Source organism: Anopheles arabiensis, chromosome 3, assembly GCF_016920715.1.
Source record: "Anopheles arabiensis isolate DONGOLA chromosome 3, AaraD3, whole genome shotgun sequence".
Taxonomy (NCBI): Eukaryota; Metazoa; Arthropoda; class Insecta; order Diptera; family Culicidae; genus Anopheles; species Anopheles arabiensis.
This window is the reverse complement of record NC_053518.1, coordinates 72,198,501-72,337,998: the sequence shown is the minus strand read 5'-3', so window position 1 is coordinate 72,337,998 and position 139,498 is coordinate 72,198,501. Positions and strand designations below refer to the sequence as shown.

At 48.3% G+C, this 139,498-nt stretch overlaps 14 protein-coding genes across 21 annotated transcripts; 8 read left to right on the top strand and 6 right to left on the bottom strand.

The window, feature by feature from the left end:
- Positions 1 to 15,013: 15,013 nt before the first annotated feature.
- LOC120901771 (toll-like receptor Tollo) lies at positions 15,014 to 21,078 on the bottom strand. Its single transcript, XM_040310009.1, has one exon. The coding sequence runs from the start codon at positions 19,490 to 19,492 to the stop codon at positions 15,377 to 15,379; it is 4,116 nt and encodes a 1,371-aa protein (XP_040165943.1). The 5' UTR covers positions 19,493 to 21,078; the 3' UTR covers positions 15,014 to 15,376.
- Positions 21,079 to 35,190: 14,112 nt separating this feature from the next.
- LOC120903937 (threonine-rich protein-like) lies at positions 35,191 to 35,935 on the top strand. The gene is made up of 2 exons (XM_040313614.1): positions 35,191 to 35,264; positions 35,336 to 35,935. The coding sequence occupies exons 1-2, from the start codon at positions 35,214 to 35,216 to the stop codon at positions 35,801 to 35,803; spliced, it is 519 nt and encodes a 172-aa protein (XP_040169548.1). The 5' UTR covers positions 35,191 to 35,213; the 3' UTR covers positions 35,804 to 35,935.
- A 34,641-nt stretch (positions 35,936 to 70,576) lies between these two features.
- On the top strand, positions 70,577 to 72,112 carry LOC120902829. The gene is made up of 5 exons (XM_040311865.1): positions 70,577 to 70,654; positions 70,722 to 70,839; positions 70,912 to 71,116; positions 71,185 to 71,454; positions 71,533 to 72,112. The coding sequence occupies exons 3-5, from the start codon at positions 71,111 to 71,113 to the stop codon at positions 71,920 to 71,922; spliced, it is 666 nt and encodes a 221-aa protein (XP_040167799.1). The 5' UTR covers positions 70,577 to 70,654; positions 70,722 to 70,839; positions 70,912 to 71,110; the 3' UTR covers positions 71,923 to 72,112.
- Positions 72,113 to 72,209: 97 nt separating this feature from the next.
- LOC120902827 lies at positions 72,210 to 73,786 on the top strand. The gene is made up of 5 exons (XM_040311863.1): positions 72,210 to 72,557; positions 72,632 to 72,731; positions 72,812 to 72,943; positions 73,031 to 73,416; positions 73,487 to 73,786. The coding sequence occupies exons 1-5, from the start codon at positions 72,491 to 72,493 to the stop codon at positions 73,690 to 73,692; spliced, it is 891 nt and encodes a 296-aa protein (XP_040167797.1). The 5' UTR covers positions 72,210 to 72,490; the 3' UTR covers positions 73,693 to 73,786.
- On the bottom strand, positions 73,728 to 75,217 carry LOC120902828. The gene is made up of 4 exons (XM_040311864.1): positions 75,079 to 75,217; positions 74,789 to 75,017; positions 74,330 to 74,712; positions 73,728 to 74,260 (listed from the first exon to the last, which is right to left on the bottom strand). Exons 1-4 carry the CDS (start codon positions 75,116 to 75,118, stop codon positions 74,073 to 74,075), a joined length of 840 nt encoding a protein of 279 aa, XP_040167798.1. The 5' UTR covers positions 75,119 to 75,217; the 3' UTR covers positions 73,728 to 74,072.
- Positions 75,218 to 77,120: 1,903 nt separating this feature from the next.
- Positions 77,121 to 99,914, bottom strand: LOC120900971. Of its 2 annotated transcripts, none has more exons than XM_040308617.1 (5): positions 99,500 to 99,914; positions 78,303 to 78,396; positions 78,093 to 78,227; positions 77,634 to 78,022; positions 77,121 to 77,537 (listed from the first exon to the last, which is right to left on the bottom strand). In XM_040308617.1, the coding sequence occupies exons 1-5, from the start codon at positions 99,570 to 99,572 to the stop codon at positions 77,341 to 77,343; spliced, it is 888 nt and encodes a 295-aa protein (XP_040164551.1). In that variant the 5' UTR covers positions 99,573 to 99,914; the 3' UTR covers positions 77,121 to 77,340. The 2 variants fall into 2 exon arrangements, with proteins under 2 accessions (XP_040164551.1, XP_040164552.1); XM_040308618.1 differs by lacking the exon at positions 99,500 to 99,914 and adding an exon at positions 80,426 to 80,681.
- Positions 81,797 to 83,587, bottom strand: LOC120900970 (zinc finger protein 664-like). The gene is made up of 4 exons (XM_040308616.1): positions 83,394 to 83,587; positions 82,645 to 83,328; positions 82,432 to 82,577; positions 81,797 to 82,359 (listed from the first exon to the last, which is right to left on the bottom strand). Exons 1-4 carry the CDS (start codon positions 83,547 to 83,549, stop codon positions 82,071 to 82,073), a joined length of 1,275 nt encoding a protein of 424 aa, XP_040164550.1. The 5' UTR covers positions 83,550 to 83,587; the 3' UTR covers positions 81,797 to 82,070.
- On the top strand, positions 83,756 to 89,835 carry LOC120900965. Its single transcript, XM_040308605.1, has 5 exons — positions 83,756 to 83,919; positions 84,572 to 84,739; positions 85,843 to 86,024; positions 86,100 to 86,223; positions 86,305 to 89,835. The coding sequence occupies exons 2-5, from the start codon at positions 84,617 to 84,619 to the stop codon at positions 89,038 to 89,040; spliced, it is 3,165 nt and encodes a 1,054-aa protein (XP_040164539.1). The 5' UTR covers positions 83,756 to 83,919; positions 84,572 to 84,616; the 3' UTR covers positions 89,041 to 89,835.
- Positions 90,760 to 93,867, top strand: LOC120900969 (neuropeptide Y receptor type 2-like). Of its 7 annotated transcripts, none has more exons than XM_040308614.1 (7): positions 90,761 to 90,912; positions 91,775 to 91,969; positions 92,036 to 92,339; positions 92,439 to 92,935; positions 93,010 to 93,174; positions 93,246 to 93,382; positions 93,454 to 93,867. In XM_040308614.1, exons 2-7 carry the CDS (start codon positions 91,883 to 91,885, stop codon positions 93,536 to 93,538), a joined length of 1,275 nt encoding a protein of 424 aa, XP_040164548.1. In that variant the 5' UTR covers positions 90,761 to 90,912; positions 91,775 to 91,882; the 3' UTR covers positions 93,539 to 93,867. The 7 variants fall into 7 exon arrangements, with proteins under 7 accessions (XP_040164549.1, XP_040164548.1, XP_040164545.1 ...); XM_040308611.1 differs by having other exon boundaries at positions 90,761 to 91,013; XM_040308613.1 differs by having other exon boundaries at positions 90,761 to 91,020.
- Positions 99,915 to 99,997: 83 nt separating the features above from the next.
- LOC120900964 (E3 ubiquitin-protein ligase highwire) lies at positions 99,998 to 129,056 on the bottom strand. The gene is made up of 19 exons (XM_040308604.1): positions 128,500 to 129,056; positions 127,858 to 128,432; positions 126,885 to 127,785; positions 126,589 to 126,813; positions 125,653 to 126,510; positions 124,956 to 125,591; positions 123,301 to 123,902; positions 121,590 to 123,155; positions 119,435 to 121,521; positions 109,316 to 109,547; positions 108,509 to 109,207; positions 104,746 to 107,343; positions 104,466 to 104,672; positions 103,364 to 104,071; positions 102,581 to 103,287; positions 102,346 to 102,517; positions 101,595 to 102,277; positions 101,412 to 101,517; positions 99,998 to 101,345 (listed from the first exon to the last, which is right to left on the bottom strand). Exons 1-19 carry the CDS (start codon positions 128,942 to 128,944, stop codon positions 100,962 to 100,964), a joined length of 14,391 nt encoding a protein of 4,796 aa, XP_040164538.1. The 5' UTR covers positions 128,945 to 129,056; the 3' UTR covers positions 99,998 to 100,961.
- On the top strand, positions 110,840 to 115,555 carry LOC120900966. Its single transcript, XM_040308606.1, has 5 exons — positions 110,840 to 112,868; positions 112,967 to 113,112; positions 113,210 to 113,499; positions 113,587 to 114,923; positions 115,008 to 115,555. Exons 1-5 carry the CDS (start codon positions 112,385 to 112,387, stop codon positions 115,448 to 115,450), a joined length of 2,700 nt encoding a protein of 899 aa, XP_040164540.1. The 5' UTR covers positions 110,840 to 112,384; the 3' UTR covers positions 115,451 to 115,555.
- On the top strand, positions 115,868 to 123,244 carry LOC120900967. Its single transcript, XM_040308607.1, has 4 exons — positions 115,868 to 116,271; positions 116,392 to 117,001; positions 117,073 to 117,207; positions 118,800 to 123,244. Exons 1-4 carry the CDS (start codon positions 116,002 to 116,004, stop codon positions 119,312 to 119,314), a joined length of 1,530 nt encoding a protein of 509 aa, XP_040164541.1. The 5' UTR covers positions 115,868 to 116,001; the 3' UTR covers positions 119,315 to 123,244.
- A 1,425-nt stretch (positions 129,057 to 130,481) lies between the features above and the next one.
- On the bottom strand, positions 130,482 to 135,901 carry LOC120902087. The gene is made up of 7 exons (XM_040310575.1): positions 135,105 to 135,901; positions 134,749 to 134,852; positions 134,551 to 134,670; positions 133,339 to 134,445; positions 133,219 to 133,262; positions 132,305 to 132,508; positions 130,482 to 132,221 (listed from the first exon to the last, which is right to left on the bottom strand). Exons 1-7 carry the CDS (start codon positions 135,187 to 135,189, stop codon positions 131,648 to 131,650), a joined length of 2,238 nt encoding a protein of 745 aa, XP_040166509.1. The 5' UTR covers positions 135,190 to 135,901; the 3' UTR covers positions 130,482 to 131,647.
- A 1,089-nt stretch (positions 135,902 to 136,990) lies between these two features.
- On the top strand, positions 136,991 to 138,932 carry LOC120903295 (26S proteasome regulatory subunit 7). Its single transcript, XM_040312616.1, has 5 exons — positions 136,991 to 137,242; positions 137,348 to 137,385; positions 137,468 to 137,641; positions 137,709 to 137,848; positions 137,909 to 138,932. The coding sequence occupies exons 1-5, from the start codon at positions 137,170 to 137,172 to the stop codon at positions 138,786 to 138,788; spliced, it is 1,305 nt and encodes a 434-aa protein (XP_040168550.1). The 5' UTR covers positions 136,991 to 137,169; the 3' UTR covers positions 138,789 to 138,932.
- Positions 138,933 to 139,498: the final 566 nt, after the last annotated feature.

The window sequence follows — 139,498 nt, the reverse complement described above, 5'->3', positions numbered from 1 at the left end:
GCAACAAAACGCATACCTACAACATTGCCCACGGAACAGACAATCTTAAGCAAAGTGTCGTTTCTTGCGACGATTGCGTGTGACATTTGCTCGCTCGCCTTCGCCACCGTAATCGATCTTGTCCCATTTGGCTGCACCGTCAAGTCAAGCGAGCTAATCAGCCGAAGGGCAACCACACATTTGCTACCACGCTGTCACCATCTTGACCATCCTTGCTGCCCTCCGAGTTGTACACGAAACGCGAAAGAAAGCTGAAAAAACAACCATGTAAATCGCGCTCCCCCGTCCACCCGGGCGGCATTGATCAAGGGATCGGTTCGGTACGGGGCTCGTCGGTTCGAAAACCATCCCCACCGACCACGGACGACGCGACGCGCTTCGGAAAATAATTTGACGCATGAATTGAATTTGTTTTTCACACTTCCAATCCGTTTCGGTGGCAAAGCGGGGCAGTAGCCCGCATTCTGTCCAGTCATTCCCGGAGTGTCTATGTGTAAGAGTTGTCCAGCGCCGGCAAAAGCTTTGTGCACGCGGAATCTTCACACTGTTCACCCGGCATCACATGCACGGCCTAATGTGGCGTGTAAGCGAACCTAGGCGTCTCGCGCACCATTCAAGTGTCACGCCAGGACTACCCCGTCCGCTTATAGTTCCCACACTGCCTTCGCTGCCTCCGAAAATGGACATTCAATTTCATACCCCAAACACAGTCCCACAGGGGGGAATCGGTATCGTGTGGACTTGCGATGGATTGTGCCATCGTGCACAAAACCGTGTGGTGCACTCATTATCCTCGATCGATTCACTGAACCGCGTCGGACGGGCTCGGAATGGAGTGTCCGTGTCATTTCCCGGACCAATTCCCAAGGCGTCCGTGTGCGCGTTCGGTCCGATCGATTTCCAAATTCCCAGCGATGGCGACATGGGAGGAAAAAACGCGAACTTGCCGAAGATTGCCTATCTGCTGCGACGGCTAACCACACGCTTGCGATGACATTTGCAATCGATAGGACTTGATGTGACTACTGAACGCGTCCATGTGAGTGTGTGTGTGTGTCTAATCTAGCACCAGAAGCTCATAAATAATGCTTGCAACAGACACCGGAAAATTGTAGCCTCAAGACAGCGTTTGCGACAGCGAACGGGGCTACTGGATAGGTTCGCTTGCGGAGGTAAATTAGAGAAGTTCGTACGTGATGAGCACAGCTGGTCAGCCAGTGGCCGTGTCGTCCTGTGCAGTTGTGAATGCGGTACGCGGCATAGTGGGGCGATAGTTCATCAAACGTTAATTTAATTTCTTTTTCATATTCTCCTTTAATTACCTTCACGGCAGGGAGGGACCCTGGGAGTCTTCGGTGCGCTTGGGCTTTGCAGCTGAAACTGATAATGATGTTGCGACGCTTCAAGAGGTCAGCAAATAGTGGTGTGCAATTGATGGGATCATTTTTTACAGTAGTTTTAACCTTGCGCATTAAGAAAAAACAACATCTTTATTAGCTAAAAATGAAGATATCGCTCTTTTAAGGCCATCTGGCTGAAATGTAATTGAGTATGAATAACGGTTTGAGACCAAAATATCTATATTGATGGCAATAATGACGCATTAACGTGAGGTAATTCAAGTTAAATGAGCTAGAGAGAAGAGTTAAACATTGAAGTTATTCTCTAGGAGTGTTCGAACTACTCCAAGTGAGTTACTAGTAAACGAGTTATTTAACGCAAGAAATGATGTATTTCACTGTGTATTTCACTGCGTTCAATATCTTCCTTCTGATGTTATTCACTGCGTTAGTGTTCTTTGTCAGAGTGCAGAGTTTAACATTTTATTGAAATTTTATCGTCAAACAAAGTTACTCAGGTCAAGAATGAATTAACACACTTTGAGTGTGTAATTTCTTAATAACTCCAGCATTTAACTTACAAAAGACTCATGCTGGGTTTACTTGGGAAAGATTTATAAGACTCGCGAATGATTGAATCCTCGGTGAAGGATTAGCCGTTTGCCGTGGAAAGTTAGGACACAACTCTCATAACGGATAATTAACTCATGAGTGATTAATTTCATTGTAAGAAGCTTAATATGTTTTAGTTTTTCAACCTCAGCGTAAAAACATTCAGGTACACTACATCATCAAGTGCACGATTTTGTGAAAATAAATGATGCTAACATCATTGCACTTTTTCTCCTCCACGCGTAATACTCTGACTGACTCGTTCTTGCGTAACCGAACACGTGTTTCATCACGTGTTTTGTGCGGCAACAAAAATGGCATCCAAACACACATCCTCTACACATCACTTCACGTACAACAACTCCCACCATCTCCAAAAAGTCAGTTCATCCAACGCTACTCCATTCACCGTAAGCACAAACAGGGCAAAACTTCTTCAGCGCGAATTCCACACCATTCCCTTCTGAAACGGTTTAGACTCGCTCATATACTCTTTTTCTTTTTGGTCTACTACTTCAAGCCAAGCCTCCCAAGTCTGCCCAAAACGATCCTTTCGTGCCAGATCTGTCGCAAGCCCGAAAAAGGCTCCCGGGCTCCCCGAAAATTGCCCAATTCCCAAGATACTCAGGGCGTGGAGGGGACGAGTGGCCACGACCGCCGCTAGTGCAAACACGCCAAAGCCTTACCTTTCATCTGGGTAAACAATTCTCAAGAGACACACGGCTCATGCACACACACACACAAACGCTACTCTGTGCACACATACAGGGACACAAAACGAATGCATGCAAAAGTACAACGTTGTAGAATCGTTACTACGTTCACAAAAGTCACTCCACGTTGGAATCGCAATGACAATGTGAGACACGCACACACAAAAGCAGTGGCACATCATTTCCGTAAACATGGTGTGTACACGGGTGTGTGTGTGTGCGTGTAGAAATACGCATGTGTGAGTCAATTAAACAAACTTTTTTCTCGCTCCACTGTCTCCACACCCTCCAGGGGCTTGGCACGGTTACATCAGCGCTCGCCAAGGCTCAGCTGCCTGTTATCCTTCCAGCGCAATGTCGTATCCTTTTCTGTTTCTTTTTTTTAATACTATTTCTCAGTATGTGTGTGTAAGCCTGTCTCCTCTTCCTTTGAAGGTTCGTTTAGCGACAGCGGGAAGAGAATTTCTTTCATCAGTATCCTTAACTTTGTGCCAATTTACGGCTCTCTGCATGCCTTCGTCATGATCATCATCATGGTCGGCGTTGTCGTCGTTGTCGTCGTCATCATCATGCCACGGTAGCCACAAATTGATGCGTTGGGGAGCATATGTTCTGCTGCTCGTACACGTCCCCTACAGCTATGGACCATCCTGTTCACCTCACCACCCGCCTCTCCGTCCCTCCAACAAGGCGAATCGTACGTGGCAGCATAATTTAATGTGTTATTGACTTTCAATATGGAGGCGCATCAGGAGAAGTCATCAGGAGTGTGGCCAGGCCAACGAGGTGGGGAGGAAAGTACACCCCTACACCCCAATCACAGGATACGAACGAACGGACACACGCACACGGGCGCACGCAGATAATGTTACACCGAAGCATGCAAACATTTGGGGAACGAGCGAACGAGTGTCAGCAGATGACGTCAAGCAGCAAAGGCAGCAGCGCCGGGAATAAGGTGGAAAAACTCGGCCTTCTTCCTTACGTTGGCTACATATTTGATGAAATTCACCACCCACTTTTCGCCTGTTCTTTCACCAACCTACACGGAAAAGTTTGTTTTCTTTTCTCGCTCGCTCGCTGTTTGCCTTAAATTCCAGCGCCTACTACTATGAACAACGCACCTATGTATTTCACGGGGCGCGCGGCTAACGGGCAAACATGATGCAAAACTTTTTCCCTGTTCCCTGGCGCAGCCGAAAATGGCTCGTACCCGTATGCCTGGTTGACTGCAGGTTATTTTCTTTCATTTTGTTGCCGAACGATGTGTGCCTGTGTTCTTTCATTGACTAAGGAGTTTTCTGTGCGTGGTGAGGATAACTTCCAACTTGCGACTTTATTTTGAGTCAATTTTACGTCGATTTGGACTACATGTGGTGAAAAACGCAACTTGCTCTTTTAATCTATTTTTTTGTTGACTTTTGCTGCAAAACAAGGTAATAAAGTAGTGAAGAACATTAAATTTAGCATAATTTGAACATTGGTATTGACATGATTTGAAATATTGATACTATTGCTAGATGATTTTCAAGCATTGTTTTACTCTTCTCAATGGTTTTCTTTACAATTTCCTTTTCGCGTTCTTATTTTATAATAACTGTAAATCCCTAAAAAAACAAATTTAACAATAAATCTCCTTCAATCAGTATGATGCGTAACACGTGCGTGCACTCACTCGTGTCTCATTCATTCATACCACCTTAAAAGCTCCTCCTTCCCATTGAATGGCGCTTTGCGTTCTTCCAAGAAATGAAAACATTCTTTACTACTCGTTGTAAAAGCGGGCTTACAAAAGCGTGGCGCTCAAATTAAATCTCATCATCAGGTCGGGGTGCTCATTTCGGGCCAAAAACACGCTTTCACCGCGCGCAATACAATACAACCGCAGCACAAACACGGGGTTGTAAAAGAAGCGAAAAAAAGCATCTTACCTTTCGGCAAACATTTACATTTTCTAACTTACTTTTTTTTGGGGGGGCGGGGATGGGGCAGAGAGCTGTCTCACATTCTTCATCCACCGCGCCCACGCACTGCAGCATCTTTTCCAATCAACCATATTAAAAACCTACTTCCGGTAATACGGTTGATGATTTATTCCACCGAAAACCACCTGCTCCTATCCAGCAGGTCCTGAGGGGATGGATGAATGGATGGATGGGAAGAACCTGGGAGGATGGAGTGTTTGCAAATGTATTCAATAGCATCCACCAGGGTCGATCAACATAATCAAAGACAGTGAACTTTGGCAGTTCATCGCCGGCACGCCCAGCAGAGAAAAAGGAAAAACTTTTCTCCCCCGCACCGAACAAAACCAAACACTTTCCCTACCACAGGATGCCCTTTCAATCATGGCGCCTTTACAGCTCCATTCTCGTATTTCCTTTCCGCTAGCATCCAGCACTTCACCCTCTCTCTCTCTGTCTCTCTTTGTCTCCCGAAAATGGTGACGGATTGTGTCCTTGCCGTTCCGGAAATCGAAGCCTCGAAGCCCGAACTACGAACTTCCAACTCCCAGCTGGCTTTCCTGCACGGCTCGCCTTCGATCCCCAACTTGTCAACAGCGATTCAGCGAGCAGAGCGGCTCAATGTTTATGCTGATGATGGTATCGATTTTCACGGTGCCGCTCGGCGGTGCAGTGAAAGGAAGCTGCGTTACCTTCCCCTAACGCCCCTTCTGTCTACAATCAGGCAGCTGGTACGTCCTCGAACGACGGACGCCCTTTGGGGAACAATAATTTGTTTTGCCGCCGCCGAATTCGCCACCGGGCAAGGGGGGAGAACAGAGGGCAAAGTCGAAAGGTGCAATTTGATGTTTTCTTTCTTTTAGTTTTATTCCTTTCTCCCGCTGCCCCGTTTTATCGTTTTGTGTGCGCCACGCAGTGCGTAGAATGTGCGTGTGCTCTAGAGGGCACCCCCGATTCCTCCATCCTCGTCCCTCCAGGCCAGACCGAAGCCTACGGTTGTGAAAAGTCAATATTTGCACGGTCATAAAAAGGTACATGTTCGTGCTTCCGTGGGCCTGTGCCAGCCTTCCCGAGAGCCTCACAACACAGGGGAGCTAGAAGCAGGCTCCGAAGAACGGGGGATGTTGTTTATGCTGTTTTAAAGAATCCACGCGCCCTCCAACAACAACGACGGCGAGAGAGAAGAGAAAGAAAAAAACGCGACCACGGTGAAACTTTGTCCTCGTGCTCTCGGTGGCGTAAACATAAGGTAGATTTCGTATTCCGTTTTGCCCACCCGGATGGTGGAGGATGTGTTAAATTAAAGTCATCCTATCGCGCGTGTGGCGTAAGGCAGGGGCAGCAGCTCCTAAAGGAACAAGGTACGAAACCGAACCTAACGGAATATGATTTTGTTTGCATACTGCAGGCCGGGGGAGGGAAGTTAAGGTGCACAGAGAAAAAAGGTGCAAACATAAAGCTTTCGGTGGTAGGAAATTTATTTTATTTTCACCTTTTTTCCCCCACAACTTACGGGATGAATCTTTTCTGCTGCTCTGCGTTTCAGGGCTGCCCTTACTGAAATGGCTTTTAAAGATGTTCCTCCACCTGGCCTTTTGGTGGTGAAATGGAAGTAAAGCAAACGGCAACCCGCAATCGAACGCGCCGGAAGTGAGGCGTAATGCAATGAGGAACGTAGCGAAACAGAAAACGCAGCAAATGGACCGTCGCGGAAAACGTGAGCCGCACACACATCTCATCTGCCTGATCTGGCCATCGGGTTGGGTCGCTAGATCCTTTCCAAACAAAACAAAAAAACTCACAAATCGATCTGATCCGCTCGGCAGCTGAAGGAAAGGCCAACACATGCTGCTGTTAAACCAGCGCTAAAAGCGCCACAACATTCCAGCGTAACGCAATTATTGTGCCATTTTTGCGCCAGTGCGGTTAACCAGTGTACGCCGTTTTTTTCTTTAATCGCGAGGACACGCGCAAAATGCAAACAACCCAAACCGCGCAGAATGTGCAAATAACGCAGGCGGACTAAAGAGAGAGAGAGAGAGAGAGAGCGTATGCGCGCGCGCTTACGACATGAATGATAAAAATAAATAAAACGGTCAAACATTACAAAACTGTACGATAGAGCGATGTAGAGAGAAAGTGGGCGAGGGTAAGCAAAAAGAGAACATCGCCCACCGAACATGCCCACCACCATCCAGAGACAGAAACAAACCTCGACCGTGGCCCTCCGGGCGGTTTCATTTTTTGTTATTTATTTTGGTTTGTGTTTGCTTGGCTCGGCTTTCTGTGAATGGTGGTAGTCCCCCCGTCACACGGAGATGCCTTGGACTTGGGCCGATCATCCCCGTGATGGGGTTGGCGATGCTTAACCGCAGCATCATCTCGCTACAGTTCGCTGACCATTCATTCGCCAGTGCAAAACCGCCGAAACGGAAAAAAACCTCAACGCGCGCACGATGCTCCTCTTCTGACGGGCCAACTGGATCACGGGCATCATCATTTCCTGTCCGTGTGTGTGTGTGTTTGTCTGCACCCCCGTCTCCCCTTAAATGATGATGATCGTGTCGTTTTGTGTCCGACTCCCCGCGCCACCACAAAAACCTCGCAGGCCCCTCGCGGTTATTTGCTCTCTGTGCGCACTGCTACGGTTTTCGCTGGTCCCCTTGATTCGCTTTGAACGCGCGTAAACTCGACCACCGCCGCATCAAAACCACCCCCAAACGAAGATCCAAGATTCACACAAAAAGGCCACAGAGAAGGATAAAGATAGAGGGGAAAACTGCAAGCAGTAAGGGTGTAAGAGTGCATCAAACAGAAGGAATCAACTTCAGTGGAATCAAAAGCAGAAACCGAAGCGCGAAGTGGAATGTCCGGATGAGTGATCAAACGAAGAGGGAGAAGGGGGGAGAGAGGGGGGTGAAATTCCAAACGGTGCTCGGTTCACGAGTTGTAGGGTAGGAAGAACGAGGTAGGAGCGGACAAAGGGCTAAACGGTGCAACAACAAGATAACCGACCTGACTCGGCCAGAGGGCGATCGTCACGTCTTTTCTCTCTTTTTTCGCTCTCTTACTCACACACACACACACAGATACACACAACAACACTCTTTTTTGCCTCTTCCCCCGGGAGGTTCTTCTCGTGTTATTGTTTCTCTAGACCGGGACCGGGAGACGCACATCTTGCTGGACGGTTTTTGCCGTCCAATTTTCCTCCCGGGCGGGCAGGAATGCTCCAAACCAGGTGGGGAAGGAAGAGTGCCGGACCCATACATGCTATAATTTAATGAGAGATAATGATAGTGTACAGTTTGATTGGGAGGCTTTTAGTGCATTGTTTGGTACGATTTGCTTCATTCGCCCCAATGGTCCATGCCAGACCATCGCAATCCAACGAAGCTTTTGGATGCTTGCAGAGGTAATGCGACGGGCGAAGCTGACTCGTCCGAAGTAGAGCAAATAGAGCATCACACTCCCAAATGATTATGGGTACGATTTGAGACACACGTGAGTGAGGATCGTAGAGATGATCGCTAAATAAAACTGTTTGTTTCTGAAAGGATCGTCCCCGAGGTACACTGTGTAGATTTTCTCACCAGATATCAAGGCATGGAGTTTATTGCGAAGGATTTGCGTTCAATCGATTAGAGAAGTACTATGAAAACCATTTATATTCCATCATTATCGTCTATTCTTCTATACCTATCATAGAATTTCTTTTGCAAGATTTGTCATCAATGCCTCTCCTAAGGTTCCATATCAACTCCAGAAACTATCTTTCTTTGTCTCAGAGAATAAACGGTAGTAATCCATCAACTTACTGCGTTCGATAACAATTCCTTAACCGGAATAGTAACGAGACCAATTCCACGATTATAAATAGTATTAAATCCAAATTTATAAAGGATCCATACACATTACAAGATAAGATTTTTTTTAGATTATTCAAAGCTTTTGGTAGAGCTTGTAGGACATCACTTTCTGAGGCTGCATAAATCCTATTATACATTAGCTTCAGATTTTCGAATGTTTTTGGATACCTTGGAAAAGCATAACATAGTCCTTTAATAAGGAAACATGAATAATTGCATAGAGTTTGCATGTTTTGTATTTTTGGAATGAGCTTTCCTATTATTGAGGGTATGGCGCTTCCGCTTACAAGTGATACCTCATTATGGAAATTTCCCAGAATTTTCCCGATAATAATAAGAACAGACGAAGATCTTAGTCTTAGATTTTGGAAAATAGACAATTCCCTCATTATTTTCAACTCTACACTTACAGAATTCAGAGCAATGTTGTTCTTATCTAAGAATGAGGATTGATCTCTAAGATGATTTTAATACTGATACAATTCCAGCCAATAGCAAGGCCCGACTATCCAGTTAGTGTTAAATTTGGTCTAAAAATTGGTCGCCATAAATGTTCAGGTCATAAGATTAAAAGGAAGGAGATCATTTCACAATGGAAGAGCTCACTTAGAATCAAATATAGCCACAGAACAAGTCCCGTTTGAAGCAACAGTTCCAACATGACTGAAGACTTCGGCTAAAAAAATGGCAAAAAGTCAAAAGGGGCAGTTCATTCCTAACAGTCTCTGGAAACAAAAAACAAACCCCTATAATAGTTATGAGTTAATCAATATAACATACCGGGACACAACCTTCCGGGAAGAAACCATCCCAGTATCCGGGCTCTCGAAAAGTCCCCCTCTGCACACTACTGTCGATTGTAAAACTGTTACATCACCCAATGCCGGAAGCCGGGCGCACACGCTCGCAACGAGTTTTATGACGGGCTGGTATTAATTAGTGCTTCCTATGCCCAAACTTTACGATGCAGATAAGATCCACCCGAAGTCTCTCGGGGAGTAGACTTCGCTTTCTTGCGAAACGAATTGATAAATCCAGCGACCAAATAAAGCACTATTAACGCTAATTATAAAGCCATAACTCGATCCACGGGGGTAACCTTTGGTGCTTGTGGACGGCCCGTCATCCGCTCGAGCCAAAGATCGGGGCATCACCCCAAACCCGCTCACTCGCTTTTAAAAACGCACTGCAAAGCGCACCAACCGCAACCGCGGGGTCGGTCGGCGATAACGGGTGTTGATTGGTTTTAATTGAATTTCGTGGATCGCACGCACCGAGCGCGATCCTTCGCAATTGGCACTCACACCCTACAGCATGGGAACTCACGGGAGACGTTGGTCGTTCCGCATCCGCAACCGCTTGCCACTCCCTGCGCAACCACCATCATTTGGTGGCGAGTTTGGAGTTTTTCGATAATTGAATTAGATTCCCTTTGCTGCACTACCACCAGCCACCAGCATCAGCAAGATGCGCCGCGCCAGACTTTCCATTTTTTCCCCCCATTACCGATACGCGCCCATTCATTTCGAGTTAGCGAATTTTGCTCGGGCAGGAAAACTATGGTCAATTATGATAATCATGCTCCGCGGCTCTAATCTACCCCAAAACTAGCCTGGGAATTTCGGATGCTCCATTCCCAGGGGGTGGGGGGTAGGTGGAGACCAACAACGCACACTGCCCTAAGGGCATTCGCAGCGCACCCTCCCGGGGCGATGATTAGTGTTGATTTTGCTAATTGTGCGTACCGAAACCGGAGGTAACGATCGAGCGAGGTGCAATGGTGGTGCGCGCTCACGATTTCGCTCGTGATGAGCTCGAACGGCGCTCGTATCGGAGCGTGCGCTATTAAAAAACTGCTCGATTCGCGGTCCCGACCCGTTAGGTGGCGGGCAAGGGTAGTAGAACGAATTTAAGGAAAATCGAGGTGGATGATTTTGGGTTCGAAGCCACTAGCCATAATGATGATCAATCGTAACAGCACAGCAACAGCCAACGCAGGTGCGAAAAGCAGCGTGCATTAACGAAGCAAAATGAGGTTGAAACTATTTATTAAAGCTTCTGTTTAAGCCCAAAAATAACCAATGCCCATACGCTTACGGACAAAAGGGTTTTCAGTAGCGGTTCATTGTGGCACAAGTGATATTATAATTATCCATTTCCAAGGAAAACAATTACCGGAATGTACTGCACTGAGCGGAACAGCAAAATAGATGAAACCGCCATGATTACAACCGTCACAAATCAATTATATCTTGTATATCATCACAAAAAACATGAAGCAACAAGCTCCGGCTGTGTCCGGCCTGTCCCCAGGTTTGATGTCCATCGTCGCCATCGTCACACAATCGGACGGAAAAATCGTGCACGAAAACGTCTAACAAAACATTTGTTTTTGCAGCTCACACAGTGTCCATTACCGTTTATCTTCCTAGGGGGAAAAATTGTGACAGTTTCAACGTCCCTCACCACCACGGCAAATTAAGAAAGCATCGCGTTCTTGTACGCTTTCTTCTATTCCGCACCTTTGCGCTGATGCCGCAGCAGCAGCAGCAGCAGCAGAAAATAAACGCTCCCCTGATACGATCGCTACACCTGGACGATAATGATGGCAGTTTTGAAAAGTTATCTTACGCTACCTACTAAACGCACGCACCGAAAACAAGCCACCATTAAAGTGAGAGTGGCCGACGCCTAGATGCCACCTTTGCGATAGTGGCGAAGGCGACCTGCCCTTCCTAACGACTGCATAAATAGAGCGGTGCAAACAATACGGTGTAAATCAGAACGTTGTTGTTGTGTGTCTTTCTTTTCTTTCGGTTAGATAAAAAACGGTCACCGCCTTTTAGCAGGGGTAAGTAACAAGGGGTTGCCGCGTTTTGTCCACGTCCACGGCCGACGTCGTTATGGTCATCATCTCGTTTGATGAGCGAAAGACAAAAACCGGGGAGGAAATCAGCCGCAAAATACGCACACGCGAGCCGCTGCTGGTGTAATCTTCCCGAAAATCAGCTCCAATGTACCCTGCGGGCACACGGGAATGGGCCAAAGGAGGACAGGAAGTGCCTCGGGCACGAAGATGGCGCCCCCGAAACCGCCCCGAAACAACGAACACGCAACGCAAGGTTGGCTCATTAAAAATGCTTATCAAAATCGGTTGCGGTCCGCTTTTTTTTCGTTCGTTTCGTATCGTTTCTGTGTGCGGAACTATCAGAGCCGACCGATCGGTTCGCTGTCGATCGTGCTACGAACAGAGAGAGAGAGAGAGCTCCGAGTGACACTCATACAAGCGTGCGAGCATTCGTTGTCTAATTGCTAATGTCTACATTGATGGGCAGTAGCAGCAGCAGCAGCCCCAGCGACGAGTCTGGATAGGTGAACTCAGGAATGGACGACTACGTGACAGAGCGTCCCAGTTCCGCGGGGACACTGTCATACCAGCATCCCCAGCCACCCAGGCAATCGGAGACGAATTCTCTAACCGAACGGTGTTTCTTTTCTCTCCAGCTTTCCTTGCACTCTCCCCATCCTTCCATCCCCTATTTCCGACCATGTTTTTGAACCCTTCTGTTTCATCTTGAGCGACGGGTAAACGGGCACACCGAATGGTATGCGCGTCAGGCCGGAGGTGTCTTTGTTGGCGAAGAAGAAACCTGTTTGCCGTTGCCTTTTGTCTCTTTCGCCCCTTGCGCTGTGCAGTGATGCTGTGATCTTCTCCCCCAACAGCCCGCGATCACGAAAGAATGGCGGTTAGAATACGCGGCGTGACGTCTTGTCGACTTCAATCTCCGCGCAGCGCTCCGGCGTGCCATCGATCGTTTCGTTCGTTCGTTCGTTCGCTCGCTTCACAAATTGCCCGCTCGAAGCCCAGCCCGCATGAGCACCGGGCGTGCTCGAAAATCGAACTCGCGGGCTCACGATCACCGTTACACCCGCCACCACCCGGTGACACAATTCGTTCGCCCCGCGCACAGATCGCAGGCCGCCCGCTTTATTGGGAGCAGTTTAAGATTTATTTATTTTTACAATTAGCCATTGATTATTTTAAAACCCCCGAATCAGTCGGGCGATCGCGCTAGCTCCCTTTCTCGTTCCGATAATGTGCACCTCCGCAACTCTTCACTCCACAAGAAAACACACAACTAGATAGGGAACAAACGGACGCAGAGGGAGTGGGGAAAAGCCAGAAGAAAACGATAGCTCGACTCGACAGCAAACATAAAATGAAGAAAAATGACCATCCCAAGGTTTTTGGAGCCGGAGCGGAATCGACGATTCGGTACGTTCTGCGTTCCGGCATTTCCCTCAGTCCCCTGCGTTCGTGTTTCCAACCACGGTCGTGGCCTTAGATTTTCTCCGTTTTCTTTGCCCTTCTTTCAGTGTAGTTCTTTCATTTTTGCTGTAAATGTGTGTGTCTTTGTATGTGTGTGTGTGTTTTACTCTGTTTTTATACCTACCGCCGTACTCTAGCGCTGTTGTCTTGTTTGCTTAGCAAATCTTTTTTTTTCGTTGTTTTTACACCACTGCTGCTTTCCGAAGCGACACGGTGTGTGCGATGGATGGCGAAACGGTTCCAGAGCAAACCCAGCAAGAGGAAGGACTAGCGAAGCAACGGCGAAGATTGAATTAATCTTTGACGAAGCACCACCACCATCGCCACACCAGCATCTCTCGCTCGCTCGCTGGTGCCGTCGTACGCCAACCGGAAACGGTTGCAATTTGCTGCGATCGCTCTTGTCCGGGGGCTGGTGAAGCGTTTGGAGGAGCAACCATACGAGCGTAGAACCATCCGGCACTCTCTCGCTGTCTGTTTGCGCTGTTTGCTGTTGCGTTTGCCCAGGCGAAAACCTTTAGTGCAAATAGAATAGATTAAAAATGTCACGACACGCTGTTACCGATCGTTCCACTTCCACAGAATGTACCCCCCGGAGGAGACACTATCCATTACCGAGGCGAAAGGATTGAAAACGGCAATGAAAAGGGATCGGTGGCGAAGTTGGGGAGAAAAGTTAAACAAAAAGCCACCCGCTTTACCCAAACACACACACACACAAACACACACCCAAGGAGTGCAAGCTGCAGACGGCGAAGGTTGAAAGAATGGAACAATTTAATAGAACAAATCGTGTTGTCTACTGAACCGTGATGGTTTCGAAGCGAACAGTTGAAAGTAATTAAATAAACAAAATGGTAATAAGACACGAGGCGTCTTATGCAAACTGACATCCACGCATCAATTAAAGATGAAATTAAAATATCAATATTATTACAGTGGCTGAAATTGTTGTTAGTGCTATCTCTTTTATGAGCGAATTTCTAAATTTTGAATTGCTAAAACTTCAAACTTTTGATGCCAAAATGCTATTGCTTAGTAAGATAAACAATAACTCTTTGCATTTTATTAACAAACCTACAAGAAGTGTACGATATTTCATAAAGTTTGACCCTAGCCAAGGTCTAACTTTGTAGGTGATCCTAAAAGCCTAAAAGCAATCAAATTACGAAGTTTGAGCCAACCAATATGTACATTGTGCCAAGTGAAATGCCAGTGCGCTTATAAGAATTCTTACAACATTATAACAGGATTAATTATTATTTTCCCCATTTCTATAATTCCTTTAACAAATTAGTTTATTAAAACGTATGTTATTACCTTCTGCTATCACTTGACCTACTAATGATTGCTACAGACTAAATTACCAAAACATCAGCGAACTGTTTGTATAATTAGAATAAATTTACGACCTCTCTTTGTCCATCGACCGGCCCGATAACCTTGAAAATAATTTCCGAACCAAAAACAAAACCTGCCATCTGCATTACTCACTCACTTGCAAAAAAAGAGAGCAAAAGGTCCACCAACTGCGACATCAACACTGCAGCACAAAGTATCTCCCGGGAGATGATTAATCTTACCATTCGTGTATTTGCGATGCCACCAGTAGTTACTCACTCACTCGGTCGGTCGGTCGGTCAGAGATTAGCTTTCCATTACGGTGACGATGCTGCTGCCCCGAATGCCACCCGAGCCCGGGCAGAGAAAACAATTTCCCAGTCGCACAAAACGCACAAAAACATCAAAGCGAACCACCATATCTCGCGACTTGATCCCGCCCGACCCATCGGAACCGCTTTCTTCGCTCATCAATCAAACGTTATGACCGTCCCTCGTGGAGCAGGACGGGAGTCAGGGTTGCCAGTAGGGAGCAAAAATGGACGGAGAGTACTCCGCCAACGAACGAGACATCTGTGCGGCCACCAAACGTGTACGTTCCTCTGCTTATCAACCGTCGGCGGAATGTGAAATCGAATGTAAAACCACTGAACCCCATCGCTGAAGTCGACTCGTCCGTCGTCGCCCGCCTGCTGTACAGCTTCCCGTGTCCAGTGTCTCCAGTGTGGCTTATCGCGACTCCATTCGTTTGTACAGTTTTGTTTCGTAATGGCCACAACCACAGCCGCTCGCCCAGAAGTCATCAACGGTTTTGCCCTCCCAGTAAAGCCAACACGCGTACACGTATGTCTTTTTCAATGTGTGTTTGTTTGTTGTTTTATTTTATAAATTCGAACCCTAACCTAGCGTGTAGTAGGAATCATAAGCATACGATGCGCGCGATTACGAGTTAAGGACTACTAGTGTTGTATGGTGGGGGAGGTCCACCCCGTACGGCGGGACGACCATTAATAACGACTTCAATGGGAAGGGAATGGGAGTTGAGGGTGTCTTTTTTCACGGGAAGATGGGATATTTTCAATTTCTTTTTTTTTATACAAAACAACTTCCAACGATAAGACTACAATCACGAGTTTTTTTTTTGGGGGAAAAACAAAACATTTGGGAACATCGGGAACATAAGGAAGTAAAATAAGAAAAACGAACTTTACACAAAGTACGGCCGATTGTTGCCGTCTGGTCCGGTTCCTCCGGTTCGATGCTGCTGCTGGTGCTGCTGTAGCTGCTGCTGCTGTTCGGCCATGTACTGAGGCTCCGGAATGGTGGAATACACGTGGCCAAGCGTATTGGTGTTGGTGAAGTTGCTACCACCAGTACCGGGGGCACCACCGTGGTATGCCGTCCCCGGATGATGATGATGGTGATGATGATGATGATGCGACTGACCATGGGGATGATGATGGTGGTGGGGGTGAGGCATGGTTTGTGGAATTGGTGTGGAGCCACCACCGGAATGCTGCTGCTGCTGCTGCTGGTACTGCACAAGTCCACCGTTTTGATGATGATGAAGGTACATCGCACCACCACCACCTGGGTTCGTTGGTGCCTCGTACTGTGGAGACGACCCGGCCGTCGACGGCTCCTCATCTTCCGTCGTGTAAGTACTGTGCGCTCCGCCGAGAGAGCGTGGCTGTGGAACCGGATACGGTTGTTGATGGTGAGGATGTTGCTGCTGCTGCTGCTGCTGCTGCTGTATTGAAACCTCCGAGTTGAGCCGCTTGGGCCAGGTTGCCGTTGGCGCTGACGCCCCAATACCTCCCACCACCATCAGGTTATTGGTCGGTGCTGGCGTGTACCGAATGTTGATGTTCTTCCGATGGGACGCCTTGTTAACAGAGCCTCCATCGCGCCCCAGATCGGGCATGGCAAACCGCAGCTTGTCCCAGAACCGCCGATCGTCCCACGCTATCACGGTGCACGTCCGTGCCAGTATGTCCATGATCGGGTCCATCGCCAGCATCGACCCGGGCACGGAGGTGATCAGCACTATCCGCTGCTTGCGCCGCGACGGACGTATCAGCTCCAGCGCCGCCTGCAATGCCGCCCGGAACTCGGGCTGCGACCACTCGAGCTGCAGGAACTTGACGCTCACGAACAGGACCAGCTTGCGGGATGCGTCCGCCGCCGACTGTACCGTGTCGCCGAGAAAGCCGGCCCCGCCGTGCACGTCCCGATAGTGCAGACACATGCCGTACCCGTGGTGCTCGAGCTCCTGGCCGATTTGACTAGTGACCAGGTCGGCATCGGCCGCACTGTACAGCAGATAGGCGTCGTACAGCTTCTCGCTGTCCTCACAGCGCTCGAGCGCCGTCAGGGGGTCCTTGCACAGCCGCACACCGTACCGGGAGTGGGCCCACAGGCACACATCCTGCCGGAACAGCACGACCAGCGCAACGAGCATGATCGTCAGCACCAAACCGGCCAGCACCGCGATCAGCAGCGGCAGATAGTCGATGAAGTCGTCGTTGATGATCGTACGCTGCACGGTAGCGGTCGCCACCGGAACAACGGCCGGCCGCTGTCCCTCGCACTCCTTCACCACGTCCGGGAGCGGTTTCCCACCGGCACACTGGAACTCGCCCCAGCTGGTCTCCTCCGACGATTCCGTCTGCTCCTCCGACTGTGCTGCCGACCCGTTGCTGCGGTACATTCGCTCGAGCCAGTCGAGCAGTTTGGGCAGCAGCTCGCAGGAACACTCGAGCGCATTGCCCTCCAGCGAGACGGACCGATAGGCACCATCGGGCCCACCGCTCGGCAGCGGCAGTAACTCCCAAGGTCTGACGCCCTTCAGCTTGTTCTCCGCGATCGTGAGCACCTCGAGCGATTTCTGGTAATAGAACGACCTATTTCCGATCGATGCCAGCGCATTCCGGTGCAGATACAGCTCCTTCAGCTCGCGCAGCTGCTCAAACTCGGCCCCGCTCAGCTGCTCCAACCCATTCTGCTCGAGATGCAGCACCTCCAGGGCTGGTATTCCCGCAAACGTCTTGTTGTTGAGCGACTCGATGCGGCTCCCGTTCAGATACAGTGACTTTAGCTTCTTCTTCCCAATAAACACGTGACTGCCCAGCGCACCGAGATTGTTCCCGTCCAGATAGATGTCGGTCGCATCCATCGGGATCTTGGCCGGCACGAGGGACAACCCGGCCGACCCACAGTCCACGATGTTCGACTCCCAGGCCGTGTCGTGATAGCACCGGCACCGATCCGGACATGCCATCTTGCAATCGCACGCATCAAAGTCACAGCAGTGGCACGTAGCGAAGCAATGCGCCTCATACCGGCAGAGGAACTCACTGGCCCGCATCGCCATGAGTGGACGCCGCTGCTCACCCCGTTCGTGCTCCATCGAGCAGTGCACAGAGTCAAGATCTTTCACCTGCGGGTACTGCCGCAGGTACGCCAACTCATTGATCCGCTGCAACCACTCCATCGTGCAATCACAGTGTATCAAGTTGTCGCCCAGATAAAACTCGGGCAGCATTCGAGTATCGGGCCATGGTGTCAGTGCAAGCGCAGACATTTCAATACGCCGTAACCGATTCCCGTACAGCACCACCTTCACGATGTGTTCCTTCCCGGTGAACGTTTCCGGCGCAATCTCCTCGATGTGGTTGTTGTTCATCAGGATCGTCTCGATGTTATGGGGGAACGAGCTCGCATTAATCTGACGCAGCTTATTGTGCGACACATCCAGCATCTTCAACTGGAACCAATTCCCCACATCGTACCTGTTCCCGAGCTCACTGATGTTGTTCTTATGAATGTCGAGCCACTCGAGCGACTGGGGATAGTGCGAGTAGTCGAACCAACCAATATTGTTGTCGGAAATGTTCAGATACACCAGGGACGAAAGTGAGGTAAACACCCCCGACACATCCTCCAGCTCGTTGTTGTCCAGCCGGATAGCCCGCAGCGTCGGATTGGAGCTAAACGCCGACTGATCAATGTGACGAATACGGTTCGACGCCAGATTCAGCACGTGGATCGTCGACAGCGCAAAGAAGGTGTCGCGCGAAATCTCCGATATCTGATTATCCACCAACCGCAGCCCCATCAGCTCCTCCAGCCCCTCGAACGATGAGTTGTTAATCTCCGCAATCTGGTTCTTCCCCAGATCGAGCGACTGCAGAAACTTCAGGCTCTTCATCCCCGAAGGTATCTCCTCCAGCCGGTTATCGTTCAAGCTCAGATCGTGCAGGTGCGTCAGATTCTCGAACGCCCGCTCATGTATGTACGCAATCTGGTTCGACTCCAGTATCAGCTGATTCAGCACGTACAGCTCGCTGAAGTGGTACGGCTCGATCTGGCGCAACCGATTGTGCGACAGGAACAGGGCGTGCAGGTTCTTCAGATCACTGAACGCACCATCCGCCAGCAGCTCGATCGCGTTGTGCTCCAGATTAAGTATCTGCAAGCTGTACAGCCCCTTAAACACGTGCTGGTCCACCTTCGACAGCTGATTGTGGCCCAGATTCAGCACCACCAGCCGCACCTGCCCCGCGAACGTGTCCCGCTTCACCCACGTCGACGTAAGCTGATTGCGGGACAGGTCCAGCGTCTCCAACCTGTCCAGCCCCTCGAACACACCGGGCGCCAGCACCGACAGCGAGTTGTTCTGCAGGTACACCTGGCGGATTTTGCGCGACGAAACGAACAACTCCGGCGTCAGTGCCGTCAACCTGTTGTCGGACAGATCAAGCACCTCGAGCGTACCGAGCCCAACGAATGCCCGGTCCGCAATCTCCTTCAACAGATTCCGCTGCAGGTGCAGCGCATTCAGTGACCGCATCGCCGTCAGCCCATTGTCCGGCAGCAGCGTCAGATCATTCCCGGACAGATCCAACACCTCCAGCCCCGTATTACAAGCCCGGCCCGGCTCCGTCGGCCCGTTGCCCCAGTCGGACAGCATCAGCTGCGTCAGATCACTCAACCGATTCCCGGTCAGATTGAGCACCCGCAGCTTCTGCAGCGGACAGAACACCTCCGCCGGTAGGCTCCAGATGTTGTTGTCCGCCAGGTGCATCTCCTTCAGCTCGGTCAGCCCCCGGAAGCTGTCCGGGTGCAGCTCCAGGTTCATCACCGACCAGTCCACGTTGTGCGTGCTCAGCGCCAGCCGCTTCAGCACCCGCATGTTCGCGAACGCCAGCGCCGGTATGTACTTGATCTTGCAGTACTCGATCGACAGCCGCAGCAACCCGTGCAGATTGCCCAGGAAGTTGCCCGGCGTCGTCGTCGACTCTAAGGAACTTTCGAAGAACATAATGTCGTTGCACTCGAGCTTGAGCGATTTAATCCTATCTATTTGATAACTACTTATGTTTGCTAGCAGACTCTCCGTGCGCGTGATCGTCTTGATCCGGCACTGCAGCTCGTCCGACCGCTTCTCCTGCGATACTTCCAGTACCGCACCGGTCCAGCTGCACGCCTTCGGGAGGGTCTCATCGTGCCGCAGGAAGTTCCCCCGGCCGTCCACCGACCGACAGCACCCGACGAGCAGTGCTAGCGTGAGCAGGTGGACCGCCGCCTCCGCCGTCCGGGCTGCCGCCGCCAGGATGAATGATGGATGATCCGCAGCCGGTGGCCACCAGTGGCCTTTCGTAACACTCACACACAAGCGCACAGACACACACTCGCACACAGTCACACAGGCCCAGTTTAGTCTTCACAGATCACAGCAATAGGCACGGCACGTTGGGATGTTTTGCCCGGTTTGGACCTCACAGCAGTCACACACTCGAAAGGCCATCTTTTCGTTCGCTTCGTCCACCCCAACACACGGCAATTGTGGGGTTGGAGCAGCTGCTCAACTCAAACCACATGCACACACACACACACATGCACACCGGGTCACAGATTTTCCCACGCTGCATGCATTCTCCGCTGAGCGCAAACGGGCATTTTCCGGTTTACTTCATTTCATAAGCACGAACGCACTCGTCGATGTTGCCCTGACAACGAAACCAAGCACAACAGGTAACAGGCTCACTCTCTCTTTATCTCTCTCTCTCTCTCTTTTTGTCACACTAGCTCTGTAGGGTAGCACTGCAAGGTTGTTTGTAGTAAAACGGCACGTCTTCTTGCACTAGCAAAACCAACAAAACACAAAACCCGGCAAAGGATTAAGCAAAAACTCTTCTTCTGTACACCTTGTGTACATTCAGCACTGTTTTCCGTTGTCTCGTCAGAGGGTCGCAAGCAAGAAACCGCAAAAAACACACGCAGACTTCACGATCAGAGCTCTCACTTTCTTTCTGTGCCGCCACCATCCAGCAAAAAACTCGTCGTCACTGTAGCATACACACACACATATACGAACACGAAGTAACGCAATTTTTTTTCCTTTTGCTGCCAGGCACCACGACGCAAAGGTTTCTTTCCGTTTGCTTTCAAAGGCAGCCTTTTATCTGCTGCTACGGCTGTGTAGGGCGCCGCTTGCTTTTGGGACCCTTTCGGTAGGTCTCCCCTACCGCCACCGCGACGACAACACTGTGTGCGGCTTTTAAAAATAATCTTCACTCATACACGTGCAACGCGGCTCACTCACTCACACGCAAACGACCTTTCTTTTATTTTTTGTTTTAGCCCTTGGTACCACATGCACGGCTGCACGAACGTTTGCCTGCTATACACGCACGATTTCGATTGCTGTTTTCGCAACGGTGGCCGGTTCGTCGCCACGGGAATTCTAACTTTATCACGCAGACACGCGCACACACACGCACGGTGTTGGTTTACTATGTTCGCGGTGGAATTGTTGACCTCGCGCACGTAACTTTCACGCACACGGGTTTGTTCGGGTGCGTAAGGCGGAGCGCGAAACACGTCCGATTGCGTTGCTGGTTGGCGTAGAAATGAATGGGCAAATGAACGCCGTACGCAGCACGCGGTGACGGCGAACGCGAAAGCCGCGATTCACGCGCTTCGATGAGTAAGCGAGAGCGAGTTCATTCGCGATGGAAATGATCAATGGAAAGGAATGTAGAAACTGGTTTTCTGTTGTGCTTTTGGGGCTTGTTTGGTTTGGCATTAGAAAAAGAAAAGAAACGGCACGATTTTGTTAGGAGATGTGTGTTAATGGAATAAGTTAATGTTTGTCGCATGCATCGATTAAACTAATGCCCTACATTTAACCATCCCATGTACTTTGCTATAGTTTTTCAAAATTGTATGAAACATTATTTTTATAATCAAATTTATTAAATTAAATCTTTAATGTCGTTATTATGCTCATTGTACAATCTATAGTATTTCTTTGTATTTGTTGCTCTTTGTTACTTCATTCGCATTCATTCATTCCTTCATTATGCAATTCATCCAATCTTCGGCCATCTTCGGATCACCCATTCACGATGCGAGCGAGAGAGAGAGATACTCGCTCTCACCAACTTCTCTTCTCACCGTTGCGTTCAGGATGAATGAATTCTACCATGCAACAGCCACACGTACTCTTCTCACACTGACTCTCTCACGATTCGAACGTTTTGATGAACTCGAAAGTGCATCGATGCATAAATGGCAGTTAGAGAGCCGGGTAAGGAAAGAGATGGAAGATGGCCAGTTGGTTGGGTTTATAATTTTGGCCTGTGGACGCGTCCAGACTAATCCACGCGCGTGTGTGTGTGTTTGATGCTGCGTCTCAATAAATCATATGATGTGATATTTATGACGATTAATAGATGATGGGAGATGAGCGTGATTTTGGTGGAGATCGAAGGGAAGGAAGAACTTTGGGCGGCTTTGGATGTAAATTGCGGCACACAACAACACAATGTCCGTTATGGCTCGCACAGGCGTATAAATTGCTTGATGGACAGTTTTCAAATGGTGCTTTCTTCTTCAAAAATAATATAAAATAATTTTAATCTCCATAACAATGCTATTTTTTTAAAATGTACTTTAATTGCTTTTACTGCATTTAGCATTCACTTACTTTTATATTTGTCAGAAAGTGAAAGCCTTTGAAAATGATTTAAAAATTATTAAAGGAGGAACATATTTCTGTTGTTTTCTAGTTTCAACTGTGCACATAGTCATTTGCAGAGAAAGAATATTAACTAAAACTTATAATTTTATTTATATTTGTATTAATTTTTATTCAGTGTTTCTTCTTGTTCATAGTCTATATATGTCAAGCTTACTACTTACTTTTGTGTCATGTAAATCCACCATAACTTTAGAATGTTTTAATGCACTCAGCACTCAACTACTCTAACGTTTTTAAGCCTTCCATTAATTCATTCATTGAATGCTTTTAACATCGCTCATAACTTTACTTTACTTATAAATACCGTGCATCGCTTCTATAAACCATTCGCCTTAGCGCACCAGCATAGAAAACGAACTGCTTTTTGCCTTTATCTACCGGTCGAAAGTATTTTGCGTCATTTACCGAGAGATAAGGAAACAATATAACACAACAAAAAAACACACGCCATTTATCAGCAAGAAGTGTAACGATGCGAACGAATCACAACGTTGCATTTGCATTCCGGGGGAAATTTATTCAACAATAATAACTATTCCCGACCACCGCAAGAATGCCACCTGGAACGAGAGAAGTGGATCGAGAGTGAGAAAACAAAAAACCCGAAGAAAGTAGCCAGCAAAAAAACCAACAACATAATCACGCTTTAAAAAAAAAAGCTAACTAATACTTCCCGTGCAACGTGTCCCCCCCCCACTGACCTTCTTCGTACCACAGAATGTGACAGGCGAATCGGTTAAGCCGTGCACCACCCAAAGTGCACTCGCCACCAAGCGCGAATGCATCCAAATGGGGGTTGGGAGCCGGCACCAACTGTAACCCGGCCGGCCTTGCACTCACCGCATCGTGGATGGCGTTTCAAAGTGTCGTAAAATAAAATCATAATATCAGAGCAAACCAGTTCGGCCGAAACAAACTAGCAAAACGCAACGCAAAAAAGTGTAAAGGTTGTAAAATTGTGTTTTTTCAAAACAATGCTTTTAGCCAAAGCGTGTGCAGCGTGGTTCGGTCGTGTGCATGCACCGTATGCACTGCTCTGCACAAAGCCTTCGCTCGGCCCCGGTGCAACGGGCTGCTTCGGTTGTTTACCGTACGTGGCAGGAGTGCATTAAACAGTCGGCAAGCCTTGGGACGCGGTGAAATTGTGGCAAAATATCCGATTACATTAACGGGACGGGCGGCGGCTGCCAAAACATCGATCAAATAGATAGCGCGACCCACTGCTGCTTGCCGGTCCCTCTCGCTTTCTTTTTCGGCAGTTTGGTGTGTTCGAAGTTTGTGCTCGTTTGTTAGCTGGGGTTGACTGGGAGTGACCTTTTCGGCTTCGGCGTCTTGCAAGAACTTCCGGGAGAGTTTGCTTCCCACTTCTGCATTTTCTGCTGACCTGTCGAAGCACGGGGGTCATTCGTCTTAATTTCGCCCACCGCCAAGCCAAGCAAAATCGGTGTGCAGGGCGATACATTTATCTGTCAACTCTGGCAAATGTGTGTTCGGGGTGTGCCCAGTATCATGCACGAAATCTGCTCGCAGGCGCTTCGGTGGTTCTCGGTGGGAGGTACGCGACAGTGTCTTTTTAATGCTAAAATGGGTCTTAAAGGAAGTAAACATTTCAGCCGGCGCTTCCGCGAGTGTCTGTTTCCGGGAGAGTTACTTTTGCTAACGATCGCCCTGGTCCATTGACCTACCGCGACGATTTGCAAATACCTCCAGGGAAGAATTTTCTGCAGATTTTGTAGAGAAAACATCTCAAACTATTTAAGAGCTTTAAAGTTAAGAGCTATAGACATGTGTGATCCTCCCTGAGATCTAACATGGCCTTAAATGGAAATTTTAAAGCACAAGTTCTTTTACCAATCCTCTTCCAGGGACTTATGCATATCGACAGAATGGCCCATGGCCTCCATTATTTTGGAGAATGTTGCTCGAGCCGAAATAAAATACCTCGTTGGAACATTTCAGATAGAAATTATTGTTTATTTGCTCTCACTTCAACCCCCCCGAACACGAGCAAAAGGTTCGATAAGGCTCGAACGGCAAACAAAACATTGCCTCTGGGCTTCAGAGAGTGTCCGTGTTCTACAACTACAACACTACGTCCTCGGCAGTGCCAACAGCATCGTCCCGGGGGTAATTTTGCGCAATCGAAAAACATTGCATTTGCGTCGAGGTGTTGAATTTCCAACGATTGCTCTCGCGCTCTAGTTTCCAACGCTTCTTGCTCCTTGTGGTTTTCCATCGTGCCTGTACACTGCCGTTCTAGCTGCAGGTGTCTAGCACATCCCTCATACAACATATACAACAACACCGGTCACGGGACAAAAATCGAATCGTTTCGGAGTTCGCAATCGAAGCGAACACCCCAACGCCATTGCGCACCGGTTGTTTCTGTTCACCGGTGCGCACAGGAAGAAATAGCAACTCGCCAGCGCAGCAAGGCGTACGTGTCAGGTCACGGAGGTGACCAGTAAATCATCGTCCAAGCGACTCGAGCATTCCAGCGAGGATACAGGCCATTCCATTCCACACGCACGCGAAGGGGTACGGAAGCACCACCGACGACGTCGACCATTGCTAGGCCCCGGGTCCGCGCGATGATGCTGGTGACCACCAAGATGCTGGAACGGCGAATGAGGGCCCCTTATCCCGCATGGTGCGTCATTCGCAAGCAATCCCGGTTTTCCTGTGTCCTCTCCCGAGCTCCAGCTTACACGCCGCAGCATACCTTTGCTGCTGCGTCAAGCAGTTTTTCCACGCCGAGGCCCACAAACACTCCCCTGCAAACGCAAACAATCGTAAAGTTTAACGATTTCAAAACACCATAAAACCATAACTGCTCTCCCAGCCAAACTCGACTCGGTTATTTCTGAAAGCACACAGCTTCGGTTGCTGTTGTTGCTGCTGCCTCTGCTCTGCACGACAATTCCTCCCCGACAATGGTCGGCCGTTTCGACTGTTTCGACTGGTAAAAGATAAGTGGTTAAAATAAGTGTAAAATGACGTGCACACGGTCGAGCGCGGAGCATCAAACATGTGGTCCTGGTGGCACTGTGGCGGAAGGTCGAACGTGAATAACGTTGTAACGGCATTAACTGCAATGGAAATCAAACACACTATCGGTGGGGGAGGCCTTTTTGGTGTATTTCAATCGCTTTATTTTTGGACTGTTTTAATGCTGAAGGGCATCCAGGTTAGAGGACGCTTATCGCAACATTTGAAAAAGGTTATGCTTATGTTTAAAATTGATTTTAAATATTAAATTACTTTAGCTCTTGTTACATAATATGAATTCCTTTATCCAAGAACCCTCAGCTGCACTCGAAAGTACTTTAACCTTTTAAGTCATAAAATAAACCCCCGCTGCTCAATCTCTCAAGGCGACATCGACCTGTATGTCCACAACGCCACTCCAAGAAACCCATTCTACACTGCAATGATGCGGGAAATAATTTTGAAGAAAACGCAGGCACATACATATACCGTTTACCGTACCACGATCATAGCCCTGTTCTTGCATCGCCATCAGTTCCAGCGCCTTGACACTAACGGCTCACGGCTCGTGATTGATCTTGATCGCCAGTCGCAACGACTTCACGCGCATTCTGGCGTACCGCGCCGGCTGTTCTCTCTTCGCGGTTTCTCCCTCACCCAATGCACACTTAACATGAACTTGAACGTGCAGCAACGTCTCCGTCTCTGGACAAACTGTTACTCAAACCCAATGACCCGGGCAAGGCAACTGCGGGCCGGACTCCAAGAATCGAAAACCAATACCCAGCCCGCGGTACGCTGCACTGCCAACCGCCGAGGACTGTTTTATGCTCCAGATGTCCATCAGTGTGAACAACGATCGTAACGCAGTTAAAGCGCGCTTAAGCGAGGACAGCTAGGGGACGCAATGGACGGCCGTGAAGTACAACAAGGGCCACATACATGGGGAGGCAAAACAAAAACGAACAAAAAAGAGCGAATGAAACATTACAAGTGACAGTTATAGTGGTACCGCCTAACAACAACGACAAGTCCGAGCGTGTGTGTGTGCAGGCACAGATAGAACGGGGCCGAGGTTTAAACACATCGTTGGGAAAGGTGGAGAAGAACCATAAAAAGAACCACCAGAACCACGCACAGTGCTTGTGACAGTTACAGGCGCATGAACCACCAAAACCCCTTGCCACGGTAAGGCACCACGCCTCGGTGGGCCAGAGCGAGCGCATATACAGAAACTTTTAAGTACCCTCAATTAAAAAATCTCTCCCTCGAAATTCCACTTCCCCCCTGCTATGTACCCCTTTTGCGGTGGTACAAATCCCACGTTTCCCATCCAAGCTTCCTGGGCCGCGGAAAAAAACTCGCCGAAAAACAAAAGCCACCTCAACGCAGCTTAAACACGTCGCCTGCTCATGAATCACAATTAATAGTGATTAGGAAAAAGCTTGCGCTGGACCTCAACAGTGGTCCCTGTGGGCTCATTTCCCTAGCTCGTTTGAAAAATTGAATAGACACACACACACACACACACACCGCAATAGGCAGCATTCGTGTGACAACGTGGCGGTAAGGTACGAACCCGAAACCGGTGCATCCCTTGTTTTCCCCCTTTTATTTCTTCGATTCCCTCGAATCCCGGACACTCTCGTGCATAGCGTGCGCATACGTGTGTGGTACAAATTGTTATTCGTGTATAATTTTGTTTTACCCGCTTTTTTCCGGTGTCACTTTCTCCCCTTGGAGTTTCTAGTTTGTTTTTTTTCGTTCCTATTGCCATGGTTGAGCGTCTGCGACGAGTGTGATACGAAAGAACGCAAAAGATCGGCGCAACCAGATCGTTTAGGGATCGTGGCTTGATCGATGACGTACACGCACAAGGACGTCATTTTTTTGTTCTGTTGTTGAGCTAAACAACCGGAAGGGAGCATTACCGAGGGCCGAGGAGGAGGGAAAAAACGCGCAGCTAATTATAATAATATTAGGGTGCATTACCCAAAACGCATATTAACCATCGGAACGTGCCCACCATCGGAAAGGGGAGGGAACTCGAAATTAGAAAGAAAAGATCACGACGAGTAAAATCCCCTCTGAAAATGCCTCAAGTAGGCTTTGGGTAGTCGCTCGAAACGCGCGCGCACACGCATTGTAGCGAGAGAAATTAAGAAAATGATAGAACAGTAAGCCACGAGCGTCTCTGTGTCTGTGTGCATGGACAGGCGTGCGTGTAATTCTTGAGATTCTTTTCGAGGGCTTAAAATGCAGCTGCCGTGCATGGGTGAGTTATTGGCCGGTGAGCGGCGCATTTTGTGGCACACACACACAGGCGGCCACAATTTACGGCCGCCGTGCGCATAATAGACCATTATCGGCCATCAAACAATGTAACCTATTAGTGTGTCGTATAGTAAAAGATGGGGGAGTTTTTTTTTTCAACGGCAAACCTAGTGGAAACATTGCCCGCGCATTTATGTATTATTAATGGGAGTGCGAGACGGGCGCACGCCGATCGTTGGTGGTAGCATAGCAGAGAGAAGCGCGATCTCTACGCGCAGGTGATGCGGTGTTAGAATGCACCGAAATTGTTTTGGGGGTGCTGAAAAATTAGGCAACTTTATTGTTTCCTTCCACGGTTCGGCGCAGTTGGAGCTGTAATTTTGGTTGAAGATGCTATCACTGATTTCCTAAAACTGTTTGCTTTGTCCCTTCTATTTATCAACTCGTTGTTAGTGCCATACTGTTTACCAACTCCTAATTTAGCGCTTCTTTATGTTGGCGTGATCTGCTACTGTACTCGGTTGATCATGGTTTAGGCATTCAATTCAAAACGAAAAAGGTTTTTTGAATTCAAACTTACAAATTCTCATGAATCGCTAGAAGAGTCGCATGATACTTCAAATGTTATTTCTAGAATGAATAGTGGCAATCATCATATTATTATTTGATGTTAATCATTCATAAATGTAGCCAGTGTTAGTCGTCATTCTCCAAAAACTTGACTCATTTTTATTCAGGTTTTTCCTACTCCTAGTGAGAAGATGTCGCGAATCATGTCTTAGTTCATTTCACCCATCAACTCCAAGAAGCACTTCAACGGGAACTGCTTCAGAATCTATTACGCTCCAAGAGTTGATCATGTAATTTATTCAATAGCTGAATCAATGGCAAGCCTATACCTTTACGAGAAACCGAGGCTTGCCTTTACGAGAAAGTCTCCATCTATCTCAATAGAAATACCTTTTTTTTTTGGATTTACTGAAAGCGAAAGCCATTAAATAAAATATGATTGTTTCTTTAATATTATTCAATCATATAGGTACTAGTGATGATTGACTTTACGCAATAGAGATACAACGTTGATGTAATTGTTTACTCTTCTAGACAAAGATCTTGTATAATTAAGCTGTTCCAGCAAGGTTCCAATAATAATCCAAAGATCTTGATATGCAAACTCCAAAAAGTTCTCAAATAAAATACATCTTTCACAAGGGTACAGAAGACTTCCTTCCCTGAGTTCCACACTGCATCTAAACCAACCTAACTCTCCCCAAACAAAGTATCAATTTATATCGCTAAAAATAAGTTTACTCTCCAGCGTAGAATCACCGCATCAGGCACCTTCCAGCACTGCACGTGATCGGTGAATTGCACCATCAATCAGCGCACGATAATGCTATTCGCATTCTTCAGCACACCCAGCCCCCGAAAGTATGTGAGAAAATCATTCCCCATCTTCCAGCCCAGGGAAGTGGAACCAAACGAGAAGAGAAAAAAGCGGCGATGTTCGCATAATTCCCGGCACCCAGAACGTGATGCTCTCACACAATGAACATCATAGATAATGGGCTTCTAATGGCAGAAGCAGCAACAGCAACCGCTTGGGAGGAAAGAACGGGACGTTGGAGGAGAAACGGGGAGTCCGTGTCATGCAACTCCATGGGCACACGAGCGTTCGAGCACACACTCACTTCCCGCTGCCACGATTTGTTGGTTTTCCTGTCCCTTCGAAGCCGGCTGTGATGCTCGACGTGTGTGCATTCCCTCCCAGCTCCAAGCGAGCGGCCCTCACCGATGGCCCTCACAACATACGCGAGACGGACGTGCAAACACAGGGTCAGCTATCCAAAACTATTCTAACCTGGACACACACACACACACACACACACATAGTGAGAGAGAAACACACGCACTCAGTACGCGTCCAGCACCGTTCTTGATGCTCTGGAGCGTTCTTGTTGCTTCTTGTCCTCCCTTTGTACGCCGTCGTTCGGTTTCGATTTTATGAGCCCTCTCGCGCGTACACCTTTGGGTGGTCTCGTGTGCGGTCTCGCAGACCCCATCCAACCAACCCCAAGGTCCTCCTATCCCCCCCCCCCTATTCTCATGATGCTTTTTGTTCTGTTTTGTTCCGTTTGCTTACTCACTTCTGGTTCACCTGACCCACCGTATCGTACCTGGCCGCCGGGCGAAAGTCGTCCACTTGCTTCGTTCCGCGATCGCATTCGGCGGAGGACTTCTCACGGCGCTTTTGCTTCACTTTTTCCTACTTTTGTGAATGCCTTTATGCCTCCCCTAAGTTGGTTTTGTTTTATGTACCTCAGCGCGACGACTCTCACGGACGAGTGCGATCCGTACAGCTTGTCCATCAGAGAGCCTGTGCGCTCGGGGTCCAATAGGTCCTTCCGCTCCGAAACGGTTCCTTACGGTGAGCGGAGTACACCGTGGTGTGTGATGACCACAGATCAATTTCTCAAAAGCAGCAACGGCAGACAACGATGACGATTCGGTGCGCGAAGAGCTCGAAGCGATGAACCGATGAATAGACGCAACAGAAATGATGGTGAAGAAGAACAGTGGAAACACACGGGCAAACAGCTCCAGCACCGGACACCGGCCGGGTCGAACAATTTGTAAAGCGGATAATTTATCGCAAGACATTTGTTTTGGCCGTAAGTGTTTCGGTGCTTCGGACGGAACATTTCCCGAAGAGACAAAAGCAAGCACCCAGTAGATCACGGGTGTTGCAACATAGCAGAGGGCGAGAAGAGAGCTTCTCCAATCTTCCACGAAAGGGCTTCCACGGGGAGAGCAGTTTGTTTTTTTTTTGCTCCTCTGTTAGTCTTCAAACTTGCCCTTCCGAAACCTTTCTCTAGCCTAGCCCGTTGGACGGAGATGAAAAATCTTTAAGCAAATTAAACTTTGCCTTCTCAATCAGCGATCGGTTTGCGGACCCGATCGCATAGCCACCGAGGATTAGATTAGAAAATGCGTCATTCGCGCGCGGTACAAAATGGCCAACCGCGGGCCAGCGGATATGTAGCAACAAGTAGAGCGCTGGGCACTGGGCAGAGAACAAAACGAACAGCACAAAAAATCATGCCGGTAACTGAAGGCACCACATTCCCTTTTTCTGTAAATGGATGCTGAGAAGCGCCCGTTTGGACGAGGATGGATTACGGTTGAGTGTGTCGTCATTTGTTTTTTCTCACTGATATGGGTGAACCTTTGGTTCAAACGCAGTTGGCTAATCTTGCGAACCACGTGAAAGCAAAGACTATTAGTTTGATGAGTGGAAAGGATGTGTGTGTGTGTTTGCAAATGTATTTAGTCTGTTTCCTTGTTCTCATGGTTGGTCGGGTTCGCCGATTAGTTTGAATTTATTAAAGCGATACAGCATAAGTTGCTGTATTTAGTTGTGTACTGCGTTTCGTTATTAAAGATTATGATAGTAATTATAGCTCCATTGATTTCTGACTTTGTTGTTACATTTTCCTCATCGATTTATAATGAAATAATGATCACTTCAACTAAATCACCAAATTTAGCTAATTGTTATATGTCCCTATGTGTCTATGTGTATCTCCAAAAGAGTTTGAACTTTTGAAGTTCCATAGAGTCGAATTCCCATATAAAGTTCCCTTCCTAAAACAAAAAGTCAAAAAGTATCCAAAAACCAAACAACCATGAATTTGATTTGAGTTCCTCAGTTTAGGATCCATTTTGCATATTCATTCTACAAAATAAAATGTTTCTTACTTCAGGGCAAAAGAGGAATCCAATGGTCTACCAATTTCCTATGGTTTATTTCCTGCTTCATGAAATACTAAACCTGAAAAAGCGATACGAACTGTCTACTACCAATAAACTTAGCCCAAGTTACGGGAATACTGCAATAAGAACGACTTAAAATAAAGCTCTCAGAGATAACGATGTCAACAAGATTACCATCACTTCGGCGACATCCATTTTGCATGCAATCCAATGCTCTATTTTGAGCGTATTTTTTTGTTCTACACCAATCAAACACACATTCCTTTCCATTCCTTCGCAGATCGACCGAATGTAGTGTTCACTTCTGCAAAACCAACGGCAAAATCTCTGCAGCTCCGCCACATGTAGGGGCTGCCGTTTATTACTGCAGCTTCAATTTTGACACCTTCGTAGCCGCACTGTGTCGAACTGTACGTGTGCACAACCTGCCCCAAGACAAAACAATGCACAATCGAGCAGACAACTTGTGTATTGTGCCCTTGCGCTGGCAAGACGTTTGCTGCGATGTACACGGACGCGCTAAGCAAAAACCAAAAATGAAGCCATTAAGGGAGCAATCGGATGGGTTCTGTTGCAACGAGGAAGAGGGGTTTGGAGGAAGATTTCTCATGTCTTCTCCATGTTCCCGGTGGTTCCATGTATTGTGGCATGGTTTTTAGTTTTTCCTTTTTTCCATTTCCTCTCCCTTTCTATCCGCTGAGCTATTTTCCTTACCCTCGATGCACGTTCCACTGCGACAAAGCGCAGTGTAAAAGTCAAGTGCATTGTTACTGCCACGCTTCTACCCCACGTCCATTTCAATCTCACTGTTTCCTTCCCAGCCCCACAATCACCACCTGGCCCGTATGCAATTCCGCATTCCATGGACGCAAATTTAGAACGAAGCTGGGCAGAAAGTAAAGCTGATAAAATATTAAAATCAGCGTGAAGCCTCGAGTTCAACGCGTTTCCGTTGCGCGCCACCGTCTTCGGGAGGGGCGGCTGCCTCACTGCTGATTCCACTGAACTTCTCAATGCAATGCGGGAAACCTCCGAACGGTGGAAAGTAATCTGGCGTGCGTAGGAGGTAACCGTTTTTCCTTAGATTCCTGTTCCACTTCCACTTTCTTTCAGGCGCCCATTACCGGTGCGACTTTCCTGCTTCCCCCGATTTACTCTAGCTGTTCCCTCTCTTCCCCCTCTGCCTCAAACACGGTACCAGAGGGAATGGGAAAACTGCCCTGAAATGTAGAACATTTCGTATTCATGCATTTTTCATCTTCCTGTCTTCATTTTTCTTCCTTCCGTGTGCCGTATACAGCGGTCCGTTTCCGAGCTTGCCCATTAATGGGGGGCGGACGTTGGCGGTCCATCCACTTGCAGCACCGTTTCCGTGCTACCAGCTCTTCCTTCCCATCCAGCAGTATGCATTCCAGCTCCATCTCCGTTGCGCTGGGAAAACTCTTTGCTCAGCAACAAGTTTTCCTCGCCCATTATTCATTCCTCTCGGCGCGTGCATTCATCCTACCTATCGCCCGCGACTTCCAACGTTTGGCATTCGGCTACAAGACGCCTTCATCTTTGCAACGCTGCTTATGCTTGCACCACTTCCACTTCCTACCTCGGTCTGGCTACCGGTGCTACCGTATGTTGCCGAGTGCCCACCAGAAAGGCAGTGTGATTTTTCGCGCAGAAATTGCCCTAACGTCTTGCCCATCCACTGGCCCGCACATGTGCCCTTTTGGGCAAAGCAGGGAGGAAAAAAATGACCAGACGGTTAGGCGCAATTTTTCCTATTCATAAGACCCCGGTCGTAAGCCCGTTTTTCGCCACCCTCCAACTACCTTGTGCAAGGTTGCTTTTGTTGCAACCGGAATTCCGGAATTATTTTCTTTTCTAGTCTCTGTCTCCTTTTTTTTCATTCTTTCTTTCAGCTGGCCACCCGGCGGGTGTCTTCCGGTGGGGAGAGGAAACTCATCTTTCCGTCCCAGGGTTTCCGGTTTCATCCGGCAGTCGGCCGAAGGCATTTCAGCGGACTGAGCCAGTGCGTTTGCCAAGCGCATTCCAGGAAAAGTGCTGCTGCTACCGAAAGGTTTGTTTCTATTTTTCATATTTTTATTACGAATCAGTAAACATTCTCCATGCCTGGCTCGGCACAGTGCTCCCAGGGCGTCCCGGACGAACGGGGCCCAAGATTTCTTCCCCCCCCCCCCCCCCCAGTTCCGGGACCAATTGCTCCTGCGGCCGAGGCCATGTTTTGGGGACGAGAATTTTTGAAATGTGTACCATCATAAATATTTCAAAAACCTCCCGGATGGGCAGCCAGACCAGGATGACGCACGGAACGGAAGAGCTAGGTGGGAAGGCAAGAGTGAAAAAATAAACTCCTCCTGCGTCCCCTTGCTAGGCAGGTTTTTTACCACTGCACTCCAGTAGCGCGCTCCCAAGGAAGGCAGGTTGAATCGGGTTAAGATTGAATTGGAAAAACCAGCCGGAAAACTGCCCTTGGGCGTCGGCGGTGGCCGTACGAAACGCTGTCGTCAGTGTACTGCGTGCTCCCCTCCCCCAGAATGTGTGTCTGTGTACAAAAATATATTGAATTTCCCGCATCACCCGCTTCCCGTGTGGAGTATAACAAGCGGAAAAATCGAGGAAAAAGGAAAAACACCGCAAGCAAATCACGCACCACAAAAAGGCCCAAAGAAAAAAAACAGAGTCTCCAATTCTTAAATTACGTCGCTTTGACTCATCCATTCTTTGGGGGCTAGATGAAGAGACCGAATAAATAAAGGTAAGGAAAGGAAGAGCATTTCGGAAAGGGTAGTCGAGGAAGACAGGAAATAAATTTTCCTGCTGTTTTTGAACCGCTTTTCGGGGATTGTTTGCTTATATTTCGATTCGATTTCAGTTTTCCCAGGCCCTGCTTTCCCCTGGCTCGTGTTCGAGTAAGGAAATATCAAAGTAAAAACCAGTTGTTACCACGTAAGGAATGACGGGGTCATGGCCGGAAGTACAAAAAAGTGTGGTCCCCTCTTCTGCTGGGGTGGTAAGAAAACCGAGACGATCATCATATCAAAGCGTAACGATGAAGTTGGCGCACGTGAAAGGGAAAACGTTTATCGATGAAATGAAGAATACTTCAACTGATACACACTTCCGCAGCTGGATCGTGGACTGTCACGGTAGTATTGTGGAGTTGTAAAAAGGTGATCCTGAAGAAAGCAATTTTAAACTTCTACCTTTTTTATGGCTTATTGTTGGAACTTCAAGGTTAACTGTCCCGTTTTTATCATATAATTGGATAAGATTATGTTGTTACTGCGTATTGTAGTTCAAATTGATTCCATTTACCCCTAAAGTTATGCTATCACTTGCTACTTACTGCTATCACTGTAACAGTCTCGTTGATGTAACAAACAGATCTTTCATCGACTTTTTTGCAACGCGTTGAGAAAGCTCACGTCTTGTCTGAAAACCTTAAAATTCACCAGAAAAAATAACGTAGTTTCTTGTACATTGCTAACATGTTTAGTTTTGCATTAGACAGTAAGATTTACTTTTTAAGATATTCAAAAGAGCGATTGCAGACTTCATCTTGTGTAGATATTCATGTTTGTAAATATGGTATAACATGGTTCATTATATTTTACTTTATTTTGAATGTTTCAATTCTTTTTATTTGTTTCTTCCTTCAACCTTCAGGTTCAACCTTTGTTCTAGAACAAAGTATTTTATGACGTACGTGTTTTCGTATGACGTTAAGCGCCAGGCAATAACGCACTTGTATTTGCTCTGATAGATTGTTTGTGTGTTTCGTTACTTACCTGCTGGTTCAACATCCCGAATATCAATATCCATCACCGTCACAAAGCAAATCCCGTGTACTTCGATATCACCCTGTTGTGCTAAACAGTATAAAACTCAGTACCAAAATATAGCCGAAATCAGTTCCAGCGCCACCTCGCACAGCGATACAATCATCATGAAGTTGACTTACGTTTTCCTCGTCCTTGTGGTCATCGTGCTTGTCTTGGTACAAATAGTTTGCCATTCAGGCGTGTGAAATTGAACAACTTTATTAACTATTTTTTAATCTCCTCTCAGAATGTGGCGGACGCACACAGCAGCAAAAAGAAGAACCGTTCACCCGACCATTCCGGTGAGCACAAGAAGAAGAGTGGACATCACGGAGGACATCACCATAACAAAAACAAGCACAACAAGAATAAGACCAAGCGTCCGAAGACGACTCCCCCTTGTAAAACGACCAAGCCAGCTACAACTACTACAGGCCCTATAACGACCACCGCTGTACCTACAACGACGACTGCTGCACCAACGACGACTGCTGCACCAACGACAACTGCTGCACCAACGACGACTGCTGCACCAACGACAACTGCTGCACCAACGACAACTGCAGCACCAACGACGACTGCAGCACCAACGACGACTGAAGCACCAACGACGACTGCTGCACCAACGACGACTGCAGCACCAACGACGACTGCTGCACCTACCACTACTGCGGAACCTGCAACTACAATTGTTGATTCTACTGCTCAAGGGTAGAGCAGCAGGGATGTCTGTTTGAATTCGTCTCCCAAGTAATGATCTTGCTGTTCCGAATGATAAAAGACAACAGAACATGTTATGCATTAAATAAAATAAGCCTTTGAATTCATAACAGTAGCCAATTAATATTTCCACACGGATTGAAACATCACAACGTGAATCGTTACAAATGAATTGAAATGTAAGTACTAAAATGTTCTTCAAGAGTACACCTAACAAATGGTCACAATGTCATCTTCCTACTTGATTTTCTAGAGAGTTCCGGGTTGAAACACCAAGATCTTCACTACAACCTCAAATATTTCAACCCGGGGAAACCCAAAAACAGTACGGCACACCTGCCATGTGATTATGTTTTGCTGTAGGCTTGAAGATCACCATTAATTGCGAGATATATAAGATAGCCAGTTGGCAGAATTAAGATTATAAGAACATGGAACTATGAGTATCTTATTTTCAAACAACTGATTAATTTACCGTGAGTGAAGCTACTGTGTAAGGCCATTGGATATACCAGACATAGCGCACTTGTGTTTATACTGAGGTTTTTTTGTTATACTCCATCTGGTTCAGTGCAATGTAGAATATACCGCATCCAGTTCAATCTGGTCAAGTCAGGTCTGGTTGAGTCTGACAACTCGTATAAAAGCGGGCCCCAAATTCAACTCCAAATCAGTTCTAGTGCTACCTCGGCCAACGATACAATCATCATGAAGTTTACTTACATTTTCCTCGTCCTTGTGGTCATCGTGCTCGTCTTGGTACTGACAGTTTTCCTTTGGAGTTGAAGAATATTTCAAACTTCTCTAACCTATTTTTTGTTTTTTTTTTTTTGCAGAGCGTGGCGGACGCACACGGCAACAAGACAAGGAAGCGCACCCGCGACTTTTCCGGTGAAGACAAGAGGGAGCATCGCGAAGGACACCGTCACAATAGTACTAGAACCAGACGTCCGAGGTCAACCACGACAACCGCCGTGCCTACGACGACCGCCGCACCAGTGCCTACTGCGTAATCCACAACCAACACGACTACAATAACCCCTGCAGGAAAGCATGTTTGATTAGAGTAATTCCGATTACCAAATGATGATCGAGCTATTCTTAACGGCAAAAACTGTTAAAAGTTCTCTCATGAAATAAACCCAGCTTACGAATCCATAATCATAGTTAGCAGTTCTTTTTTTGGCGGATATTTGTATAATCATAACTCTAATGGGAAATGAATTAGTGTCATATGGGTTCAATGGATGAAAGCACGAAACAGTTTCATCATCTGTTACTTGATCTGTAGCAAGACTCTACATGGACTTGAGCCTTACATTTTGAATGCACAATACTCATAATGTCTTGGACGAAATATGTGAGATATTCGAGATTGACTCCGTTTTACCTTTTAGGTATTGGTGTTCATTTTATTTGGAAGGCACGTGGGATGCAAATACCAGACACAGATTGCACTTGTGTATATCCGCAAGGTTTTGCTTTATTTTTGCGTACGGTCACCGTACGGCCTTTTAATCATATGCCGTGCGAATGGAACCATATGTGTTTCAATGTCAAATCTGTTTCAGCAAATAGTTACAAAACCTACACCGATAGCAAGCGCCTACATTAATTCGCATGCAAACGCCCTGGCTAAGCTGGTACGATGAAACTGTAATACGTTTTCCTTTTCGTTGTAGCCATGCTACTCATCTTGGTAATATTTGCACACGTTTTTGGTTCTTCTATGTGCTATATGTACCGTATCTTTCTTTCGTTTACAAAATGTGGTCGATGCACACCGTGGTCACCATAAGCGCGTTCACAAAGATAGGACCAAACGCTCGAAGACACCTAAACCGTGCAAGTCCCCGCTACTACCGTGCTGTCCCTGCTATTAATACTGGACCACCTACATCGACAGTCTCGCAAGCAACAGCAGCTGGAGCTGCTACTGAAATTGTTTCCGCAACAACAGGCTAAATAGTGATCATTAAATAAATGGAATATTACATTGATTGTATAAGACTCGATGAAATGACAACCAAACAAGGCTCTTCATTATCTTGGAAGTCTTTTGAATGCAGAATTTCGAAAATCTCTACACAAATTGATACAATGACAGTGGAAATATTGAGTTCGACAACTATATTTCTTAAATTGCCTTGTGGAGAACTACTTCATCCTCAAAACTGTGGCAATGAATAGAGCTACGATAAAGCTTCAATAATCCTCGATAAACTCTAGAGTACAAGAATTTCTCCGAAATCCGGAAGGAGTGGTTTAGAACCTCAAATACTAAGTATATCCATAAAAGGGCCCTAAAAATGAATAGCCTAACATCACTGTTTGGATGCAGGGTGATTAAGAATCTTGGCCAATTCGTTACATGTTTGGTATCAGAAACAGATCAATAAACTTAACAATAGGAATGGACGTTTTCTTAACTCCACACCACACATTGTTTGCTTTCTGAAGCTTCGTGTTTGCGTCATCAATTAACTCCTCGCAAAGGAAGCGTTCCACAGTCCAGCTGTATCACCTTACGCGAGACACTAATTTTATTCGCTGGCGCAAATCGGATGCTATTTTCAAAACTTCAGAAACGTAAAGCAGGAACAGTGTGAAGACACATGTTTCAACAAGGCTAGACAGAACAACCTGAAGCCTAAGATGACGCAATGCAGTACGTAGGTATATCGTGCAGCTGTACACATACAAGTGATATGGTGATCGAATCTAGCAAGTCACGGTGCGAAATAGTATGTTAGCGTTGTATGTGTTAGTATGTAATGTTAGCGACAAATATAAAACTCTAAAACTCTGCTAAAATTGATTCCAGAATTGACTACGTAAAGATTCCATTCACTTCTATTAATATCTTTAGTTTGTATAGCGTTTTTATACCTATTTCAGCTAACACTACCATAGGTCTATTGGCCAGTCAATGCACTCTCGCTACAATATTTCAACCCATAAAATAGATTAATTGGTACGCTGCGTATTGCATTCAATGTGTCCTTCGGTCAAGCCCAAAAACAGTCCAACAAATTCGCACCCGCATGGCCGGTGACAACGATGCATCTGATTGCACTGGTCCTTTTTTGTTCGTTTTACATCCCCGAGCTGCACTCTACAGATCATTTCAATCGGTGCCGTTACGGTCCAATGCAACCGAAAATGCATTTCCATCACACCAAAACACACCGCACACAACTGGACCGCACATATGTCTGACCTCGAATCATATGGTGCAACCGAAATAGGGATATGAAGATGAATGATTCTAAAATTTACAACCCACTACCATATTCATCTTGTCCAAAACACATCCTCCAGCACACACACACACACACACACACACGGTCCTCTGATGCATCCAAAAGTCGATTTTTTTACGAACGTAATCAGTCGATCGAACGGAAAAGGGTTCGTGGAGGCGGTGCAAAAAACACACTCCACTGCAGTATGCACCACGCTGCATGCATGATGCTGCTGCTGGTGCTGCTACAGCACACGGCCGCCGCTGCAATAAATTGAGTTGCAAAGTAATTAAATAAACTTTCATCTCAGCTGAACTGGTAAATGAAATAAAATTTACAATTTATTTACCACCTACCATGTATCTCCATTAGAAAAGTGTTCGTGCACCCGCACCATGTACGATCGAGGATGGGCAGAACTGCACCGGATGCGCTTCGCATCATCATCATGATCCACAGCATTGCACGGTTGCATCCTGACGCCCTGATGTCCTCCCCCCCTCGGACCATAGAGTCAATGGCTGCTGCGGCTCATACCAGCTCGCCCCAATGCAGTCAAGTGAACCCATGCGCCTACCGGTGGATAAAAAGGAGAGATTCCACGCCACCCGATACACGGGGCTGGGCAAACCATCATCGTCGTCGTCGTCGTCGTCGTGCTACACGACACAGCCTCCCGTCTGGGCGATACCATCGGTGAGGATGGTTTGCAACGCGCAAAACACGACCTCCGCTGCAAAATACGACGGCAAAAACGACCCCACGGCGGAGGGAAGGTAGGCGGACAGCAGAGAGATCTGTCTTTTCATGGTTCATCCCCGTTTTGTCGGCAAATCGGTTCTGTGCTGCTGGTTCCTAGTGATGTGTAAATTATATCACTTGCACATTGCCTTGCAAGACTCCCCGAGTGTCTCTCTCCTAATGCGTCGGTGCAACTAGTTGACGGACGGACTGGATCACGTGCATCCCAAAGCGTTTTGTGTCAAACACGCCAACTGTAACGCCTGCTGCACTCTCGTCGACAATGTGTGCGTGTTTCATCCCGTGACATGGCTCGTTGCTGATGCAATGCGAAAGGTGGAGTCACACACGGCAGATGACTTATTTTCTGTACCGCTTACCAACTATGTCAACCCAACGGATCGATCCTGAAATTAAACGTGTGATGCCAGGAGCAGCTTCCTGTAGTAAGTACTGGAATGGGTGTGGTAAAGACAAGGCAATCATTTCATTTAATCTGTTGGGAACAATCGCGCAAGCACTTATAACATGATGTTGTGTACAATATGGCTGAAAATAGGTCACATCCGATGCTTGAAATTTACTCTTTTAACCCATTTTAATACTCCAAATAAGCCTTTGGAAGCCTTCTTTCCAAACAATATACCGTAAGTGTTTAATTTGATCAACCTTCACCTTAAAAATAGATCACCCTATCCTCTATCCCGGTAATCCCTATTACTACCTTCTGCTCCATAAAGTGTTAAAGACATAAGTGCTTTTTGCAGCTCAATAAAATCCCAAACACTGACCATGCTTAGTACCGAGTACCGAACTGCCCTAGCAGCACCGGCTCCAAAAAAACCCATCTTTTTACTTCGTATCAAACTTCAAACAGCCGGGTGCACGTGTACCACCAGCACCCCCACCACCAACTGTAGCAGTAAAGTTGCCAATTTTTTACCGATTCAAATAAATAGAATCCTTTCAATTTGCCGCAAACCTGTAAAACCGACGAGCCGGGATACCCAAAACCGGATTAAACCATGGAAGCTCGGAAACCCACCGGAATGGTGAAATGGGTTCACCCGATCGATTCCTCCCTGGGCTCAAGGTAAGCGAGATTGGTAGGCAACTTGGGCCGGGAATTAATTATTCATTTGGGTTAAATTTATCAAAACGATCTCGAACGGGTAATATGTTGAGTTTTTTTTCGTAGTGTTTCTTGGTCCCTCCCAGGGGTTTGCCCGCAGTCCAGACATGTACGATTTTTTTTAGGCAGTTTGGTTTTGCCAGGATAGTCCGGGACGGATCGGGATCATGCATCCATTTTCCTCTTTTTTCCGCTAGTTTCTTTTACTTTACAGAAAAGGTCAATTACATTTTCACGAAAGCCGGGGATTAAATTGGAAAACGTGGTTTTTTACGTACGATGCAAGTGTTCCGAAGTATTTCCGAAGATGTTGGAAGAGTTATTTTTGGTACTAGGTTGGTTGTTGAAGTTAGCTTTGTAATATGTATTTTGGGAATGCCACGCAATTAACAAGGCATATAATATGAACTGTGTTCTGTAAATATGTTATTATAGTACAATTTCTTAATGTTTTAATAAAGAAACCGTTTCAACCAAAAGTCCTAAGATCTGCTCCCAAAATCGAGGTCCAGGCTCAAACTTTCTAACGATTCATTTTTTGTTTATTTTTTATTCAGAGATCATTAGTCTCCCAATATGACAAAGACAAGACAAAGTGAGATATTTTAATATCCCTACCCAAACATTCACATCAATAATGAGTAAAATGCTTAATTTGGAATAATGTCTTCATGAGTCTCTTTATTTATTTATTATCATGCAATTTTTCAACATTCCTCATACACATTCCTGGAAAGAAGGCGATTCATGTCGTTTCTTCGACCCTAGTTTCTTCTGCTAGGTGATATCAGATGCACTTCAAAGTTGCCATATGCACAGTAGTATGTTAGTATCATTCCTACGGGCAGAGAATCTAGACGAGAATCAAACCCGTCCGGTTTCGTTGGAGTCTTTGTGATTATCCAATAAGTATAAGTAATCATATACCACTCTAGCACTATAAACAACAACTCTATTTGTATGTTCATCGCAAACTACCAAATTCTAATTATACTACATTGCCTGGTTTAATTCTATTTCGAAATCGACTAATGGCACTCTATTTATCCTATGCTGAAATAAACTATCCTACCCAGCGTTATCGTGCCTAAAAGACACAAATGAGACTAGCCAGAAATTATCCTCTCACCAACCGGTATCGTATTCTCATCTTTCTGCCCGGAAGGATCCTCATCCCACCATACATTGTACGCTGGCTTTAACGGTCGAACCGAGCTGGACAGTCACACTCCATCACTGCTAAATGACTCTCCCTCTCCAGCAAACTGGCCCCGGTCAAATAAACAGGCCCGTCATTTATTAACGTCAATAAATTTTCCCCTTTTTCTGCACCGTCGCCAGATCGCCCCCGGATCACACGAGGTTTAAGAATCAACCGATTAAACAGTGATGGATGGCGATTGACCTACTTTTGCTCTAGCCTCCCCATCGCAGCGCAGTCACTTCATTAGTTACATCCCCATCCATCGGACGAGAGCGAGAGAGAGCCCATCCTTTGGCGTGGCACACACTCAAACACTCAACTCGAGGATTATTACATCTAAACATGGAAAAGCCTCCAGCCTCGAGACGACAGGGCCAGGATATTATTGTATCCTTTTTCATCCGTAATTTGTTTGACCATAGCAAGGACTCCGTCCTGTCTTAGTGTGTGGTCTCCATCAAAGCGATTAAACCGATAACCGAGTCGTAAGATGAGTTCCTTCCACGTCTAACGACGCATACTTTGCAGGCGCCATGGGGAAAAACTTAACCCTTTTCACGCCAACAAAGTCATCAAAGTGCAATTTAATCCAACCACTTCCCGACCCCAAACCACTCTCTGGCAAAACTCTGGCGAAACCCCTTTCTTCACATATCGAAAAGCATATCGCTGTAAGCCGGAAGTTCCAACTCCACAGACGTGGGACGTTAAAACAATGGGAGAGCAAAGATACAAAAAAAAACACACACACACACGGTCTGGAGGACAACTTCCAAACACACACGCACACATCTTGTGTCCAAAGTTTTGGTCATATTTTACGCCCATAAATTGTAACCCGATGTGCTACTCGCTCCCTTCCCATTTACGGCGGGTGCGCCTGCATTCGACGCCTCTCGAAGACTTGCTGGCGTCAACCGTCCACCATCGAGAAACGCCACCGGATTTCGCATATCATTTTAACCCTGTTTGGTGTGTGCCGCTACCACTTGTCGCCTTGCCTTCCTGTGGGTACAACAGCTCGCAAAAAAGCTCCAAAGGATTTCTTTTATGTATCTGTATCCTTCTGTGCAGCTCCCGAAAGAAATAACAGCTAAACGGAAATATTTGCAAACACTTGCCAAACGTCTGCGAGGGGAAGGACACGGGCTGCCCTTACCCAATCTCGTGTCCTCTTGTGTCGATCGGCACACCAGCTCCACCAAGGGATAAGTTGTCTGATATTGTTTCCTGTCACTCCCTTTACTCGATACTTGCGACTAGTCCTTGCTTGCCCTTTGCGAAAAAAAACCCCAGAAACCGAACACAACAAACCGAAAAACATAAAACTTTCAAAAACTGATTATCATATTTATGCCGACAATTTGAATATTATTCGCACTACATTGAGCAGCGGCAGCAGCAGCAGCAGCTTCTTGTGTTGCTCCAAAATGTGTCGGGCGGGGTTGTCGCTTCTGTTCTCTCTTTTTTTGGCATCCAACTACTGTGTAGTACCACTGTGTTGACAAACTGTCGCCCTGGCACTCGTTGGGTGGGTTCGTTGGGCTGCAAAGTGTCTGGCGTATTGTCGTCGGCTGTTGCTGTTATTGCGTCTTTTCTGCATTTTTTTTGTGATGTTGTAGCGTTGGGCTCCTTCGTTGAAGTACGATCGGTTGAGCGTCGCTTGACGATGGGATCTCAGCGTACCATGATATAGAGAGCGAGCTATAATGCAATTATTTGCTTCTTTACTTGGCGACAAGTGGCGACAAGGGCGCTGCAGCGTACGGCTGCAAGTCCCAAGTATCGTTTGCCAGTTTGAGCATGGTTTATGGGTGATGTATTTAAATTTAATCGTCCAAACATATGCACCACCGTGCTGGTACGTTTGGAAAATGCAATCACCATTACTGAATTTATGCCACGTTTAAGCTGATTTCCGGAACCTCAGTTTGTCCTCATATCAGGAACATCGTGATTGTGTTTAATCGTGAATTGAAGGCTATAGTTTGGGGAAACGTAATTAAAAGCGCTAATCCAATTTTGCAGCAGACAAACAGTCATCATATCGCGAAAGTTTGCACATCATTTGATTGTGCTTTGTTTGTTTTGAGCAGCGAAATGCCACACACACGCACACTGTTGCTCGAACAAAACTACTACACCTGTCGCGAACGACGCCAGAAAGTGTGAAAACGATATTAAAATAATATCGTTTGAACATATTCTCCCCAAAAGTCAGAACAGCAAGAACTTCCCATGTTCAAACGTGTGTCCAAACGACGACTTAACGTGTGTGTGCCCAGCCCGTTACTTTTAATTAAATCTTTCAAACCTAAACAACAGAGCCTATCTCAACCAACAGGAGGGCCGTCGGAACACATCGCGATTATGTAACGCCTCCCTTTTCCCCCCTTCCAATCAGTTCTTCTGACCACCCGTTGGATCGGGTGGCGGTGTGGTACTACGAGAATTCGATTTCCAAAAGCCCTACCAAGCCGCAACGATAATGGAGCTTAGCTTCGAGAGCGGACGAGCGAACGAACTTACTGACTGATTTCCAGGGAGCGCACTCGTCCCAATCTCGTGGCGAGCCCACAGCGACGCTGCTGGGTCCACATTCCGAGATATTGTATGTAAATTGCAAAATATACATATCTGTATCAATAAACATAACACGATACACGTCTGTCGATACGAGTCGCTGCGCAGCGCTGTCGTACGGTCGCCGGTGTTTGTCGTCACCGTTTTGGGGTTTCCGGGGGGCATCGGAGGGCGAGCACGCAACCATCGCCTCCATCCGTGGGGGACAGAGGATGTGATACGCCGGGGTGTGCCTTCGAGTGTGGACAGAATCAGAAACCTCCATCGACATTGGATCGAGTGCATAAATAAACAGATCTTGATTGCACACTCACATACACATCGGCGTCGTCGTTGTCGTGCTGGGGACCGCGAAACTCCAAAACCGCCTTGCCGGTTTGCTGCCGTCCTCGGACAAATAAGTGCAAACAACAGTTACCGAGACGGCGCAAAAGCCAATTAAATTGTACAAGATTTAATCTTGGTTAATTGAACTGGAGTTCTTGGGGCAGTGGGGGGGACGGGCAGATGGGTTTCGAGCGGGCACTTCAAGTGTGGCATTTCTTTTCCAAATCGTTCCGAGCGCCCGCAACCCGTCCGTCCATCTCGCCAAACCCCTGGCTGGCAGTAGGAAGCGGATGGCCCCGAAGAATCCAAATAAAACACTTCCCACTCCACTCGCCCGGTTCGTGGGAGCTTCTCACCCGCTGCACAACGACACAACAATGAGCACCGATTGTCGCAAACGGCGCGACGATGCGCGAGCCCGGACATGTATGCGCGTGGCACAAAAAGTGCACACACAAAACACACACACACTTCAAGTGCAGCATTTGCATCGATCGGTTGTACGGTGAGGAGCGCACCGATCCCACGCGGTCCCGTCCGCCCCTGTACACAATCGGATAAGGGGCCCGTCGGGCCCTCGGGGATCGTAAGCAATCTACGCTACGCTGTAAATTGATATCAATTAAAGTGGACAAGCGTTTTATTTCTCGCAACTGGTAAGACCCTTTGGTCGGACGGGTTGCATTTGATTGTTATTGAGCGTCTTTGAATCTGGGTTCTGGGTGGTTGAAATGGGTTGGAAAAAGGGGTGCCTTTGACCATATAAGTCGCGGAACAGGGCAAGTCGGAGTTGGTAATGGATTTATGAATGTGTGGCTGGTGGTTCAATGATATGTCACTAATGTTGTTTGATTAGTGCAGCGAATGTAGCGAAGGTTGTATCCTTCAAGTGCTCCTCGTACTGGTTGTTTAGGAGAAAGCACCAAGAATCGGTTGCTTGTGAATCGGTTCGTAATGTTGACGTTTATGTAGCTTGAGTCCTAATTCAATCTAGTTTCAGTGTTTGATATTAACTGAAAACTCAATTTAAATGTGACATAGTAGGTTATTTCATGTTGAGGATTAGCAAAATATTGAAGTTTACACTCTATATTTGTCAAATGTTTGCTACATATTCAGAATAAGTTTGTTTTATTTTCTTCATCGATTAACAAGTTTAGTTTACCATATTGGATCTTCAATCCGATCGTGTACAAACACTCATGCTTTATATACCGCGTTAGAGGCAAAAACTTGAAGTGTCGACGCTATTTTCAATAAGAAAATATACTTTCTATACACCAGTTGGCCCCTGAAAGAATGCCAATGGTACAATGCTTCATTTTTGAGTTCTGAAAATACTCTTTTATTTACTTATTATTCGAATGTTTAAGAGATTTGATAAAGCTCCCATGTTCTGTACATTTCAATTGTTACATATTAATGTAATCTAGTTAAATTCAAATTTCTCAAATAATTGTTGTAAAAGTCTACGGCTGAAAAGTATGTCTCAAAGCGAGACGGTGGCTCATAAGCATATGACATTCTTAAAAGGAATTTGAATAATATTGTTAGTTTGTTGTAATCCGGCGCAACAACCGCTTTGCGGTCTTGGCCTGCCTCAGGAGTGTCCGAAACCACTCGCGGTCTCGCGCCTTCGTCTGCCAGTCCGTTATCCCAACCTTAATGGCGGACGCCTCCACGCCATCTTGCCGCCTCAATTTGGGCCTACCACTCCTCCTATGTCCTTGTGGACGGCCTAAAAAGACTTTACGGGCTGGGTCGTCCGTTTCCATGCGTACAACATGGCCTGCCCACCGGAGCCTGGCAAGCTTGATACGCTGTACGACAGTGAGGTCGCCGTACATCTCGTATAGCTCGTCATTATAGCGGCTCCTCCATTGTCCTTCCACACATACGGGGCCAAGTATCCTTCTGAGCATCTTCCTCTCGAACGCGGCTAAGAGGGTTTCGTCAGATTTGGACAGTGTCCATGTCTCAGAGGCCTATGTGAGTACCGGAACTATATAGGTACTATATAGTCCCAGCTTCGTCCGTCGCTACAGGTTCTTTGAGGTGAACTGATTTTTCAGGCTGTAGAATGACCGGTTGGCAGCCAGCATCCTTACACGCAACTCAGCTTCCATGCTGTTGTCGTTGCTGGCCTTTGACCCAAGATAGGTGAATTCTGGGACGACTTCAAAAGTGTGTTCACCTATCTGTACATCACGCCTACGTAGATTCTGATTATTTATTGGTAGGCCCGCTGATGTTGCCACCATCAGTTTGGTGTTTGCCTCGTTTATCTGCAATCCGAGGTTCTCTGCCGCCTGCTCGATCCCTTGGTAGGATTCTGCTACATAGGAGAGCCGCAGACCAATGATGTCTATATCATCAGCGTATGCCAGGATCTGGGTTGACTTATAGAAGATGGTTCCCGTAGTCTCCACCCACGAGTTGTGGAGGGCCCTCTCTAGCGCCAGGTTGAATAGGAGACAAGCAAGCCCGTCCCCCTGGCGCAGACCTTTGGTGGTAGCAAAAGGTTCTGAAAGTTCTCCAAGATCTGCCGCATCTGGAATCTATCTGGAATAATATTCTCAAAATCGTAAAATTCATACAATTCATGATGATGATGATGACAAAATTTTTGCAAATGATAATTCCAATAAAAGAAACAACTTTCAAATAATGTAAAAAACAAGCAGTTTCTACAAGCCCCAATAAATTACGCACCGTTAAGTTAAAAAAAAGTTAATTTATCTCGAAAAAACGTCACTAAAAATTGCTACACTGTTGCTACTTCACAGGGTTTCCCACGAATATTTTGATAGTGCCATAAACAATTGGAATTCACGAATTCTGTCAATACTTGTTTACTGTTTCCTACACATATGTTTAATATGTCCTAAAAAAAACCCTTTAAAACAAACACCCACTGGAACCCCTGCACCGCGATGTCCTACCGATAATGAACAGGATAAAAATTGACAACCTATTGAATGTTCCTATTATAAGCCCAGGCACCTCATCACCTTTTTGAACTGTTTTAACCTTTTTTCCGCTCGCAGGACCTCCACCGTCCACCCACTGGCACTGGTTGAACTTTGACAACAATTAGATTGTCCCCTGCTTCAATCATCCTTTCCCGCCAGGAGCCTCTTTACCGTGCGTTTTCGTAATCACGTGCTTGATTAATATTTGATTTTCCATCGTACTTGCCACCGGTTTTCCCTTCCCCTCCCTGTCCACCCGGAACACTATCAATGGCGCACCTCATATCCAGGCGACATCGGTGTTTTTCTTGCAAAACCCTCCTCCCCGCCTTGTGTACCTAAACCGCAAAAATGTAAACAGGTCGGATGGCGTGGAAAACAAAAGCCTCATGCTCTTACCTCATTGATTGCATGGTTCGTTTCATCTCGCTCGTAAGCACGTCTCGATTGAATGTGTTTTCGTCCCATTTTAAGGGGATATCATCCAGGGCTTTTTCAAACGCGCAATCGGTCGCCGCATCCTGTGACTGTGTTTGCTATCCTGGCCGTTCGCTATCAACAGCTTCCATGTGGAGGTGTTTCTGTATTCTTTTTAATTTTCTCACACACATCCAATTCCCAAGCCCTGTGCATGTATATATGTGTGTGAGTGTGGTCTTTATGGGCAAGTTCGTTAGGGAAAAATTTAACACTACACGCTCGGTGCCACACTGACCCCACAGCACGGGGGCTTGTAAGGAACGGTTTCGCAAGTTTGCCGCTCTCGTCGACCATCGACGGGGCTGAAGCAAAAGGTGTGTAAAGCTAATCTCCGGTTGTTTTTCATTTTCATAAAATATGAAAATTATTAACATGGCGTGCTAACTGTGCAAACACGAGCGCTTCGCTAGACGACGCCAGACGGAAGCCCCCATTTATGCACGGGTCCTGGGCGTAGGTACCGTGTGCACCGAGCTCGAAAGAAGTCGATTTCCGGTCGTCGTGTGTTGTGGCAAACCGGGGGGGGCATGGAGAAAAAAGAAGCACTCAAAAACTCTTCCCCTCCAGTCGGCTCCACCGAGATTTTTCCCGAGGTAACGGCAAAGTTATGGAAAAAAGCCTCGACCCATCGTGTGTCCATCGTCATGCAAATTGTGGCACATGGCGCAAAAGCTCGATGTGCGCTCAATGTTTCACCGCTGCCGCTGCACACTCGTGCATTCTTTATCGTGTGTGTGTGTGTGTGTATGTGTGTGTGTTAGGTGAAACGAATCGACCGAAATCTCATTTCACAGGTCGACCTATTCCCTCCACTTCGTTTTTGGATGGAATTTTTAAAACCTGATGTACCAAATTTCGACATGTTCCAGGTGTAAAGGATTTTTCACAACAACAGTGGAAAGTGGTGAGGGGACGAGAGAGAGGAAAAGACCCCAACCTAAACTAACTACAACAGAACAGAAAAAGTGAACACACATGGTCGCTATAAACTGCAGCCCCCCGATGGTGGTACCTCATGCATGAAGTGTTCAGTTTTGTTCAAGTTTTGTTTTACATTTTTTGTGTGAGTTTTTTTTGTGCTTTGTTGCTTGTATACTTCCATTCCTATATCCCCATTCCCCTCCCCCTCTCTTCCCAGGTCGATTCTAGATCAGCAATTTTGATTGAGCCGTTACAGGCCCCGGACAGCTGCCCAGCCAACAAACAAGAACCGAAACCTATTTCTGTGAACTTTCCACCTCCGGGCGTTGGCGTCGCGGGCCACGACCGGGCCAAAACTAAACTTACGGCGGAACAAGTTAGCCTGCCCTTACAGAGTACGGGCCAGAACTGTGCCGCTTGTCAGCAGTGTGTGGCATTAAAATAATAAACTTTGCGAATTAGGTCTCCGGTTTCGAGGAATGCTGTAACTGTTCGATTTCCGAAGCGCCCCAAACCCCTGGTAGTAACTGGAGTGAAACGGCTAGAAATATCATTTCAACTTTCCTAGCTGCCCTCCTAGTTTTGGGGTGAGTTGACTGAGGCTGACAGTTTTGTAACGATTTGGAGCTTTTTTTTCTATCCGATTTCTTGCCAAAAAAGGGCGATGCGAAAGTTTTCGCTGTCGAAAAATTTCAGCCCGATTTTTGGGAAATAGTTTTTGGAATTGTTTCTGTCGAGTTAATTGGAAAGCAAATCAACTCGTGGCGTAAGTGGTCATACCGGGTGAGACAGGTTGCCCGAAGTCGAAGGGCAATTTTATGGAAATGCCCGAACTGAAGATCAGTGAAATGCTTTTTAGTAGCTTTTAGCAGAGTTGTTTTTGGTACGAGAGTTATTAAATTAAAGAAATTGAACAAAAGTTGATTGAACCTAACTTTTCGCAGAACAGGTGCCATTGTTGTTTCAGTAGGAAGTCCATTTTAAAATTTTCTTGTGTACTTTGACAAACTGTATCGTATTGTTGGAACAATAGCACCATCTACCGGAAACTAATGCAACTTGCAACTGTTAGTAGTTAAACTATTCCAACACGAAGCTAACTATCTGTGGCAAGAAGGAGAAGGAGGAAGAGATAATGAGAAAAGGAGAGAGAAAGAAAGAGAGAGATTTTATTTGTCCAATTTGTCAATTCTGAAACAGCGATAGTAGCAACGATCCTGAGCTCTTACCGGCCCTGGAACTTATGCTGATTCAATGTTGAACTTGGAACAGATCTTAATCCCATACCGGCCCAAGAACAGGCTTTGAACTTATTTCGGTGCTCGAATTAGTCCTAACCACAAACCGATCTTGGAACTGATCACGAAACCACTAAGTTGCTGAAACTTATCTGAACTGAACTGAAACTTATTAGAGAATCCATCTAACAGATCCCATACTGACACCAAAATTGACCCTGAACTCATATCAATTCTGGAATAGCTTCTGAAGCTACATCCGATCTGCAACTGGACACCTTTGTCCTAATAAGTGTTGCGTTATTTCGTTTACCAGATCTGCGTTGATTCCGTTCAGCTACTCCCTATGTGGTACTGTCATACGTCGAGTATCGTCGGTAAAGGATCTGGGTGTGTGGCTGGACGAGAAGCTGTCCTTTAATACACATGTTGACGATGTCATCAGCAAGGCCAACAAGTCATTGGGACTCTTATAAGACTCGCTTCTGATATCCACGATCCCCTATGCTTGAAGTCTCTGTACTGCTGCTAGGTGCGACCTATCCTGGAATACGCCGTCGTTGTTTGGTCTCCTCCAGGCTCGACAACGATGGCCTGGCTGGAGAGTGTCCAGCGTAAGTTCACTCGAGTAGCTGTTCGACGCTTCCTTCCAGGTTCTCATCAATCCCTTCACTCATATCCTATCCACTGTCGCCTTCTTAGGTTACTCCCAATCGAAAATAGACATTCCCACATCCGTGCAAGTTTCATCTCAGCTCTCCTGTTAAATGAACTTGACGTCCCATCCCACTCATCCGCCATTCCTCTCTAGGCGCCCTCTCGTCGCCTTCGTGACAGACCTCCCCTATCCATCCCATCCCGCCAGACCCGCTACGGTTCGAACGATCCATTTCTCCGAGCTCTATCGGCTTTCAACAACTTTTATCAATTATTTGACTTCAATGTCCCAGTGTCCCGTTTCCGTTCACGTCTTCGTGATTTTTCCTCACTCCAGTCTTTGCAATCTGTACCCGTCAACCTTATTTCCTCTCGTCAACTAGCATTAAGTACACACTTTGTTAAGCCATTTTGGCGGACAATTTTAAATAATAAAATAATAATAAAATAATAATGATCTAATAACGGCCTTAGAACTCATCATTTATTAAAATTTGAGATTTGTACTACCGGAAAGATCACAGTACAGTTCCAGGAATTAAAGAAAAAAAAACACAAAAATTCTCTGTAAACCGCGATAAAAGCAGATTTTAGATATTCTGAGATCTAAAATTGGAATTTTGATACATCTGCAATCAATGTACTAGAAATTAATTAATGTTTTATACATATTTTATAAGTATTACGAGGATTACTAATCGGCTGCTCAAAAATAAAACCGACACAATTTGCTTCCCCCCACTCTCCAACCACATGATAATCCTTTCGATTGTTTTCCATTGGCGCAACGTATCGGGGGGATTGATACGCACCATCAACGTTTTACGCAGTGACAATAAAATGTCGCTACACGCTTCAAAACGATACGCCACGGTACAAATGACATTCGCCGCGCCGCGTACTTACGATAATGAGGACCACCCTCGCCGTATCCTTAATGCGGCATTTGAAATCCCGCACCCACTCGGTACGCGGTAGCATCGATAAACCCACTTATCCGTAGCGAAGAGACAACCACACACAGCCAGAGCGGATTATCATCGCACCATTATTCCGGCACGAAAACTTTGGCCGTTATCCGTTTGCCGGGCGTGATCTTCCACGACGGTAGCTTCTTCGCCGGCTGAAAATCCACTTCATTAGTCCCATCGACGGGAGTGCTTGTGCCATCATCTTCTGACGGCAGTATCGGCTTTCCCGTTCCTGTTTTGCCCGTGACGCTCCAAAAAGTGTGACGCCCAATATCCCATCCCACTGCCACTGCTGCTGGATTGATTCACTCAACGATGATAATGATATTAATGTTTTGCTCAAGCAAACAATCAAACGATGGGGGGGGAGAAAGCGATGGCCAGGCACTGGGTGTTTGGTTTGCAAAAACCAAAACGTCACTTCCGCCGCACGTCATCGATGGACGACGCGCTGGGATGGAATTAATTCAAGCAGCAAACCATGACAACAGTTGTGGGATCCAAAATTAAATATCTTTTTGTGCGCCTCACTCTTTCCCTGACCGAGCGCATCATTTACCATTGAGCCGTTTCTAGCGCCAAATTCTACGATTCTTGAGTGACAAACTCGCCCCGGAAGTGGTAGAATACTGTACAACAACGGCCGCAAAAAAAATTTCCCCCAACCAGACAGCGCAGTCCGCTCTGTGTGTCCTTCTTCGTGAGCCCTTTTTCCCTATTTTCCGGGATCCATAAACACACTGGTGCATGACTTTTGTTTTTCCCCCGGAACGGTTGAGCCTGTCTTTTGTCAATTCATTTAATCGGATTCGGAACCATTGCAGTTGGTGTGCCGCCGGGCGAAGGCACAGAACAGAACGTAAGGGACACTTTGGATCGGGACGAAGGCCGAAAAGTGAAGAAGAAAAATCGCTCCACACAGTCCATTGTTGGCAAATAGCACGCCAAACACGGGGTAGGAAGCGGATGTTCTGGACATTGTGCGCTACTCATCATCTTTCCCCCGCCGCGCAAATCACAAGGCTTTCCCCGTACCCGAAACGTCCTTGAGCTGCGGGAAGGATGCTGCTGCATAATGCGGGACGAAACAAAAGAAAATTGAAGGAAAAAACACACACACACACAGTCTGTGTTTGTGTCTGTGTGTGTGAGAGTCTACATAAAACCGATGAGAGCCAAAATGAAGAAGATTAATGTAATCAGATTATTGGAAGGATCCTTCGCCCTCTGTACTTGCCGCGTCAATTTTTTTTGTGCTACGCGACGAGTGGTGGAAGCAGACGTCAGCTTGTCAACGAACAAGCAACTGGAACGCGTATCGAAGCCAGTGGCAAGCCGGCAAGGAAGGCGAAAGGGAGGCACTGAGGGAGTCGCTCATCTGAGCACATTTAATTGATGTGGACAGACACAGAAGGGGTTTTGTGCTGCGATGTGAACGATTGGCTAAGTTTCGCCGCCAAAATGAGTCATCAACTTCGACAAACTCGGGAAAGTAGTGGTCCATTTAGCCCGAGTGTGTATCGAATCGATTCGAAGCTGTAAGACATTATTTCGTATCGACTTTTCCCTAAATTAAAGCGACATAAATTATTGTTTGTTTAGTTTGCTCTTCAGCACAGCACAACAATGATGCCATTCATCAATACCTAAGCCTCGACGAGCGCAATGCACAAAATCCGCACGCCTTTGTGGAGATCACCCAGTTCTGCCGACCGGATCCAACCACACAAACAATTCAATAGGTTGCCCATTTTTGGTTGTGCACTCTCATGCACAAATCCTTCCCGTGACCTTCTTCCGGGAGGCTCTGCCGGTTGGAATAGAAACCGCTCCGTATGTCTCATAAATTAGGCCCTAAGCTTAGGTCAGAGCAGAAAATCACGATCCAACGGAAAGCCTATTTCGACTCCACTGTTTTGGGGTGAAGGTGGGGGCGAAGGCGAATTATTGGAGATAGAAGATATGCCAGGTCGCATAAGTAAGGCATTTTAAGGAAACGGTTTATATGAAAGGAATGCTCGGGGAAGAGCTTAATATCCATTAGCTTTTATCTTCAAAACAATCATGTATCCCAATTTTATGGAGTTCGTTTCCTAACATTACGACATCACGAGATGTCAAGGCAAGGGTGGCCACAATGACCTGTAAATGTTCTTGTTAACTTAAGCATTAATTGTACACTCAACATCGATTTACAATTCCTCCGTAGTTTGAAGTCTCTCTGAAGGTTCAGGTTTTAACGGTTGCTTTAAACCAACATTAAACCTTTTGGCGAACAAAGCCCCAAAAAAAAGCCTGCATCCCTACACATAATAGCTAATAATAAGTGAAGCTCTCCGCGATCGTGATTAAGTTCAACTGCACGGCGTGCTGAAAACAAGGTGGTCGTTCCCGGTTCCTTGGTTCGTCGGAGGCTCACCGATGACAGGCACCGGAGGAGGAGCAGCAGCAACACGGTAACAACGTCAACAGCAGCAGCAGCATTGGCAGAAGCATAATTCCACCTCTTCGGCTCAGTTTACCCACGGTTCTTCGGCGGCATTCGAGACCCACGGGCCGTGCTCGCATAAATGGACAAAACTCGAAACTCGTAATCGATAGCCATAGCTTGCGTTGCTCCGGTACGAACGCCGGGGACCTTCTGTCGATTTTGCACTCGATCGCGCGCCTGCAATGAGGAAAGCTATTAGCCGCCTCGCTTCGCCCTCACTTTAACCCACACAAAAACAACTACAACAACAAAAAAACAGCCAAAGAGAAACGAAAACATAATGTCGATCGAAATCGATCGATAATGATAATGCACAAATCTGGCCATATCTTGTGCGGCGGTGTGGCGATGCTCTGTTTCGTCGCTTTCCGGTATAGCGTACCAGCCCGTGTCGTCGAACAGGAAGGAAAGATGCTCTCTCTCCCAACTCCAGCATCACCTCCGCCCCGAACGATGCATAACGCGATAGGTCGAGATTAAGATATAAGCGAACCAGCAGTACACCGCTGTTCGCTGTCTCTCCGCAACCTCGCGCGCGCAAAATGCGCGCGCATCTTCTTTCCGGGAGGACTGCACCACGAAAAAAGCATGACTTCAGCACATCGGGTCGGTGGGCTGGGCGCAGAGAGGGAGCCCTGAGCAAATACACGAATGCACGAACTGATAAATTTCGAGTACGGACATAAATTGCGCAGGAAGATCGCGCCGAGCGCCAATCCGGGACAGTGTGCGCGGTGTGCTCGTGGCGCTGGGCCGCTCGCGAACGTGAGCTCGAGCGGGGGTATTCGCTGGAGGAATTCATTTAAAATTCCAATCCGTTGCGGTGGGAGCTGGTGGCGAATTATCGGATCGAATATGATCGCTACATCGTGTCGCTGGTCGGTTGCCATGCACGCGGTAACGATCGTTCCGATCTCTTCCGAAAGGCGGTTTTGGGGAGCGGCTGGCTGGTGGTAGCCAGCGATGTGATGCCGTTACACAGGCGATCGTGTAGATTGTGTGAGGTTTCAGCTGGAAAAGTCTGCGCCGAAGGTGAACACAATTCGGCAGGAAGTAGAACGAGATCATTCAGAATGGGAGGATTTTGGTTGCGGTGCAATGGCGTGCTGAAGATCATGTATCTAATGGAGTTTGTGAAGAAACAGTTCTTGAAGTAATCTGAGGTAGTTTTGCTAGTTCTATTTTACTCTCCAACAATTTTAATATCAATTTCGATATACTAGCTATTGATCTTTTCAATTCTGGAAAGGATTTCGTTTATTACAGTTTAGTAAAGTCGCCCGTTTATTACAATGTCTACAGAACTTTGATATTTTGTTACAATGAGAATCGAGATGTCTCATCTAGTTAATACAGAAAAGAACTAAGATACCAATCAATATATTTTATATAATTGCATAATGGTAATTTAAATAGCGCTTTCGTTTTTTTATCGTTTTTTATTTGTTGATTTTTGTACATAGATATGAGAAAAAAATGTTAAAGCATTATGTCTCGGCTGTTGGCCCCTTTTTATCAAGTTGTTATTAAAATTACTTAATCCACAAATTGTAACTAGACGCTGAAATAGAGGAGATAGAAAGATCCTTGCATAATCAGTACCAACGAAATAAACTTCAGCTAGTTTTATGACTCAAACTGTTTCTCAGCAGCAGCGCCTCCAAAAAGTATCTTGTGTACCAATCCTTCCAGTTCTCCTATAACATGTAACAACAATCATAACTCTCATCTATATACAATGCAATCTAAATCTCGACTCGTATCCACATCAATCTATCTATCAACAAAGACAACAATTCAAGTTATAACATATTAACGAGCAGTTTCGATCGCACAAAAACTATACCACAACGAAGAGCAATTCTGTTGCACCCCAAACCCCTTTACAAAACAAACACTGTGCAAAACCAAAATCTCAAAACATATGCAGGCACCACTGGATGTAAAGGTAGTCCCGTTTACGCCAATGCTGAGTTCATCGTGAGTACACAACTGGCCAACGCAACGCAGCACGGTAGCAAACACACAGCTCGGTGCATTACTTCGCCCACCAAAACAACCTAACCTTACCGCATAAATATGCATAAGAGAGACGCTTTCTGCTACGTTTTTCCCTCCATTCCAGGCAATCCATGGTCCTTTGGGTATTGCAAACCGCACAGCCAGGTGCAGCACCCATACCACGTGCATATATAGCTCGGTCTGGAACCGCCACAACAAACTCCGGCCTTCCAGGGCACACGTGAAAATTGTTCCAGCAAACCCACCCAACCACCCAACAACAGCAACAACAACAACAACAACGACATCGGCACTGCTTATTCGTGTAACCAGAATTCACTGCGTTTTACAGGCATCTCGCCGTGCGATGGGGCGATGGAACGCGAAACCGAATGGATACAATTTTGCAAGCACATATGGCAAAACTTTTCTCACTATCAGCATTCCTGCGGGTTCGCCGGTTCGCCCGCGCTTGTGTTTGGGGGTCGGGCCGAGCCGCCGAGCGCACAACAATTGTGCGGCTCAAAGACAAACAACATATTTTTTGGCAGTGGTTTTGTTTAAACCTGCGCACGGTGACGATGACTACAGCGGCGTTCGTTGGTTGGTGGTTGGTTGCAAAACTATTTTGATTGTTTTAATTAAAGCGACTCATTTCGGTCATGGTAAGCGACCGAAGCGAGCGCTTTTTGCAAAACGGAACATTACAAACAAATATGCGTTTTCTTTCGTGCTCTTTGATATTTCAAAAGCTGCAAAATCCTGGCGCTTTATCCCTTATGGGATTATCTCAAAGTAACCATCTCGCAACGTTCCAAACATGAGCTTAAACCAATTTGTACATAACAAAACGCATAACATCTTTATTTTATCCATCGCATGTAGCCTAGCGACGACCACACTTCCACCGAAAGACATTTACAATTCTCTTTCACCTACTAACTACTAACAGTTGTAATTCTGCACTACCTTCTAGTGCACTACCTGAGGCGCCTGCAACGGGCGGACTGTTTGTACAACAAACATTTCGTCGCTGCTCGCAAAACACGACGTGGGACAACGGCAGACACGTCCACGGCACGGTTTATTTACAAAACATTTGAAACGGTTCCCACAGCGAAACGACGGTCGCATGCTCGGGGCCCCCCTTGGCCGTCGTTTGCCGCTGGCTATTTGACAATTATCAGAGCTTATTCCGTCTCCATTTCCCTCTTTCGCTTCCCTTACGCACCATCCAAGTGGCGATGAGCACGAAGTCGATGGCCTCGTGCCCGCGGGGCATCAATTCTACGCGGACGTACACGTTTGCAGCTGCACCGTGTCACTGGGTGCAATTCTTCATTTTTCACCACTTCCCCTGACTTTGCACCGTGCGACTCCAGCTCGTTGAGCTTATTGCCTTGCCCTGCCATCCCCGGTCTCGTCCGCTGCCGGTGCCTGATGCGCCTCCGGTCCGCATTCGCTTTGACAGCTGCCCCTTTTGACAGGTGCGTCGCTTTGCTAGTGAGCTTAGTAGGCGCTGGCGGCGCTACTGTCGTTGCTGGCAGGCTTTGCAGCGACTTCTCTGCCTGGGCAGCATCGGTAGCGAATACTTCGGCCAAAGCCTTACTAACGGATATGAAAATGGGCTTAAAGCGATCCTTTATATTTTTCAGCACTTTCTTCACCGGTTTGTTCGTGAGCATGTAATGTGCACTCTCTATTTCCGTTTGCAGCAGCTTGCCGATCACGTACGGCCATGTGTCATGCTTTACTTCCTCGTCTATCTTGGCTTGCAGTACCGGATCCCATTCTATTTCATCAACCTCATTAGCTTTACTATTATTGTCATGTTTCTTTGTATGTTTCTCTATATGTTTTTCGATTTTGTTGCTTACTTTAGTGTCATGTTCTTTGTTCTTGTCTTTGTCCACTTCAGGTTTGTCACTATCATGATGATCCTTATCTTTTACGACTTTGTCAAGAAGTTTTATAATATTTAACTTTTCCAACGATTTGTTTTCACTCGATTTCTTGTCATCTTTTACTATCGTGTTTGACTTTTCATGTTTCATTTCCTCCTTCTTTGCCACACTAAACACATTCGTTTTATCGTGCAGCGCTTCTTTCTCTTTCATTGTTGTTGCTGTCGTCATTTTGTCGGTCGGTGTTGTTTTGTCGTCTTTTAATTTCGAATTTTCTGATTCATGAGTCTTCTTGGCGTCGGCTGGTTTGACAGTTGTTTCGTGTTTAGCCTCATTTCGTTCTTCCATTTTCTTTTTACGAAACTCTCTCCGTGAGTGAATCCACTTCCGGAACGGTCCCATATGCTTGTCCACCACTGTCACCGTTTCGTGTTGCTTGGGAGCAGCGGTCGGTTTGTGTTCCGTTTTAGTAAGTGCGTTCGATTTGGTCACAGTTTCGTCACTGTCCTTGAGTGTCTGTCTGTGTTCCGTTTTAGAAGGTTTGCTCGACTTTGTCACCGCTTCGTGATGTCTAGGTCCACTTGTAGGTTTGTGTTCCTTTTCCCAATAGTCATGATCTTCTTCGTCGGAATCACTGTCAGACACGCTATCAAAATCGAAGTTTACCTTCACTCCTGTTTCTGGATGTTTTTCACAATATTTACATGCCTTCGCACACTTGGAGCCTTTACATACGACGCGAAAAACACACTCACCACAGGGTGGCCGCTCTTTGGATTCGGGATGCTCCGTAGTGAACAGAAATCCTTTACTCTTTTTCGGCGCGAATGTTTGCGGAGTTTTTGCCAACTTCAAGTGAATCTCCCGTGGGTGCACTGATTCTGCCACGGCACTGTGTTGTGCCGGATCATCCAACCACCCGCGGACGACCAGGCACAGAAACAATGTTAAGAGTAACCGGGGCTCCATGGTCCAACCTGCAGCACTGACCTGCGACAGATAACTAGCTTCAATGTCGGTGCTGCACCGGCAAGAGCTTTATCGTTTCGTCAGCCCGTGTTGAACTCCGTCCCATTCACGGGTGAAGTTTAAGTCAACTTTGCCTCAGTTACGTGATGTTTTGGCTTTTGGCGGACTCCGCAGCTGTCCCGTTTTACTAAGGTATTACGTTCCCATACGCGGAACGGAACATTGTACTTCATCCTGCGTACGCATTACTACAGTAACTGCTCGGAATTTTCTACATTACGTCAAACCAAAAAGATAAAATTGAGCACACTCCAAACCTCTTTTTTAAAACAAAACTCACCACATCAGTAAGTAGTACAATGTACTTTGCTCAAACTCAAACACCGACCAACATGTCACCTTTTTCAGCTGCCCGAGCCCCCCACCGTTGGCACACGTTTTGACCTACCAAAACCGGAAACGCAACTCTCGCCAAAGTCCGCAAGTCGCCAGTTGGGTGAGACCCACCACATCCGGTGCGTCCTTCACGTTACGCGACACGTAAGGTTGTGTAATGGGGGCCGGGGGAGGGTGACAGAGCATTGTAAGAAAAACTTTCCCCATTTCGATCGCAAAATGGCTGCAGTTGCAGATGGGACACACGATGTCACGGAGATGGACGCACGAAGTAGAATGCGACAAAGGTAGGAAGAAAAGCAATGGAGAAAAACCCCTCCTGCTCGGACACGAACATTCCAACACTTACACTGCAGCTGATGCGCAAAGTGGTTTACGCCAAATTTACGCCGGGACCGCTAAAAGCTTCCCTCCCCGTTTATTGGTAAGTTAGTCGGCGGTGAGTGTTTCACCGCAGCTCGTTCGATTAATGGCACCCCCGGAGCAGTAAGTAATTGCAGTAAATCAGAGTACAATGGGTTCGATTTAGTTACCGTTTGTGCCGGTGCCAGTTGGATGGAGGTAAAGTTTTCGAGGCTCCAGACAAACGGGTGCAATCGATACGGCACGGCAGTGTCGATCTGAGTGTCTCTCTCGCTTTTTCCCCAGGGGGGAATTACCGCAACAGTCCGTGCGTGTGATGATGTACGTAAGGACGATCGGAGCGCATTGGAAATGGATTAGAAACTTTTGAAGAACACTCCTGTGGTGATGCAGTGAAGTGTGCGGACAAGTCAAGTTTATGTTTACAATTTATTATTATTACCCGTAAATTGGGAAACTTTTGGTGCAGCAGGAGAGACTTGGTTTGGTAGCGTTCCCAAAAAACTAGTCGGGACGTTTATGAGATTAAAGCCTCATCAAACTAAAGGTCTTTAGCTAACAAGAATTCGCAGAAGGGGATTATTCTTAAATTACCTAACGCTCGCAAGGAGACCTTCCTGAAACCTTATCAGACAAAAGTATTTTAGCTAGTAAGGATTTGTAGAAGAGGATCATCCTTAAATTAGGCTCCCAAGGAGATAGCGAGGAAACCTTCCTGAAGCCTCATCAAACAAAAGGATATTAGCTAGTAAGGATTTGTAGAAGAGGATCATCCTTAAATTACGAAACGCTCCTCGGAAACAGGGATGAATCCTTCTAGCATTACGAGCAGTTCTCGAATTATGCGGATTTGGAGAATATTTGGCAATATACGACTCACGTGGATATTCGAGTAACGTAGATGTCTTCGGTACGCATTAAACGCGTAACTCCCTGTCTCATATCTCACTGTCAGTATCTTTAATTACCAAGATGCTAAGCCTTCATAAAGATTTTTATTGCTTTGTATCACAATGTGCCTGCCGTCTGAGCCATTTTGTAATGCCATATCTCACTAAAAACTGCATCTTCGTCTGAAAATACCAAAGACCACACACACATCGTTCTTCCCTTCGCCACTGTGAGTTCACTGTGGAATGCAATATTTTAGTCTTTCCCCTACAGACATTCCGAGCCAACTAAAAGGGATAGCCATCAAAATTCACCAAAACCTTCCCTTCTCGATCCCTCGATTTGCCTGCATTCCATTCGCTTGGTGCAAAAATTTTGCCCAAAACTTTCAAATTTATTGTCGCCAACTTCCACGCTCGATGCGCTTCCGCTCCACGCGTATGCACGCGCAAGAACCGAGACGAACAGAGGGGGGTTTTCCAAAAATAGTCTCCCAGACCCAGAGCCAGTCTTCTACCCCGAACCAATTATCAACGGGTGGCATAGTGGTGATGAGTGATCTATGCCGGCCCATTTCGCGCGCACACACACGCACGTGCTTCTGTTTTTTTTTTTGTTTCGCTCTCCCTTCTCACTCTACACGCCCTAAAACTACGCAATGGAGTGACTCTTATGCCGCGCACCCATGCCACAACCAATTAGTTCGACGGTGTCGCTCCTCGGAACTTGGTGAACCCGTGAAAGTCACAGCCCTGTGCAGCGTTACACTCGTCGACATCAAACGGGCGTACCGGCCCGTGCGCGGTGGCAAACATATTATTCCCGTCTCCGAAACCCCTTCACTGCACTGTATCGACTCGAGGTTCTCGAGGTGCGTTACTTCACTTTGATAGCTGCGTGGAGTCGTGTCCCTGGAAGTCAACCAAAAAAACACGCCCTGGGACGCTACGCGGAGATCTTGCAGCTGGTCGCCCGGCGGCAGCAGGTAATTAGCTGCGAAACAAATCATTCTACTCCGTCAAAGTCGAGGTCAAAGTTCGTGCTGGCGTGGTAATTAGAAGAGGCTGGCTCCGAAAGGGAGGCTTCAGGAACACGCTCTGGCTCAGGAGATCCCCCGTGAAACTGAAGGCGCCAGTTGCTGTGCGCTAGTGAGTAGGGCGTGAACGCAGCTCGCAGCTCAGGATGGTTAAAATTAGTCTTTCTGTATCTCCCCTCAAACGCTGTTACCGATTCGTTTCAGCTCCACTCTGCACTGGGCTGGAGCTACCGGGTTTGGTTCCGGCGGCGCATTACCTTCTGGCCTCCTATTTCTGGACCCCTCGGGGGGAGAGAACTCGGAGGCGACAAAAAGAAACGACAAGCTGACACTAGTGTGTGGTCCATCTGGGCGACGTCTTTGATCTGACGGCAATGTCAAGTTCCATACGCAACCGTACTGAACGACAGTCGCGCGGTATGTATCAATCCCAGGTACTTCTCGGGGTTATGACAACGGGCACTAGTGATGTGCTCTATGGAGCGCACCCACGAGTCCGATCCGACTCCGACTATTGTTAGTCCGATTCCGACTTCGGCAAAATGGAACCACTAAATCCGCCCGGAGACGGAGTCGTTCGGAGTCGTCCGGAGTCGACCGGAGTCGTCCGGAGTCGACGACTCCGAACGACTCCGAACGACTCCGAACGACTCCGACTCTGAACGACTCCGGACGACTCCGAACGACTCCGAACGACTCCGGACGACTCCGAACGACTCCGAACTAGTCATGGGAAAAATGATTCTTTTTAAAGATCAGGTGCGGTCCAGTTCGCTCAGTGAAATGAACTGAACGCGTGCGGTGATTCTTTCGCACGCCCGAGGTGCAGCATGTTTTTAAATATCGATTTTATGCTGAAAGAATGTACACCCTATTTTATTTTTTATTTTTATATAGTTACATTTACAAGCAGAGAAAAAGGAAATCAAAGTTGTTTTAATGCTCAACTAAACTTTAAATTTATCACGGTTTGCTTAATTTTCTTATATCATTATTTATTTTGTGTTCTACTCGTTTAAAGTATTTAAAAAAAAATGTAAATTTATCGCCGTTCAAAACAACGGATTCATAACACTCATTCAATTAATCGTACAGTTTAAAAAAACTGATTAACTATAATCCATGAGGAGAATCTTTTCATATATTCAAAGCCGACATGGGGTGCTTCTAACATATGGAAAATTACCTGCAGTTTCGATCTGGTGAAAAGAAAACTACTAGAGCGAGAGTGTATCGCTATTTTGCAGAACGAGAAAGAAGACATGGAGAACAGAAGCTTTCTCGTTCTAGTCAACACACTATCAGATCGAAAAAGCATGCTGATTTTCTGAGTAGGAGAATGAACTCCGCACCGCGTGCGGTGGTATGTTGCACATTTTCATGATCAGTATGGAGAGTTTCCGCACGGAGAATCAATACCGCACCGCTAGCGTGCGGAGATGTATCGCACACATTCATAGTCGGCGGGGAGAACGTCCGCACAAAGAATCAATACCGCACCGCTAGCGTGCGGAGATGTATCGCACACATTCATAGTCGGCGCGGAGAACGTCCGCACAAAGAATCAATACCGCACCGCTAGCGTGCGGAGATGTATCGCACACATTCATAGTCGGCGCGGAGAACGTCCGCACAAAGAATCAATACCGCACCGCTAGCGTGCGGAGATGTATCGCACACATTCATAGTCGGCGCGGAGAACGTCCGCACAAAGAATCAATACCGCACCGCTAGCGTGCGGAGATGTATCGCACACATTCATAGTCGGCGCGGAGAACGTCCGCACAAAGAATCAATACCGCACCGCTAGCGTGCGGAGATGTATCGCACACATTCATAGTCGGCGCGGAGAACGTCCGCACAAAGAATCAATACCGCACCGCTAGCGTGCGGAGATGTATCGCACACATTCATAGTCGGCGCGGAGAACGTCCGCACAAAGAATCAATACCGCACCGCTAGCGTGCGGAGATGTATCGCACACATTCATAGTCGGCGCGGAGAACGTCCGCACAAAGAATCAATACCGCACCGCTAGCGTGCGGAAGAATCATTTCCATTTATCTGGCGGTGCGGTACTCGTTCACTCAGTGTAAAGATTGGAATGAATCATTCAGTTCTGATTCATTTTGCCCATGTCTACTTCGAACGACTCCGAACGACTCCGAACGACTCCGAATGACTCCGGACGACTCCGACTCCGGGCGACTCCGGACGACTCCGAACGACTCTGAACGACTCCGGATGACTCCGGATGACTCCGACTCCGGGCGACTCCGGGCGACTCCGAACGACTCTGAACGACTCCGGATGACTCCGGATGACTCCGACTCCGGGCGACTCCGGGCGACTCCGAACGACTCCGGACGACTCCGACTCCGGGCGACTCCGGACGACTCCGGACGACTCCGAACGACTCCGAACGACTCCGAACGACTCCGAACGACTCTGACTCCGGACGACTCCGGACGACTCCGAACGACTCCGAACGACTCCGAACGACTCCGAACGACTCCGAACGACTCCGAACGACTCCGAATGACTCCGGACGACTCCGACTCCGGGCGACTCCGGACGACTCCGAACGACTCTGAACGACTCCGGATGACTCCGGATGACTCCGACTCCGGGCGACTCCGGGCGACTCCGAACGACTCTGAACGACTCCGGATGACTCCGGATGACTCCGACTCCGGGCGACTCCGGGCGACTCCGTGCGACTCCGGGCGACTCCGGACGATTCCGAACGACTCCGGATATTGAAGCGCGGACCTATCTTCCGGAGTCGATTCCGAATTTATCGGAATCGGATCGGAGTCGACTCCGGATTTTTGCCAACTTTACCCATCACTAACGGGCACACTCTTCGCTACACGTGTCATCGTTCCGTGTTCCTATTTTCGATTGGAACAAATCGGATCCTGCAAAATCGTACTGGGAATAGGTTTGAGGCAATTTTGTGAGGCGCCTTGGTTTTCTGAAGAAATTGTATACACGCAAGCACGAAGACACGAGCAATGCGTGCAGTTCGTCGAAACGATAAAGTAATCATGTACTCGTGCTCTCCGATTACTCCACATGGTAGTCAATCGATTGCGTCTCGCGACCCTCTCCTTAGCGTCATGGGGCCGATGTTATGGGTTTCATCGAAAGCTATTATCCTTTTTTTATGGAATTCGTCAAACACTACTAAGCGCACTTCACACTCAGCGCCGTTCACGTTTCGTCTACATCAATGGAGCTAAATTTGTAACTGTGACTATGTACACTCCCCTCTTCGTAATCCAATATGCATGTCGGCGATGTCCAATCGCTTATCATGACCCAATTTATTTGCCCCCCCAATCAACCACTACTGTTACTAATTACCCCAAATGCAGCTGCCTGTCAACGGTTACTTCATAACCACAGCAGCAGCGGAGGACAGCGCCGCAAAGCAGTTGCCAACTACGCGCTTCCTAGTTGGCCCCAGTCCTAGTATGGCCCATAAATCGAACTGAACGAATTTCCCTTGATTGGAAATAACCGATGGCAAAGTTCTTTCTTTTCCCAAGCGAGCAGTTTTTATGGCTGTACTGAGGACGGAGGACGTTGGCGCCAGCGAGTCGTCTGAAGAGTACTTTACAGAAGAGCTTTTTGACACAGGACACACGTGGACTGGAACTTTTTATTTTAGCGGAGGAAAAAACAAAAGTTTGTAAAATATTAAAATACCAAATTACAACCAAGAGATACCTGAAAATCTGCGCTTTTCGTTACCTACAATAGTTTGAAGATCCCGTCTCATGTATCACCTGCAAACTCAAAGTTAGCCGGCGAAACTACACTTCACCGAAACTTCATTCCCGTTCGCCTCCGCAACATGCAACTAACTTACACGGCAGCTTCTTGTTAGAGTTTACTTCCTCGCGGCTGCCTCGAAGATACAACACACAAGAGTATCGATAGCACCAACGATGGGTTTGCCGATAGCTACCGGGGCGTCTACTTACGCCCTCTACTTTGTGTGGGAAAGTATCTTTGCCGCTACCAGGTTTCGGTATCAAACTTTTAAACATCCCGCAAACAGTAACATGATAAGTTTTCGGCAGGGTTAAAATTCAATCTTGTAAGTGTGTGCTTGTGGGGAGCTGCTGTAAGGGAAGGCATAACAAGATAACAAGCAACCAGCTGAAAGGTTCGGCATCGCTAGTGGGTGTTGAGAGAGAACCACTGAACTGAACTTATAAAATATGATACAATTGTATTAGGATCGACTTTTTGTTTCACCACCCTTTTGACAGCTTCACTCTGACACACTGGAAAAAGAGTCTCATTAATATTAGCAAGCAAATCCTGCAAAAGAGTTATAGTCCTTTCCCTATGATTAGTACTGGTGCTCCCTTTTTCCTGGAGATCTCAGGGCTTGAAAAGTCCTCGCGTAAAATTTCATCCGACACTGTAATTAATAAATTATACGGTCGGCTTTCGGTGCGGGCAATGATAGGTTGCTGGTTGTTTAGTTGTTGGTTGGATCCTTACCCCATCCTTTTTTGCTGTAATTACTATTGCTCCAGTCGTCTAGCTACCCCAACAATCGGACACATAGATGATGCCCGCCAGGGAGATTTGTGGCAGGGTTTTGTATCGGGCTTAGTCGCCTTTCGGTGCCATTGGAGACGCATTTGCTCGAGATGTGTGATCCAATGAGGTTATGCCTTAGTTGTGTTGATTAATAGTAGCTTTCAGGGATTGGAAAACTTAGGTTGAGAAGGGTAATTTTACATTACGCTTTTAAATATTACCAACACCCCTATTTCTACTGCCCAAAACTTATCTCCTTTAACAAACTAACGCTATTAAGTTACGATTTAATAAGATTACACTTATTATTACGTGCAACTATAGTGCCCACCTTTACACCACACTATTTCCTCTGTGTTTTGGTCCCTCTTTCATAACCCTCACGAACTGAAATCTAATTTCCAGCTCCCCGATAAACCATCATACGGCGCAATTTAGTTTCAAACTTTATGCATTGCAATTTCCCGGTACGCACTCCGAACGTCGTTTTCTTTTTTTTGTAGCAATTTCCCAACTATTGTAACCTTTTTGGTAACGTATCTGGCCAAGCTGGTCGGATTTTTGATCCCAAACATAGCAAAACTCATTCGCTGCCTGAAAAATCCTTTTTTTACCGTGAACGACCTACGAATTGCCTACATTCGGGCGCTAGTGCCTACATTCAGGCGCTATGTTGAAAGTCAAGCAAGGGAAGCGAACACGCCTGTGGAAACACACAGAAGCAACCATAAGTAAGGATTAGAAAACATTCGTCCTGATCCGTTCAAACCGGAAGGGAGGCCGGGACCGTTTGGATATGCTCGGGTCAACATCCTCCCGGTGAATTCGTAGAACAAAAAGATTCGGAAAAAGGGAGAATCAGGGATTGAAGTGATCGCATGTACATAATCCTCGTACCGTAGGCATAGCAACGGACAGACGTGCTAGTGTATCACAGGATTGGCTGTGTATCCAAACCCGCCACCATGGCCAGCAATGGCTTTGGCGACCATTTCTTTCTTTTCCCCAGCCTTTGGATTTCCTTTTCAACAATATTTTCGTTATTTTTCGCCTGCTAGTCGGTCAAGCGTGTTCCCGCGGGGGGAACCACCAAATCAGAGCATTATTGTCGCTTCCCCCCCAAAGGCTAACACACGCATGCTGCTGCTGTTGCAGCAGCATCCATCCTAAGCCATATTATCGCCCTCGTCAGTATCATTCGGGGCACGGTTATTGCCATCGTTGCGCTAGGGGGGATGCGGGTAAGATAAAGTCAAACTTTTGTGCTTCCAGTTTTTTTTCCTTCCGCTGGACAACCAGTAGTAGTAGCCTTAAGGGTTCGCTGCTCGAACGAACCCCACGTGCTGGGGCCTGGTACGATGAAGCGATGAGCCTTTCCCTTAACAAGCAGGCTTGTATTAAATTATTTATTGGCTACTTTCGGCACCATGAGCAGCCCCACAACGCAAACACATGCTCTCCCGTACTCGATGCGAAATTGACATCGAAAGCATTGCACACAAACCCCTCGAATGGGTGTAACGAACGGCACGGCCACAGCGTGGTTTTGTTCTAGTGTGTCCCCTTTTTTTGTTGGCTGCTCAGAAGAGGGCACAACGGAAGCTACAAAAAAGGTATATTTGCTAAATTTCACTCCAGGCACTCATTGCACGTCGAGCTACCTTCTTACGCCATCGCGCCATTACATTATGCCTTCTTTAGCCGTACTTTAGCCGCTTTTTACACCTCGTAAAACGCACGATTCGTCTCGGGGGTTTGTTTTTCATACGCGCAACCCTCGGTACGGTGGTCGGCCAAAAATTCAAAGCAAACATCCCCCGAGAAGGCGCAAAAGCAACAGCAAAAAAAAAACATTGTACGCACAAAAGTCGCTTAAAACGCACGCATATGAGTTTGTACATCCGCCGGGAAAAAAATAACCCACTTTCCCCTCCGATGCGGTGCGTGTGAAAGCGATCAAACCAAAGCGGCGGGTTGGGGAGCTGGGAGTAGTGCAGGAAATGGTGAAAAAATGAAGCTCATTGCACCGGGTGCGGGGAAGGGGATGACGTAATGATAATTTATGGAAATGTGATTTCTCTGTTTATGGCGATGGCTTTAGAAGGGTCGGACACATTCCTAAGGACGCATGCTGTGGTGTGCAGGGCCAGTAAAAGGTGTCATATGTTCTTTCGAAATATTGCAAGGATTTCGATCAACAATTTTAAAACATATTGATGTTTAATGCAAAGAAATAGCATTATGAAATAAATGTTAATATATTGATTCGTTTCTTCGCTCAATGGCGGAGTAGCTGGCCCTCGCTACATGTCCGGATGGGAATAACATCAACAGAAGAAGAAGAAGAAGCAGAAGAAGAAAAATAAAGTAGTAGAAAAAGAAGAAACAAGAAAAAAGAAGAAAAAGAAGTACCATAAGAAAAAGAAAGTAATAGAAAAAAGAAAAAGAAGAAGAAGAGTCGCAACCAAAAGAAAAAAAGAAGGGAAAAGAAGAAGAAGAAGAAGAAGAAGAAGAAGAAGAAGAAGAAGAAAAGGAAGAAGTAGAAGAAGAATAAGAAGAACCATAAGAAAAAGAAAGTAATAGAAAAAGAAGAAAAAGAAGAAGAAGAATCATAAAAAAGCAAGTAGTAGAAAAAAAGAAGAAGGAATAAGAAGAAGAAAAAGAAAAAGTAAAAGAAGTAGTAGTAGTAGTAGTTGTAGAAGAAGAAGAAGAAGAAGAAGAAGAAGAAGAAAAAGAAGAAGAAAAAGAAGAAGAAGAAGAAGAGCAAGAAAAGGAGCAAGTAGCAGAAGAAGTAAGAACGAGAAAGACGAAGAAGAAAAGTAAAAAGTAAAAGAAGAATAATAAGCAGAAAAATAAAAAGGGCTCAAGATAAAATACATAAATCAATAAAAATAGTACACACACAGTACACGAAATGGAAGGAAAACGAAAAGGGAAGAAATGAAAACAATGCAAAAAAAAGAAAAACCGAAAAAACTACAGAATGATAAAGTAAAAAAAAAGGAATAATAAAACATAGCTAGAAAAAAAGATTCACAAAAAACATAAATTAGGAGACAAAATTTATATAAAAAAGTACTACAAAACAAAAATTAAAGAGTGAAGAAACTGTACAAAAATGAATAGCAAAGATAAGAATGAGAAAAAGATTATGATGAAGCAGAAGAACAAATGTAAAAGAACGAAAAAAAAACAGAATTTAAATTTGAAAACAGTTTATCTTAAATAAAAGGTTGTTTTAGCTTTTTTTCAAAATTTTGACCAAATTTCGGCTTATCTTCTAAGCCACTGCCCAACTTTTTTGCCTGCTCTCGATTATCCGTGGCTGCATCACAGCAGAGTGACCAGAAGTACCGATTTATCTGTATTCCTACCGATTCACAGATGAATACCCTAAAATTACCGATTTTGTTTGCCTGGCACTTGAAAAATGCTACATGCGTTTTAAATTCAAAATTTTATCCGTTAAAATTTAATGTTATTAATAAGAAGAAGCTGTCATTTGTGTGGATTCCAAAAATTGCTAGTCAAAGAAAATTATTAAAATTAAAATTTGAATTTCACGGTTGGTGGTGAAAGCTTTAAAATAAATTGATAGTTAAAATAATTGATTAAATTTAAATTGTCGCGTTCTCAACAGTGCTCCTGCCGAAATCTGCCAATATAATCTGGCCACACTGCATCACAGTGCGCTGCTGTCAACGTATTAGATGTTTGTTTACATCTGTGATCCGTTTTTCGGTGAATTGTATCAAAATCTCGTAAGTACTTTTTGCGCAAATACATACATGAATAAATAAACTAACTTTCTTTATTTTATAACCACAGAAACGGTACAATCATCGGTCAAAAAATCAGATTACGAATAAAATCGCGCATTGGATTGCCTAGGATGTTCAATTTCCTAATCACATCCGGACGCCCTTCAGGACGAGCAACGATTCAGGTACGGTATTGCTATTTGTTAACGAACGAACGAACAAACGAACATTTTTTCTGGAAATTAATCCATCTGCAGCAATGAACTGAAAACAAAACTCCAATCAATTTTACTTGCGGCACTAAACCTGGCACTAATAACCCGAACGAGATGCGTATGCCGTGACAAAATGTTTTAAGTGGGGAATCAAATTTGGCAATACCAACCATTTGGCACTGGCACTGCAGAAATATACCCCCTCTTCACCACATCACCGTCCCATTGTTAAGACTCAACAATGCAAGTAAGTAGGGCGGTGCTTGCAAACAATTAAAAATTGCTCTAATACCTCGATTTCATTCGCTCCTCTAGACCCCAACCGCCGAAAGCAGCGTGCCGGCTGCGGCCGAACTGAACCCGATGTGCCAAACCAAGCAGGAAGTGGACCCTACCGAAGACACCGAACGGCGCGGGCAGCCCTTTACCTTTCACCCATTGCCAAGCAATGCCAGTTACCATGAGGCGTGGCGCCACGTGCGAGATACGGTACCGATTACGCCGACCCCGGCGCTCAACCATCGGACCACGCGCAATCATCGCGGTCACGCCGTACACTTTTCGATGGGAGTGTACGAAAATGAGGTAGGTGTTGGTGGTCCGTTTGAGCGTTAATTACCAAATTATTCTTATACTTTTTATCCCCCTCTCTCGCTCTCTCAGTCGCCAACGAAAGCTTCCCACTGCTATTCACCGTACGGCCGGATGCGCCCCTACTTTATACCTCACCGAACGCGCACGAAAAGCGAAAGCTCGGATCCGACGAACCACTCCGGGCTAGCCGGGCAGGATAGTGCAGACAATCATCCGTCGGTGTCCACCAGTCATGCCGGGATCGCAACGACACTGATGGAAACGTGCGAACACTCGACGCCGATGATGGATGACGTATCGATCAATGCAGTACGGTACAGCCGGAATCCGATCGTTCTGCTGAAAAAGTCCCGCTCGCTGGAGAACGTGCGCGTGGACAACTCGCTCGACGGGTCGCAGGTGTCGCACGAGATGGAGTTCGTATCGAGCCGCATACAGAAGCTGAAGGTACAGGAGTGATGAGGGCGGATGGGAGAACACGAACTCAGTGATTAGTTTTTTACTTTGCTGATATTTTAACGTTTACGTGAATGGGGGTGATTGGGATTAAAGAATTTTTTGGTGTGTTGCGTTACGTACAGCTCTACTGTAAGCCGTTTTACAACTATGCTATGAATTATACTATGAATACATTTCCATGGAAATAAGATCGGTTCCTTTGCTGAGTTGCTTTGCATCCTGCACTAACAGCCGAAAACCATCCATAAATAGGTACACAAAACGCTTCCCATCCCGGACACAATCAGTTCAAAGGAATTACATCACGCGACACCAAACAAAACCCATTCGCGTCGATTCGATCCCGGTCCCGGGCTGCCGTCGCTTATCGGCGGTGGCATCTCGTGCGAAAAAAAACAACACAAACCGACTCACAGTGAGCAGCTTGCCGTCTCTCTAGACGTGTCTGTTGTGTCGGCGGTGTGATCGGTAATGGAGTGCAAACATTAAAGAAGTTGGGAGCAAAATCCTTGTCTAAACGCCAGCAATTCTAGTTCCTTTGCGTGTGTAAGCACACATCTAGACAGAAATGGTTTCAGTTTTAGTGCACAAACTTCCAGCGATGCTGATCGTTGCCGTTTTGCTGATCTCTGGAGGTGAGCTACTGATCGCTACTGCTTTTTTCGTTGCCAATCAAAACTAATCACTTTTTACACCACTTTCTTTGCAGCCACAAACGCTTTGTGCCGATGTCCAGTGCCCACCAAACACTACACGACCCTCGGGTGCGAACCGGCGGCCGAGCAAAACGCACAGGGCTGCCCACTATGGTAAGACTTCCCTCGCTTTGTAAAATCCCAAAATAACTCACAATAACGCCCTCTCCCTCTCTCTCGCTCTTGGCTTCCAGGTTCAACTGTTCGATGCTGGAACAGCGCGCCCATGATAAGTGTTATCTGTTCGGCAAAACGTACGAACTGCACGCGCACGTCCCGGACGAGAAGGTGAAATCGTCCTGCCTGGCCCTGTGCACATGCCAAATGTGAGTAATGTGTGGTTCATTTGCTAGCCGGCGAATTTAGAATTTAGTAACAGTAAACCACACTCCTTCCCGCTGTAAAACATATAGGAACTCAAGGCGTGCCGTTGCCGAATTCCACTGCGCCCACATCGACTGTCCCGAGTTCCTGTCGCCACACCGGGCCGGCTGTGTGCGCCAGTACCGCACGAACGATTGCTGCTCGTCCCGGCAGGCGTGCGGCGAGAAGCGCACCAATCTGCCCCGCTGTACGGTGGGCGCGGTGACGTACTACGAGGGCGAACGGATGCAGCTGCCGGACGACCCGTGCCAGACGTGCATCTGCACGCAGCATTTCAACGCGAGCGACCCGCACGGCCACACGAAATGCTACACGAACGCGTGTGCGTTCGAGCTGATAGCGCCGTCGGTGCTGGCGCACGGTGCGGCCCCGGTGTACTACGGCAATCGGTGCTGCCCGTGGGAGTGGCGACTGCGTGAGTGATTGGCCGGTTGTTTGGTAGTATTTCTTTGTTAATTAAATAAGTTTAAATTCTTAATTAACAGCAAAAGCAAACGATCGTATCCGGCGGGACGAGGGAACGGAGAGCTCAAACGCTTTGGAAGGGAGGACGGTTCGAGACAGCTGCACGTACGGTAACTTGACGCTAAGCATAGGAGAGTCACTGGTAGCGGATGTGACGCCGATCGGCGTTTACCAGTGCTTCTGTGCCATCCCCCCGATGGTCCACTGTACCTTAACGGCAAACTAACGCGCGAGGAGCGTGATACGCGAATGTACTTCATGTTGAGCGTGATATGTGACATTTATTACAATTATTACTGAATAAAAAGCTTTAAAAACGATCGCATGACAAATGCATGGCGGTTTTATAGGGTTTTCCATGAGTTCTCATAGCTGTGGGACACTTCCTAGACTTTTTCTTCTGGGAAGTGAACTTCATATGGCTCCTTGAAAATTCCTATTGGATTTGTCTAACAAGGGTGCCATAGATTCCAATTCACATTAGATTCATTTCAAGGACGCAACAAAGTGCCCCACAGCTATGAGAACCCCTGGAAAACTCTGTATGCACGCTTTTAGCTTGATAATGGTTATTGATTGTATATTTTCACTCGTGTTGGACGTCCTTTAGTTCAGCATGCAGTGCATTAACGGTGGCACCTGGCAGCTGCAGGACAACTTCTGTCCCTCGGCCCTCTGCTGTATGTCGAGCGAGTCTCCCACATCGAGCGTGAGGCTGCCGTACTTGCACTGTAGCTTCGGATCAGTGGCCGGCTTACTGCCGGTGCCCTTCACAACGGTATCCGTTTGTTTTGCTAAACAAAAAAGATGATAAAGCTCATTTTTTTGAATAATCTTCGACAAAAGGTGCCCTGTGTACTTACGCATTCGCCACTCCCATGGGCAGCAGCCGTCCGGCTTGTACACCGGGATGCCACCGCCATACACCTGCTTCTCCTCGAACAGCTCGAACCCGCACACCGTCTCCACGCAGTTCGGATCCTGCTCGATCGCGGTCGCATTAAACCCGGCGGTACAGATGCACGTCCGGCACTGGTTACCCTTGAAGCGCATACGTTGGCCTTCCCGGTAGATTTCGCTCTCCAGCTCGCACGTCGCCAGCTTCTTGCGCTCCTCCCCGCACACCGTACCGGTCGAGCAGCAGCTCTGCGGGCTGTACTGGCGCACGCAGTTGTCGTAATCGAACCGCTTGAAAAACTCCGCACAGTCCACGTGCACGCAGCGGAATTTAGCAATCGGATTAGCGCTGCAATCGAACCAAAGCGAACGTTAAAACGGGGTGAACGAGTTGCAGAAGCCGGTCACTTCCTGCAAACACTTACGATCGGCAGTAGCAGGCGGCAGAGCAAAACTGGGACACCTCCGCGTCCGGCACGGGCTGATCGATGTCGTACGTTTTGCCATTAAAGTAACACTTGCTGCTGTCGTGCGCCGTTATCGAGGGGCAGTCGTACCTTTCCGGGCAACCGTCCGGACGGTTGCCGACCGGCTGGCAGTGCATCGTTTTGTAGTGCGCCAGCGGTACATCACAGCCGCGCGCGACGGTCAGTGCTACAAAACGGCCGAGAAAAGTTAGTGCAAAAAAGGGTAAAATATCAACACGATCACTTACCACCGCACAGCGTCAGGGTGAAAACTGTTAAGAAATGCATTTTTTTTTTTTTGGGCGCTCCCACTCTCGAGAGCTCGAGGTTTCGTGCTTCTGGTGAGGTCGATTGAACAACGACTACTGATTAAGTCGATGGTGGTGGCGCTATCGATCGGGCTTTGCAGCCCACAGGCCTGCTTGTAGATGATGACCCGATGATCTCATCCCCTCGCGCCGATCGGTAGTATTACAATGGTGTGTTTGTGTTTTGGTGGGCTTTACCGGGGGGAAGAAGGAAAAAAGATGTGTTTACCTTCAGAAATGGAAACAACGACATCTTTTCAGGTGATATTTTTACCTCTTTTTGTCTTGTTTAGGTACCAGTAACAAACCCGTTCTTGTAGCGAAAATAATAAAGACACGACAACAAACAATTCAATGAATAGGGCCAATCAGTGGAACAATCGACTTTTAAAATTGGTGTATTGGTTGACTATTACTATACACACGTGTGTTGGGCTTTAAAATACCAAACTTTTGCACCCGGCTTTTAAGTTAGAGCTTGTATTTCGTCATTTAACCATTTTTTTCGTTTTTATCGTTGTTCGCCAGCTCTCGTCTGCATATGCAATTGATTTGCAAATGACTTTTAAGGTTGTCCGGTGCCGAACGAATAGCATGTTCGGCACTAGTAAAATATCGATATTCACAACGAGAGGGTATTTTTCAAATGAGAACCGAACCACAGCTCAGCTTGTACGAGCTGGCGCTTCTATTTCATGAACCAAAAGGAAATAAATCTTATTAGATGTTAAAAAATGATAAAATTCGTTAAAAAGATAAATGGTTTTGGATAATAATGGATACGATCTTTTGGCAATCATTCTTTTTATCTAAAATATTTCCTTTCTGATTAGTGGATATAAATGGACATTAATTGAACAAATTTCAATAAGCTTTAATCAGTGATTAGAAGAAGCAATGAAGGGTAAGTAAAAGTTTTTTTATATTATATTTAGATTTACATTCCTCATAGGATAAACATTTATTTCTCCTTTTTTATGGTCTTTTGTGTGAAATTAGCAAATAATGATAAACAAAGTAATTGTCTATACTCTCTAAATTGGATAGAAAATTGAATTAATTTGCTCTGGTGAATAAACCCCATCCCATCATTTCATACCCAATACAGTTTACCCAATAATATTGTGGCATTTGTTTGAAGAAAGTATAACCAAAAAAAACCCATCATTGTTGCTTTCACGCTACCTCTATTTACACCTTAACGATCAACTGGCGAATACAGTGATGGACGCGTATAGTTCTATACTGGTGGTGGTTTATTATTGTAATTTGGTTTTATTTCATTAAGTATTGAAATCCTTTTCAAATAGGTGCAGAAAGCGAAATATATCACAATTTTAACGTATTGAGCAATATGGGTAATTTAAAAAAAACTGTAATTAGTAACGAACCGCAAAACGTTGGACCTAATGAGCCGAGAAAACCATAACAGCGTGGCGAAAGTCGCGGATTACGTTAAAGGTCCATAAAGCGATCGAGTGAAAGTGAACGTAATATGTATAATATGTTTATGATCATATTTCACTACACTGAACTGCACCGGTCCGAAGTCTCGATTTAATTTGGACTTCCATATTAGGCCATTATCGTCATAGACAGTTTGAATGAAGCGTTAAGTGGCAATTGAAATGGTTTGAGAAAGAATAACAAAATTTTGGAACATTACATACAGCCAACGAATAAAACGACATGAAATCATGGTGAAATTTTTAGAGTTTATAAAAGTGCAAATTTTCGGTAAAAAAATGTAATAAATCATTGTAGGGATTGTAGTTCTTTAAAAAAATAATAAATGAGATGATTTATATTAATATTTCTGAAAGGTCTTTTGTCCAAATGTGAAATCAGGCGAAATTTACTCCAATTTGGCAAACAAATATATACAGGCATGGCAAAATAAATAATCCATTGTGTTGTTTTTGTCCTATATTTAAAAAAATTGAAGTGAACTGAAAATGAAAGTGAAGCATGAAACAAAAGAATTTAATTACAGGCTACTTAAAACGAGCTTGGTTTATTCGAAACAAAAAAAAAACTCCACACAGCCTTCACGCCGCGCTTATTAAGTACATGATGTTCGACGCTCTACTCTTCCCTTCTCTTCTCTTCTTTTTTTTCTCTTCCTCGCGTTCTCTCTGGTGACAAAATTTAAATAATTACTTTAAAAAACAACCTAACACTAATCGTGGCCCCCGTTCCGCTCTAGCAATCCTCCCGCTGGATACAGTGGGCTAGCGGTGGTACCGTGCACTTGCACTCCACGCACTTGTCGTCGCTGCTCACGCCGTCCCCTTTGTTCAGCGTCAGCTTGCCGAACTTACACTGCATGGCCGGTTCGGGCTGGGCGTCATCGTCCTGCTCGATACGTCCCTCGACAATCACCTCATCGCTGTCGGATGCTGCCAAAGCAAAGAGAGAAAAAAAAACCGTTGACGTTCGATGAAATATTACACCCAAACCCCCGCCCCAAGAGGTGATGTAACCCGCGCACTTACGGCACTTCCACGAGATCGGGCAGCACCGATGGTTGCCGAAGTAGATCGGTATGCAGCCCATCGCGATCCGGTCGCCGGCGTGCAGCTCCAGCCCGCACTGCGTCTCGTAGCAGTTCGGATTGTCCGCCCCGACCGTGCTGTTGTCGAAGCCGGGCTTGCAGTAGCAAAACTTGCACGACTCCTCCTTCGGGTACATCCGCTGGCCCTCGTAATACTGCCGGCCGTCCAGATAGCACTGGGCGAGCTTGGCCAGCTTGTCCGCACCGCAAACGCTCTTTTCCGCGCAGCACCCGTGCAGCGTGTACTGGTGGATGCAGTCCTCTTTGGTTGGTTCGAAAAACTCGAAACAATCGATGCTGGCGCAGCGGAACGTTGCCGGTGCGGTGTGGCTGCAAGTGTACAAGAAAACGGGTTAAGACAAAATGCTACGAAATGCTCCAAAAAGTCGAGCGATCTTACTTGGAGCAGAAGCAGGCAGGCGAGCAGGAGTGAATTTCCTGTTCGGCCGGGGCTAGCTTGGCGCCGGCCGGATAAATGTTGCCATTGAAGTAGCATTTGTTTCCATCGCGATCGGTCAACTCGGGACACTGGTATCTGGAAAGGGAAGGCATTGAGGGATTACTGTCACGTTAAGCTGATGTTCCCGGAAACCCAAAACACCGGACTTACCTTTTCGGGCAGCACTGACCTTCCTCGAGGATTGGTTTGCAGCCAAGCTCGGCGTAATGTTTTGGCGGCACCGGGCACGGTTCATCGCACGCTCCTGCAACAGAACGGGTGGGTAACAACGCAAACACAATCGCTAATTAAAATCATAATTCAATCTTTGCTTCATCGGAGGTGCAGTACGTTCGCGGTGTGACGTGACACGAATCATTTCCGGTGTTGCGGTGCGCTAGTAGGCGTTGATTTATCATAGGAAGTGAGTGTTTTTTTTATTTTCGCTGGCGAGAAATGAGCTAAGTATGGCAATCGAGCCGCCGGTTTGCTAATTTCATCCAAGCAACCTTCGACGGCCGTGAGCCGGGGATGCGCCGCATCAGAACATGCAAATCCTTCAATGCTGAGGTCGAACGTCGTCTCAATGACAAACCAAGTCAGCGGCATCACACATTGATACCTGTTTTCGTGCGGGTTTTATGTTTTGTTTGCATAAACGACACGATAGGGCAATCGAGACGTACAGTGCGTCAAAGGTTGAGCGGGGCACTTGCATATGGAACTGTCTCTGTCTTGTGTCTACGAGGTTCCCATGCAATCGTACAAGCGATCGATCGAATCGAGGATCGGTTAAAGACATTCATATGCAACATTTAAACCCAAAGCAGAAATAAAACGGTTCAAGAACGCATTTTTGAAGCATATTTATTGTATTTTTAATGATAAAAAAGCCCTTATAATTTACAGGGTTTTCCGAGTCAATTTCCAATGTAAACAACATTTTTCCTTTCTTGCGAAATGTTTTTCAACAACTGTCAAATGATATATTTGCATCACAATAATGTTTCAGTTCTTCCACATGATTTTCAACACGTCTTAAGCTGGATTGAGTTTCTGTCGTTTTTGTGGTGTGTTGAAAATCATGTGTAAGAACTGAAATTGGAAAACATCTTGGAGGTGGTGAATACAGAGTTTCTAAGTCAGTTTCGAACGTATTTAATCCCCGCTTGCTAGATGTTAATCCACATCAATCTGATATTTCATTTCCATCATCATAATTTTTAATTTCTTCAGCATGATTTTCAACACATCTCACGCTGGATTGAGTTTGACAGTTTTTTGTGGTGTGTTGAAAATCATGTGTAAGAACTGAAATTGGAAAACATCTTGGAGGTGGTGAATACAGAGTTTCTAAATCAGTTTCGAACGTATTTATTCCCCGCTTGCTAGATGTTAATCCACATCAATCTGATATTTCATTTCCATCATCATAATTTTTAATTTCTTCAGCATGATTTTCAACACATCTCACGCTGGATTGAGTTTGACAGTTCTTTGTGATGTGTTAAAAATGATGTGCAAAAACTGAAATTTCATTAAGAAGCAAATACAAAATTTGACAGCTGTTGAAAAACATCTTGGATGCGGTGAATAATTATGTCCACATTCGAAGGTGACTTGGAAAACGCTATAACTGCCATCGGATAGGTTGCCTGATGGTCGAATTATGAACGAAGAATATTTTAAAATCATCACGTAATTATACCAATTTTTCGAATTCAACTGTTTCTCTTAATGGATGTTCTCTGCTAGATATGGAGCCATTTTAATTTTTACGTTAGTCTTTAAAAGATTTCAACAATTTCTCTCCGGGTCAGAAGCAAAAGGCATGAGTTGTCTGAACTATCACGAAAATTGATTTTAACTATGATAATTTGAACTATTATGGGCTCCACTGTAACCACATTAGTCACCTAGATACATGTTACACACAAAATTATTACGATGTCCTTGTAGCTCGTCGAAACGCCAACGAATGAAACAACTAATGTCGCCAAAACACGCCACTCTTTGCAAACAAGCCACCAATTAAGCGCGAACAAAACGGTTCCAATTAAAGCTGCCGCACATTGACTTTGACGCACTGTAAGGTGTAAAAACCAGTTCTCCAGGTATCGTCACCGAACGGAGCGTCACAAACAAGGGTGAAATTCGTGGATAACTACACCGCAGCGGCAGTTACCGATTGAATGAATGCTCTTTTAGGGCTCACTTCACCACACTCTGTCCCTCCGTCCCGTTTCCCTCCCAGCCCCAGTATGTAATATTCACTTGTGGCCAACCGTTATTACCATGACACAATGTGGCAAGCGCGGCCACGAGCACCAAACCGCTGACAGTGATGCTGTTCCACATCTTTCCACTTTAACAAACAACAGAAGAGGCAAAATAGAAACACTTCGAATTCACTTCCTGATACCACTACTTCACTCCACACTGAACCGTTTTGTGTATTACGTATATATTGCACTGTACAAAAGCCGCAGACCAAAAACACCACGCGGTTACGCGTTCCCGCTCGCTTGCGCTACTACTGAATGCGCTTTGGCGGCGCGCGGAAACTTTTATACAGTGCGCCAACAGTCCGCCACCGATGGGAGCAAGAGAACCGGCTCTTCTCCGGCACCGTGCGAGCACCGGCGAGAAGAGCGGAGAGCGAGAGTGAAATGTGGCCAACAGACGCGCGTTTTCAGAGAGATAGCAGGAAATGGGGTGCGTAAGGAAGGGAACCAACGTGTGCGCACTATTTGTCATCGGTGGAATACAGCCATCCAAGCACACACACACACACACACACCCGTTCAAGGTGGAGTGTAATGCGCGATCACGATCGCTTCTTTTATGTTCAAAACGCCAATGCTCCACGGCGCCGGGATCGCGGGTGCGGGTGGTTGTTTGTTCCGTTTTGTGGCGTACAAACCCATTCAGCCACCGCCGGCTATGGTAGGGGAAGGAAAGGTGGCTCTTTTCTCTTACTCTCACTTCACTTCACTAGCTAGTTGTACAAGCGCGGTGTAAACGGTGTGAATGTGACCTTTGATTCAAGCGATCATTGATTGATCGGCGAAGAGCGTGTGTACGTACCTCCAAAATGCGCGACAACGCGTTGGATTGAATAATGCCACAATAGTAATGATCAATTTTAAAATTAGCAGCTCGTTCCGACTCATATAGCATTATGCAGGCAGCCTACCCGTGCAACAATGCACGCTCCCAGCACCCAGCGGATCGACAAGGCCCTTGAGCGGACGACGCCCTGGAACTAACTGGCTTCCGTTTTGTTTTCTTTATCCATTATGATGCCGCATTTAGTTTTTATCCACTGCTCTTGCGTCCTTCTTGACAGTCGGGCCACTTCGTCAAAAGCTAGTCCTGCTTGACCTCCAAAGAGATTACTCTCAATGACCCCTCACCGCGGGCTGGAAAGCCCACGCGCTGGAGTGTCTGCGCCCAAGGTGGGGAATTTTCGATCTTGACATTAGAAGTGCTAACTGTACGAGGAAATATCGTGTTCCGCCACCCCGCATGCACGCATATGATTCAGCCCCAAAAACTATTGGCTAATTGTTTATGTTCGCACGGGCCAAACAGAGTGGTTGCATAATTGGCAATGGTAAAGTGCATTTAGCGTGCAAATTTCCACGCTCCCATTTCCGTTGTACATAAAGGCGTAATTGGTTGTTTTTTTAAATGAAAAATATGCCAACGATGGTGCAAAGAAGTTCACACCAAGGACACTGGTGATAAGATGCCGCCCACGATAAGATAGCATCATCCGCGTTGGGAGAAATAGTTGGAACGAAAGCAAAAAAAAAAATAAATAAACAGCTCTTCTAAGATAAAAAAGAGGCGCTGTAAACATGTTTTTCGGCAGTGAAGGATGGGGGTAACTGGTTTACGCCGAACCGCAAATGCTATCTATTTTAATCATTTTTATTATCCTTCACTTTTGCTCTCTATCTCTCCCTCGGTGCTCTTTTTCGTTCCGGGTCTGGTGCTTCCGGTGCCCGTGCCCTGCCCTTTCCGGTGCACTTGCATGTGCGTCTGTAGCACATTCTTGTAGCTAAACCAGCGTTCGCACAGATCGCACTGAAACCGTCGCTCTTTGGTGTGGGAAAGCTTGTGCAGGCGCAGATTGTGCGAAGATTTGAATGATTTCTTACACTCGCCACATTGGTACGGTCTTTCGCCGGTGTGCGTTCGCAGGTGCTTTTTTAAGCCGGAACTAACCAGCGAAAAAAAGGAGAAAGAGTATACAAATTATATGATTTAAAATCATTAAAACACCAACACTCACCTGTTCACGAACGAGCTTTCGCACTCGCTGCATGCAAACGGTTTGTTCTGCGTATGGTACCGCATGTGGACGACCAGCGAGCTTCGGTACTTGAACGTATCTTCGCACACTTCGCACTTAAACTTACGCTCATCCGTGTGAGTAAGCTAGAAGAGATTGATTGTGAAAATAATTAATTACAATGGCAAAAATCGTTCTAAAGTTAATGCGTACCTTATGAGATCGTAACGACTGTGGATCTTTGAACGCCTTATCACACTGTTCGCACCGGTACGGACAGTGGCCCGTGTGCTGGTTCAGGTGGTACGTCAGGTTACCCTTCTGGGCGAAAGCGCGCTGGCAAACGGGGCACACGTACCGCTTTTCTCCGGTATGGACAAGCATGTGCTGCTTTAAATTTTGCTGCCAACTACCGCACACTGTACATTGTAATTTTTTGCTCCCGGTTCTACCCTTACTGTGGGGCTGCTTTTCCACGGGTAAATGGCTGTGCTTCACATTATCTGTGGCGTTCGAGGTAGTAGTGGCCGGTGGGATGGGTATACTTTCGCTGCCGGGTAGGTCCAGCTCGTACTCGTGATGCGCGTCCGTGAGTTCGATCACATAAAACTCCTCGTTCGTGCTCTTTCCATCGCATGGAGGGATTGGCGATGCTTCGTCCGATTTCACATGCATCTGCTGTACCTTGGATTCGGGTGCTTGCTCATCATTCGATTGCGAGAGCGTGTTCGCTGGATCTTGCTCTTGCACTACCGCTTCAGTCTTGTCCCTGTGCTGTCTCCGGTGCCATAGCTTCTGATCCACCTCACGGCATAGCTTCACAAACTTCTCGCAAATAACAAGCTGGGAAATGCATCCATCACACACCGTTGTGGGTGCATCGGGAAAATCGGCTAGCTGAAAAGTGAAGCGTATTCTCATGAGAATCCGGACGGGCCTTTTCCACGAAGGGTTTCACTTACCCTTACGCCGGTGCAGTGAAATATCCGTTCAAACAGTGTCGCTGCTGATGAGCAGGAAAACACCCCCGTTTGCTCACCGTTCTGGCTAAGGCATAGTCGACAGAAATCAGGCTGAAATAGTCGTTTTTCCTCCGTGCAGGAGAATATTTCGTTCATTTTGCAGCTGTTAAATTAAATGTAAACAAACACAATAGTTCGTATTCCGCTGTCAAGCAGTCTGCAGCGCAACTGTCAAGCGTTCAGACGTAAGACGTTTCAAACGTACATGTGAGCGACAGAGAAAGATTGTGTGCGTAACATCGCACGAGCGAGAGAGTGACGAAGCGATACACGGAGCATTCAGCCATACTCGCCGTACCCGTCGGTGTGAGTGTGTCAGAACAGTTTTTCATCTCGTCGAGGCTGGTGCACGGGTACACGGCCGCACCACATACAAGCGTGAGGTGAAACAATTCCGTGAACTCCGTGTGCTCCGTGACCAAAAAAAGAAAAAGCTACAAGTGATCTTTATTCTGCGGTTAGAAAGGTAAGGAATTTTCCCCCTCAAAGTGTTCTCCGAAGTTCTTTTCTAAAGAGGCGAGTGTGTGTGCGCCCGGTTTGGATTGTTTCATTAGAAAAACCCTTCTCCCTTTTTTGTTGGTGCCTCCATTTTGTCAGAAAGTGTGAGTGCGAGTGAGACAGAGACAGTGAAGAGCTGAGAGAAGTGCCACAATCCTCGGAACCCTAATGGCACAAATTTAGGCAAAAAAGTTGAGATAAAGCGATTGAAAGTGAAATTAAATGATTTTTTCCACGAGAAGCAGTATTCCAGGAAGTTTATATGTATCATACAAAGAGGTGGATTGTGTACAGATACCAAGAAATTTGCTAGATTTGCAGGTCACGGGCGAGGGTGCTTTCCTTGCAGAAGGGCACACACAGACAGCGCAGAGACAGCAAAGAAAGTCACGTAGGCCATCATAGTATTTTTCGATCTAATTTGTGCACTGTCAAAAAAAAATGCTGCACTGCATCCGAACAATGATGCAATCTGTAAAGCATGTTTCGATGAGGAAAGAGGATTTATGTTTTTTTGTTTTACTTTAGATAATTTTATTTAACAAGTTGAAGTTGAGTTAAAAGTGGAAAATAATGTTGCGCTTGTTTCTTTTTTCCTTTTCCTCTTCTTTATCGTACAGGTCCACATACACAACGCGACAAAAAGACTACCACAAGCACACAAAATGTCAGAGGACACACGCGTGAAGATACAGGTCTTCCGGCCCACCTGGGAAGAGTTCAAAGACTTCCCGAAGTACATCGAATACATCGAGTCGCAGGGCGCCCACAAAGCCGGTCTAGCAAAGGTAAGCGACAAATATCATTCGCGTCCTAAAAGCATTTACATAAAAACAGTATTGAGCATTAAAAATATCGCATGAATTTGACCCCGTCCCAAAGGTCAATCCGGAATTTTCACACAACCACTGTCACAGCCCCCAAAGTACACGGTGAATGCGTAAACCACCTAGCACGTTGTGTTTGACGCTCAGTGAAAAAGGGTATAGCTCGCTTTGTTTACACACTCTCCACGCCGCGTCGTCTATAAACAGACGCGCTCGCTCACTAACACATTGAAAACGTGAGCTTTGCGGGTGGAATAAGATAAATTTAAATGCAAGTAGAATTAAACTAAAGCAAAATACTTTTAGAGTTTATTTTGGAACATTTTATCAAACAAATGTCAAACACTAGGATAAATATGCATCGAAACGTGTATGCACACAGTCGACATCAACAGTACTCAGCAGTCAGCTGATTTTGACGTTTAGCGTACGTCACACCACTACTACTACAGACGCCGCTATCTTTATAGTACGCTGTTGTCTGTTGTCTTGTTTTAGCACATTCATTTTTCGACGCTTTGCGGGTTGATGCAATCGCTTGGTGTTTTATCGAAATTTTTTCGTCATTTTTATCAAATGCTCAACATCACAGCATTATAGATGCAATTGATAGTAATGTTCTCAGATGATTGTTTACATCGAGTGCGTGAGTGCTTGTGTGTGGTAGTGTGTAGCAACAGCAGCAGCAACGGCGGTGGCAGCAGCCGACTCACACATCGCTTAGCGCGTGTGTATTTATACCACGCATACTACCACGAACACCTTACCCGCACGCACACTTGTAGCCTCCCGATGTAAACAACTCCACCATATGGGGCGCCTCTGTTTGTACGCTGCAGTATCACGTGCGCGTAGCGTTATGAATGAACTTATCGCGTGTGGGTTTTTTTTGTTCGTTTTGTTTTGTTTTCATTTTATTTAGTTGTTTTTTCATTGCTCATTTTTGTTTCGTTTAATATTTGAATTAAATTGATGATGATTAACACAATTTCTTTTCTTTTTTCTGTTGTTAATTTTTTATCTTTCGTTTTCTAAATTATTTTTCTATTTACTTTTTTTTACAGATAATTCCTCCCCCAGAGTGGAAGCCGCGCAAAAGTGGGTACGATTTGGATAGTTTAGACATTACTATTCCGTCGCCCATCTGCCAGGTGGTTGCCGGCAAGCAGGGGCTCTATCAACAAATCAATATTCAGAAAAATGCACTCACGGTCAAGCAGTTTGCTGAGTTAGCCAACACAGAACGGTACGGATAAAGTGAATTAGTGATAGATTGATTATTGAAAAATTTAATTTTGTTTTTTATGCCTCAATTCCATAGCTATGCTACTCCAAAACATTTCGACTTTGAAGATTTGGAGCGAAAATACTGGAAAAACATAACCTATGTGGCTCCGATTTATGGTGCCGATGTGTGTGGAAGCATCACCGATAAAGACTGCAATGTAAGTGTAGCTTGAAAACGACTGTTACACTATTCTCAAATAACGCTAACGTTACCCATTCCACCCGCTCTTGTCACACAGATCTGGAACATCAACCATCTCGGTACGATTTTGGACTTTGTGGACGAAGATTACGGCATCTCGATCGACGGGGTGAACACCGCCTACCTGTATTTCGGCATGTGGAAAACAACCTTCGCCTGGCACACGGAGGACATGGACCTGTACTCGATCAACTATCTTCACTTCGGGGCACCGAAGACGTGGTACGCCGTGCCGCCGGAGCATGGCCGCAAGCTGGAAAAGCTGGCCAGAAACAGCTTCCCCGCCAGCCACAAGACCTGTCCCGCCTTTCTGCGCCACAAAATGACGCTGATCAGCCCGCAGATACTGAAGCAGCACAACATTCCGTACGATAAGATAACGCAGGAGGAGAACGAAATCATGATCACGTTCCCGTTCGGCTACCATGCCGGCTTCAACCACGGGTTTAACTGTGCCGAGTCGACCAACTTCGCGATGCCCCGGTGGATCGAGTACGGCAAGCGGGCGGCCCAGTGCTACTGCAGCTCGGAAATGGTGAAGATACTGATGGACACCTTCGTGAAGCGGTTCCAGCCGGACCGGTACGAGGCGTGGATGGACGGTACGGATTTCGGGCCGCATCCGGAGGATCCGACCACGATACTGGGCCCGCCGCCCCGCATACTGGACGCGAGCGGCGACGAGCGGGACGAGGGCATCGAGGACGGTGGGCCGGCGACGGCCGCGGCGGCGGCTGCACCGCTCAAGAAGGGCTGCAACCTGACCGTCAGCATACGGAACGTTTCGTTCAAGGAGAAAAATCCCGACCTCGACCTGACGGACATCCAGCAGAACCCGCACCTGCCGGACGACGTGAAGCAGGCGCTGTACGGCATCGCCGACGAGGAGGAGCCGCCCAAGCCGGCGAAAAGCTTCAAACAGTCCTCGTACGATCCGTTCGACGACGAGGACGAGGAGGAGGAGGACGAGTATCTGGAGCGTCGGAAGAAGGCGGGCAAGAAGAGGAAAAAAGTGGACAGCGATTACGACGACGACTGGTACTCCACCACGCACGCCAAATCGAAGGGACGGAAAAGTGGGACGCCCAAAAAGCGGGACGACACGCCACTGGACATGGAAAAGCGCGAAAGGCAGCTGGCGGCGAAAAGGCTCAACATCAATAAAAAGCGCCAGGAGCAGCGGCTCGAGAAGGAACGGCTACTGCAGCAGCAGCAGCGGCTCGAGAAGGAACGACTACAGCAGCAGCTGCTCCTCCGAAGGCAGCAACAAAATCGACCGACGAACGGTAAAAGCAGCAACGGCATGATCGACCGGCAGAAGGCGATGCCGCGCACCATTCCACCCGATCCACTGCGCATCGAAACGAGCTCGAACCGGGGCGGAGCAGCGGCGCCAGTGGGAAGAGTGTGCGTACTGAAGGCACCGTTCTACCAGCGACGGGCCGCATCGCTGGACGAGGTCGATCCGCTCAGTGTGCGAGCGCGCCAATCTTTGCCATCGACCAAAGCGCCGAAACCGACGCCGATGATCGGCAAGCCGGCTGAGCGCAAGTCGCTGCCCGATACCTTCCTGTCGGATGTGGCGAAACGGTACCCGGAGCTGGAAATACGTCCCGCAAAGGACTACCTGTTAACCTCCGTTGGCTACAAGCAGGAAAAGCAATCCATACCATCCAAAGCCGTTGCTGCTAAGCCACGAAGTGTAACCAAACCGATTCAGGCAGCCACTAGTCCGCTGATACCGATCGACAAACGGCCACCGCAGGGTAGAAAATCGTTACCAGCCGTTCCTAGCGCCAGCAGTGCTCCCGTGCCCACACCAGTCTCGGGCAGCGCTGCGACTGCAGGCAGTACGTCCGTTCCCACAAACTCGACTCCAAAACCAAAATCGGCTACGAAGCGACGGAAATCCACGCCCGCCGTGTCCGCCAAGCCGGTAGTGTACGAAACGGCGCTCAAAAAACCGTCGCCCGATTTGTTCGACAACAGCAAAGACTTTTTCACCGTGTTCAATCAATTCGTGGCCGGTGATCAGATGCAGGTGACGACGACGCACCACCCGGTGATGGATAAACCGGTGAGCAGTGTGGCCACCGTACCGGTGCCGACCAAAACAAGCTCCCTGCCCGTTGCCGGACCACTGTGGAACAATAAGGTTCGTCCGCTGCTGGTGAACAGCACCTCGCAGATCGTGCGTGCGGCCAGCGCGCTGCAAATGCCGACTCCCCCAGCAAGCAGTACTCCCATTGAAACGCTAAAATCCACTGAAATTGCTGCAACGTGCGTAAACTATGTTGCACAGCCGAGGCAGGTGCCGGTAGCACCGGTAAATAGCATCCCTACACCATCATCCTCGTCCACGAATGGTGGTCCGGTTGGGGGTGAAATGACCGAAAATCAACGTGATGCCGCTACCCAGCAAGCCGCCGCCGACTCAACGGTTCTACTGCTGCACAACGGCAACCAGCTCAATGTGATGGATCGTACGATCCTGAAGGTACCAAAGCCACCGCAACCACCACCCATTACGATACCGGTGGTAGCGTCCGACGGTATCAGCCCGAACAGCAACGGCACGTCACAGCCGTCAAGCAATGTTATTAATGTTTTAATAATTAACGGTACCGATGTGAGTACCGTAACGCCATACACTATTGACACACCACCGCTGCTACAGGATGATCAACTGGCGCCCATCGCGAGTAGTACGCTAGTGCAACCAACAGCCTGCGTAAGCGATACACTAATCCAAACCAATAGTACATGCAGTTAAGTAGTTGTTTTACCCAGCAAAGGGTGCTTATTTACCAAAAAAACAAACACACAAACCTCCTCTCCCGCCCCCACACACACACACGCTATAGGAAGGTAAATGGAGCAGCAGCGCTTTATTGTGTGCGCTTTGGCTCTCCCGCAAATGTACTCAGCTCACATCTGCTCTAACCACCCTCCATGCTCTAGTAATTAAGTGGCCATACACTTTCGTTTCTTTTATTTCATCAAACAATTTCAATTCATGCTTTAATTTACATTCAGTAGGCCAGGGTACATCGGCAGCGACACACTGAGCATTTATTTTTACCTTTATGTGATTTACTACATTAGTGTAGCGCGCCCAGGAGACGTATAAATTTATAAGAAACACAGACACACACTCACACCACCCAGAGTAGGCCGCCGTTTTAGTATTGGTTAAGATGTAAGTGTACGAAAATTAGTGTGCTTTAATTTAATTGTCGTCTTGGTCTCAATTGCTTAAAATTAAAAGAAAAACAAACAAACACGGTACGTCAGTTAGGCGTAAAAGAGAGAGAGAGAGAGAGTTTAGTGTATCGTTAAGTACGGCACGAAACGTTGTACTAAGAAAGGCGAGTCAGTGCAGTCAGTTTAGCGTGCACTGTAGCTAAGTTAGTAGCACATTGCGCTACACCCTATCTCTGCTATCTGTTACCTACACTCACACTTTAACATAAAAACTGCTATGAATATAGTAATATAAATTTAAATTTTACGAAAAAAGAACTATAGACAAAGTGATTTCAAATGAATAAAACTCATTAAAAACGAACCACACACACAGTATCAAATAACTCAACTTGCAAAGAAAACAACCAACCCAACCCCCCACCGGACAACGGTACACTAACGGAACTGGATTTTTTTTTGCGTCGATTAGTGTCCCATAGTGTCTGTGGTATGGTGCGGACCTGAAATCTGATCCAACGCTCAATTCTTCGACGCGACTCATCGCCTTCCTTAAGTGTTTATACAACCGGCCAACATCAACAAAAACTGGCGTAAATCCGGTCCAATGGTAGGGTATGAGCGAAATATGCGTTTGTTTGCTTCGGCAGTTCTTAAATTTCCGCTACCGAACCACTAAGCCCGGCAGCCATTGGCATGGGCTTGGCATTACTGGCAAGTCGGCCTCTATAGCCCGCCCCCATTCCAGGGTGCATTGATAAGCGATTTAAGTGTTTATAGGTGAATCGAAAAGTTAAGTAGCTTCGTAGTACATTCGATGAAAATTTAAATAATATTGTTCTTTTCCAATGAAAAATTCCGTGATGCATTTAAAGCTCCTTTCTGTGTCAATCTATTTTTAATTGTTAATTTAATTTTTAAAACTATTTTTTACCTTCATTTGCAAAAGTCCAATCCAAATACAAGAGATTTATGGTTAAATGCGCAAATCCCCTTTTGGGTGATTTTGTATAAAAATAATTCAAACAAATAATCACAACCACGTCATGAAGTTCAAACCCCTATCGAACTAACGCGATTTCCTATGAACCTATAAATAGTTCTTGTTTGCTTCCATCTGTACCCCCCGCACATTAGGGGGAAAAAGACACGGTGAGCGGGGTTTTGAGAAGCGTGCCAGGAATTATTTTATCTTCCCAAAACCCCCACCAAAAAAAAACACACCATATCCTCTCTTTTCGGTAAAGTAAACGTTCCTTTCGTTATCCATACAGGCAGGTCCATGGCGTCTTTGGTGGTCAGTCAGTCGGGTCAGTTCGGTTCGGTGCGCTACCGGGAATGGAACGATTTTCCTAGCCTAGCTATTCGCGATCGTTACCAACCGAATTACCTGTCCGGTCGCAGTAGGCGGTGATTGTTATTTGTTTGTTTTGGAATTTTCGTTAGTAGTAGCTGTTAAAAGTGCAAAACAAAAACAAACAAACAACACCGTTCTAGTGCCTAAGAATTAAACATCAAAGAAGTGAAATGTGTTATTAGAGTGTATACAGTATATTAAGCGGCTTAAGTGTAGTACTTTCACATACAAACTAATCAAACAATCCCTAAATTTAACACACAAAAAATCAATATTTTCTGCAATTCTCAAGTGATCTTTCCAATTGCCCACCCGATTATGGTCGTATGACTCAATGTGCTTTTTTCTAAACAAAGTTACACCTTCTCCCGTACTACTACCGTTAAAAGTAAGGTGTGCACTTACGTACGTGGTTTAGTGGCGCGTGAAACCGAGATCACTTGCACCTGGACCTCGCCCGCCCAGATCGGCGCAATTTGGGCAATTTTCTTCTCACCTGCAATTAATTTACGTGTCGAATTTCCGAATTTCCAACCAAACCCCACCGACGGCGTTGGCTGTTGTTTCCATCAACAGTAAAAATCCGAACGCCAGATCGTTTCCATCGTTGTCCGAATTTCCCGAAACATCCTCCCGTCCCTTTGTTGGACGTTCTGGACTTTGAGATTGATTTGCGGTACAAGGCGGTACAAGGGCGGTACAAGGCAGGCAGTGTTGTTTGCTTTACACACCGTTGATATATTGTGTGCGGAACGACATAATATTTCAAGGACTGGGGTGAAAGATCGACCGGCCGGCACACGCAAACAGATGGCCAAGCCAGACGATGGCGACTGGCGATTAATTTTAATGATCATGTTTCGGTGGAATTGTGTGTGTGGAATGGTTTTTCTGTGGTTTCCTGTAGGTTACGGTTGATGTACCAAGTTGATCTTCATTTTCCCAGGAACATGAATGAATAGGATCGTGACGCAGGATTTGTTGGACTTTTTTTTCGAATAAAAAACAGTAATTATAAACTGCTCCGGATAGTACTCAAAAATTCGAGTTCATCATGAAAACGGGATTCCAATTTATTCCGGAGAATCGGCCACTCCTCTACATACCGGCGTCAAGATTCTTCTGGGAAGGACCCACTGCAGTAAGTGTCTCTCTTTCTCTCTCTCGATCTTCATTCTCATTTTCATCTTCTCCACACACACACCAGCCCAACACATCCCTCTACAACTATCCGCTGGAGCTGTGGAGTACGATACCGGAGTCGGAGCTGATCGTGAAGCTGTGCGTCTTCCTTCCCATCATCGTGTTCGGGCTGCTCGGCAATGGCATCCTGCTGGAGGTTATCTTCTCTAACCGCACGCTACGCACACCGAGCCACCTGCTGATAGCGAACCTGGTGGTGACCGATTTTCTCACCCTGCTCGTGTGTCCGCTCTTCTTCATGACGCACGACTTCTTCCAGAACTATCTGCTCGGACCGGTCGGCTGCAAGCTGGAGGGGCTTATAGAAGGTACGTAAAGGGGTTGAGTACTGCAATCTGTTCCTAGTTGCAGTCCTGCAATCTGTAGTTTTGATGTTAAAAAATCTTCTCCTATTATGAACTCGACAGGTGGTCTCCTAGTCACTTCCGTCCTCGGGATGTGTGTCATCAGCTACGACCGACTGTCGGCCGTCGTACTGTCCTCCGGCACCCGTCTGAAAGGACGCGGCACCGTAGCAGCGATCGTGTTCTGCTGGCTGATGGGATTCAGCATTGCGATGCCGCTGTCCCTGTATCGTCACTTCAAAATTCGCCACTGGAAGGATGTGGACGAGATGTACTGCTACGAGGATCGCTCCGTACTGGCCACGTACTGGGAGTTTCTGCTGGTCATGCTGGTGTGGGTCCCGCTGGGCGTTATGCTGGTGGCGTACACACTGATCATCGTTAAGCTGGACCGGTACGAACGGAATGCCCTTCGCCGGCAGCATCCGATGGTAGTGCGGTACAAGAGCCGGGTGGCCAAAACGCTCTACATTGTGTTGCTGGCGTTTATCGTCGTCCGGGTGCCCTTCACCATCATGGTGTTTGTGTACTACAACATCGAACCTTTGGACCATTTTCAGGTAGTAGAGTTTTGTGTCGAACATTGTAGCGCAATTTTAATGAAATGCACTTCTTCACCTCTTCTTCACCACAGTTTAGCGAAAGTTTCATATTTGTCTGGTGGCTTGCGAAAGTGGCGTTCATCTTTCTAAATGCTGCCATCAATCCGCTCATCTACGGACTCACCAACAAAACGTTTAAAAAGGCACTTCGCGGATCGAAGATTTTGCAGTGCCTTTGTCGGTTGGCCCCGGAAGAGGTAAGTGTTGTAAGCGTAAATCAGGCATACTATATTGATCGAAATGGACTCGCATTTCTTTCCTCCACCAGCCGGAACCGACACAAACTCCTGCAGATTCCAGCAAATCAACGATCTGTTGCTGTTTCTCGAGGACGAATTCGGAAGAAATGGAACAATCATCGCAGGATGATAAGATACTTGAGCGGTCACGATTTTCAAGAGTGAGGTAAGTGCTTCTTGTGCTGTTTTTAGTGGCCAAAATCCAAATAATTCGTTATTTATCTTCATCAATTGCAGCAGACATTTCCGAGCAACGTGGCTCAATTCGACATTTAGGAACAAGCATCCTAAAAATGAAACAACTGTAGACGATAAATCATAAATGGAGCATGATGATACAAATAATTATTTTTAATAATTATGGATTGCTTATCAGTAACAGCAGAACAGTAATAGAACCGGTGTACAACGATCGATGTATTATAGCGCGCATTTGTTTCATCTTCTCTTGGCTATAACTCCAAGATTTGGCCAAGGAATTGCCATATTTCTATTTATTCAAACATATGAGTATGCTGGAAGTTAATTTCATGTTGAATAAATAGCTATTTGTAGCCGTTGTATAAGCGGATAGCACAGCACGTGGATTCATTCCCAGTTTGTACTTAGAAAATAAATTACCTACGGGTATGCAATCCGCACGACACAAAGCGTTACGAAGCGTTACGTGTTTTCATTCAAAATGCGCAAAGCATGAAAACGGTTATTTACAGTGCTGGAAAAGCTCGTGTCAGCTTCGCTTTTCATGATTCGGTGAGTCCCATTTTCCGTCGTTAATCCTGATATTCAATATTTTACTTATTCACTGATGTTGAATATTTTATTCCTAAAATAAATTGGTTTTATGTAAAAAGTATAGTAAGTAATTAACGTCAATTTATCAGTGTAACAACTTTAGCTGATCTGGTGGTGTCGTAGACACTAATGAACTTTGTCATCTTTGACTAATCGGTCACCCATACATAATAGAATCTTGCGAAGATCACGCACACATATTGGGGGATTCCATACTGACCAGATTTAAACTCCGACCGGATATGTTATTGATCCAAATCTTTTATAGCTGTAGTCATCACAGCATCAGCCCCAATTAATCTTTTTAAATGTTGTTGATGTATCACGTGCTGCTGCAACAAAGCTTTGAAAGTAAGGCACAACTGATACAAAGCCCCGAAAACCCACAATTAACAGTTTATCATCCACCTTAAGCAATCTCACACTACGAACGATTACACGCCATATCTCAGCACGCACAAAATACACCCCACCACCTTGACAAGCCAATGGTTGGCCACTGACAAACGATACGATCTGGTACGTGTAGGACCAACCACCAAAGTACGGATCACGTACGGCAGCGCGATCGGTATCAAACGCTAGTCACTAATCGTGCGCCTCCATCAACCATGGGGTGGCAGGGAATATAACTCCATAATCTACCATAATTCCACGGGCACACGCTGGTCTTTGGCTATTTGCTTTCTTCACCTCCGCAGAAGACAACAACGGTGCAGGAAACATCCAAGCAGGCGTCGTTGCTGCCAGCTTCTTGGCGTAGCTGTCAACGGATATAGGGCACAGAAGAGCGAACCTGAACGCGGAAGGATCTCACCAGGTCTACCACATCCCCCCACACAGATGCTGTAACGGAGCAAGCAGCAACGCGAGAGAAGATCCGAAGCACACGTGCCTCCAAACCATCTCTCTCTCCACAGCAAACGAAGCGACCGCTTGGAGAAGAGCAACGAATCAAGCAGCAACCAGAGCAACCAACGGCTGCTACGACCCGATCCGTTACGTAGTTGGTTCGATAACGTACCGATGCAGCAGGTGCTCCTTTGATGGAGTGGATGTCAGGTGTAGTCGCAGACGACGCGATCTGGAGCGGCAGATAACACACAAACACACACACACACCGTTACAAACAGCATTCTCAAAAGCGCGTTAGAGAGATCGAACGAAGGTGCGAGAGAGCGAGAAAGAAAGACACACAGTACGGGTAGAGGTGGCAGGTTAGAGCGGGAGCACTCAAATTTGGATGCGATAACAGAGGCGTCCACTATTACTCTGTGTTAGAGAAGCGGCCAGGCAAAAGCGCTCATGCGTTAACAGAGCACCAGTTAGTACGCGTTCGATTCGCCACCAGGTTGCAGGTTTGAAGGGTTTTTCCCGCTAGGTAGTAGAGAATCCGGAGTCCGATGCGACCATATCAGAGTGCACTAGTGACGACGACGACGACGGGACGGCAGGTGCGTGTGGTGGTCCGCGGATGATAAGGGCAAGGTGAAAGACATTAAAAAGGTGTTAACGGTCGCGGTCGCTCTAAAGTGTACAGGCTGTGTGTGTTTGTGTATGTGTGTTTGTAGCGCACGCGTAACTAGTGAGAGTGATCGGTCCGAGAGTGAGGAGGAGAAGTAAAAAGCAGGAAGAAGAGGGGGAATACGATCCGAAACCAGACCGGAAAGGAAGAGAAAGAGTGCCACCACCACAGGTGTTAATACAAAGCGTCAACAAAACAGTTTGCTACGCAGCAGCCAGAACGTAAACCACGAGACAACGGCACAACGCAAGGCCGCACAGCATCTGCACAGGAGCCAGACAGCGCGTACAGTACCAACCCGAAAACAACCACCACCACCACCATCATGGACATTGTTGCAGCAACAACCGAGCGGCTGGTCGAAACGCTCGCGAACGGGACGCTCTCGCTAACCCCCCGGCAAGATGGCGAAGAGCATGCCGATCACGACGACGACTCACCAACAATCGCCAAAGTCACCTCCATGGTGGTGCTGTTCAGCGTCAGCATGGTGTGCGGACTCGTACCCTTCAAGCTGGTGCGCTGGTTTAACCTCAACCCGGCCACCCCGTCCGGAGGCACACACCTCTTCCTGATCCGGCTACTGCTCTCCTTCGGCGGTGGTGCCCTCCTAAGCACCACCTTCCTGCATCTGCTGCCCGAGATCAATCACTCGATCGAAGCGCTCGTTGAGACGGGCGCCCTGCCCGCCCCGGACGAACTGCCCTTCCCGCTGGGTGAGTTTCTCCTAACGAGCGGCTTCTTCATGATCTACCTCACGGAGGAGCTGGTCCACTGGTGGATGCATCGCCGCTCGGCCAATGCACGGCGGATCGCACGGTCCGAAAAGACAGCGCCCGGTGGCAGCAGTACGATGGTACCGATCGATGGTGGCGCATCGAAGCACGACCATGCGCACGGACATTCGCATCTCCCGATCGGGAACGTAACCGCCGTCTACCCCGTGACGGATGTGGATGGGACGCAGGTCGTACCGAGTGTGGTACCGGTGCCACCAGCTCCAAGCGCTAACGGTCCCCTGCGTGGCCTGCTGATCGTACTTGCCCTCTCCATTCACGAGCTGTTCGAAGGCCTCGCGGTAGGTCTGGAACGGTCACCATCCGCCGTATGGTTGCTGTTCGGTGCAGTCGCCTCGCACAAGTTTGTGATTGCGTTCTGCGTCGCGTTTGAGCTGCTGGTGGCGGCCGTCCGCTTCCGCATTGCCGTACTGTACATCTTCGTCTACTCGGTGGTTAGCCCGGTCGGTATCGGCATTGGCATTGCGCTCAGCTCGGTCAGCTCCGACACGAACCAGACGATCGAGGTGGTGTCGGTGGTGCTGCAGGGTCTAGCCAGCGGGACGCTCATCTATGTGATCTTTTTCGAAATTCTCGCGAAAGATGCGGGCCACAGCCACGGTGGAGGTGGAGGAGGAGCAGGAGGAGAAGCGAACGATGAGCACAAGCACGGTGCCGATGACCATCAGCATTCGGTGTCGCCCACGAACGGGCTGTGGCAGTTCCTGGCCGTGCTGGCCGGGTTCGGACTGCTGCTTGGCATCAAGGCCGCAAGTGAGTAGGAGGGATTTGATTGTGGGAAACGGGGCAAATAGAGTAGAATAATGGTACGTAAGGGGTAAGGAACAGTGGGTTAAAACCCGCACATTAGATAACCGCAACTATGCATATCGTCACTCCCCGGAGCCGGATAAAACTGGAGGAGCAGCAGTTCAGGGAGGCTTAAATTAAATCCATCAAACACACCAACACCGGAACGTCGTCTGTCTTTGCATTGGGTCTCTCGGTGCGAACGATGCACCTTAATTGTACGCAATGAGTGCTGGCATTCCTCTGTCTGTCGGTCGTAAACAAAACGACCCCGAGAACGAAAGAAAGTACTTATAAAATTGGATCTCACAAGAGCACCAACTTACTTCAATTTCCCCAGTATATCAGTATATGTGGCTAAGCTCAAACCAGTCCCAGCAAAAACAATATGCATCTTTCAGCGAAGCTGTATCGCCGAAACACTTGCTCAAATAAGATAAACATACCACCCCAAAAGCGTTAGTTGAATATCATTGCCCTATTATAATTCCAACCGCTGATGACGTTGTTTGCGGGGAAAAACACGCGGATGGATTAGTGTGTGGGATGGTATCACATTTGTCTGTTAAATTTATGGCTGAGTGAGTGATGTGACGCACTGTACCTGCTTGACAAAACGGAGCAATTTGAGCTCAGATGTTTCGGAGGCTCTGTGGTCTATTGGGAAGGCGTGTCGGTTGCTACAAGGCCGGTTAATGGACGGATTCTCATCCGGACCCACGCCCCGTAGTAGGAGAGGAACCTTGGGTGGATGATATTGCCTATCTACAGGAGGTCGTTGATGTCTTTGTATAGATGCATTTGGCGTAGTCTCAGGTAGCGTTACATCAAGAAGATAATGAAGAAGAAATAGAAGATAATCCATTCCAGAGCATCGAGAATCTATTGTTCGATCGTGTTCAGAAAAACATTGCATAACTTACACACTAAGGCATTAAACGATCGAAGATTTCATCCTAATTTTCATTTTAATTGCCTAAAATTACACGTTATTGGATAGACACTTAATCTAAATAGCTATCATCGGATTGATATAAACTAGTTAAGCTAATAGAATAACTTCCTCTATTCCAAATAATTTCCATACCGCGCACATTTCATGAATAATGCATTAGATCCAGACATTCCAGAAACACTTGTTTGGTGGAGTCATTGATCAGTAAACATGATGTAACGAGAAGAACTAATTAACCTGTCCAGTGAGTCACACACACCCCGGACAGCATTGAGGATATAATGTGCATTAATTGTACAATCCCTCATTAGCCGATCACTTGATCCATTAATCGTTCGGCCACGATTGCAACGGTCACTCTCGATGGCTTTATTCAGCATATATACATCGCTCTCGAGAAAAGCACCTCCATTAAGCTCTCGTGTCCAAAGAAGCATTCCCACCCCTTTGTGACTTGTTGAGAGATCAAGTGCACTCGGGATGCCTCAAGTGTCGGCAGCGTGTGTCATGCAAACATCGAGCTTCACTAACGTTCCCAGTCGATGTTTATTGTTTTTATCTAAGGTGTCTTTACTTCCTGCTTTTCTTTGGTACACAGTTGCTATGTTTCAACATGCATCATCATTTAACGATACGAAAAGCCCACCATCTTCTAAATCCACATGATCCCAATCTCAACAATCCTCCGGACGCCAAGTATCAATCGGAAGTCTTGTGCGCCGTTATCACCCCGCCGTTATATGACGACTTTGTCAAGTAAATGATAACGGATTGGAAAGGAATTTATCATCAAAGCAGCGAATGATAGGCTAAAGATTTGTCCTTAACCCCATCAGCCCCACTCATTGTGGCTCATTTCGAAACGGCCGTTTCGTGACGGTTTTACCCAACAAACGACTCGTTTTCTCCATAACGGCGCGGCGGGCTTGACAACAAAGCTGCCCGTTACGGGTTCGTAGTCGAACGAACTTGAAACGATCACGCGCACTCGTGCCGTCCGTTATCGTTTCGCCGTTAAAACAATGTAACGGCGATGGTACCCACTACTCCATCTATTATCAACGGCTTGGTCATTTGGATGTTTGCGCCACATTTGTTATATATCGTTAATGATGTCAACCGACCCCAAGCCATCAAGTGGACGGTGTTCGTTCCGATAAGATAACGCTCCACTTGGATTCCTGGTACTGGCCAATAATCGCTCCATTCGCCGTTCTAGTGTCACATTTCGTTACGATATCCTTCGATACGGAGAATCGCTTTTAAACAGATAACGCATACCCCTCCTGCAGCATAAAATAACCGCATAATCCCTCAATCAGTGGGCTTAGATACTTTGTTTCTTATCTTCAAACCGGAGCCGATTACAATCAATCAAACCGAGCAAATGGCACAATAATACTAAATGATATGTTTGCTTACCTTTTTGTGTTTCGCAGCCGGACACAGCCACGATCACGGACATAGCCACGGTGGAGGGACCGAACCGGACCATGACCACGATCACTGAGCAGAAGAGCCTGTGGAGCAAAAAAAAGGAGAAGAGAACAAACCACCTAACCCAGCCGGCGAACAAACGATGTTGTGATTGTCTCAATTATGATTGCCATGATGATTTTACGCGACCAGGACGAGCGGTGTCAAGGAGGGGCGAGATACATCGATAGTATTCGTATTATATGTAATACATTTTATACATGTTTTATGTTTGTTTGCAAGAGAAGATGCATAGCCCCCAATCACAAAACCCTATGCAAATTCGATGCCTAGTAATTCGAGTAATGTCATAAACAAAACAATGTGATACATTTAATTAGACACGAAAATAAACACCTTAAACGACTGTACGGAAATGGAGTTTTAAATGAGGTAGGAGTGTTAAAGTGATGACAGTTAATTGCAATACCGAGAAGCAATGACTTACATTTTACATCAGCATTGCACAATTGACTAGCAAGTTTGTTTTATTTAAATAATCAGATTGTTCAGATGGAATGAAAAGATATAACTAGCCAAAACCATCTTCCTCTCACGGCAGCGTGAAAAATTGCACCGCAATTTGCACTCTAAACGTTCTAAGAACCTCCGACGACTCTGCGCTCAACTAGCGTGCAGTATTTGTGTGTTTTTATAGGTATTCCAATGCTTTTAATATCGCAAATGAGATCCTGATTAGGGGTTAATACATTTTTTTTCTCTCTTGTGGATGGATATTATTACGACACGACAATACTACCACGCTCGTCTAAACTCGTCCACTACTACATTAATAAGAGTTTAACTTAAATTGACTAGACAGATTCTTTGGTAAAACGGGAAAACGGTGTATCAGAGACTCTAAGCAATATTTGTCATATGTTCATCTCATAGCCCTTTAGCTTGTTTTGCTTGTCGCAACATATAAATACTACGTGTACATCTTACCATACAAAAAACAGGAGAGCATTTAGCTTGGTAGCTGTTCTGGACGTTCTCTGGATGTGGAATCTGTGGTTGGTGGAGCAGCTTGTATAAAATCACTTTGCGATCTAGTGTATAGAAATCGTAGCGTGGAATGTATTGCTAATGTAGTCTGCTGGCCCACCCCTACACAATGGACTCGTCCCTGGACTGGAGGCTCAAAACTCAAAAATATCAAATCGTAATCGTTACAGTCTGCTGCCCCCGCTTCCACGTATCCTATCTAATGCGGTTTTGATTGATTTAAGTATATAAATATAGTGTTTGTGTATACCCTATTATATATAAATATGGTTCGACAGACTTCAGCCAAATGCTAAGCGTCATGTGTGCAGTGCAATAGCAGTATAAACTTTGTCCTACCAACGTTCCTCACCTCCTTAACATTATGCATAACTACTCATACTCATACATACCTCTCTCTTCAGAACGTTTGCGCATTGCGGCAGATGCCACAGCCCAGCGCAAACTCTTCCCCCGTCGGCGGATGGACCACGTGCAGTGGGCACTCTTCACCGGTCAGCTGAGTCGCTTTCGGGCCAGCCGGGCAGCGCGGCAGCTTCCCCTTCGGCAGGTTGGTCAAGCGCTGGAAGTCGTCGTGGCACGTGTCACAGAAGTGAGTCGTGCCGAAGCAGAAAAACACCGCCACCGAGCAGCAGTACCGGCACTTGTACTCGAGAAAGTCCATACCGTGCTTGGGGCACATCTTCGCCTTGGAAACGTCACTGCACCCGCCACAAACGAGCTCCTGCGGGTTGAAGTTTTCGCCCAGCTCGGCATCGCAACGTGCCTCACCGCCGTAGTATGCCTGAAAGGAGGTGTAGGGCGTCAGTGGCATCAAGGACATCGATGGGATAGAATGCTCGATACGTACCTTTCCACACTGACTGCAAACGTAGTACGCGTACCGTTCCATCGCGTACCGAGTGGGGTCTGTTCCGTCGGCAGTAACCGCCTTTGCCAGTCCTTCATATTCGAGTCTGAAGTACGCGAAGAAAGTAACCAAAAAAACTCAATTAAAATGCCCAATATACCTCACCTATACCGCCCAGCTTACCTCATCAATGCCTTTCGTTTCACGTCCTGCCGCAGTGCGACAATCGGCGCCAAAAACGGTTCCAGCGACGGATGCTCAATATCCACCTTACAGATCGGGCACTGCGCAAAGCCAAAACTAATCCGTGGCCCGTTCCAACGTCTCATTAGCACCGTCTTGCAGCAGTGATAGTGGAACACGTGGCCACAGCGCAGCTGAATCGACGGTGCCGTCCCGAGCGTTTCCGTGAAGCAGATCATGCACATGTCCTCACCGTCCTGCGTCAGCCGGGGCTGCGCGTACTGCCCGCCCGGCGGGTCTACTACCCCCGCCTCGGACTGACAGTTCGGCACCAGGCAGGGCAGACACTGGCCCTCATTCAGTATGCCACCGCACGCGTGCCCACAGCGCTGATGCACTTTGGTGCAGGACACTGCCCCATACTCCTGGCACTGCGCATCGGGACAGATGTTGCCCAGCGCCAGCAGGCCGCTGCTTCCCGTAGCGCCACAGAACCGGCACACGCCGACGCCGGTCGCCGTGACCGGTACGGTCGCGCAGCCGGCAGCCGGATCGTGCCCGCGAAACTCGAGCATACCCTTGAGCGTGCGCGAATCGACCACCGCCCACAGCCAGTAGAGCTTGGCCCGGCCGCAGCTTTCGTGCAGCTCCACGCGTATTGCGTCCTGTTCCTCCTTGCAAACCTAAAACCAGATGGGAAGGGGTTAAATTGGAGGTACATTGATCTTGCTCCAGACAGGTGTCCACTTACCGCTCGATGGTGGCTTCGTGCGCGACGGTTCAGATGCAGCACACGGTCACAATCGGCACAGAGCGAACCGCAAAGGGCGCAGTTAAGAACGGCGTAGGTAACCTCATCGTCATGATTGCTGCACAACGGTCTGTTCGATTCCGACTGCCGGTGCCATTGGTTGGAAGACAATCTGTGGCCAGAAAAGGAGTTGATAAGCATTCCAAATATTTGCCTCAGTCCCACTCAAACATACCGATCTATCTGCTCACGGTCTATCACGCAGAGCGCAGCTAAGGCCAACCAAAGTGTAGCGGTACGGATGCAAGCATCAGCGCTGCGTCGGAACTCCTCCTCCAGTTGGGTCACATTGAGCAGACAGCTTGCCACCGCTGCCCGGCATGCCGTCGCCCACCGCTCGGACAGCTTTCCACTGGCCATATCGCGTACGAGCGCGATAATGCTTTCCGCCTGCTTGGCCGCTATCGAGCCGCGCAGGTACCAGCGATACCGCTGCAAACGACTGACGCTCCCAGTGCCGGTCGCTAGTGTCTGCGAGGCCGAGGATGATGACGTTACGCTGCCCAAACTAACGACGGTGGTGCCGAGCGATGATGGAGGCGCAGCAGCAGCAGCAGCAGCAGAAGCACTTTGATGATTCCCGTTCGAACCATTCTTTACCTTCACCTGCACCTGGAGCGATTTTGCGATCAGTGCTAGCAGCACGTCTAGTAGGGCCTCCGAATCGGTATCGACGGAATGGTTGGTGGTGATTGCACTGTCCGCCGTACTGTGAGCAGCACCGTCCGAGGGAAGTTCGGGTAGAATGCGACGAATCAGTGCTGTCACCTGACGCTGCACACGATCGCTGCCAGTGTGGGCAAGAGATAGTAGATCCTTCAGCAGATGATGCTGCTGGGAGAGATATGTGCGCCCGACGGAACTTCCCGAAAGTGCCAGGACCTTGAAAAGAAAAACAGGAATTGTTAAATTAGGTTACAAACAGCAAAACCCTGAAATAAAATCATCCAAAACTCACCATACTAAGCATCTCGAAGCAGTACGCATCATTATACGTGGTGGCGGTGTTGGCCGGTTCCCCAGCGACCAGTAGCTCCCAGGCATCCCGGGCCTTCACCGTTTCGCGCTCTATTGCCTGCACCACGTGCACGATTATTTGCTTCTGCAGGTGGCTCAGCTTGCGCCGACTAAACAGGATACCGACCGCATGTTCGCGCAAATCGTGTATCGACTCGGACAACGATGGCAACGGAGACAGCTCCGTACTGCACGCATCGCCGTTACTGCTACTATTTGCATTTGCTCCTGCCCCGTTTCCACCAGCAGCTCCACCGTTACCACCGTTCCCGATCAGTGTGGAAGTTTCTTCCAACAGTTTCCCAAACACTTGCCCCGTTAGTAGACGGAATACGCGCAGCGTTTCCTGCTCGCACAGACGCGACTGTACCTGCCGGGGAGTGGGAATGGGCGCTGGGGCCGAATGTCCCGTGCGCGTTCCGTACAGCTTCACCTGCCGGATGCGGAGTGTCGCATCCGGGCCTCGTATCTCGAGACGATAGTGCCCGGAGGTGGGCGTGTTGCCGTTTGCACTGCTGGCTATTGGAATCGTTTGCCAGGCACAGGCAGTCGGATCGATCTCGATCGTGCGCAGTAGTGAGAGTTCCCCAGTTTCGGTGACGCTGTTCAGATGGGAGCCTCCGTAAAGCAACAGGGATGTTACCTTGCACTGGAATGAGAGTTACAGCATATTTGAAGACTTTCTGAGGAGTTGGATGCATTTTGGGGCATACAAACTAGTGGTAGGAGCTTGGAATCAGAAATACCCGAATCCGATTTCAGAACCGACTCCAATTCTGTATCATAACCGATTTCAATTTTAAATTTAATCCCGAGTCCGGAACCGATTTCGAATCCGGAACCAATTCCGAATCCGGAATCGATTCCGATTCCAGATTCAATTCCGATTCCTAAGCCGATTATGTTTCTGAAGTCGATTCCGATTCCAGATCCGATTCCGAATCCAGATCCGATAAGGATTCCGGAATCGAATCTCAAAAACATCGAAGCTAGAAATAATCGATTCTGACCAAAACTTCATTCTCCCCATTACTAATACATACCGCAACATCTCGACTGTTGTCCACATGAACAGCAATCAGCGTTAGCTGACATCCGTTTCCGGGTGCTGCAGAGCCTGCCGCACGTCCTCCCGGTATCAGCTCGATCGTCTTCGGTTTTCCACGGTCCTCCTCATCGCTCTCCCAGAACGTTTCCGTGGAGTTGTCCAGCAGTGCTTGTGCGAGTGCGGGACGCGAAGAAACCGTAAGCTGAAGACAGAGAAACAACGCCAACATTGGTTATTGTTAGGTACTACGCTCCCAAATTCCAACCAAACCATACCTCATAAAGATCGGTAACATCCTGGAAGAGCGTTACTTCGATCGGTGCCTCATCGGACCCCCCGAGCAGATGATCCCGTACCGACTGGGCCTCCAGTGCTCGCTCCTCTTCCTCTTCCGCTTTCGAGAGGATACGCGAGATGTTTCCAAACACGTTCACACGATGCAAAAACTGATGATCGGATGGAACGAAGCGCAATCCAAAGCACTGGACGGCCATGCGCTGCAGTGGAGATCCAAGCGGGAAGTGTAGCGTCAACTCAGACACGGTCGACAGGAAGGCGTGCAGGGCACGCGAAATGCCACGCCCGAGATGACCCTCACAACTGCTGGCGGGATGCTCCAGTCCCAACTCCGAGTCAGCATCAGTAGGATCGGCATCCGCATCGCACGTCGTCAGGGCCGACACAAACCACCACATGACGTCATGCAGCCCAATCGGTTCAGTTAGCTGCCGAACGAGCCAGTTAAAGCCTTGCAGACTGTACCGATGGCACAGTGACCTTCGCAGCTGCCGTATGAGCAATCGACGCAAACGCTCCAAATTGTGTCGCTCCAGTATGAACACCATTGCCGGGCGGCCAAGCAGACCCGTCTGGACGCTGTTGGTGGCAGCGGCAGCATCTACACCTCCACCACCACCACCACCACCTCCATGTGACGCACCAACATCCATCGGCACCAGCCGGCGCAGATTCTCCGACGGATGGTTCAACAAGTTCGCATCGGAACGCTCATCCTCGCGGCGCTGTCGACGGCGCAGTACCACCGACGGTCCCGCACCTTGTCCCATCGAGACGCTGCGATGAAACTTACCCCCGGACAGGGGCAGATAGCAGCTGCCCGGTGTTCCATCGCTCGGAAAGCGGGCAGTCGTCTGTACGGCTCCCTCCGAATCCACAAACGTACTGAGGCAGGCTGGTCGATCGGATGGTGTGGGCCATTCCGATGCATCCGTTACTTCGGTAAGGGACGCCTCACTGCTTCCCGCTGCATTGCCACTACACGCGGACGACTCCACAGGGGCAAGATCCAGCAAGAAGAACGCATTCTCCTTCATCATTGCAAACAGCTCCGAGGGCAGTGTCGATCGTGGCGGTTCGTTTCTTCGCTCCGCTGCAGCCGATAGAGCTGCCTGTGGTCCGACCGGAAGTGGCACAGGGGTAGTACCTTCGTATCGCTTCCTGCATGCCTCGCATAGAAGATACCAGCTCGACACACCATGGCCACCGTCGCCACAGTCACCGGCCCAGCCTTCACAGTAAACGCCGTTGGAATTGTAGCCTTGACCACCGGCCGGTCGTCCACAGCCGGGATGGGCCAGCCGCATGTGGTACGTCACCGGGATGGAGTGAAGTATGGTGCGGCATAGCTCACAGTAACTGCCGTCTGCCGCTGCACCGTTCGCAGGAGCCGTTGTGGAAGCGGCTGCCGCTGTCGTACCTGTGCCGGCCGTTGCTGCCAGCGTGAGTCCACTCTTGCTGGCTACCAGTGGAGCACCGCTTGAAGGTGCAATTGCTACCGTCCCAGTACCGGACCCGGTACCTGGAATGGGACCACATTCCTTCCCATCATCATTACGCTTGTCGTTCGAATTGGTTTCGACCAGTTGCACAAAGTTAGAGCCTAACTGATCCCAGAGATGCACCAGACAACGCAACGCTACCGGCGGTACCGCACTGGAACCGACCGACGACGACTGTCCATTTGACCCATCAAGAGCTGCAAATCCTCCCCCAATGCCACGATGCCTTCGGTTCATGATGCACCGATTGCCGCTCCGTTCCAGCGCATCGAGCGTGGCGTTGGAAAACTCGACCGAGTGGCGCTGCAGTACCTTCTGTTCGCGGGTTAGCACCGCCGGGATGGGCAATTCGCTGGACTGATTGGCCATTCCAACCGCACCGGGCCCAAGCCCAATCCCAGCCGTCTTCGAGATGGTTGGATGGAACTTGAGAAACGAAGCACACGCCATCGCATCGTGCACGAGCCCTTCGTGCCAAAGGAAGGCGGCAAACACGGCACGTAACGTTTCCGCGACCGAAGGTGACAGAGCGCGCTTGGGAAGATGCTGCTGGAAAGATTGCTGCTGCAGATCCGGTTGCTGTGGTTGAGTTTGTGCGTTGGACTGAGGTTGTTGCTGCTGAGACAAACTGGCCGACGGTGGTTGATGATGCGGTGACTTGTTGGGGCCTGTTTCATCCATCATTGAGCCTTCCGTGCCGGATCGGTGGAACCATTTCTGAAGAGCCTTAGCACCACCGCCAACAACTTCGGACAGGGCGGCTGTGGCAGCTTTGCGGAAATCGCCATAATTTATCGTATTTTCATTCTCCTCGCCTTCACCTTCACCCTCGCAATCGTCGTCCGCCTCAATGTCCTCGACCGTGTCGTCCACTACCGAGGGTTCCTCTTTGGCGGCCGTATGCTCCAGCAGCACCTTGGTCGTGCAGGTGTCCACGATTGGGTGGAGCAGCGTTTTGCCGAGATGTTGATTGTACTGCAGGCACCAGGCTTCGACGGGAAACCAGGAAGCGGGACAGTGCTCTCGGATAGATTCTGCGGTCAACCGTACCCAAACACCGTCATCATTTTCCATCTAAGGAAGGAGATATTGCGGAATGCAATTGGAATATGTTAGTTGGAAGATATGAAGTTACAGGTCCTATAACACTTCAGTATTAGTTTGCAGAACCGGTATGAGTTCAGGATTAGTTCCCGGACCAGTATGGGTTCAGTATCAATTCCAGGGCCGATATCGGTTCCAGATTAGTTCCAAGACCATTATATGTTCAGGACCATGTCAAAGGCCAGTATGTGGTGGGTATCAATTCGAAGACGTGAGTGAGATCAGGAGTTGTTTTAAGACATGATACAAACATTTCAGGACTGGCATGGTTTCTGCATATGTTCCAAGATCGGTATGGGTTCAGGATCCGTTCTAGGGCCGGTATGAGATGGCGATCAGTTCCAACACATTTATAGGTTAAGTATGTGTACTAGGATCGGTATGGTTTGAAGATCAGTTCCAGACAAAATATGGGTTTGGGATCAATTAGAGAACTGACATGGAGTCGAAAACAGTTCCTGGACCGGTATGTGATGTTATGGGTTGTGGATCAGTTTCAGGATCGGCATGAGTTCGCGATAAGTTCCAGGAACAATATGAGATCAGGATTAGTTCCAAATGGGGTCAGAATCAGTTTGTCACTTCCGGTAATGGTTCAGAATCAGTTTCGAGACCATTCTTCTTCTTTTATTTGGCGTAACGTCCTACGCGGACTTGTCGGCCTATTCAGGCTTTCGAGACTTAATTCATTACCACGCAGCCGGATAGTCAATCCTTGCTACGGAGAGACGGTCCATTCTAGGCTTGAACCCATGATGGGCATGTTGTTGAGTCCAAGACCATTATGCATTCAAAATTCTGGAACTGTTGCAAGACCTTACCCAAAAATTCACACCGGTATAGGTTCTGCAGGAGTTCCAAGGCCGGTATGGATTTAATATCAGTTCCATTGCCAATAAGTGTACTACATCAGTTTCTCTTGACAGGCCTCTTAAAGAAACACCTGGGAAGTGCGTTGAAAACTTTTGTACGCACCTTGGAGTTCGGATTAAATAATCCGAAATTATAATGCCTTACCCTTTAACTGGCCCAAATGAACTAGTATGTCATAAACTGATGTTGAAAGAATATATTCCTAACAATTACTTAGACATCCGCCAACGCTTCATGCACACTATCATTCCCGCACACTTACCTCATCACCGTACGCGACAATTCCATTCGGACGAACGACACCGATCTGCTCCGACTGCAGCGTTGGGTGCAGGCGCACCCGCAAGCCGGCCGAGTTCTTGGCCAGAAATTTACGCAGCTTCGTCGGTGGATGCACCTTCTTCAGCCCCTGCCCGACACTCACCAGGCCCTTGTCACCGTTCAGCATCTTGGGCAGTCCGCCGGATGCACCGCTTCCGCCCGCACAAGTACCACCAGCACCCGCCCCACCGCCACCACCACCCGCTCCGCCACCAGCGCCACCCGCATCAATCACCTCGAGGCGATAGATTTCCTCCTCGTCCTCCACCACCACCGGCACACCGTCGATCTGCAGCGTAAGCTCGTACGCGCCCGCCACCATCGGCGTCCAGACGAAGCCGTACTTATTTTTACCCAAATCATTCGCCGTCAAGATCTCGGTGGTGGCGGTGGTCGTGGTGCTGGCGCTGCTCACGCTTGCCGCGTACAGGCGCAGCTCCTCGAACGAGTAGCCGTGGTACGGACGCATCGCGCTGATTGCCTGCAGGCAGCTCTTCTCCTTCTCCTTGTACGTCGGCTCGTACGGCACGGACGGCGGCACGGCGGTCGCGGTAGAGGCGGCCGTCGGCGTTCCGGGCGACACTTTTGGCGTGATTGCGCTAACTGACGTGTCACGGCGCAGGGATGCCTTTACTTCGATCTGCGTGTATATTGGAATCGTGAAAAGGAGAAACATTATTTATTTTCAGATAAAAGTTGTAATAATAGATATTTTAACATTGTTTTCTTTTTGTACACCACTGCCTACCTTTATGCCGGGAACGAATATCTCCTCCCCGTACTGATCCCGCGTCTCCAGCCGGAAGTGTGATGGCCAGCCCGCCCGTAGCGGTGGCGATTGGGGGGAAATAATTTTAATTTCACACCGACTGGGATCTAGCCGGGATTCTGGTTGCAGCCAGGCAGCCAACCGTGCACCGGGTGAACCAGCCGCTACATAGATAAAGTCACGCAGGAACTGTTTCTCGTAGTTTTTCTCGCTGGAAAGGGGGAAAGGAAAAATAATGTTAATTTAGTGTGTGTCACTTAAAAGTGTAACAAAATAAACTTGCTATTGATGTCGCCCCTCTTCTATAGCGATTGTTGCCATTTTATGTTTCATGATCAGACAGTTGATTGAATTTTGAGTCACCGATTACTAGCTATTAAGGTCAGGTTGCAAGTTACAGGGTTTCCACGATTTATTGGTTGGTTGCCATCAATTTTTGATGGATTCCTATATTTTTTTTTATGCGTTCAAACGGTACTGATATCCAATAAGAAAATACCAATAAATTATGGGATCGAACCAATTATCTATGGGATACGATAAAAAAATCGTGGAAATGCACCAAAAATCATGGGAACTGACCAATAAACCATGGGAAACTCTGTAACACAAAGCCAAAAAATGTCAAAAGAACAGAAAGCACCTTTTTGACACTATGAGGCTGACGGTAGCTCTTAAGCAGCGCCTAATAAGCTTTTCTGGTTTCAGGTGTAATCATATCTTTCATGGTGGAGTTCATGCTAACTACGGATCAATTTAAAAGATTGTGGAAGGCAGAGCTGTACTTTTTTTAATAATATAGAGCAAAAAAAATTATGGAGTACGATCCATATGCGAATTGAATACTTCATGATCGTGTCATAGATTCGTGCGAGTTGACGACTGTACCACGGAATCAGCATGACAACAGTATAGTCAACGTCAAAAGAAGATAATTTTTAACGAAAAAATAATATTTTTTGTCAAAACAATTGCCTATCATATAGACAAATCAGCTTTTGTCGCTTTTGAAATGCTTGGAAATGTGTCCTTTTAATAAAAATGTCGATCCAATTGCTATCCAATTCGATTCTAACATCACGGTAAAGTAATAAACAAACATACATGTAGTAAAATGCGTCAAACCAATCAAATCATAGTTTCCGAGAAATTGCAGTTAGCAGTATGACATTTTTTTTTCAATTCATTAAAATAATTAAACTAAATTATTAATAAATCACGTGTTATCATTAGGAATGAATGCGAACGCATCAATAATAAATGTCTCTATGAAATGTATTTTTTTGAACAAATTAATTTTAAATATCGACAGACGTTTCGCTATGTCCACCCCCGGAGCCATCGTGCAGCGATTTTCTCACCCTTGCACCGAGCGAGGGTACGAGATCTGCGCACGCAACTCCTCCATTCTCCTTTGTTTGTTTGCCACCGTTGACAGTGCGCTTATGTGTGCGTGTGCGTGAGAGAGTGTGTAAATGCAACTGTAGCGCACGCACGCACACACACAAACACCCAGCAGCAGTGGAACCATTCTTTGGTGGAGTGGGTGCGGCCTCAGTTCTCCGCTCTGCTGGTGTTTGGACGGTGGCCCATTCATTCGCTCACGTCGCACTGGTGCTGCTGTCTGGTCTGTCCCTCCCCCGTGTGTGCAGTACGATGCACCTGACAAAGTGAGACCCGTCCACTTGAGACAGTTTAGTGTTGATGATAAAGTGACCATTAGTGTGTGCGTGTGTGTGTGTGTGGGTGCATCCCGTACAATTAGAAAACCCTAAAATCCTGTTCCAGCCTGTCCGAACACGTACGGATTGACATTCATGATCTCAGCGCACAACTTTATGTTTTGTTTTTACTAGTAGCTGGCTTTTTGCGGGGCGCCCCGCCGCCTCCGTCCACCGTCCGGTTGGTGTGAGAAAATGTCAGTGGCTGCTACGGTGGTGGCGGTGGTAGAAAAAACAGCACGCACATACGCAGTACTTCGCGCAAGAGAGAAAAAGATCGGACGAAGGGCCAGCAGCAGCAGCAGCACAGTCGCTGGAGCCGATTCGTAAAATTGGTCGCGCAAGTACACACCAATCACTCGCCGTGCGTGAACCTGTTTGCTCTCGCTCTCTCTGGTGCTTGATTAGAGTGTGTGTATGTGGAACGGTGGCGGAGAGCCCTTCCACCCCAAAACAGTGATTAGACGGTAATTGGCGTGTAAAGTGATCGCGGTCTAGTAGCGGGTACACAAAAACATACGCGTGCGGGACCAGTAACCAAATCGCGGCATGTCACAATTAACCGGGGCGTACAGAATTCCGGCACACAGCACCGATTTCCGGCCCTTAGTGTGAATGGTATTTTAAACAGCAGCACCAACAACAACAATAACAAAAACCCCTGCTGGTGCGCTCGAGAATGTTGTGTGTGCATTGGAAGTGGAATATTAGGTGCAATACAGAGAGGAACAGAGGAGAAGTGGTTATGGTAATGAAATCTCAGCATTAGCGGTTTGTGTTTGCTAGTGAGAAAGAAAGAAAGATAGAGAGAAAAAAAAACACACAAACGTCCAACAACAACAACAACAAAAACACGGAATTCCGTCCGGATAAGTCTCTGTGTCGTGCGGTACTGGTATTTTTGTACTTTTTTTTTTTTTTTTACAAAATCGAGGAGTGTTTGCAATCACACATCACACAGCACGCGCTAGATATACATCGCTAAATACCTATTAGTCAAACAACACACCGTGTCACAACAAAGCACCAGCCGCGTGTGATTCATCCGCGCAAAGCAGAAACCAGTGCTCTTTGCGCGATTAGCTCAACCGCCTGGTAGCGCAAACTAAGTGCGCAAACCAGTAGCAGCAGTAGTAGCAGCGCCATACACACTCACCCAGCGCAGAGCGCACGCAAGCAAAAATGTGACACACAACAATCGATGCCGAGAGCAAACGATCTGCCCCTGTATCGTATCACATCATCAGCCCGTGCCATCACCAACCACCAGTGTGTCTGTGTGTGTGTGTAACAGCAACAACAGTACAAAATAATACAAAAAAGCGAGATGGAATCTGGCCACTCAATCCGGCGATTGCTGCTGCTGATAACTTTCGTCACCCTTCACCACAGGGCCGTCGTCGTCACTGCCGCTGCTGCCGTGTCCGTCTGCTCCGGGCTCTGCACCTGCACCAACCAAAACTTTATCACCGTCGACTGTGCACTGGGTGCTTCTAACCGGACGGAGGACACGACCGCCGAACCGATCGTGCTCGATGGCCAGCTACAGCTGCCGGCCAGTGCCACCGCGCTGCACATCAAACTGCTTGCCGGCGGGCAGCAGCAGCAGCAGCTCATCATTCGGAAGGAGTTTTTCCAGCCGACCAACAACATTAACCACCTGTCCATTGATGGCAGCGAGTCGCGGACCGGGTCCTCCGGCACGGTTGTCGAGTTTCAGGAGGGCGCACTGTGTAACAACCAGGGCCAGTTTCCCGAGATTTTGATCGCGAACGTGGGCCGGGTGGTGATGCATCGAAACATATCGTGCCGTAAGTGTTCGGATGTCCACGGACACACACAAACACACCCTCCCTATAAACTGATTAATTAATTGCCAATTATTGTGTCTGCTTGTTTTGCCGCACAGGGCCACATCTGCTAAACATCACGCACGTCAACGATGTGCTGCTCAAGGCGGAGTTCCTATCGGTGAGCGAGGCGGAACTGTTCATCCAGGACGTGAACAATCTGCACATTGAGCCGAACGCGTTCAGTGGCTCTACCTCGTCCCGGGTAAGTGTGATCAGCAAAAAAAACGCCCTTTTAACGCCTTTGTAACGCATCTTTTTAATACAAAAACTCTCTCTCTCTCTCTCTCCCGTGAGGGTAGGTGGAAATTCTTCGCACCACCATCGAAAGCCTGCCCAAGCTGGGCGTTTCCTTCCGGCTGCTAAGCTTTAGCGAGTGCAACATCAGCGAGATCACGTCACACGCGCTCGACGCGAACGAGATAGAGCACGTCGAGTTCGTTGCCTGCCGGCTGACGAGCCTGCGGGCAAGGGCGGTAACGGAGCGCCTGCTAACCGATTCGCTCATCTTCCGCGGCTGCTACATACACAGCATCGAGCGGCAGTTCGTTAACGGTAGCGGGCTGAACAATTTGGTGCTCGACAGTAACACGTAAGTTTGTAAAAAAGATATCTTAATTACAACGATAAGAATGTTGACCTAACTCATTACAATGTGGTTCTTCTCTCTCACACACAGAATCGACGACATTGCTGCGGGCGCTTTTACCTTCACCGGCGTAAACACGCTGGTGGTGGGGAATCACATTATACGCACCGGCAAGGAATGGCTTCATCCGCGCGACTGGGTCAACGTAACGATCGCGGGCAACTCGTTCGGCGAGTTCAACGGCATCCTGCTGAAGGACCGTAAGCGCACGGACCGGACGGACGGGGTGGACTGCTACTTTGGGAACAACACGATCACCAACGCGCTGCCGGACAGTTTTACCTTCGGACGCACCAGCTGCCGGGTGGGGGCGGTTCACTTCGGGCGCGAGTGTGACTGCGAGTACGGCGCCTGGCTGAGCAAGCTGTTCGGGCTGGCGGGCCATGTATCGCTGCCGTCCGCCGTCACGTCGAGCGTTTCGTGTCAGGTGGAGGAAAGCCTGCGGTACTGCTTTAATCGCAGCGATGGTCCACCACTGCACAACGATACCACTTCACCGTCGTCCACCGGTGGCCAGGTGAACGTGCACTACTTCCTGACCGAGTTTTGCCAAAAGAACGGCTCAAAGAAGTGCTCCTCGTATGCGGCGAGCGGCGAGGATGCGGCGAACCGCAAACCGCCACCCCTGATACCGCTGGACAAGATCGATTCACTGGGCGACGGTGGCAACGCTAGCTTCTTGCAGGAACATATGTTTCCAATTTCGATTGCGCTGGTGGCTTTGGTTATAGCTGTAGCAGTAATTTTAGTGATATGCATTGGTCGGCGTCGGGCAAGCTCGGAAACGCAACACCAACACCACCACCAAACCATGACAGCGCAAACGGCTGGCTCGCGACAGGGCACGTTCCGTTCGGCGTCGCTCAATCGCTGCCCGTTCACGCCGGCCGACCGGCGCATCATCTCGAACGCGCTGAGCTGGATCAGGGAAGCGTACGGGCCGGACGTTTGGAGCAAAATTAACACACCGATGCAGGAGCTGCTTGCCCAGAACGGTGGCAGTGGCGTCGTCGAGGAGAAGGATAAGGTACGGCTGATCGGCACCATCCTCGACACCCTGAAGCGCCACGAAATCGGTGGGACACAGATCGTCGCCCTCAATGACGTTCTGTTCCGGCAACTCGGACCACCGGCCGTAGCAGCAGCAGCAGCGCCGGAGCTGGCCGAACGCGCCCGACCAAACAGTGATAACAATGACGAGCTGCTCGGACACATCTACGACGAGCTGCAACCGAACAGGGGAGCGCCGCGGCTGCTCGGCGACTATGCGGCACCGCTCGATCACGGTGCGGTGACCGTCGTGCCCGAGGGCATCTATTCCGAGCCCGTCCTGCACGGGCAGCGCTTGCCGCAAGCACACCGAGGTGGTAAGTTTGCGGGCCACAGAAACACACGCATTTTAAACTTCAAACGCATTATTAACCGTTTTTCTATCTCCGCCATCCCGGTAGACAATCGAAACCTGATCAGCCCGTACGCGATTGGCGATGCTACGGTGCAGCGCAATCCGGCCGGCGCTGAGGGCAACCTGCCGGACGTGATACGTCCCACTGGGCACGCGTGGAAAGCTAACGCCGAGGAGGACGACCTGGACGATGAGGATGAGGACGACATCGATGGGGAAGCGGAGCGTAAAACGATGCTTCGCCCACCGATGATGGATGGCGGCAGCGCTGGGGCGCCCACGTACGCAATATCGCTGAAGCAGCTGAAGCGGCCCCATAGGGGCAACACACCACCTCCCACACCGCCACCAGTGCCGTCGGGTAGTGGCGGGGAGGACCAACCGGACGGTAACGATGGTAACCGGTCGGAACATTCCGGCAGTAGCATGCAAACGGTTCGCATCGAAGATATGACCCTGGCGGATGACGACGCCCGTGAGCAACGGTAACATATGCTGCACAGAGAGAGAGAGAGTGCGAGCGAGCGAGAGAAAGTGTGTATCTGTGTACTAGAGCAATAAAAACGTCTCATACTTTTTAAAGTCATAAAAATAGATTTCAAACAAACATTCTCCTCGCTCGCAACACTCGTATAAACAAGTGTAGCGAGCGCAGCGCTTTTCGGTCGCTTTGCGAAATCCAAAACGGGAATGAGTCATACCGTATCGTTCGTAGCAGGTTTCGTAGCGCGATAACTCTGTACCAGACACAAGGGGGAGCGCAATAAGATTGTTTGCTTATTATCTTATCGCAAGACCTCGTTGCGTACGATACGGCAGCGCACCGCGATAAGTTGTTTGTGTACGTGTGCACTGCAATCGTTTTAGGGCAATGGGCGCTGTAACGGCAAGCGAGTGTGCCTTGATACACCTTCGTTATCAGAACGGATCTGATCGCGTTCGAAACCTCCACAGTGTGCCCTTTTGCCGTGTCCGAGCGTTAACTATGGTTTAGAACCGTCTCGACCGTGCTTTGGAGGATTGCTTTCGCCCAGTGCGCAATGGGACTCGTTCGGTGGCCCTTTTGGGCAGTGGTTTGTGTGTTTCTGAGCGTCCCCTGTGGCTTGGTAGTGAGTGAACAGGAGCAGCTGGAAGATATCGTCCAACAGCCGGTCCACTGCGAACGGATCGATAACTCGCAGTGGAGTCGATCGGGGAGTGCAAATGATTGGGAACCGTTCCACGGCAGGATAGGCGATCGGGTATTGCGCTGCGACTGTCACGACAGTGTCCGAACGCGTCGAAGTGAGGAGTACACCGTCGATCAGCAGGTAAGCTGGGTGACCTTCAATAAATGCCTATTCCGTTGAGGTGTCAAAATCAACATATGGCTTTGGAGTTACGCCACCAGTGATGATGAATCATCGTGCCTCTTTCGTTACTATCGCCAGCCCAAGCTACGAAATGCGGTATTTGTCCTGTCCGCCTTCCCGGCAACTACCGTCGCAACGGACATACTGATCGTAAACTGTGGCCAACTGCACGTCCCGGCCGGTACCTTCCGCTCCATACGGGCCGCATTTCTACCGCGCACGATACGCTTCGTCAACATCGCACAGTTGACGCTGGATTCGTTCGCGTTTGAAAGCGACAGCCCAACGCGCGCTCAACAGGTGGTGACGAATCCACGCGATCCTAATCCAATACTTGGCCCGATTACGCTTAGCTTTGACCGCTGCCAGCTGGATGAGCTGCCCGCCAATGTGTTCCACGGAGCGGCGATACGGTCGGTGCTGTTCAGTGCGTCCAGCATTGGAGCGATCCGATCGCTAGCCATCAGCACCCGCTTTCAACAGTTCCTACTTTCCGACACGGTTGTTGGGTCGTTCTCCCGACATGCGTTCAAGCGAGCGCAGATGGAGCAGTTGCATTTGCACAATGTCACGATGACCGGGGCGTGGGCTTCGCAGGCCTGGCAGGGGCTTATCGTCGGCAACTCGATACAGATAAGAGATTCCAGGTTTCTGCAAACAGTTCACCCGGCCGCAATCACAGAGAGCAGTACGTATGGGAAGAATGCGCTTCTTATTGTGTATGTGTTGAGTTACTCAAAGCTTTGATGCTACTTGCAGGCACTGACGAGTTGCTGCTCCAGGGGAATGTTTTCAATGAGGCAATCGCTGACGAAGCATTTCAGCTCGAAATAAAACTTCGAGTAAGGCTCCTGGACAACAGCTTCAATCAACTTTCATCAAATCTGTTCAGAGGTATGCATGATAGATGAAAATACTCAATCTTTTGAGTGATTTGAATCAGAGTAGAAGAGTGTCGTAAGGGGTTTTGAGAGGTCTTCAAGTCTCTCAAAGTTGGCAAAAATCCGGGGTCGACTCCAATCCGAATCCGATAAATTCGGAATCGACTCCGGAAGGTTAGTCCGCCCTGCATTATCCTGAGTCGTTCGGAATCGTCCGAAATCGCCCAGAGTCGCCCTGAGTCATTCGCAGCCGGAGTTATCCAGAGTCTTACGGAGTCGTCCGGAGTCGTCTAGTGTCTTCCGGAGTCGTCTAGTGTCTTCCGGAGTCGTTCGGAGTCGTCCGGAGTTGTCCGGAGTCGCCCGGAGTTATTCGGAGTTGGAGACGTCCGGAGTCATCCGGAGTCGTCCGAAGTCGTCCGGAGTCGTCAGAAGTCGTTCGGAGTCGACTAATTGGAAGTCGAAGTCAACCGGAGTCATTTGAAAGCGAAGTCGTCAGTAATCGGCCGGAGTCGGCTTTCGAAATAAAGGCCTGTATACGAAGTGTACGCGCAAAGTGAAGGACAAAAAAACACCACGAAATGAAATACCTGATCACAAGCATATTCAACCGCACGACTCCTGTTGACTCTCAAAGTTGGCAAAAATCCGGGGTCGACTCCAATCCGAATCCGATAAATTCGGAATCGACTCCGGAAGGTTAGTCCGCCCTGCATTATCCTGAGTCGTTCGGAATCGTCCGAAATCGCCCAGAGTCGCCCTGAGTCATTCGGAGCCGGAGTTATCCAGAGTCTTACGGAGTCGTCCGGAGTCGTCTAGTGTCTTCCGGAGTCGTTCGGAGTCGTCCGGAGTTGTCCGGAGTCGCCCGGAGTTATTCGGAGTTGGAGACGTCCGGAGTCATCCGGAGTCATCCGGAGTCGTCCGAAGTCGTCCGGAGTCGTCAGAAGTCGTTCGGAGTCGTCCGGACTAATTGGAAGTCGGAGTCAACCGGAGTCATTTGAAAGCGAAGTCGTCAGGAATCGGCCGGAGTCGGCTTTCGAAATAAAGGCCTGTATACGAAGTGTACGCGCAAAGTGAAGGACAAAAAAACACCACGAAATGAAATACCTGATCACAAGCATATTCAACCGCACGACTCCTGTTGACTTCCGCCGATTCCGATTCCGACTCCGATCGACTCTTGACGACTCCGAGTGACACCGACTCTGAACAACTCCGAGCGTCTCCGGATGACTCCGGACGACTCCGATTCTGGGCAGAACTAGTGGCTCGGATTTTACCGCAGTCGTAATCGGAATAATAATAGCGCTCCAAAGAGCACATCACTAGTACCGACTAGACTAGAGTAGACTCACTCTTTTGGGATTCAAATCACTGAATTTCTGGATCAACTAGAGACCCAATTCTTTGGAATTCATTTCCCGGGCACAGGTTAAGAAGAATCCAAAAAGATTGAGCCTTTAAAATAGAATCCAAAGGGAAAAGATTCACATAAACTCTTCGTGGTGAGTTGCATCCTTATATTCATTTTAAGGATTCAACTCACTCATTCTTGTTCATTCTGCATATCTCTTGTATGTTATACGTTGTATGTTATATCTATTTTAGGCATTCGAATATCCAACGAAACTGCCTGGAATGCACAGCCAGACATACTGTTGGAACGTAACCTGATCGACACCTTCACGATCACTACCGACACGAGCAGCTTTCTGGTGTTTCCACGAAACTTCTCCATCAGCCTACAAGCCTTCCGCATCGCGCAGCTTGCGACCTGCGAAAGCACCAACGTAACCTTCCCAGCCTGGTCGGAAATCTTCTTCCTACAACCGTTTGCCACAACACCACGCGACCATCCCGACTCCTACATTTCCGTAGAGCAGTACCGTACCCAGGAGGGTTGTGATTCGGAGGACAACAGACTGCTGATTATCATCTTAGCTACCCTGCTTGGGGTGGCCATACTCGGTGGTGTCATTGGTGGCTTCTTGTGCTGGCGACACTATCGCAGGAAGGAGCAAATGTTAATACTGGAGCAGAAGGTCGTCCAGCCAAGAACGTATCGTGAAACGCAGATACTGCTCAAGCTCGAAACGGTCGGCACGCTGAAGACGGATTTTTAAGAGACTCTTCACAAGGTCCTCTGACGAGGTCCTAAGCTAGTCTGATGTCTGAATTAAGAATTCTACAACCGGGCAACGACTACTACCAGCAGAAAGATACGCTTATTCGAATATACTCACAGCACGGGCAGATGGCAGTCGAGTGCGTTGCGGATGGTCAGCATGGCGTCCGGTACCATCAGCCCTTTGGCAAGCAGCGTCGTCCCGTACCGCTCCAGTGTGGCCGCTTCCGGTTCCGTCAGTCGATCGTCTGGGTCGTCATCGAAACGCAACTCCTTCCGGAGAAGATTCCTCGCACACCGACCACCCAGATGGGCCAGCTCATGCTCCAGCGCGATCAGCGTACCACCGGCTGCAGTGCCGGCGCCTGCATGCTCCATTATACCCTGCGCATCCACATGTTCACCGGTAGGAACTTGATCCGCATTTTCGTACCCTATCACCAGACACTTGAACCCGTACGACTGCTGCTTCGGTTCGTTCACGTACGTCGAGCAGGACTCGAGCGAGATCTCTACCTCCCGCCCAGGCAGCACCATCGCACGGCCCGGACCACCGTAAGCCCACCGGGCGGTTGTATTATACATCCGCACGGTGCACCAATCATCGAGTGAGTCTTTTTCGTTTGCGGGACCACTTCGACGGTTAGGAATTTTCACCTTCACACGGTCCTCCTCCTGTACCGTGCCGCACTGCGCATCGAACGTGAGACACATCCAGCGCACCGTTGCGGGAAATCGGACCCGGTACGCCGTCAGGCTTGCCGTCTTGTACGGATGGTCGCTCTCCAGGATGCAGTAGTGCTGGCTGGTCGTGTTCATGCTCGTCGCGGACGAGGTAATGGTCGTGCCGTTGCCCGCCGCACCACTGCTGTGCGTCATGTGGGCGAAGCACTTGCCCACGCTGCCACGCTGTCGGCGCAGCTCGTTCAGCGCCGTAATGGGCGGCAGTATCTCCTGCACCATCGACAGCACCTCAACCGACACCTTCAGATCCATGCGAATGCAACGCTCCAGCTGGGCCAGCGTCAGCGGCAGCAGGTACCGGAACAGACAGTTCACGACCGAGGGCGAGCGGGTGGTGCGCGCACGGAACAGATCCCACACGGTGCGTTTGCGTATCGGAACGGCAAGCACCATGGAGGCTGCACCGGCCGGTAGTTCCATCTCGTTGCCATTCGCGGCGGACATCCCGACTCCGGCAGCAGCAGCAGCAGCTCCGCCACTTCCACCAGCACTTCCTGCACCGCCACTTCCGCTGACTCCACCGCCTATCCCACCGACCGTTGCTTCCGAGGCGGAATCGATTTCATACGGATCGTACGGTGTGCCGGCCGTACCGCTGCTACCACGCAGCGTTTCCAGCAAACCCTTTGGCAGTACCTTGCCGATCGTGCGCCTCGTACGTTCAATCGTCGTCGCGGCCGTATTGGACGCAAGCACCCCGACCAGCCCCGTCGCTCCAACGTCCATATGCTCCTCGATCGGTGTTATGTTGTGCTCGGAATCGATGGCCACACCGCCGCCTACAACCGCACTTGCACCGGCTGCTCCCATCACACCAACCGCCGTGCCACCGATAACGCCGGACGAAGCGGATGACGAGGGTGTGGAGGACGTTTCCGAGGAGGACGGTGCACGCATGCCGGGCGATGCCGACGTCCACAGCGCTAGCTCGTGCGCCACCGTCAGCAGCTCGCGGCACCGGCCAACGATTGCGCGCGCTACCTCGAGCGCTAAATCACGCGCCTGCGTACGGCAGTTGCCTAGCTCGCGGCCATTCGCTACATTCGTGCCGCCGTGCGGGAATCCCGCCACACCACCGACCGGCGTGCAGTAGTACAGTATGGCCGGTATTTGTCCCCGGGCCGGCGTTGTCCCGTTGAAGCTAAGATCGCACGGATAGAACCGAAACGTGACCGTACCACACGGCCCACGCAGTGACGATTGGCCACAGTCCCCCGAGAGCGTTCTCGCTCCCTGGCTGCACAGGCGAAGTGCGTAGCGATGGGTTTCCTTCAGCAGTACCGCGCGGTTAAAGCGCAGCTCGGCCATGTGCTGCCGGACGGCGGTCTGATCGTACGAGCCGACGATCGATTCCAGCACCTCCCAGCGGTGCGAATGCGAGTAGGTGTGCGAATGCGTCGAATGGTGACTGTCGTACAGCAGCTCCAGCTGATACTCGTAGCTGCCCGAACCGGAGTAAACCTAAAAAGAGCGTTGAAACCATACGATTAGTCCACAAAAAGAGGGAAAAAAATCGCTCCAATACTTACACAAGCCCCCACAATCGATATGCCCGCCCGGTCGACGGTAAACGCGATCGCATCCGGTCCGAAGTTGCCCGTGTTCCACGTCTTCCCCAGATCCACCTTCCCGAAGCGACTGCCCGTACTGAACAGCCGATTGCTTCCACCCATCGGGGCCATCGGCGGGACCATCAGATCGGTGGCCGGTTGCTGGGTCGACTCCTCCTGATCTCCGCCCCGTTCGCCACGCTCCCGATCGACCGGATCGCACCCGTGGTGAATGATTTCCGAGAGCAGCTTCGCTAGCAGCCGGCAACCGTTGCGAATCAGCAGCCGCTCCTGGTTCTGATCGTCATCCTGACCCTCGTCCTGGTCGCTATCCTCATCCTCTCCTTCGCTGTCACCTTCGGTGAGCGACTCGTGCCGGTAGCCTTTCGCCATCGGCCAACCTTTGCCACCGTCGCCCTGTTCGCTGTCATACTCATCCGCCCGATACGGAAACGGTGCTCCATCGCCCTCCGCCACATCGGTTGCTTCATCATCGTCAAGCTCGTAATCATACTCCACACCTTCGCTGCTTCGGCAGCTACTAGCACTGCTCGTGTTGCTATTGCTGCTTCCACTGCTACTGCTACCACGCCTTCGATGCCGCCCAATGCGGTCCAACTTTCGACGCACCGGATCGGAAACAAGCTCCAGCAGCAGCTCCAGCACATCGCGAAAGTGCCAGTCGGGCAGATGCGGCACACCAACAACGCCTGACTGTCCTCCAGCATCGCCACCACTGTTCGTACCACCGCTACCAACCGTGCTTGTCATCTGCTCGATTAAACTCGCCAGCAGGTCACGATTGCGCGAGATCAGCAGTGCCCCGGAACCGGTCGATTGAGGCCGGCTGGTCGAGGCGGATCCCGTCGGTACCGCTTGCGCCGGCGATGACATCAGAATGGAGAACGTGACGCGCAAATTAACGGACGGCTGACAGAGACCGGCCAGGATGGCGCTCAGCAACAACCTGCCGCTGCACCGTTCCGTACCACCGCCACTGCTCGAGGAGCCGTAACTGTACCGGTACCGGTCGACGTGTGGCTTTGGTCCCCCATGTATCCCACCCGGATCGGATTCGCGCAGCAACAGCAGCCGTCTACACAGGACTTCCCACTTCAACGGAGGCGTCGGGTAGAATATGTCAAAGCAGCGCACAAACGTTCGATGGCACTCGCCCAGCACTTCCCGCTTAGCCTTGCAGACGCGCCGTCTCATCGAGCGTTCCATCACCGGCAGCGTGACGCGATCGGCCAGTATGTCGATCAGTAGCGTACGTATCTCGACCACGGCCATCGCCAGTGACTGATGCGTTCCCGTCATCGACGATGCCATCGGATGGACTGTCGAGGAGGACATCGGTGACCCAGTCGTTGGGTGTGAAGCGTTGCCAAATGGATTGCTAAAGTCCGAACGGAACTGATCTTCGATGTGAGCATCAGTGTCGTCTTCGGAGGAGCGAGATCCGGTTGGATGATAGATTGCATTTAGATAGCGACGAAGCAAACGCAAACACACTCGACAGATGAACGACAGACGAACGATCAGCTAGAGGGGTTAGAAATTAAAAATAATTAGTTTCATCATACAATTCCAGAAGATGTCTGGCACATCCTCAACAAGACTATTTAATCGATTAAATTAGAGAATCAAATAAATTTAAAATCAAAAGTAACTACATCGTGTGCCTTACCTTTGCCTCACCAATCAGTCCCGCATTGTTGGTCGTCATCGGGTTGGTCGTAAAAGTCTTCATTCCACCGCCGCCCCGCTTCTGCTCGCCCGACAGATTGCGGAACGCGTTCCAGGCCCAGCTTAGCAGTGCAGTAAGCGATTCAAACGTTTCCCGATTAACACCCGTCGCAAAGCGCCTTGAGATGGGGCACAGCGCGATCACACTTTCTTCCGTGCAGGAGCTGCTGAGCGTTTGATTACTACCAGCGGCACCACCGCATGGTGTCGCCTGTCCGCCGCCTTTCTTGCGACGGTACTGCACATTCGATGTAGAGCCAATGCGTTGCTCGCTGGTCGAACCCTTGGTGCGTCCGGTTCGGAACGGGAAACGACCCTCGCTGGCGACGTTTGAAGGTGAGAACCCGTTGCCGGACATGTCGGCGTTGCCAATGTTCCAGCGGTTCAGCACGGGAATGGCGGGTACCTCCTCGTCAATACTGCCCGAACCGAAGGTAGGTGTAAGGAGTACCGACCTGTGCTCGGGTAGATCATCCTCCTGTAGATCGTCCTCCGGTGGTAGGTCGCAAAGTTTCACCTGCCGTCCACTGGCACTGCCAAATGCTGGTTGAAAAAGAGAGGTTAAAGTAACAGTTTTTGGTTAGATAATGAATCTTTTAAGAAGAATTATTCGACTAGCGAATTTTTGAAGTTATGGATATGTAACATAAAACTCAAGATATTCATGAATATCTAAAACGACAGGGTTTGCATTATCCGTTATGCGTGTAGATGTGATCTACGATTGCCTGCTCATTCTAAAAGCATTAGCCACGGAAAAGAGGCCGGAATTACACTCAATGCAGGCAATCACCATGAAACAAGGAAGTAATCACGACAAAAATCTTTAGATAAAGACTCTTAATTCATTAGATTTTAAGACTTTTCAAATTTCCAAATCTTTAGATATTCTTGAATCTTCAGAATTTCAGGAATCTTTAGAGATCTATGAATCATCAGAGATTCACGAATCTTTAAAAGATCCATGGATCCATATATCCTGTAAGATTGGTGAATCTCAAATCTTGAAATTCAGATTCAAATAATCACTTTGAAGATTCATTAGGATGTCTGGATCTAAATCAGGGTTAACTATTTCTAGTTTGCACCTTGTTAGAGTTGGATAAGTTTATTGAATCTTTGTGGTAAGATGTCATAACAAATATATGATTACAAGCTCAAATGCTCAAAATCTGGTGTAACTCAAGTTGAGACCAGAAAATGACAAAGAATTCAGACAAAGAATCATGAAGATTTATTTAAGAAATTATGAATCATTATCGCTTTGTCGGTTTCATGATACAGTCGTTAACTCGTAAAATTTGATAACATGGGTTCAAGACCGAAATGGCCCGTTGGGTTGGACTGACTATCCTGCTATGGGTAGCCAAAAAGTCAGTGAAAACCAAGCCCAATAGTGGCAGTATAAGTAGGCCTAGTCCGACAATTATAAACTTCTAAATATGCAATAAATGCCATTTGGGGATTTGCAAAATATTACAGGTTCTTGAACCTTGAAAAGACTGGAGATTAAGCATCGTGAATCATCAAAACATGAGTCAGATTCTGCTCTACTTAACAAATAGCTAATTTAAATGAATAATTATCTCTACTTACCAGCACCACTGCGAGACCCTGTAAACCAATCCGATGCGTTCACATTAACATTCCCGTCGAGCGGCGAGGATGACGAACCACCCGCATCCAGCGTCGGTTCGAACGGTGGCCACTGTCCAGTCGCACCGAGCCGCTCCGTAGCCTCCGTCAGCACATCGAGGCAGGCGAGCAAATTGAGCGCAAGCTGAAATCGTGGCACCTCACAACCGTTCCACCGCTGCGGAAGCGCTATCTCCGGACTCAGCACGGACAGTGATTCGTGCGTCCCGTACCGTGCCGGGTCGCCCTTCTCCCCACCATCCACCTGGCAGGAGGATGGCTGTTCATGTGCTCGCTGCGTGCTTGGCTTGCGCTGCTGCTTGGACTTGCGTCGAAACAACTCCGACGCGATAGGATTGAAAATGAGCATACGCTTCCGGATCGCGTCGTAACCCCACAGGACGTTGAATAGTGGATCGAGTGTGAACGAAAAGTGCCACCGATTTCTTCGATACGCTTCCTTCAACCCGGCCTGCGCACCTGCGTTCAGCTCAACACGTGCATCGAACTGGTTCATCCTGTGCGCCCGGCAGTGCCCGGTGCGCCGATCGATCGTAATTGAGCCACCCAGATGTGACTGATTGTTGGGGATAAGCACTGTGGAGGGAAAAACTTAATTTAGTATCCAGCTTAACGTAAACATGGCGTAGAGACTCACAAATCGTTGACCGATCCGCCGTCACGCTATACTTGGCCAGCGCTGCACCGTTTATAAGCGATTCCTCCACCTTGATGTACGTCTGGTCGCCGCTGGCCGCAATGAACGAGGCACGGCGGCCCGTGCCCGGCCCGAACGATTCGATCGCCACGGGCGCACAGTGCCAGAAGAAGTTGCCCTCCCCGGCACCGTCCAATCTGCCCCCTCCGCCCGGCGCTTCCCGACCCAGCTGTCCCTTGTGGTAGTTTCCGAACGTGTACACGGCCCCACGGCTCGTCAGCACCACCGAATGGTTGCTCCCGGCCGCAACCGACACAATCGTCCCGGCTCCGTTCGGAAAGCGCACCAAGTGGGGTCGACCGCCGGCCGGTGCCTGCAGATCACCCGTGCCGAGCTGGCCGTACTGGTTGCTGCCAAAGCTGTACACCTCCCCCGCGGACGTAAGCACCAGCGAGTGGTGCTGACCGCAGGCGATCTGCGTTACGATCGGGGGCCGCTGCCGTGCATCACCGTTGCCCGTGTGCTGTGGCAGCTCGACCCGCTGCGGTGGCACCGGTACGATGCGCGGTGTGTCGGCATCGTTGCTGGTGGCAGCGATCGGGTTGGCAGTGCCGGCGACGCCAGCCGTTCCACCCGAATTCCCACAATGGCAGCAGCAGCCACAGCCGCAGCCACATTTGGCAGCGGACGAAGCGACCGGCGGATCGGTGGCATGGGCTGCCGCTGCGGATGGTGCCGAGTGGCACGCGTTACAGGTAGAGTTGGTTGTGTTTAAAGCGTTTGGGTGCGTTTGGGCTCCGGTGCCGTTCGTTAGCGTTCCTGCATTTGCCTGGTTGTTGGTGGTCACTAATTCATCCACTGAGAAGATAAATTAGGGAGAGAAAAAATCAGTAGAAGCCATCATGGACATAATAATAGATTAAAATCCACACTTACCATTGCGTTCTCGCTGAAACTTGCGACCACACTGGCCCTTATTGTTGAGTCCGAAGGTGTACAGTTGACCCAGTGCATCGACTGCCACGCAGTGCGCTTTACCGAGGGCCACCTTCCTTATAACTACATCTGTTAGCCCACCTACCACACCATTCGGTTCACAGTAATTGGTGTCCTTGCCGTACATGATCAGTTTGCCATCCTTCGTCACAAACGCCGATGTACCTAAAACGTGGAAAAACAAATCAAAATAACCTATCGCACCACAGAACAGTAAACAACCCATCACTCCATACCATTATTGCACGCCACGAACGTGATCGTCTGTCCGTCCAGCTTGTTCAATCGCTTCGGCTTGATGGCTTTCGGTTGCCTTCGGTTCGTCTTAGCCAGCTCACCGTCTTCACCGCGCTTGGCCGTCCCGGTAAAGTAAACCGTACCGTCCCCCGTCAACAGCAGCCCATGGTTTGCCTCATGGCCAACGGCAACCTGCCGAAAGCAGCTCACCCCCTTCGGCAGTGCCGTCAGCTCGCTCAGCTTCATCGAAACGGTCGCTTTCGGTGCACTCATCACGCAGCCGACCGCACCACCGGCCACGTTGGGTGACGTTTTCAGCCCGAGCGCGGTGCCCCGGCCCCAGTACAGCACCTTGCCGTCGTCCACCAGCACCAGGCCAAACTCCTTCCCGCAGCTAATCGACTGTATGGCCGCCCCGGTCGGATTGCTTTCCAGCACGGGCATCGGGGCGATGCTGGCCGGTGGCGGCGGTGGCGCCGCCATGCTACCATTCTCTACCAGCTCCTCCTCAAACGCTGCCCAGCCGTACGTGTGGTACCGGTTTTTGGCCAGCTTTAGCCGTAGCTCGGGGCGGCTTTCTCCACCGGTCGGTTGCCCACCGGCCGACGTAGAGCTGTTGTTGGGGCCGGTTGCCACCGGCGGATACAGTTGCTTTACCACGAGTATGTCCTCCTCCTGGTCATCCAGCTCGGTCGAGTCGCGGATCGAGTCGGACACCGCACCGAGCCAACAGATTGCATCACCGTCTGAGAAGAGCTGCCCGTAACGACGCTGAAAGGCGGGTATTGGTGCTGTCTGTACCGTGCCCAGGGCGGTCAGTGTCGTTGGGTCGTACAGCTGAAACGTCCACCCACTGCTGGACGCCATCATTTTGCTGATGCGCCCGTAGTACAACTTCCCCTGCGAATAAAGCGATGTACGTTAATTAGATTAATGCAACGCAATCCAACGCATTCCGTTCGCGGTACATACCCCCGAGTAGCCGATCCAGCCGGGCAGCTCGTTCTTGGCGTTCGAGATCGTCACCGCACCGTAGATCAGTCCCTCCTGCGTGCCATTAAAGCCGGACCCGATTTTTAGCAGCCCCTTCACGGTCACCAGGTACAGAAACTTTCCGTCCGACGCGACTGAGTGCACGGTGGACGATTCGAGCGGCAGCCGAAACTCGCCAATCAGGCTGCCACGCGGCACACCGCACCGAAAGTAGTCCGCAATGGTGGCGCGCCCCGTTGCCATGGAGAATATCGTGCGCTGCAGCTTTGCGACACTCTGCGGCATCTGCACCGTACCGCCGCTGGTGGTGCTGCTGTTGCCACTGGTGCTGCTGCCGTACACCGAGTTCATCAGTATGGCGGCCACCGCACGGACGATGCGCCCTGTGTCACCCTTCGCGATGGCGAGCGATAGCAGCGTCGAGCAGGCGAGCGACGACCAGGCACCGTTTGCCGCCGACGGGCCGCTGCTGACGGTGGACAGCTCCAGCAGTAAATCGAACAGTGGACCAAACACGGCATCCGGCTCGTGCCGCATACCCTCCGGATCTTGACCTGAAAAGAAGCGACGAAAATGAACGACGAAGAAGCCGAAAAATTCATTGAAGTGTTTCGCACTTACCCTGCAGTATGTCGTACAGCGAGCGAAGCGCCTTGGTCGCGATCCGGGGCTGGCTCTGGCGCGTTTCCGCTATGATGCCGTACAGGCTGTCCAGCCCGGCCAGCACTATCTGGGGCACGCGCTGCGTCGCACCGGACTCGCCCCGACCGACCGACTTTGGTTCGTCCAGCGCCGTATCGATTATTCGCATGGACGAGACCGTCGCTCTGGTGGTGGTTTCCCGTTCCAGCACAATCGACCGCACCGCATGGTAGACGGCAAAGCGGGACGCATTCGAGGCAATCTCGTACCGGTCCAGGTTGGGCTCGAGCAGCAGCTGCAGCTGCTTCGCCTTCGGGTCCTTTTTCGAGCCCGCCGACCCGTGCTCGCCCGATTCGGACGTTTCGGTCGACAGGAAAATGCTGTTAAACACCGACCCATACCGTGCCGAATCGTACAGCTCCATCCTCGCTGCTCCTCCTTGGACACCTTTGAAGATAACTAGCCCAACTTATCTAGTCACCTAACACTACCGATGGGAAAAGCAAAACGGGGAAACAATTTTCACCACAAAGAAAGGCGTCCCGCTACCCGTAACGCCCTCGACGACGACAGCAGAGCAGGATTTTGCGTTCCGTCTTCCAAAATGAAGGCTGGTTGTGAAAAATCGATATCCTCTCCCTTTTTGCCCTTGCGCCGCCGGCCTTTCCCCTTCGCTGCTGCCGACGCCGTCTTCTCTCCCCTCCATTTTGCGGACGCGCGCGTGTGTTTACGAACCGATGACGGCAGCGCCGGCGAGAACGCGCGCGTTCGTCCTGTTTTTTCCCCTCCGCGGAGCAATCAGCTGATTGTGACAGTTCTCGACCGACCGAACGAGCCGTCCGTCGGTGGGGTGGGGGCAGGTTTGTTTTGTTATCGCGCGGCCGTACGCTTCCATTGCTCTTCTTCCACCCTCCATGGCCTACTAGTGGAAGGCGAATGAGGAGGAAAAACAACAGAGCAGAATAACACACCGGCACACAGCCACACACACACGGTTGGTAGGGGTTCGCGTGCGCGCGTGTGTCGTACACTTTTTTCCGACAGCGCGCGTGCTTACAGTGCGTGCAGTAAAGGTAAATGTAGTTTGCTTTAGTGAATGTACTAAACTCGCTGTGCGGGAAATATTTCACATTTTTAGGACTAAATACAGACAAAAAACATAAGTAGAGCAGCGAATCGGGTAAGCGAGAAAACTTGATAAGGTAGAAGCTATATAATATATGAAGATATAAAAGGAGAAAACTATTGTAAAATTATACATTTGTAAATTTACATTTAACCTCCATTTCATTAATTGCAAATTATTTTTTTAAACTTATTAAACAATCGTATTGGTTATTGTCTTATTGGTAAAAATACCTAGAAATACATGTTTTCCAACAGTGGTGTAAAACATTGATTTAAAGCTATTAATTTAATATACTTTTTTAAAAACCAAATCTATTTGCTCCACTTACTACCACTAATTCTTCCTTCCTAACCAAAAGTTACAACACAGTAAAACAACTTTTTTCTGAATAAAAAACATAAAATTGGGTAAAAAAAACTTATTCTAACAAAAACAAAAAAGTAAATTCTCATCTATGAAATGTATGGCTTACCCGGGTAGGTGGTTATAGCAAGTGAAGGTATAGTTATTATTATGGAAAAAATCGTTTTAATTTGCATACATACTTTCCTTATGATGAAAAAACGTACGAGAAAATACACCTAAAACTATAGTACCGTGTGAGCGTCAAAAACGATTCTTTTTCTGACCTTTTCGACCTTCTCTGTAATCGAGATTTAAGTGTAATTTCCAACAAAAAATCCAGATAGAGTAGGTAAAAGTAATGCTAAATCATAGAATTAGTAACAATAAATCTTACCATTTAAGCCGCCTAAAAGTTTTCGATTATCGATCAAGTTCCGGTTCGATTTCTCAAATGTTCTTCCATTTCGAAAAAAAATCGATTATTCGATTACTCTTTTTTGTAATAGTTTACAAATCTTAGGCAATCTATTTTGTCACATTTCTTCTAGTTTTCTTACAGGGTGTGGAGTGGGGCATTTCTTTTCCTTCCGTCCCTCTACGTGTGTAAAGGAAATGGGGAAGGGGTGAATTCAGCATCCATCAGTTTTCCACAATTTTCTATTCGCTACAACGTAAGATGCGCAAGAATGCAAGAACGGATAAGATGATGCGGGATCGCACAAAAAAAAATATTAAAAAAAACTGATACGGAAACTTCACGATTAAGTTAAACCACCCGCCGCTTGTGCGGGAGGGGGCTTGTGTGCATAAATAACGAATGGGAATGGGAAGGGAAAAGCGGTGAAAGATTAGTGTGCATTACACGCAGCAGGGTAAATGGGTGCTTTGCAAGGGGATGAAGGGGTAAAGAGGGTGAAGTCGAATGCTTACTGTAGTACAACATGGGGCGGGGGGGTTGAGAATTGACACTATTCAATAAGTAACTAAACGTTCAACTGAGTTTCTCTGATAGTTTGTTGTGTCGTTGCTGGTGTTGCTGTTGTGTGCGGGGAGTATTAGTACCACACAATACAATCACACACGGAATCACACCAACACATCAATATCGGTTACTCGGGGTCCAATCCGACCGTGTCCGTTTTTTTTTCTTTTTCACGGAATACACAATAATTAACTAAACAACCGCATATTCACAAAAACTCGCCTTTTGTACGAGCATTCCTCTCCATCGAGTAATCAAACGAGCCACGAGTGTCTTACTTTGGGGCGGTAAAATACTTCCAGTTCCAAGTGTTTTCCCCTCCCCAGCTGGATGTGTGATGTACGCGCATCGCCCTCTTTCATAATGATTAACAATACATCCAAACGGAAGAAACCTACTAACAGTTGCACACTCGCTCACAGTCACATTTATGTACAAATCAGTACTAAGATTTGTTTGCTGCTCAAACAGCAGTCTGTAGGAGTAGACGAGAAGGGATGAATGTGTGTGTATGTGCTTTGTGTGTATGTGTGACCCTTTGTTGGGTCACAGTGTCTACACTACACCGGTTTGGTCTACTGCCACCATCACCAGAAGCTCAGATCTACTAAAAGAAAACTAAAAATATCGAAAAAGAAAAAGAAAACGTAGCGCTCCTGCTACTCCCCTTGTTAGGCCGAGGAGGGAAGATCTTGCTTCGTTTCGGCCATGAGTAGCCCGCCCGCACTGTTGCCTACCCCGCCAACGGTCGACGGCTGTGAGGGTGGTGGTGGTGGCGGTGGCGGTGGAGGCGACTCCATGCCGAGATCATCGACGCTTAAATCGTCCAAACAGATCGAGGACAGCAGTACGTGATGCCGCTGATGTAGGTGATGATTATGATTATGGTGGAGGTGGTGGTGGTGATGCAGTAGTAGATGATCGTCCGGCCGGGTAGCGCCACCACCGTGAGACGATAGTGGTGGTGGTGCTGGTGCTGGCATGAGGCGCGATGAGAAGGTGTACAATTTCTCTAGCCCACTCGCATCGCCATTGGTAGCCTCGACCAGCATAGTCCGTGGGGATGCGGTGTTGCTGCTGCTGCGGCTGCTCGCGGGGAATGTATCGTCCTGGGGCGGCGTCAGGCAGCGGTCCTCCAGCACGTCCTCCAGGTTGAACAGCGTGTCATTGGACGCCGTTAGAGAGCTTCGCCGGGCGAGGGCGGGCACCGATTCGGTCGCTTCGCACACCACCGGTCCCTCAGTGCTGAGGAGTGGCAAAAGAGGCAAGATTTAGCATACACGGTCACACGCCTTTTTCATAGACACAGAGACGACAAAGAAAGCTACCTTACTATCGTACTCTCCACAATGTTGGAACAGTGCGCGACGCTGACCGACGGGGGTAAGCTGCATTCGTCTTCGTTCTCCTCCAAAATGGGCGACAGCGACCGGTTGTAGTTGATGATGATTTCGTTCTCCTCCGTCTCGCGCTCCGGCCGGTCGTAATCGGTCCCCCCGTTGCCCTGCGCTTTCGGGCTTCCACCGGGCGCTCTGCAAGCAACAACCAAAACAAAAAATGTAGGGTAAGTACACAAGACAATACACATTTAGTGTTGGGTTTCATGAATCTTTCGTTGAGATTCATTCATATGGATCTTCAGTGATGAGTGATTCGAATTTCGTGTCGAATCTTCTAATATTCATGAATTTCTAAAGATTCATTAATCTATAAGATTCATGAATCTTCAAAGATTGATGAATCCTCAAAGAATCATTAATCTTCAAAGAATCATGAATCTTTAAAGAATCATGAATCTTCAAAGATTCATGAATCTTTAAAGAATCAAGAATCTCAAAATATTCATGAATCTTTGAAGATTCATTAAATCTATAAGATTCCTAAATCCATTAAAATATATATCACTTGGGATTCATAATTCATGGCATGACCACGTAGGTTGTTACGCCAAGAAAAAGAACAATAAAAAGCTAAAGCTTTATCATTTGTTAGAGCCTTATGAATCAATTGATTCATGAATCCCTAATGATTCGTTCATCTTTCGAGATCTTTCGAGAAGAATCTTTTGAAATTCACGAATCTTTCGAGGTTCAAGTATCTTTCCAAAAGAGATTCAGATTCATTAAATCATTCCAAACGAGATTCAGATTCATGGAATCATTCCAAAGATTCATTTAGATTCATGAATCTGAATCAGATCTACCCAACACTAATACAAATACGGTCACAGGCAAACACTTACTGATCGTGATCGTTCTCGGTGCGAAGAGCTCCACCGGCACAATCCTATTGAAAGGTAAAGAATAGTTAAAGCTCAACGAGTTGAAATGACCCCCCCCCCCACCCCCTCGTTTCGACCTACATTGCCCTGGGGTGGCAGTAGCTGGCTCAGCTGTTGGCGCAGCAGATCGAACGTATGATCGTCCTGGAATGGATCGTTGCCAGCACGATTCCACCCATGGTCGTCCTCGCTACCGTCGAACGGTTCCAGCGGTCCCTTCCACCACGCGTCGTCGTCGTTGTCGTCGTCCAGCGGCGCGAAGGACACATTCTCGTCCAGCTCCAGGTTGCCCCACCCGTCGAATATGTTCCCCCGCGAGTTGGTGGGCGAAAACTCGTCCGCCTCGAGCGGCGAAAGGTTGCTCCCGTTGGCGTCCATCATCTGCAGCATGTACTGGCATTTGTAAAGCACATCGTCCACCAGTTCTGCTGCCTGCTGCTCGACATCTTCCCGCTTAAGAGCGGGCTCCATCGCTGGCTCCATCTCTGACTTCATCTCTGGTTCCGGCTCTGGCTCTGGCTCAACCTCCGCTTCCTCTTCCACCATCGGTGAGGCCTCCTCGTGCGGTGGCTCGGAGTAGATCGAGCGCGACATCGACCCATCGTCATCGCTCCCGTTCAACGGTGTCGCCTGCCCCTCGTCCTCCTCGTCCTCCTCATCCTCCTCGCCCTCGATCGCAATGTCGAGCGCACGCAGCGCCTCCTCGATGCTGATCGCGTCGGCCGACTGGGCCGCCGTCGCCGTGACCGTAATGGTCGTGGCGGTGGTAGCGGCCGCCTCGTCAATACTATCGTCGCTCACCAGCGGGCGCCGCTCGTCCTCGTCCTCCTCCGCGTCCGATCGGGGCGGCGGTGGCGGTGGAGGCAACCCATCCTCGTCCTCCTCGCCGGACGACGTGGGCAGTGCGGCGGACACCGCCGTCAGGTTGCACTTTTCGCTCCGCTCGAGCGACTCGTCGAACACGTCGGAGAACAGGAGCGGCTCGTCGCCGGCCACCGGTTCCACCGTCGCCGTCGTGGCCGTCCGCTCCGTCCGCTCGTCCGACTCGTCGTTCGGGTCGAACTCGTCGTACGTGCAGGTCAGTGGGTCGCTTCGGCGCGTACAGTACGAATCGTGCCGGTGGTGTTGGTGGTCGTCAACATCGAGCTGATAGGTTTCAATCTTGTCCAGCAGATTATCGGTGGAAAGCTAAAAGAGGTTAGACAAACCGTTACCGACTGGTTGATTTTCTGTTTGCCATTGTCTGTTGTGCGCACACACACACAGACACACAAAGGAAACTGGCTTACGTACGTTGTTCGGGCTCGACGGGATGACGGCACACGGTACCGAAGATTCCAGCACATTCAGCGCCTTCAGGATGGGATACTCCGTCGATATCACTTCCTGTATGATGTCCCCGTCTTTGAATTTCTGTAATGCACACGGGAGTTAGCCCGTTTTTTGTCGTCCCCCTTTGAATTTGACACCGAATCGCGCGCTGTTACGTACCTTAAATTTGCCATTCTTCTTTTTGCAGAAAATGCAAAACCCCATTATGAAGGAGCCGAGCCCCAGGCAGGCCAGCATCCCGAAGATCACGGCATCATGCTGTCCTGTACGGGAAAGGGAGCAAATTTGCACGCTCTTGAATGGGTTCATCGTTTACGTTTACGGCACGGTTTTATGTAATGGTGCAAGGCCACACTTGCATCGGCCTGCTGCAACAGACAGCTGCCGCTGCTCGTGCTGCTGCTGCCGCTGCTGCAGTTGCTAATCAACAAACGCAGCACACACGATCGCGCCTCGACAGTCAGACAGACAGACGATTGACATTTAATACAACGTTCTGCATCGCACTCGCTCACCTGTATGGACGTACGGGATCGGTATAGCGCTGCAGACGTGCAGTATGCTCGTGGAAAGGTAAACACTCGATAGAACGTTCCTCATGTTGGCCGTCGTTAGTCCCGGAGCACATCACACGGAACTCCATCCAATGGTGCTGCTGCTGCCTTCGCGGGGGGTGGTAGAGTAAACTGATTCACAACTGCCTCTGTCACCGAAAGGCATACTGCGTGGCCCTAAATGCACGCCGACGTTTTTCCCTTTCCACCTCCCAATCCAAACAGTCGATAGGATCGATAGTCGTTCGAACACACGCTTCCTCGACGCACTTTTTTTTCCTTTAGAGCGAATGCCAGCAAACAAAAAAAAACGGACCCTCACGTCACACGCAGGAAGCAATTCATCTGTGTACGCCAGCAACAGCTAGCACCGTGCGTGCAAAGGACGAATGTGACACGGGAGACGAAACACGACGACGGGCTTTGGGATTTACATTACGAAAACAACTGGCTACTCCGCCACACTGTGATGAGCGCGGCTGAACCCAGCACCCTTCCCGAGGTCGTTCTCGTCAGCCTAGCAGCTCGCTCCGTCCATGGCCGTCCGCACTACTTTACTTCGTCGAAGGAAGTACTCAGGTTCTCTCGCAGAGGGGTGGGGGTGGGAGGGTAAAACTAAAACCGTTTTCCGTCCTGCTGTGTCCCGATTTTCTGGCCACAAAACGATTGTTTGATCGTAGTTGCTAAGAGAGGTAGAAGAGAAAAACGAGTTTGTGCTTTTCTCGGACGGCCGTGAAGACGAGTGCGAGCAAGAAGCAAAAAACAAGAAGCAGCAAAAGTCAACCGATGACAGCCGTTGACATTTCGTGGTAAAGGTGTATATAACGCGGGTGTCGTTCGAATTGTCTATCAAACAACAACAAAAATACCCAAAGAACATAATCGTGTTGGACAATCGTTCGTCGTTTGAATAGAAATAATTTTGCAACAAATGTTGTCGGTTGAATTTAAAAAAGAAATACCTGTACGATGACTCGGACGCGATTTTATAGTAACTTATATACAATTTGTACTGCTGCTGGTTTGTTGAAGAAAAGTGTCAACAATTTCTAAAAGAAATACTTTATTGATAGCATAATTGAAACGCCTATTCCCATGGGGATGCCGAAATCGACTCCGTTTCTAAGCTAATTTGATTTTGGAGCCAATTCCGATGACGGCGCCGATTTTGATTTTAGAGGCAAGTCCGGAACTGATTCCCATTCTGGAGCCGATTCCGGAGCCAACTCCGGAGCCGATTCCGGAATCGATTCCACAAACTGAATCCGGACCTACTATCCGGAATTAATTCCACAAAACTTCGGAGCTAGACGAAATTTTCATTTTTCCCATCACAATCTCTGAAGCTCAAAGCGGCTAGTCCCAGAGCTCTCGGAAACGGTTCATAAAACACAAGCCGTCTGCGGATTCGACTGCAACCGTCTTCAACTGGCTCCGACTCTAGCCTACTGCTACTTGGAATAACTCTGACCTCAGACGACTCTAGCTGCGGACGAGTCCGACTCCGGATGACTCCGATTCTGGCCTTCTCTGACCGATTCTGGACCGATTCTAGTCGGCACTTGACCATTCAAGACGTCTCCGAATTCCTTCCAAAGCCAATTTCGAAATTGTTCAAGTCATATCGGGGTTTTACTCCATCTTTTTCATTGAAATACAAAACTGTTAGAATCAGTAATCTACCAGAAATTAACTAAGCACGCTTTCTCACTCTAGCACATAGCAAATACCATGTGCAGAAATGGGAAAGCATGTTTGTTTTGTTGACTGCATAAATTTTGCCATTTGGGAGCAATGGTTCAATCAGCACACCTTTACATATCGCTCGCTTGGTCAGTTCAGTTGTCAAACGAAGTCTGTTGGCGTTTCACTTCGATTTGCTTGTCATTGTGAGAAATTTGGCGAATTCATTCTCACCTCCAGCAAACAAGTTTTCCTACCGAAAAGCCGACCACAAACCCACGATTCGCTGTTTTTATTACCGTTCTTGCTGCTTCGTTTCTGTCCAGGTATCAAATAAACCAAAATGCCGGACCATCTGGGAGACGATATGCGTAAGGTGAAAGCCGACAACAAAGAGGTTGAGCCTGAAATAGAAGGTAAGATGCCCCGAGTTCAGAAGCAATCTCCGTTGCTTAACCCCGCTGCTGCTTGTACGGCGATATCAATACGGTTCTGTTTTTTTTTGCGTGTGCCCTTTTCAGCTCTTGATGAGGTCGATATCGAGCTGCTGAAGACGTATGTAAGTATTCGAAAGGAGAAAAAGGTATTTAACCATTTCCACGACACTGAACCCCGCTTTTCCGGCTCGCTTTGTTCCGCAGGGCCAAGGGCAGTACCATAAGTCGATCAAGCAGATCGACGAAGACATCCAGAAGGCGATGAAGCAGGTGAACGAACTGACGGGCATCAAGGAAAGCGATACCGGGCTGGCACCGCCGGCCCTGTGGGATTTGGCGTCCGATAAACAAATCCTTCAGAATGAGCAGCCGCTTCAGGTTTGGGTTTTGTAGCGGATCTCTTTGTTGCCGGAAGACAGCTAACGATCCTTCACTTTCAATGCAGGTCGCTCGTTGCACAAAGATCATCAATGCCGATTCGGACGATCCCAAGTACATTATTAACGTGAAGCAATTCGCCAAGTTTGTCGTCGATTTGGCAGATTCCGTGGCGCCGACTGATATCGAGGAGGGCATGCGTGTTGGGTAAGTCCAATGGTGTCTCGAATCCCAGCCCGTTTTAACCGTCCTCCTTGCTGCTTCCAGTGTCGATCGTAACAAGTATCAAATTCACATACCGCTCCCGCCGAAGATCGACCCGACGGTAACGATGATGCAGGTCGAGGAGAAGCCGGACGTGACGTACAGCGACGTCGGCGGCTGCAAGGAGCAGATCGAGAAGCTGCGCGAGGTCGTCGAAACGCCGCTGCTGCATCCGGAAAAGTTCGTCAACCTCGGCATCGAACCGCCGAAGGGTGTGCTGCTGTTCGGGCCGCCCGGTACCGGCAAAACGCTGTGCGCCCGTGCCGTGGCCAACCGGACCGATGCGTGCTTCATCCGCGTGATCGGTTCGGAGCTGGTGCAGAAGTACGTCGGCGAGGGTGCGCGTATGGTGCGCGAGCTGTTCGAAATGGCGCGCTCGAAAAAGGCTTGCCTGATATTCTTCGACGAGATCGATGCGATCGGAGGGGCCCGTTTCGACGATGGTGCGGGAGGGGACAATGAGGTGCAGCGAACGATGCTGGAGCTGATCAACCAGCTGGATGGGTTCGATCCGCGCGGTAACATTAAGGTGCTGATGGCGACGAATCGACCCGATACGCTCGATCCGGCGCTGATGCGTCCCGGGCGGTTGGATCGTAAGGTGGAGTTCGGGCTGCCGGATCTGGAGGGCCGCACGCACATATTCAAGATTCACGCCCGCTCGATGTCGGTCGAGCGGGACATTCGGTTCGAGCTGCTGGCCCGCCTGTGCCCGAACTCGACCGGCGCGGAGATCCGGTCGGTGTGCACGGAGGCGGGCATGTTTGCGATCCGCGCGCGGCGCAAGGTGGCAACGGAGAAGGACTTCCTCGAGGCGGTCAACAAGGTGATCAAGAGCTACGCCAAGTTCAGCGCCACGCCGAGGTATATGACTTACAATTAGAGAAGGGCAGTGGGCATTGGTACCGCCGCACCTTCGAGTATCCAGCGTTTTGTGTATCACTTTCGTATCATTTCAAAATAATAAAAAAAACAGTTCTCTTCTGGGATGCGGTTGCTTTCATGCAGGTAGCCGATCACGTAAAAACGGTTTTGGTTGAGATTTTGTGTTGAGAATGGATTGACTGCCACGGAAAGAGATGCATTTGAACTTAAGGCATGTCCTAACCAATGGACATTGCATTGCAAGCATTGAGCTATTAACATTAAATAATTAAGACCCTGTTGAAGGGTCTGTAGGGGGAAAAAGCTCAACAAGATGAAGATGAAAATGTGCCTATGAACTAGTGTTGGGTGCTATGAATCTTCAGTGATAAGTGAATCGAATCTCGAGTCAACTCATTAAGGATGCTTAATCTTTAAAGATTCGTGAGTCTCCAAGGATTCATGTATCTCGAAAGATTCATGAATCTGTGAGATTCATAAAATCCATATATCTCCAGGGATTCCTGAGTCTATCAAAATATTGAATTTGCGGAATTCCGCCTAACAATATTCCTGTCGTGGGTTCAAGCCTCGCATGGACCGTCTCCTCGTAGCAAAACAAACTATCCGGCTACGTGGTACTTGCAAAGAAGTCCCGAAAGCCTGTATAGGCTAGCATGACCACGTTGGTTGTTACGTCAAGCAGAAGAACAATGAAAATCTCAAGTT

Bases quoted from the DNA above. Each gene is read 5' to 3' on its own strand.
- LOC120901771 (XM_040310009.1), bottom strand. From the start codon at position 19,492: ATGTTCTTCGAAAGTTCCTTAGAGTCGACGACGACGCCGGGCAACTTC.
- LOC120903937 (XM_040313614.1), top strand. From the start codon at position 35,214: ATGAAGTTGACTTACGTTTTCCTCGTCCTTGTGGTCATCGTGCTTGTC. The intron at 35,265-35,335 runs GTACAAATAGTT...ATCTCCTCTCAG, and splicing joins TGGTCATCGTGCTTGTCTTG to AATGTGGCGGACGCACACAG.
- LOC120902829 (XM_040311865.1), top strand. The intron at 71,455-71,532 runs GTAGGTGTTGGT...TCGCTCTCTCAG, and splicing joins TGGGAGTGTACGAAAATGAG to TCGCCAACGAAAGCTTCCCA.
- LOC120902827 (XM_040311863.1), top strand. From the start codon at position 72,491: ATGGTTTCAGTTTTAGTGCACAAACTTCCAGCGATGCTGATCGTTGCC. The intron at 72,558-72,631 runs GTGAGCTACTGA...CTTTCTTTGCAG, and splicing joins CGTTTTGCTGATCTCTGGAG to CCACAAACGCTTTGTGCCGA. The intron at 72,732-72,811 runs GTAAGACTTCCC...CTTGGCTTCCAG, and splicing joins GCACAGGGCTGCCCACTATG to GTTCAACTGTTCGATGCTGG.
- LOC120902828 (XM_040311864.1), bottom strand. From the start codon at position 75,118: ATGCATTTCTTAACAGTTTTCACCCTGACGCTGTGCGGTG. The intron at 74,713-74,788 runs GTAAGTGTTTGC...GTTCGATTGCAG, and splicing joins GCCGCCTGCTACTGCCGATC to CGCTAATCCGATTGCTAAAT. The intron at 74,261-74,329 runs GTAAGTACACAG...TTTTTTGTTTAG, and splicing joins CCCATGGGAGTGGCGAATGC to CAAAACAAACGGATACCGTT.
- LOC120900970 (XM_040308616.1), bottom strand. From the start codon at position 83,549: ATGAACGAAATATTCTCCTGCACGGAGGAAAAACGACTATTTCAGCCT. The intron at 83,329-83,393 runs GTAAGTGAAACC...TTCACTTTTCAG, and splicing joins TTCACTGCACCGGCGTAAGG to CTAGCCGATTTTCCCGATGC. The intron at 82,578-82,644 runs GTACGCATTAAC...AATCTCTTCTAG, and splicing joins AGTCGTTACGATCTCATAAG to CTTACTCACACGGATGAGCG.
- LOC120900965 (XM_040308605.1), top strand. From the start codon at position 84,617: ATGTCAGAGGACACACGCGTGAAGATACAGGTCTTCCGGCCCACCTGG. The intron at 84,740-85,842 runs GTAAGCGACAAA...TTTTTTTTACAG, and splicing joins ACAAAGCCGGTCTAGCAAAG to ATAATTCCTCCCCCAGAGTG. The intron at 86,025-86,099 runs GTACGGATAAAG...TCAATTCCATAG, and splicing joins GAGTTAGCCAACACAGAACG to CTATGCTACTCCAAAACATT.
- LOC120900969 (XM_040308614.1), top strand. From the start codon at position 91,883: ATGAAAACGGGATTCCAATTTATTCCGGAGAATCGGCCACTCCTCTAC. The intron at 91,970-92,035 runs GTAAGTGTCTCT...CACACACACCAG, and splicing joins TCTGGGAAGGACCCACTGCA to CCCAACACATCCCTCTACAA. The intron at 92,936-93,009 runs GTAGTAGAGTTT...TCTTCACCACAG, and splicing joins AACCTTTGGACCATTTTCAG to TTTAGCGAAAGTTTCATATT.
- LOC120900971 (XM_040308617.1), bottom strand. From the start codon at position 99,572: ATGGTCCGGTTCGGTCCCTCCACCGTGGCTATGTCCGTGATCGTGGCT. The intron at 78,023-78,092 runs GTAAGATCGCTC...GTACACTTGCAG, and splicing joins CCTGCCTGCTTCTGCTCCAA to CCACACCGCACCGGCAACGT. The intron at 77,538-77,633 runs GTAAGTGCGCGG...TTGCTTTGGCAG, and splicing joins CCCGATCTCGTGGAAGTGCC to CATCCGACAGCGATGAGGTG.
- LOC120900966 (XM_040308606.1), top strand. From the start codon at position 112,385: ATGGAATCTGGCCACTCAATCCGGCGATTGCTGCTGCTGATAACTTTC. The intron at 112,869-112,966 runs GTAAGTGTTCGG...TTTGCCGCACAG, and splicing joins GCATCGAAACATATCGTGCC to GGCCACATCTGCTAAACATC. The intron at 113,113-113,209 runs GTAAGTGTGATC...CCGTGAGGGTAG, and splicing joins GTGGCTCTACCTCGTCCCGG to GTGGAAATTCTTCGCACCAC.
- LOC120900967 (XM_040308607.1), top strand. From the start codon at position 116,002: ATGGGACTCGTTCGGTGGCCCTTTTGGGCAGTGGTTTGTGTGTTTCTG. The intron at 116,272-116,391 runs GTAAGCTGGGTG...TACTATCGCCAG, and splicing joins AGTACACCGTCGATCAGCAG to CCCAAGCTACGAAATGCGGT. The intron at 117,208-118,799 runs GTATGCATGATA...TATCTATTTTAG, and splicing joins TTCATCAAATCTGTTCAGAG to GCATTCGAATATCCAACGAA.
- LOC120900964 (XM_040308604.1), bottom strand. From the start codon at position 128,944: ATGGAGCTGTACGATTCGGCACGGTATGGGTCGGTGTTTAACAGCATT. The intron at 109,208-109,315 runs GTAGGCAGTGGT...ATATACACGCAG, and splicing joins TATTCGTTCCCGGCATAAAG to ATCGAAGTAAAGGCATCCCT. The intron at 101,346-101,411 runs GTACGTATCGAG...ACCTCCTTTCAG, and splicing joins TTTGCAGTCAGTGTGGAAAG to GCATACTACGGCGGTGAGGC.
- LOC120902087 (XM_040310575.1), bottom strand. From the start codon at position 135,189: ATGAGGAACGTTCTATCGAGTGTTTACCTTTCCACGAGCATACTGCAC. The intron at 134,853-135,104 runs GTGAGCGAGTGC...TTTCCCGTACAG, and splicing joins GATCCCGTACGTCCATACAG to GACAGCATGATGCCGTGATC. The intron at 133,263-133,338 runs GTAGGTCGAAAC...ACCTTTCAATAG, and splicing joins TACTGCCACCCCAGGGCAAT to GATTGTGCCGGTGGAGCTCT.
- LOC120903295 (XM_040312616.1), top strand. From the start codon at position 137,170: ATGCCGGACCATCTGGGAGACGATATGCGTAAGGTGAAAGCCGACAAC. The intron at 137,243-137,347 runs GTAAGATGCCCC...TGCCCTTTTCAG, and splicing joins GGTTGAGCCTGAAATAGAAG to CTCTTGATGAGGTCGATATC. The intron at 137,642-137,708 runs GTTTGGGTTTTG...CTTTCAATGCAG, and splicing joins AGAATGAGCAGCCGCTTCAG to GTCGCTCGTTGCACAAAGAT.